Source organism: Peromyscus leucopus, chromosome 6 (assembly GCF_004664715.2).
Source record: "Peromyscus leucopus breed LL Stock chromosome 6, UCI_PerLeu_2.1, whole genome shotgun sequence".
Lineage (NCBI taxonomy): Eukaryota > Metazoa > Chordata > Mammalia > Rodentia > Cricetidae > Peromyscus > Peromyscus leucopus.
The window spans coordinates 90,221,081-90,364,416 of NC_051068.1; the positions used below are offsets into that span (position 1 = coordinate 90,221,081).

The 143,336-nt window shown below is 42.1% G+C and overlaps 5 protein-coding genes, 1 non-coding gene and 1 pseudogene across 9 annotated transcripts in view; 3 read left to right on the forward strand and 4 right to left on the reverse strand.

The window, feature by feature from the left end:
• Positions 1 to 735: 735 nt before the first annotated feature.
• Rtca (RNA 3'-terminal phosphate cyclase) lies at positions 736 to 25,438 on the reverse strand. The gene is given in 12 exon segments (XM_028890152.2): positions 736 to 1,110; positions 1,113 to 1,185; positions 5,019 to 5,123; positions 11,457 to 11,551; positions 13,751 to 13,809; positions 15,583 to 15,707; positions 18,254 to 18,395; positions 19,944 to 20,002; positions 22,020 to 22,143; positions 23,920 to 24,063; positions 25,008 to 25,108; positions 25,199 to 25,438. Coding segments are annotated over 12 exon segments (1,098 nt in total). The 5' UTR covers positions 25,244 to 25,438; the 3' UTR covers positions 736 to 1,084.
• LOC114707440 lies at positions 7,418 to 7,524 on the reverse strand. Its single transcript, XR_003736653.1, has one exon. It is a non-coding gene; the product is annotated as a U6 spliceosomal RNA (small nuclear RNA).
• A 7,681-nt stretch (positions 25,439 to 33,119) lies between the features above and the next one.
• Dbt (dihydrolipoamide branched chain transacylase E2) lies at positions 33,120 to 71,046 on the forward strand. 2 transcript variants are annotated; one of them, XM_028890150.2, is made up of 11 exons: positions 33,120 to 33,220; positions 41,507 to 41,630; positions 44,182 to 44,257; positions 50,243 to 50,424; positions 54,815 to 54,936; positions 59,679 to 59,895; positions 60,713 to 60,879; positions 64,179 to 64,256; positions 66,872 to 67,063; positions 67,184 to 67,255; positions 69,781 to 71,046. In XM_028890150.2, the coding sequence occupies exons 1-11, from the start codon at positions 33,164 to 33,166 to the stop codon at positions 69,946 to 69,948; spliced, it is 1,455 nt and encodes a 484-aa protein (XP_028745983.1). In that variant the 5' UTR covers positions 33,120 to 33,163; the 3' UTR covers positions 69,949 to 71,046. The 2 variants fall into 2 exon arrangements, with proteins under 2 accessions (XP_028745983.1, XP_028745984.1); XM_028890151.2 differs by lacking the exons at positions 33,120 to 33,220; positions 41,507 to 41,630; positions 44,182 to 44,257 and adding an exon at positions 46,100 to 46,222.
• Positions 71,047 to 77,803: 6,757 nt separating this feature from the next.
• Positions 77,804 to 101,395, forward strand: Lrrc39 (leucine rich repeat containing 39). Its single transcript, XM_028890159.2, has 9 exons — positions 77,804 to 77,938; positions 80,845 to 81,035; positions 85,371 to 85,476; positions 87,087 to 87,243; positions 88,677 to 88,813; positions 93,686 to 93,831; positions 94,715 to 94,867; positions 96,469 to 96,605; positions 101,257 to 101,395. The coding sequence occupies exons 2-9, from the start codon at positions 80,896 to 80,898 to the stop codon at positions 101,307 to 101,309; spliced, it is 1,029 nt and encodes a 342-aa protein (XP_028745992.1). The 5' UTR covers positions 77,804 to 77,938; positions 80,845 to 80,895; the 3' UTR covers positions 101,310 to 101,395.
• On the reverse strand, positions 79,967 to 80,778 carry LOC114707426 (annotated as a pseudogene).
• Trmt13 (tRNA methyltransferase 13 homolog) lies at positions 99,864 to 118,561 on the reverse strand. 2 transcript variants are annotated; one of them, XM_028890157.2, is made up of 11 exons: positions 118,264 to 118,561; positions 116,040 to 116,086; positions 115,820 to 115,886; positions 112,131 to 112,193; positions 110,937 to 111,006; positions 110,689 to 110,795; positions 109,678 to 109,845; positions 107,502 to 107,574; positions 105,452 to 105,526; positions 102,597 to 103,026; positions 99,864 to 101,705 (listed from the first exon to the last, which is right to left on the reverse strand). In XM_028890157.2, the coding sequence occupies exons 1-11, from the start codon at positions 118,408 to 118,410 to the stop codon at positions 101,510 to 101,512; spliced, it is 1,443 nt and encodes a 480-aa protein (XP_028745990.1). In that variant the 5' UTR covers positions 118,411 to 118,561; the 3' UTR covers positions 99,864 to 101,509. The 2 variants fall into 2 exon arrangements, with proteins under 2 accessions (XP_028745990.1, XP_028745991.1); XM_028890158.2 differs by lacking the exon at positions 109,678 to 109,845.
• Positions 118,562 to 118,641: 80 nt separating this feature from the next.
• Sass6 (SAS-6 centriolar assembly protein) overlaps positions 118,642 to 143,336 on the forward strand; it is a 33,436-nt gene continuing 8,741 nt past the window's right edge. The window contains exons 1-14 of one of the 2 annotated variants that reach the window (XM_028890166.2): positions 118,642 to 118,858; positions 126,327 to 126,387; positions 128,013 to 128,092; positions 128,472 to 128,576; positions 129,398 to 129,569; positions 130,268 to 130,333; positions 131,353 to 131,472; positions 134,835 to 135,026; positions 138,720 to 138,914; positions 139,010 to 139,099; positions 139,176 to 139,355; positions 139,724 to 139,805; positions 140,518 to 140,654; positions 142,324 to 142,452. In XM_028890166.2, coding sequence (XP_028745999.1) covers positions 118,794 to 118,858; positions 126,327 to 126,387; positions 128,013 to 128,092; positions 128,472 to 128,576; positions 129,398 to 129,569; positions 130,268 to 130,333; positions 131,353 to 131,472; positions 134,835 to 135,026; positions 138,720 to 138,914; positions 139,010 to 139,099; positions 139,176 to 139,355; positions 139,724 to 139,805; positions 140,518 to 140,654; positions 142,324 to 142,452 — 1,674 coding nt within the window. In that variant the 5' untranslated portion in view covers positions 118,642 to 118,793. The remainder of the gene's footprint in view (positions 118,859 to 126,326; positions 126,388 to 128,012; positions 128,093 to 128,471; positions 128,577 to 129,397; positions 129,570 to 130,267; positions 130,334 to 131,352; positions 131,473 to 134,834; positions 135,027 to 138,719; positions 138,915 to 139,009; positions 139,100 to 139,175; positions 139,356 to 139,723; positions 139,806 to 140,517; positions 140,655 to 142,323; positions 142,453 to 143,336) is intronic. The other variant, XM_028890167.2, reaches the window with a different exon arrangement.

Genomic DNA, 143,336 nt, shown 5'->3' on the forward strand with positions numbered 1-143,336 from the left:
TGCTCTGAAAGACTGGTCCACACATACGAATTCAAATTTCCTGAAGGTATTTCGGCACCCTCTCTGGACTGACTTGGTAAGATCCAAGGCAGATCCATCCACGTTTTTATGAACTACACGCAGCACTGACAGAGACAGCACACTGAGCGGAAACACCAGACCAGGCTCACTGGAGCCACAACCTCAGCTGCTAATGGGAGCAGGGAGTGATGTGAACCTAGACGTTGGCTAGGTGTGAAGCAGCGGAGAGCGATGTCGGCACACTTCTGTCCTGAAGGCACTCAACTCTCCTGGAACACTCCGAGTCAGACAGACACGTTTGGGATGAATGTGGCCGAGCCTGCTAGGGCTCAGATGATGTGATACGCTACTTAGCGGAAGCCTTTCTTTTGGGCACACCTGAGTGGTCAAGTCCCCCTGCTCCTGCACACTGGAACCTTTAATATTCTGTCATTTGAACACAAGCACTGTAATACTACAACTACTGATCTGAGAGCAAACAGCTACCAAGTGTGTCACGGCAAGTCAGCGGCATACATAATATTGACATACTGGACAAACGAGTCATCTCACAGGTGGGACAGAACAGAAGGTGTGCGATTTCGTCATGCTACTCAGAAAGAAACTGCATTCAAAACTGATGAGTTATTTATGTTGAATTTTCTAGCTAATATTTCAGGACCAAAGTTGATCCTAGGTAGCTCAAACTACAGATGAGGTCACTAGTAACACAAATTATAGATCAACTCTATGTCCCTGGCTTAGTTTATTACATTTAAAAAAAAAAAAAAAAAAAAAAAAAAGGAGAAGCAGCACATATTTGGGGTATAAACCACATCTGATTTCAATTGATTTCAATACTTTAATATTGAAATTTACTATCCTACTCATCAAGTTTTGTCTTTCACTGTCTATATCTCAGGAGACAGTGAAGGTGAGCTTAACAAGATGAAGCATTCTCAGCATCTCAAAGTACTATGCTTCGTCTCCTCCAAATGCAGTCAATATCTTACTTCTTAGTCACTGTGTTGTAGCATATATAAAATCAGTTAGCACAACATGGAGGTATTGCTCAGGTAAACCCCTAGAGATGTGGATTTGCCATCCCGATCCTTCACACTCGATGATGTAAGTGTCTTTAGAGGCATCTTCTTCCTCTTCTGACTTCTTCACAGTGAATTTGGCCTGGAAGCAGAATATTAGCTGTAAGTACAACGAAAAGGACAGAGGACAATCCTAGAACTCGAAGTTAAGGAGACAGTTAATATCAAGTCCATTTGTTGAAGAAGGTACACACATAAAAATCAAGTGACTTGTAAAGAAATCCAGTAGCTTATTTTGTCGTGGGGCCATGGTTCTTGTTCACTGTTGTGGAGTCTGTCGGAACAGAGCAATCAGGCTCCCCCACACCTCTGACTAAGAACACAGAGAGGGACATGTGCAGCCAAGGCAAGTGGGGCTTCTGAAGCGCTGAGTGTTGCTGGGACCTTTTCTCTTCCCATTTGTTGTTCTAAAACATGGGCCTGAATCATTTACCTGTCAGATACGACGTTATTTGCTCTCACGAAATTTTTCCTGCCAATTTAATCCTCTAAATACATAATTCAGGAAGCTAGTTCAGAAAGAGTGGGTGGGCGGAGGGTGGTGGCGACTACCATCCTTCACCGTTGAGCCGAACACTCCAGTTCTCACTTGTTAGCTAAAGCCGGCTTTGAAGTATGTGATCTGTCACTGTGCTCTGGAAGCATCATTTTTAAGGAAAATGTAGTTCCTATTAACAAAACTGAATTTAACTCGAAACAACTGAATAGGTTTGAGATTCTGGCAAAGGGATTTCAAGTACGCCTTAAGTTTTAGGAGTCTCTAAAATACAACAATATGAAACCATCATCCTGTGGTCTTCCTGACTAGTCACATTCACAGGCTTTCTGTTTCTCTTTACGTAACAGTGAACTAACTGTACAAGTAGACAGCTAAACATGACCCTGGAATGAGGAAACACTGAACACTGAGCAAGGGAGCCAAACTCTTCATGTAGTTATGTGTCTGCATTTTTCAAATTACAAACATGAAAATATGAAAAACAAGTAATAGATAGGGAATTATTTCAAGTTTATGCTTAAGCGTACTTACAGAGATCATAAGAGAAGATCTAGGTGAAGTTACAGATGAGCTATTTGCACTGAAGCACAGAAAATAAAGAATACTTTGGCCCAAGTCACCCAGTTAAAATACAACAAAGGGGCTGGGTGTGGTGGCGCACACCTTTAATCCCAGCACTCAGAGGCAGAGGCACTTGAGTCTCCATGATTTCGAGGCCAGTTCCAGGCCAGCCTAATCTACAAAGCAAGTTCCAAGACAGCCAAGGATACACAGAGAAACCCTGTTTCAACACACACACACACACACACACACACACACACACACACACACACACACACGAGCCAAGTGTGGATGGTAAAGACCTGTAAGCCCAGCATGCAGAAAGCTGAGGTAGGAGAATCTTGAGTTTGAAGCCAGCCTAAACTACACTTAGTAAGACCCTTTTTCAAGGAAAACATTTCCCCTCCACACACACACACATGCACACACACAGCTGAATAAGAAACAAAAGTCACAACCCCCACTCCCCCCAGCTCAGAGTACTTTCTGCTGTGCACTCACTTAAGTAACGTGAGTGGCTATGTAAGTGGCTACAAACATACAAAGTATTGTAAAACTTAAGGCTACAATAAATAAACTTGATAACAACTAGCAAGAACATCAATCTATGATGGAGAAGAGTAATAAGTGTAAATACAGCGTAAGTAGAAATAAAGGTAAGCACAGGGGGCTGAAGAGATGGCTGTGCCCGTGAGAGCACTGGCTGTTCATGTAGAGGATCCACGGGGAGGCTCATAATCACCGCTAACTCCAGCTCCCGGGGACCAGACACCCTTTTCAAGTTTCTCAGGGAATCAGGCACAAATACGATACAGACATAAATGCAGACAAACCATCCATAAATATAAAATAAAATAAAAATAAATTTAAAAATAATAATAGGATGAAGCTCAATGATAGAATGCTTGTCTAAAATGCACAGATCATTGGTTTGGACTCTCAAAACAATTAAAAAAAAAAAAAAAAAAAAGCAAGAAACAGGGAATCAAGGACATTATAAAATAGTTAATTCACTCTTGTCATCAGATATTATCTGCCTTCCATTCTTATCAGGCTTTTCTTGATTTAAGCGAAACCTATCTATCCCTTATAACGACAACAACGGAAACTCGAGTAGAAATTCTAAGAACTGCACAGGGAGGAAAAGCAGGGACCGGCTCTGTGCACCTCCACAGCTGTGATGCTATTTTTTCTTTAGCTAGTGAATTATTTTTGATGATAGAGGGAGTAAAGATTTGACACAGGGTCTTGTTATATAGCACTGGCTGGCCTCGAACTCCTGATCCTCCTGCCTCCACCTCAAAAGTGCTACAATTATAAGCATGCACTACCATGACTGGCTCATGAAGAATATGAGAGAGAGAGAGAGAGAGAGAGAGAGAGAGAGAGAGAGAGAGAGAGAGAAAGGGATGAGAATGTGTGGGAAAGAGAGGGAATGAGAATGTGTGGTGTTCTTTGCTTCTTTTTGGGGGGGTTGTTCATTTTGTTTTATTCTTGTTTGTCTTTTTTTTTTTTTTTTTTTTTTTTTTTTTTTTTTTTTTTTTTTTTTTTGGTTTTTTTTTTGTTTTATTCTTGTATGTCGCTCCGATTGTCTTATCTATTAGCTCCCCCCCCTTGTCTGTTTTCTTAAGAAAGGTGTTGAGGTGGAAGTATGGGAAGGTGGAGAGGATCTGGAGGAGATCAAAGAGGGGAACCCATAATCAGAATATTTTGTATGAAAATAACTATTGTCAATTAAAAAAAAAAAAAATAAAATTAAAAAAGACAAAAAAAAAAAAAAAAAAAAAAAAAAAAAAAAAAAAAAAAAAAAAAAAAAAAAAAAAAAATAATAATGAGACAGAAATTTGTATGAATAAATGAAAAAAAAAAAAAATTAAAAAAAAAAAAAAAAAAAAAAAAAGACTATTCTTTAGAGAGTTTGATGTAGTTCTTTTATCCTTTTATTGCTCTTGTTTTGAAAGAGTCTCTACCTTATAGCCTAGGCTGACCTGAAATGTGCCGTGTAGACAAAGCTGACCTCTGACTCCCAAGTGCTGAATTACAGACATTCACTACCATGCCGCATGCGAATTACTTTTATAATTTCAAAAAAGTCAGCAACCTCATAAAATTTGAGCCATAAATTTTACAGAATTATATTACAGAGAACATAGCATCTGGGTGTGGTGGCTCTGCTGTATCCCAGCATGCCTGGGGCGAGGCCAGAGGACCACAAGTTTTACTGGTCCATCTACGAAGTTCAAAGTCAGCCCAAAATATAGATTGAGACCCTGACTCAATAAAACTAAACTAAAACCATGCAAAAAGTAAAAGAGAAATTCCAAAATAAAAATATGCACTGGTACTGGAAAAGGAAAAGAAGAAGCTGTGTGTATTCATAGTAAAAAAGTGAGACGCAGTCTGAAAAGGAAAAACTCCACAGGGCTTTACTACCCAGAGGAAATAGTTTATAGATTTTACAAAGAAATTAACATTAGTTTCACAGTGAAATATATACCCGTCTCTCTCTCTCTCTCTCTCTCTCTAGCTAAGAGTCCTGAAGAAAAGGTACAAACATGAGCTCGCACAGTGTTAAAAGCAGAATGCCTTCACTGATGGCTGCAGAACCACAAGACCTTCAAAAACGTCCTCCAGGTGTGCTCAAACTCAGGCAGCGAACAGAACTATACACTACACAGCCTCCTCTCTGCTCATTTTACTCACAGCCCCCACCGTTTCACACGGAGTACAACACACAGACAGATGCTGAGGGAGCGAAGACCCGCCACGCAGGGAGCCCAGGAGCGGCATCAACTGTGATTACTACTGGGTTTCCTGTTTATTAACCAAGTTGCTCTTGCTAACAGAAGACTCACCTTGGTTAGTTGTTCAGCAAAATGAATAGCAGTTTGTGTGTGCAGTGTGACTGGTCCTGTTTTTATTCTGGAAATTCCATTGGCTAGCGCCATGAAAATAATCAGCTATTAAAAAAGAACAGAGAAGAAAAAAAATCTCACAAACATGCAAATACTCAGAATTTCCAATTCCCCAGCCACACATAAGGAAAATGCTACTAGAAATCAAAACAGCTTTAAAAAGGAATTAAAAGAATAATCTGCATTTTGTTTCCAGAAGCTTTAGATGGTGACAGAGAATGTGTTAACCAGAGTCTGTGGCTTAATAAATGTTTAGCAAGACTGACTTTTAAAAATGTATGTTTCAGAATAAAATAGAGAGCTGGACATTGTTACACTAATTAGACCAAATATTTCTGCAACCTGGCATATAAGACAAGTTCTTCTCTTCTAAAGTCAGATTTTAAAAGGCAAACAGAGACTACAGAATTCCTGGGAATACGGACTTAGGCAAGAGGGAAATGACTGAACATAAGGAGAACTGTTCCAAGAAAACGGTCAAGAAATCCTGCAGAGCCCTCCTCTTCCTTCTCTTTCTCTCCTCTGTTCTGAGATCAACCACAAGACTCCAGGCATGTTAGGCAAGAGCTCTACCACTGGCCAGCCTGAGAACACATCTCTAGAAGCAGACTGGTGACTTGAGAGGAAGATATGGTAGAAAGAAAGTGTACAGACAGTGAAATATAAAAATGTCTTCTCTGCCAAGCCTGGAAGTGCACGCCTGTAATCCCAACACTTCAGAGGCTGAGGCGGGGTGGTGGATGTGAGGCTAGAGAGGGAGACCTCGTCTCAAAAGAAGAGTGGAAATACAAACATTCAAGTGAAGTCTACTTCCCAATGTGAGTCTGCTCTTGGGTCTGAGAAGCTGTGATATGTCCCAGCTGAGTATCACCAGGCACAGGAAAATGAATGAGCACTTAAGGAAAGTCTGGGCAGTGATGAATCTGGGAGTTGTCACTCTACAATTGGTACTTAAGTCTTGAGACTGAAAAAGTAACCAAGAAAAAACAGGTAAGAAAGCATGAGCCTAGAGCACTTTAACACTGACAAGAAGCGGTGCCCCTTCCCCCACCCATCGCAGCCCCAGCTGTAGGCCAGCAGGCAGGACTCCTGTGGACAGGCCTGACCACCCCACCCATCTGACCCTGTAATCTACAAGCCCTACTCCATACCCCTCAGGGTAAAAGGCTGGAGTGGAGAAGACTTTCCAATCAAATGGGCTTAAGAAGCAAGCTGGTGTAGCTATCCAAGTATCTAACAAAATAGACTTCAAACTAAAATTACTCAAAAGAGATCGAGAAGGATGTTACATATTCATCACAGGAAAGATCCACCAAGATGAAGTCTCAATTCTGAACATTTATGCCCCAAATACAAGGGCAACTACATTTGTAAAAAGAACATTACTAAAGCTTAAATTGCACATCAAACCCCATACACTAATAGTGAGAGACTTCAACACCCCACTCTCACCAATGGACAGGTCTGCCAGACAGAAACTTAACAAAGAAATAAGGGGACTAACAGACATTATGACTCAAATAGACTTAATAGATATCTACAGAATACTCCACCCTAACACAAAAGAATATACCTTCTTCTCAGCACCCCATAGAAACTTCTCTAAAATTGAACACATGCTCGGTCACAAAGAAAATCTCAACAGATACAAAAAAATTGGAATAACCTCCTGTATTTTATCAGACCACCATGGCTTAAAGTTAGAATTCAACAACAACACAAATTACAGAAAGCCTACAAACTTGTGAGAACTGAATAATGCTCAACTGAATCACCACTAGGTCAAAGAAGAAATAAAGAAATTAAAGACTTCCTAGAATTCAATGAAAACGAATGCACAACATACCCAAACTTATGGGACACTATGAAAGCAGTGCTAATAGGAAAATTCATAGCACTAAATGCCCACACTAGCAACTTAACAGCACACTCTGAAAGCTCTAGAACAAGAAGAAGCAAACTCACCCAGGAGGAATAGATGCCAGGAAATAACCAAATTGAAGGCTGAAATCAATGAAATAGAAACAAAGAGAACAATGCAAAAAAAAAAAAAAAAAAATCAATGAAACAAAGAGTTGATTTTTTGAGAAAAATCAACAAGACACACAAACCCTTATCCAAACTAACCAAAAGGCAGAGAATATCAAAATTAACAAAATCAGAAATGAAAAGGGAGACATAACAACAGACAATGAGGAAATCTAGAGAATCATCAATCAGGTCATACTTCAAAAACCTGTACACCACAAAATTGGAAAATCTACAAAAAATGGACAATTTTCTGGATAAGTATCACATACCCAAATTAAATCAAGACAGGCAGCAAACAATTTTTTTTAAAAAATATGGAACGCTTCACGAATTTGCGTGTCGTCCTTGTGTAGGGGCCATGCTAATCTTCTCTGTACCATTCCAATTTTAGTGTCTGTGCTGCCGAAGCGAGCACGTGGCAGCAAACAATTTAAATAGACCAATGACCCCCAAGGAAATAGAAGCAGTTATTAAAAGTCTCCCAACCAAAAAAAGCCCAGGGCCAGATGGTTTCAGCACAGAATTCTACCAGAATTTCAAAGAAGAGCTAACACCAATACTCTTCAAAATATTCCACACAATAGAAACAGAAGGAACATTGCCAAACTTTCTATGAGGCGACAGTTAACCCTGATACCCAAACCACACAAAGATGCAACAAAGAAAGAATTACAGACCAATTTCCCCCATGAACACTGATGCAAAAATACTTAATACTGGCAAATCGAATCTAAGAACACATTAAAAATCATCCACCATGATCAAGATCCCAAAGATGCAGGGATGGTTCAACATACAAAAATCTGTCAATGTAATCCACCATATAAACAAACTGAAAGAAAAAAACACATGATCATGTCATTAGAAGAAAGCCTTTGACAAAATCCAATACCCCTTCATGATAAAGGTCTTGGAGAGAGCAGGAATACAAGGAACATTCCTAAATATAATAAAGGCAATTTACAGCAAGTCAACAGCCAATATCAAAGTAAATGGAGAGAAACTCAAAAGTGATTCCACTAAAATCAGGAACAAGACAAGGCTGTTCATTCTCCCAATATCTATTCAATATAGTACTCGAAGTCCTAGCTAGAACAATAAGACAACAAAAGGAGATCAAGGGGATACAAATTGGAAAAACGAAGTCAAACTTTCACTATTTGTTGATGATATGAGGTCTACATAAGTGATCTCAAATATTCTACCAGGGAACTCCTACAGCTGATAAACATCTTCAGTAATGTGGCAGGATACAAGATTAACTCAAAAAAAAAAAAATTAGTAGCTCTTCTATATACAAATGATAGATGGGCTGAGAAAGAAATCAGAGAAACATCACCCTTTACAATAGCCACAAATAATATAAATACCTTGGGGTAACTCTAACTAAACAAGCAAAGGACCTGTATGACAAGAACTTTAAGTCCCTGAAGAAAGAAATTGAAGAAGATATCAGAAAATGGAAAGATCTCCCATGCTCATGGATAGGTAGGATTAACTTAGTAAAAATGGCAATCTTACCAAAAGCAATCTACAGATTCAATGCAATCCCCATCAAAATTCCAACACAATTCTTCACAGACTTGGAAAGAACAATACTCAACTTCATATGGAAAAACAAAAAACCCAGGATAGCTAAAACAATCCTGTACAATAAAGCAACCTCTGGAGGCATCACCATCCCTGACCTCAAGCTCTACTATAGAGTTATAGTAATAAAAACAGCTTGGTACTGGCATAAAAACCGACATGAGGACCAATGGAATTGAATGAAGACCCTGACATTAACTCACACACCTTTGACAAAGAAGCCAAAACCGTACAATGAGAAAAAAAAAAGCATCTTCAACAAATGGAGCTGGCATAACTGGATGTCAACATGTAGAAGATTGCAAATAGATCCATATCTATCGCCATGCACAAAACTCAAGTGAATCAAATACCTCAATATAAAACCAGTTACACTGAACCTGATAGAAGAGAAAGTAGGAAGTAGTACTGAATGCATTGGCACAGGAGATCACTTCCTAAATACAACACCAGTAGCACAGGCACTGAGAATAACAATAAATGTGACCTCCTGAAACTGAGAAGCTTCTTTCTGTAAGGCAAAGGACACGGTAAAGAAGACAAAATGACAGCCTACAGAATGGCAAAAGTTCTTCACCAATCCCACATCTGACAGAGGGCTGATCTCCAAAACATATAAAGAATTCAAGAAACTATTTATCAAAATACCAAACAATCCAATTTTAAAAAATGGGCTATACAGCTAAACAGAGAATTCTCAACAGAAGAATCCCAAATGGCCAAAAGATATTTAAGAAATTACTCAACATCCTTAGTCATCAGGGAAATGCAAATCAAAACACCTCTGAGATACCATCTTACACCTGACAGAATGTCTAAGATCAAAAACACTGAACACAGCTTATGTCGGAGAGGATGTGTAGCAAGGGGAACACTCCTCCAATGTTGGTAGGAGTGCAAACTTGTGCAGCCACTTTGGAAATCAGTATGGCAACTTCTCAAAAAATTGGGAATCAACCTACCTCAAGACCCAGCTATACCAGTCTTGAGCATATACCCAAGGGACTGCTCAATCATACCACAAGGACACTTGATCAACTATGTTCATAGCAGCATTATTTGTAATAGCCAGAACCTGGAAACAACCTAGATGCCCTTCAACCAAAGAATGAATAAAGAAAATGTGATACATATACACAATGAAGTATTACTCAGCTGTAAAAAAAACAATTATATCATGAAATTTGCAGGCAAATGGATAGAACTACAAAATATCATCCTGAGTGAGGTAGCCCAGACTCAGAAGGACAAACATGGTATGTACTCACTTTTAAGTAGATACTAGATGTAAAGCAAAGGATAACCAGACTACAACCCACAGCTCCAGAGAAGCTAGGAAGCAAGAAGGACCCTAAGAAGGAAACATGGACGCCTTGGGAAGGGGAAAGAGAGGAGATCTCCATGAGTAAACTGGGGGTTGGAAGGGGGGCAATAGAGGAGAGGGGATGAGGGATTGGAACATGAGGGAAGGGGGGGGGAGGGGTACTGAGTGGGAGAGCAATGAAAGAGGTATCTTGATAGAGGGAGACATTACAGGGTAAGGGAGAAATCTAGTGCTAGGGAAGTTCCCAGGAATCTACAAAGACGACTCCAAATCAGACTACTAGCAATAGTGGAGAGGGTGCCTAAGCTGGCCTACCCTGGTAATCATATTGGTGAATACCCTGACTGTAATCATAGAGCCTCCATCTAGTAACTGATGGAAGCAGATGCAGAGATCCACAACCATGCAGCAGGCCTAGCTCTGGGGAACCCAGTTGAAGAGAGGGAAGAGGGATGATATGAGCAAGGGGTGTGTATGTGTGTCAAGATCATGATGAGGGAATCTACAGAGACAACTGAGCCAAGCTTATAGGAACTCACAAACTTTAGACTAACAGCTGTGGAGTCTGCATGGGACCAGACTAAGGCCTCTGTATACGGGAGACAGTTGTGTAGCTTGGTCTGTTTGAGGGCCCCTGGCAGTGAGATCAGGATCTATCCCTAGTGTATGAGCTGGCTTTTTGGAGCCCATTACCTATGCTGGGATGCCTTACTCAGCCTTGATGCAGCTGGGAGGGTCTTGGACCTGCCTCAACTGAATGTACCAGGCTTTGCTGACTCCCCATGTGAGCCCTTACCCTTTGGGAGGAGGTGGTCAGGTGGAGGGGAGGCTGAAGGGGAGCAGGAAGACGGATGAGAGGGAGATCTGTGGTTGATATATAAAATGAATTAAAAAATTTCTTAAATAAATGAAAAACCTGACAAGAAGAAACAGCAACTAAGTAGCAAAGTGACTAGAAGAGAGAAGAGCATTTCAGAACTAAGCAAAGAAAACACACCAAGAAGAAAGCAAGTGTGTGAAAGCCAGGCCAAGAAAGGCAGGGACTGAAACTCCAGAAATATAAATTCTAAGAGAAAACTTTTCAAATGATTGGAATAGGACTTTCTATAATTAAACAGCATGTGAAAAAACTATATTCAAGCCAAGTATGGTGACACATATCTGCAATCCCAGCACTCAAGAACCAAAGTGCATACTGAGAATTCAAAATTAGCTTGAGCTAGAAGGCAAGATCCTGTCTCAAAAAAAATAAAAAAATAAAAAGTTCCAGTATAGACACAACTGAGCGGAAATACCTTGCATTGAAACCAAGAGAATGAGACAAAAGTGTCAGGATATTTGATGGCACAACTAAAGACATTTGTTTTCAACATAATTATGTTCCAATCCAGCAGGAAGGATGGTTTTGATCCTCCAAGTGCCATTGCCATTACCTGGTCTTGTAGATACTCGTCCACAGTGCCGCCATGTCTAAGATTTGCTAACAGCATTTCAGCAGCTTCAATTCCAACCTTGTCTGCATTCACACCTAAAACAGCAGGCGTAATCATAAAGAAAAGAACAACAAATTACTCCAAGTCACCAAGTTTAACGGAACTGAATAAGGTGACACATATTTGAAATCCCAGCACTTGGGAACCTACACAGGATTGTTCCAGGTTCAAGGCCAGCCTGGCCTACAGAGTGAAATTCTGTCCCAGAAAAACAAGAAGTTTAATTGGTACATCCCAATTAGCACTGAGGTAACGTTTTTCCTTTTAGGCTCTGAACTTAACCAATGCACTTTTTAGGAAGGACCTTATGTTATTTAAACTTCTGAAACTTGAGAAATGCCAATGTGTCAATGCACAAGTGGAGAAAAAACAGGTTATGCCTGCTTAAGAAATACTAATTATGGAGCCAGTGAGATGGTTCAGTCAGTAAAGGCACCTGTAGCCAAGCTGGATGCCCCAAGTTCAAGCCTCAAAAATCACACGGTGAAAAGAGAACCAACTCCTGAAAGCTGTCCTCTGACCTCCACGTGTGCTCTGTGGCGTGCATTTCTTAAAACTACTACTCATGGGCTAGGGACGTGGCTCAGTGCTTGAGCACCTACCCTGAATGTGTGAGGCCCTAGCTTATACAAAACTATGAAAAATTAAAACAAAAACAGAAAAAGCAGGGACTGGAGGATATAGTCAAGAGCATTGGCTGCTCTTCCAGAGGTCCCAGGTTCAATTCCCAGCACCCACATGTTAGCTCACAATTGTCTGTAATTCTAGTTCCAGAGGGTCCATCACCTTCTTGTGATCTCCCCGGGTACCAGGCACAAAAGTGGTGCACAGATGTACATGTAGGCAAAACACTCATAATTTAATTTTTAAAAAATTCATTATAAGGCCAGTTTATAACAAAGTTACAACCCAAAGCTATACCTCAGTTTCCAATCTAAAACTTGTGATTTACACAAGTTAGAATTAGTCACAGAAAATTTCATCAGACTTGAAGGTTTTTCCGTATCATTCCAAAAAGAACAGGTGACACTCCCAGAGCAAGCATTTAAAGTCTAGTCCTTTCACTGCCGAACCCAGAAGTTAGGGAGGCTGATGCAGGAGGCTTGAGGGTGAGGGCAAGATACCATTCACTGCACACAACAAATCCCAAACAAAAAGATCCAAATAGGTGCTAACCATTCTGAGTACATCCCTTGTTCTATTACTACTTTTCTATACATCTAAGTCTTTGGTACAAAGACGAATACAAAATAACTCTATCAGAAGTAACAAAAGTCAAATTCTCCTATATTCTTTAAAAGAAATCCTTGGCTGCAAATAATAATTTCTTAGGAACTCAGAACAAGGCAATTTTGTTTGTATTTTGTATCTTTACATTTACTAGATCATATATATAAAATCAAGTGTATACACACACACACACACACAAACACCCCTTGAAAAAACTGTCTAGAAAAGCTGTACACGAAATCATCTTTGCAAGATTCCTCCTAAAAATGTTCACAGGAAAGCCCTGAGCACGAGACAACCAGGCAAATCCAAACTACGAGGAATTCTATTGAGAAAAATGTCCTGAACTTTTCCAAATGTCAGTCTCATAAGAGTTAAAAAGAAAAGGCAAAGAATTCTGCACTAAAGACAGCCTAAGCTGGGCCCAGTAGCACATGCCTGCAATCCCAGCACTTGGAAAGCTACGACAGGAGGATTGCCAGGCTGGGCTATGCAATGATTACAGGCCAACAAAGGCTGACCTCGTTTGAAGAAAACCAAATAAAGTAATAAAGTAGAATAAAAAAAAGAGTCAATAACCATGATGGCTCAACACTATGTGAACATAAATAAATCCCACAATGCTTCTAGGCAACTTGTTTAAGTTAACATGTGGGCATGTCTTTGTAACAAATTCTTCAGGTGTAAGGTCGGCACCATGAATCTGTGGGTATTTGGAAATGCATGCTGCAATTTCATGACTGAGACATGGCACCCACAGTGAAATGCACATAACATGTAGCTAAATAGTCACAATGTGCACCTAGGAGAGGGTGCATGAAGGACTACTTGAGGTTTGAAATTTTCTCAAAATACAAAGTTGGGAGAGACGAAAAATTTGCTAGCTCTAATAGTTGACTCTATCTTTTACGTAAGTCAGTCATCATTCTCAACAGTCTACCATGAGGAGATGATGATTCTTTTAATGACAACGGGAATTATAGACCCCTCTCCTTCATGTATACCTCTTTTGCCAAGTGATGATCCAGCAAACAAGCAGCCAGTGGATGTCTCAGCAACAATGCTACATAGGAGGAAAAAAGTATAATTACCAACACTGTAATACTCTAAATTCCACGTAAATTATTGTTAAACAGGAAAATTAAATCTGGTCACCACACTGCAGTAGCAAAACACCACCCCTACCCCCCACCCCCGACAGTGACATCGCTAACAATCCCCCACCAGACCTCTTGGGGCAATAGGATTCCTTTGGGCAAAAATTCAACAGATTCTACTCTCACACGTACAAGGTATTCATTCTGTCATTAGCACTAAGTGGTTACCCACACACAGTGTTACAAAGCACTCTATGGTCATCTTAAATAAAAAGATCTTCATACAGACTCAGTTCTGGCCTAGGTTTTTATTACACAGTACTAGAGCAAAGAAGGCAAGCGCTTACTTTAAACTTTGTAAATTTCTGAATAAGGTGGTTTGAAATGTACATATCCACAAAACACTGTACTTCTATACCTCAAAAACATCAATTAAAGAATTTCTGTAACTTAACTCCTAACTGGGTTAACATAGTATTTTTTAAAGACATCATTACCATACTAAGTATTTGTAAATTAATTTCATACTTGAGGTATCTTTAAAAAACTGGAAACATTGCTATTAGCATTAGCTTTAAAGATTACTTTCTGATTAGCTTAAATATTTACATTCAGGGGGCTGGAAAGACAGCTCAGTGGCTAAGAAAACTGCTCTTGCAGAGGACCCAAGTTCAGTACCCAGCACTCACTGAGGGCAGCTCACAAGTGCTTAGAACTCTAGCTCCAAGAGACTCCACAGACGCCTGCACTCATATGCACAGACCCACATGAAGACACATGTAACATACATACATGTAACTAAAATAATAAATCTTAAAAGAAATTTAAGTTCACTACAACTGTCCCTCAGTATTCACGGAGAGTTCATTCCAGGATCTACACAAGGATACTGAAATCCAAGGACGCCTAAGTCCTTTAAATGGTATTGTATCAACTAGTTCACATCTGTAACTCCAGCACTTGAGATGGGAGGCACCAGGATTACTGACAATATGAGGCCAGCCTGGACTACAGAGTAAGATCTGTCTCACCAAACCAATCAACATGCTGAGCATGTGGCACATTCCTGTCCTCCCAGAAAGGAGGCAAGAGGATCATGCGTTCAAGGCCATCCTTTGACATACAGAAAGTTCAAAGTCAGGCTACACTACATGAGACCTTGTTTCAAAAAACAAAAACAAAAGAGAAATGATGTAACAACGACACCAAACTTGTAGGCACATCCTCCTTTACACGCTGAATCACCTCTAGATTACTTAAGACTCCTACTGTAATGTACACACTTTGTTATAGTTGTTACACTGTACTGTTTAAGGAATGACAAGGGGAAAAAATGCCTGTATGCATTTAGAATATAAACTTGTTTTTCCGAAATACTTTTATCTGGAGTTGCTTGAATTATGGTCATGGGACCCACAGATAAATGCTTACAAAGTACAAGGATCTACAAAATACCTCAGAGGAAAAACCACAATGACCATTTTTTTGGTGTTTTGCTTATGACTAATTTAAGGCAGTATCTTGTTAAGAGCCCAGACTGTCCTCAAACTTGTGACTCTTGGCCCTGTCTCTTGAGTTTGACAAGTACAGCCACGTGACGACACTAATTCACTAAACTGTTGTTTTAGGTAGAATGTCCTTACAAATATGTTGGAGAACCCTCAACTGGGCAAACGCCCTTCCACTCTGAAGGATGATGACTTCAGGGTTTCTACTAATGTGTAAGTCCACACTCTCACATGATCCCACTGCCGTTGCCGAAGGCTTGGTCCCTGGACTCCTGCAGAGGCTGGATGCTGACGTACAGATCCCTCATCTCCTTTCTGATGCATCGCACAGCTGCCGCCGCCATATCTTTTGCTACCTATTTTGGCAAATTGGAAAAGGAGAACAAATTCATCACTGATTATTTGGACAATTTGTTTTTCAACTTTGTTGGTGTGTGTGTGTGTGTGTGTGTGTGTGTGTGTGTGTGTGTGTGTGTGTTTGTTTGTTTGTTTGTTTGTTTGTTTTTTGGTTTGTTTTTCAAGATAGGGTGACCCTGGATGTCACCATCACTTTTAATCCTTCAAAATTATGTAACATAGTTAACTTCTGCATGCATCATTTTAAAACTGCTAGAGAGAGCACTGACTTCAAAAAATTCAAAAGAAAAGACATTCAAATGAAGTTCTGGAGAACTGGAGTGATCGTTCAGCAGTCAGAAGCACTTGCTGCTCTTGCAGAGGATCTGAGTTCAGTTCTCAGCACCCACAATGGGGCTAACAACCATCCCTTCAGTTTCTGAGGATTCCACATCCTCTTCTGACCTCAGCAGGTATAAGGAACACATGTGGTGTACATACATGTACATACATGAAGACAAAACTCACACACATAAAAATAAAATAAATTCAGGGCTGGAGCAATGGCTCAGCAGTTAAGAACACTGTCTACTCTTCCAGAGGACCCCCTTTTCATCCCAAGCAGTTTATCACCACTGTAAATCCAGTTCCAAGGGGACCCAACACCCTCTTCCAGCCCCAGAAGGCACTGCATTGAGAGAGCCCATTTTCAAGTTTCCCAGTGGCTTTACCCAGCAGGTCCACATAGAGGATGATTAGGACCACGGACCTGAATGCAGGTGTCTGAGATGGTCTGCACTTGGCTGTGCTGGGGGGTGGTCTTTTGCTTCACCCCTTGGCATTCCTATAAATACCTTAGGGCAGAGACAGTCGAGGCCAGATGGAATAGGTTCCAGGCCCTTTCAAGGCTATCCTGTATTTTCCATCTGTTTCTCCCCCGTCTAAATCCTTCTATCTAATATTTCCTACTGTTCCTAATTAAGAGCACTCTGGGGAAATGTGGGAGTGGTAGGTAGCCCCCTCCCCACTGCATATACAAAGAACAGATATACATGCAGGCGAAATACTCATACACACAAAAATAATAAAATAAAACAAAGTTTAAAAGTTGGGCGGTGGGGTGGGCTACACACCTTTAATCCCAGCACTTGGGAAGTAGAGACAGCGGATCTCTGTGAGTTCGAGACCAGCCTGGTCTCCAGAGTGAGATCCAGGATAGCCAGGACTACACAGAGAAACCCTGTCTCAAAATCCAAAACCAAAACAAACAAACAAACAAAAATAACAAAGTTTAAAATACAAAAAACAGCCGGGCGGTGGTGGCTCACGCCTTTAATCCCAGCACTCAAGAGTCAGATGGAAGGTGGATCTCTGTGAGTTCGAGGCCAGCCTGGGCTACCAAGTGAGTTCCAGAAGAGGTGCAAAGCTACACAGAGAAACCCTGTCTTGAAAAACCTAAATAAATAAATAAAAAAATAAATAAATAAATACATAAAATAAAATACAAAAAAAAAAAACCACAAAAAAGTTCTTCTAGGCAGGGCGGGGCACACCTTTAATGGCAGTATTTGGAAGGCAAAAACAAACTCTGAGTTTGAGGTCAGCCTGGTGTACCAGCCAGAGATACATGGTAAGACCCTGTCTCAAACAAAACAAAACAAACTAAATACGTTTCTTGGGCCTTCTTGGTTGAGATGCCTTAGTGGGTAGAAGCACCTGCTGCCAAGCCTGCTGACATGAGCCGGAGCCCCGGGGCTCACATGGTGGAGGAGAGAAATGGCTCCTGTGGGTTGAGCTCTTTCCACAAACACACCCCCGGTGTGTGCTCCAACCCCTACTTCCACATGTGCACAATGGAATGCAGCCCAATCCCTGCTCACACAAAAGAAACAAAGAGAGCCGGTGGCGGCCGCGCACGCCTTTAATCCCAGCACTCGGGAGGCAGAACCAGGTGGATCTCTGTGAGTTCGAGGCCAGCCTGGGCTACAGAGCAAGATCCAGACACCAAACCTACACACAGAGAAACCCTGTCCCAGAAAAACCAAAAATAAACAAACAAATAAAACAAACAAACAAACAAACAAACAAACAAATAAATAAATAAATAAATAAATAAATAAATAAAAATAAAAGAAAGACATATAATTCAAAACAAAAGTTCTCAGGCTGGGTATGTAGCTCTGAGAGTAAGCAGTAAAACAAGTGTTTGCCTAACTCATATAAATCCTGGGGTTTACTGGGCCTGTAAGTTCAAGGCCATCATCAGCTACATCAGAGCTACATGAGTCCCTGTTTTAAAAAAAAGAAACTAACATCATTTTGGAGGCAGAGACAGGAATAATGCTGAAAGTTCAAGACCATGTGGTTTATCCAGTAAGTTCCTGGGCTATTTGTGAGACCCTGTTTTAAACAACAACAAAAACCTCAAAAGAGAGAAAAATAGTCCAACAAAACCTCAAATTGTCTGAAACTCTGATTTTGAAAGAAAAGACCATTTTCAAAAAATTTCAATGTTGCAGTACTATCAAGGTGTCCGTAGACTTCTAAGAGCACTAAGACAACTTACTTTCAGTGGCAAAACTCCAGCAACAAAAGCTCTCCCATAAATCTTGGTCACAGAGCCACGATCAGTCAGATTTATTGGGTCCAACTGTTTAACTGGCGACATTCGGACAATCACTTCACCGCCCCCCTTCGGGTAATAGCCCCTAGACAAAGGAGAACAAATACCTACTGAGTACAAGACAAAGTAAGGCTTAACAATACATTACAGTAACAGGAAGGATACCAAAACCATTTATAAATTGTGGAAATTCCGTGAAAGGTCTAAAGAATATCTGCAGTCTCGGATGTCCACTCTGCCGTGTTAAGACACGAGTGACAAGTATGTGAACGTGAGGTCCTGAGTTCAACCCACAATGCTCAAAGAAATCATTGCCCCAGCTACACGAGACCATTTCAAGTGCTCAATGGGTACAGCACAGTGACGACCACTTAAGATAGCCCAGCGCATTTTCCTCAGTGTAAGCAACTTTACTCAAAGTGCTGCTTGAGAGCACAAGCTCAGCAACACTGGCTCTGCTAGACTCTGTTTTCCAGGCCTAACACAGCGCTGGCACGACAGGCACACAGATTAATACCTGATGAACATATAAGCCCCTGAACACCAATAAAATTTTAGCTCAGTTCTATTCATTTATTGCAGATGCTGAGAATTGCTGTGCTTCCATCCTCAAGAATCTCCAAGGAGATGACATAGTTTACATTCTACTAAGATTATAAGTATGGCTGCAAAGAGGTACCAACAGATGAGCAAGCGTGTATGCATCCATCAAAGGTCCAAATAGAAATTATTATTTTCTATTTTAAATATGATCTCTAATTTTTAAGTGAGCAGGGGATAAATAACATGAATTTAAAGGGGCAAAGTAGTTTAAGACAGGGGCAATCCACTGAGTTAGACTATGACAATGTGAAAGTAGGAGGAAGCTGAAACTAGAGAGGAAAACTGGGGTAAGACCAGAAAGCATTAAGCTCCAGGCCCAACACTTTACTCTTGTTACTGAACAGCAGAGGACAGCTTACAGAGACATCACTAAAGGCCGCACTTTCTTAGGAAGTCAGTTGACTATGCTGTGGAGCAGTCTCTTTATGACCCCAGAGTACACAGCTGACCAATTTGCCTGTTCAGAGGCATGGATGACACAGGAGTGGATGACACTAGCTATGAAAATCCCCTCCGTGCAGAAATTCTCATGAAAACATTTCTCTCCAGAAACAAATGAACACTACAGGTGGCTGGTAAGGTCCCACAGCTCTGCAGTTTATCTTGAAGCCACAAAGTACAATTACTTTCTGTAAGAAATTTATCATGAAGCCGGTGGTGGTGGTGTACACCTTTAATCCCAGCCTCAGAAGGCAGAGGCAAGAGGACCTTTGTGAGTTCGAGGTCAGCCTGGTCTACAGAGTGAGTTCCAGGACAGCCAGGGCTGTTACACAGAGAAACCCTGTCTCAAAAAACAACAACAAACAAATAAATTTATAATAAAAGACAACGCATTAACAGTATTAGAGTGACAGTTCTCTAAATGTAACTTTTCCACTAATTTTAGAACATGTAATAGATGAAAAAGGTTAAGGGCTGGGGTGTAACTCATCAACAGGGCCCTGGCCTGGGCATGCACAAGCCCTTGGGTTGGACCCCCAGCACTGCCATCAGAAGGATGGGGTGGGGCACTGAGGACTTCGTAACTTACCTCATTTTAATGTCACAATTAAATTTGAAACCGAATTTCTCAACGATTGGCTTGAAAACCTGAAAAAGTCAGTTGTTAGTTTAGCCACTGGTATGCAGACTCACCAAGTTCAATTCTTAAATGAAAACGCTATGCAGTGAGCTAGTCAGTAGGTGCTACAGATAAACAGGAACAACAAATACTGAGATCAATGCTACTGTTCACACGAAAAACCTGTTATACAGCTACTCGGTTAACGTTTAGTTAAGCAGGACTGTGCAAGTCTATCTAATAAAAACCAGCAGCTCCACACACTGGATCCCAGCAATGAGTGTCAACAGTGTGCACTAAAAGACACAAGAGGGCGCTGGTGAACAGCCTTCCATTATGCATTGTTTCTCAGTGCTGCTAAATCTTATTAGATAGATGCTTTACCCTCACTTTTCTTATTTCATATTAGAAACATTCTTTTCACAACACCCTAAGTTCTTCCCAAGCATATTTAAACAGCATGACACCTGAGCAGAATTTATTGAACCATCCTCTAAGGCAGTGATTCTCAACCTTCCTAATGTTGTAACCTTTAATACAGTTTCTCATGGTGTGGTGACCCATATAAAATTACTTCATTACCACTTCATAACTGTAAGTCTGTTACTGTTATGAATTGTTACTATAACTATACAATATGCAGGATATCTGATATTCAGCCCCCAAAGGGGTTGCGACCCACAGGTTGAGAACCACTGCTCTAAGGTAGCATGCCTATGTATGCTTTCCAATGATAATCACAGTTTATACAAGACTATGCTCAAGGATCTTAACATTCATCTTTCACAGTAGCTTCTATGGAGTAGTTTCCTCTATGTGAATTACTAGGTAAGGAGGAAGTGACTTTCATTACACATCTCACTGACTAAAAAGATGATGCCATCCATCAGAACGGAGTGCTTCAAAAGACTTCCGGTAATTAAGCCGGAAGCCCACGAAAACACATGCCATCTACTTGAGATTTGCTCACTTCTCTAGACTATCTCATGTGTGTAGGAGGTATAGACAGCACTAAGTTTCTGTTTTATTTTTTCAAAGACAGGAGTGGTGATGTAACCCAGCACTTGCCTAATGTGAAAAGCCCCGGGTTTGCCCCCCAAACATTTCAAAAACTCAAATGGGAGGGGGCACGTAAGCACTGGTTCATTCACAGATTAAAACCACTTGGCCTTTACTGCAGTAACACTGTGAGTCTCAAATTTATTATGTAAGTGAAAAAAAACTAGATCCAGGAGCTGGCACGGGAGCTCGGTTGGTAGCCTGCCTGGCTAGCATGCATGCCTGGCTAGCACGCACTGGCCATGGTGGTGCACACTTGCAACTCAAGCTCTGCAGGTGGAAGCAGGAGCACTGGAAGCCAAGGTCACCCTCCCTACACAGTGAATTTAAGGCCCGCATGGGATACATAAGACCCTGTTTGAAAAGAGGAAAAAAAGACCAAATCTAAGGCTATACAGAGCATTACCACTTCAGATGACATTGTGAAAAAGACAAAAGTAAGAGAAAATAGAAGAGTTGGGACAGGACTAGCTACAAAGGTGTGTAATTTATTTATTTTTTTAAATAAAACTATTCCACATCTTAGCTATGGAAATTGGTTCACAGGTACGTGTGTGTGTGTGTGTGTGTGTGTGTGTGTGTGTACACAAGATTCCTAAAACTTCATTTAAAGGGATCAATTTAATTGTAAAGAATTATGCCACAATAAACCTAGAGCAAAAAACACATTAATACAGATTGAAGTGAGCCATCTCACTGGCTCACTTAGTGTTTCAGATTAGAGGTGCTCAACCTGTACTTTTCCCCCCATTAAGTATGACAATACTAAAATAAAAATAGGCAATTTATATAATAATTGATATAATCCATAGACTTTACTTTTAGGTCCTTAAAAACCTCAGTATGAACACTATCTTAATTTATGACACAAACCCTAAAGTAAACCTCATCTGATCCCTCTCCTGCAACAGGACTAGAATACACATCTGACAGGAATGTCCACGAAAATGTTCAGACACATTTAGAGAGCGTGAGGTCGTCCCTTACCATCAAGGTGTAATCAATCTGCGGCGCCATTTCAGCGTTCGTTCCACCTTTCAAACGAAGTTCCGATGGAGAAGCAGCGAAGAGAACACAGGGCATTGAAACCTGCATCAAGAGGCACACACTCCTAAGGAAAAGGCAGAACACGCTTAACCGCACTGTTGGGAGTCTCCGAACAGCTGTTACCACACACCAGTGACTTGTAGCTCAGACAATGGAGAAGTTAGAAAACAGTTTCTGAAGGGTAAAATCCTGAAACTTAAGGAACTATTCTCTCAAAGTATGAAAAGATGGAGATAAGTCAAACTTGTGTTGAATGTAAATAGAATCAAATTCAGTACAAGAAAGCTGTATACTCAAGCTCTCTCAATCTGTGAGTGTCTATGGAGTTTGAGTAACCCAGCACATCAGCAAAAAAACAAATATTAAAGTAAAAATAAAAATGTGGCTGGGCAGTGGTGGTGCACACCTTTAATCCCAGCACCTAGGAGGCAAGATGAGGCAGGAGAAATCTCTTAGTGAGTTTCGACTGGCCAGTCGCTGCGGTTGACACAGAGAGCTAGTTTCTAGGACAGTCAGGGACTAACACAGATGAATGAAACAACCCTGTATCTCAAAAAAAAGAAAAAAAAACCAAAAAGTGTGATTAATAAACATAATCAAGTTACACCTAGTGAAAAACTATGAAAAAAAAAAAAAATAAAAAAAAAAAAATAAAAATTGCACAATCTAAGTTTGAAGATCTCAAGGTTAAACACATTATCTATTTGACTCTGATAAATTCTGATACTTCAATTATAATTATTATTACAATAAACGACATAAAGAATTAAAACTTCAAATGTTTTCTAACAGTATTCTTTTTTGGTATTTCAGAGAAACAGGGTTTCTCTGTGTAGTATTGGTGCCTGCCTGGATCTCACCTATAGACCAGGTGGCTCAAACTCACAGAGATTAGCCTGGCTCTGCTCCGAGTGCTGGATTAAAGCATGCACAGTACTGCCGGCTCAAAAGTATCTTGAAAGCAGTTTCTGAAAATGCATTACAAAACAGTCCAAAGACTGAGAATATCCACCTGCTTATACCTGGGTTGTTAACATGCACAAGACACTGCTCAGATACCAAGTCACAGCCCGTTCCTACCAACACAGATTCATGTGAAAGGATGGCCTTTTGTACATAGACTGGAGAACTGAATGCCCTAGTCACTATGTGATTTTCTCTTTATAGTCGAAGCACTCACCACTGAACTCAGGACCCCATAGCATCCAAAATTTCCATTGAAAAAAAATGAGATTGCTACAGAATGTTTAGACTTGAGCATTTTGCCCCTCCTGCAGTTGTAGAGATCGAACCCAGGGTCTTGAACAAGCAAGGCAAGCCTCGAAAACTACCTAGAGTTGCACAGGTATTTATTAAGACAATAAGGAGAAACCAGGTACAGAGACACACATGCCTGTAACCTCAGGACCTGGGAGGGTGGGAACAGGAGAATCATGAGTTCACCGTCAGTGTGGATGATACAGGAGACCTTGTCTCCAAGAAAAATGATAGCAATAATGCCTACAACAGCCAGGTGTGGTGGCGCATGCCTTTAATCCCAGCACTCAGGAGGCAGAGGCAGGTAGATCTCTGAGTTTGAGGCCAACCTGGTCTACAGAGTGAGTTGCAGGACAGCCAGGGCTACACAGAGAAACCCTGTCTCAATCAATCAATCAATGCTACAGCTCAACTTTGTTGTGAAACAAAGTTTCACATCCATTGGTCTGCACCTTGAAAGGTCTATTATTTACATTTTTAAAAGGGCGAAAACTGAATCTCAAAAGGGTTAAAGAGCACGTCCAGGAAGCAACAGAACCCACATCTGAATCGCAGTCTGGTTGGAGTACTGAGTGAGACATACCCTGCTGTCTTCGTGTCCGCTGTGTGGACTCCACCTCTGATCTTCTCTGGCGTGAAGGTGATCTCTGTTGAGCCGATGTCTGCCCCCTCCAGGTGCCCATCACACAAATCTCGAACCATTTCCAGTCCAGACAAATGCTGAGGCCTTCAGGTCATAATACTGCATCAAAACGTGTGCGATCAGACTGTCTATGCCCCACTCTATGACAGTTACAGAAGCAATGGGCAGAAAGCAAGTGTGGTGTCTTCAACGGCGGGGCTGCAACTGTAGTTTTTAATGCACTTGGACTCACTGCTTATAGGCAACTTCTTAAAGGTTTCAAGACTGGATATTTGGGCTACAAACACACGCTGACGAACTTGTTACAAATTCCAAGTGTGTAAAAAGGAAAAATAAAACTACTTACGAGCCACCTGCCTTGCTTGAATTCCACTGAATAACCCATGACACCATGGCCTGAATTAGGTCTCATCCCCTAAATTCCTATGTTGAGGCCTCAACCCACAAAAATGTAATCGTTTAAATAAGACCTTTTAAAGATATAATTAACTTAAAGGGAGGCTACGAGGGTGTGCGCTAACAATTTGACGGCTACTCTTATAAAAAGAGATTGATTGGTTAGGGGGATAGGGATGTTGCTTGCATAGTATGTAGAGTGCTGGTATAGTATGGAGGAGGCCTTAGGTTTCATCCCCAGAACTATATAAACTGGGCATGGTGGCGCACTGTAGTAATTCTAGCGTGTAAGAGGTGGAGTCAGGAGAATCAAAAGTTCAAGGTTATTCTCCCCATCTCAGGAGTTCTGGGTTACCCTAGGCTAGATGAGATCTTGCAATAAGAAGAAGAGTAAGAATAAGATTAGAATTTACAGTGAAACACCAGTGGACAAACCACCCTGTTTCAATGCGTCCCAAGGACAACCCGCAGCCTGTCCTGGGGACAGGAAAGGAGGATGAGGGCCGCACTCCGGACGCTGCCCGGGGCATCCTCCGCCCTACAACCCGGGCTCCGATCCCCGGGTCTCCCAGCCCAGCGACCTAGACTCCGGGGTCCGGCTCCCTCCCCGCCCGCCCGCCCGCCCGCGGTACCTGAGGCCCGGCGTGCTGCGGCCGGCGCGGATCTTCTGCACGCGCAAGGGGAGGCCCAGGAGGCAGCTGAGGGCGGTGGAGACCCTGAGGATCTGGCCGCCCTGCAGAGCAGCGGGGAGAAGAAACGAGAGACGCTGAATGGAGGCCCCACCGCCCAGGCTCGCCCCGGCCCCACGCAACCCCGCACTCACCCCTTCCATGATCCCGCCGTCCACCTCCACCCGCTGCCCCTCCATCGCCGGCGCGCGTGAGCCCGGCCCGCAGCGACCACGCCCCGGTAGCAACCGGGAAAAGACGACGCGCCGCCAAGCCAGCAGTCCGAACACCGCGCTTCCGGGCCCCGAGCTGGCCGGAAGGAGAAGGAATTAGTGCCTCCGGGGAAATCCTTCCGGCGGGAACGAATCCCCCTGTGGACCTGGCCCGCAATCCGTAAGCAGGCGCGCTGCCCGACGCGCAAAGAGGCTGCGCAGGGAGTAGGCGGCCTGGCTTCCCAAATTCGCGGGGAGCGGTGCTGACCGCAAGGGGGTGACACAGCAAAACCTTCAGGTTCCAGAGACCTTTTCCCCAACAGGTACATTCTTCAGTTGTCCCTCGGGCTGGTGTTTTTAATCTCTCTCCCCAATCGTGAGCCTGAATTGCCTAAATTGTGTGATGTAAACATCACTCTCTCATAAACTCAGTACTGTCCCAACTCAATATTCTGTAAACATAATAATTACTTAAACCCATCTAGAACATGCTCCAAGATACTAATCAGGGAAGTACTCATAGTTGAGATTTGGAGTATTAGCTATGGTTGTATGGTTTCTTGACTGGTTACGGTCAGAGCCTGGGCTCTGGCAGCCCTAACTAAGTGGGTTCAGCCATCCCTCCTCAGTAGCCAATCCAAGAAATGAGTAATAATGAAAAGCAGAAGAAAAAGGAGATTTGTTAAATATGGTTCCATTGGGAAGAGGAAGAAATAGACCAAGTCTATCTTCAGGGTAAAGTTTAGGTTTCAGTAGGGGGCAATAGAGATGCACAACTAAGCAATCCTGGGGCAAGGTGTGGTCCAGGCCAAAACTGACCTGTCAATGATTCAGTCTCTCCTGCAAAGTGGTCTAGCAGATTTTAGAACTGTGAAATCTCTTCCTGAGAGACAAGCTTTCCCCCTCCCCTCTGGCTGGCTGAGGACCCCAGCTTTTCCCTTGTCCCAGAATAAGACTCTTAGAAAAACTTCATTGTCTCATAGTCTGCTAACCAAAGTGAGAGGCACAAGCCCCTCTTAAGTATGAAGAAGACAGATTAGAGGCCTAAGAGCCTACAGGAAGAGATACCAGTGATGTAATTTTACAGGCAAGACATAATGAGAAGTTGAAACAAGGCTGTGGCTTTGGGAAAGGAATATAAATGTTGTACTTTTTTTAAATTAGCTTTTTTAAATGTGTATGGGAATATTACCTACACGTGCATCTGTGCACTGTGCCTGGTGCTCACAGAGGCCTGAAGAGGGCATCAAATTCCCTGGGACTGCAGTTACAGAAGATTGTGAGCCACCAAGTGGGTGCTAAGGATCTGACCTGAGTCCTAAGGAAAAGCAGCCATCTTTCCAGCCTGTGCGGTACCTTGATCATCTTACATATTAGATTCCTATTGCAGAAGGATAACCTCCTCTGGAGACAGCTTATCCTGCTGTGGGATGGTCTGTATGTCAAATTACTCTGATTGGTCAATAAATAAAACACTGATTGGCCAGTGGCTAGGCAGAAAGTATAGGCAGGACTAACAGAGAGGAGAAAAGAAAGAACAGGAAGGCAGAAGAGTCACTGCCAGTCGCCGCCAGGACAAGCAGAATGTAAAGATGCCAGTAAGCCATGAGCCTCATGGCAAGGTATAGATTTATGGAAATGGATTAATTTAAGCTATAAGGACAGTTAGCAAGAAGCCTGCCACGGCCATACAGTTTGTAACCAATATAAATCTCTGTACTTACTTGGTTGGGTCTGAGCAGCTGTGGGACTGGCAGGTGACAAAGATTTGTCCTGACTGTGGGAAAGGCAGGAAAACTCTAGCTACATTATCCTTTTTATTTTTATTTATTTATCACAGTTCTGGGGACTGATGTTGAGGTTTCTTGCATGCCAAACACTCTACCAAAGAGCTGCAGTCTCCGCTCCAACTTGTGCTTTCTAATTTCTCACTCCTGCTGAATCTGTTTGCGCCATTCTAGCTTCTTTTGGTGGTAGAAGGAAGTGGACAAGACAGAAGTAAGGTGTAGAAACCAGCCAAGAAACTATAGATAATATTGTAACCGACCTTGCAGGAATGGGTAAAGTCTACAGAGACATTTGGAACTAGGATTTTCCCAGGAGTCTCATGCTGGAAAAAGGAGACTATAGCCTCATGCCAGCCAGAGAGAGAACTTGTCTGGACAACTTGTCAGACCACCCTGCGGGAGAGACCATGTTGCACCAGTGATGGGCAGGACCACACCTTGGTGGGACTGCTTAGCTATATGCACTTCCGACCTTCTACTTCAAACCAAAACCACAAAAATGGACTTGGGGGATGTCTTAGTTGGGGTTTCTGTTGCTGTGAAGAGACACCACGACCATGGGAATGCTTATAAAGGAAAACATTTAATTGAGATGGCAACTTACAGGTCAGAGGTTCGGTCATCGTGGCAGGGAGAATGGTGGCATGCAGGCAGACATGGCGCTAGATATATCTTGATCAGAAGGCAGCAGGAAGTGGGCTGTGACACTGGGAGTAGCTTGAGCATAGGAGAATCCAAAGCCCGCCCCCACAGTGACACACTTCCTCCAATAAGGCCACACCTCCTAATAGTGCCACCCTCTTTGGGGGCCATTTTTTTCAAACCACCATAGTGGGGTCTTTGGATTTTCTTATTCCTTATCTCACCCAAATGTGGCCACAATGAATGAATAAATCTCTCTCTCTCCCATTTTCATCTCCGCTCCCCCTCCCCTCTCCCCTCTTAGTCTCTTAAAATGGCAAAATGGCTTATTGAAGATAAGAGGCTGAGCCTGGCTTGTTAGGGCTTCCAGGGAATAAGCTCTGACCCTAATAACTCTTATAATAATAATAATAATAATAATAATAATAATAATAATAAGCTTGTAGAGTGCTATGCTAATGACCACAATAAAAGCTGCAGGGTTGGTGTTCCTGTCTTTGACTAATAAGCGATCCAGGTCCAGCTCTACATATGCATTCTAAATGAATTTCAAAAGAACAGATGTACAGTCAGGCTTGGTAGTGCATGCCTTTAATCACAACACTTGACAAAGGCAGGGATCTCTGAGTTTGAGGTCAGCCTGGTCTACAGAGCAAGTTCCATGACAGCCAGAGGTACACAGAGAAACCTTGTCTCAAAAACCAAAAAAGAAAAAAAAAATATGCACTTCAGAAACAAAAATCATCCCAGAAGGAAAGTCTGAGACACAGTAAAAAATGATGAGCTGAGAAATTGTAAACATTACATAGGAAAACAAAACAACGTAAGTCGAGATGTGGCTGACAAAAGTGAATTCCCTGATCTCTATTTGGAGTAAAAGCATAAGTTCAGACAAACTGATAGAGTTAAGGCTGTTGAAACACTAGCTGGGTGTGGTGGTGCACCCCTAAATCCCAGCACTGGGGAGGCAGAGGCAGGCAGAGCTCTGAGCTCAAGGCTAGTCTGGTCTACAGGAAGTTCCAGGACAGCCAGGGCTAGACAGAGAAACCCTGTCTGGGGAAAAAAATTTAAAGAAAGAAAGATTGTTGATACAAAATACTCCAAAGGGAATAAGAAGTTGCTGAAAAGTATCATGCTGACCCTGTATCCCTGCTTTCTAAGGATCCCATCTGGGTGGATCAGCAGCTACTTACATAAGAAAAGATAGTAGCTGCCCCAGGGTTAGTCTGGGAATGACTGGAAGAGGGCATAGAGAAGAAGCTCACAGGCCATGAAATTCTCCTATTTTTGTGATTAAGAAAAGGTAAGGAAAGTGGCATTTGCTGCAGACTTTCTGTTGACTTAAACCCAAGTCTGAGCAGTCCTCTCTGGTGAATACCCCACAACACCTTGACTCCATGAGCTCTTGTCTCAAATAACTAAATAAATAAATAAATACAACTGGCATTAGACTTAAATATAAAAAGCATTGTCATTGACTAAAAACAGTCAAAATAGAAGCTACATTATGTTTAAAAAAAAAGTGGGCTGGAGAGATGGCTCAGAGGTTAAGAGCACAGGCTGCTCTTCCAGAGGTCCTGAGTTCAATTCCCAGCAACCACATGGTGGCTCACAGCCATCTATAATGAGATCTGGTGCCCTCTTCTGACATGCAGACAGAACATTGTATGCACAATAAATAAATAAACCTTAAAAAAAAAAAAAAAGCTATGCCATCAGGTAGATAGAAATCAAAGCCATCATGAAACAGTGTGTGAAACCTACCAGGATGACTCATAAGGACCAGTGTTTAAGGATGTGGAGAAACCAGAGAATCTTCATGAACTACTGTGGATGGGAATGCACAATGATACAGTCCCTTTGACACACAGCCTGGCAAACTCTCAAAAGGTTAAACGCTGTATTACCTGGGCCTTTAGTAATTCTGTCCCTGGCAGAAGTTAAACATATCTATACAGCTGGGCAGCAGTGGTGCACTGGGAGGCAGAGGCAGGGGAGTCTGAGTTCCAGGCCAGCCTGGTCTACAGAGCCAGTTCCAGGATGGCCAGGGCTACATGGAGAAATGCTGTCTCGAAAAAGGAAGGAAGGATGTCTGCACAAAAGCTTTTGTCTAAATGTTCAGAAACAGCATTATTTACTACAGTCCCAAAGCAGAAATAACACCAATGTTATTTTAAAAAAAAAAAAAAAAAAAAAAAAAAAAAAGCCGGGTCCGTTGGCGCGCCCAGGGCTCGGGCGGTGGTGGCACACGCCTGTAATCCCAGCACTCGGGAGGCAGAGGCAGGTGGATCTCTGTGAGTTCGAGGCCAGCCTGGTCTACAGAGCTAGTCCAGGACAGGCTCCAAAGCTACAGAGAAACCCTGTCTCGAACCCCCCCCCCAAAAAAAATAGCTAACACCAAAAAACCCACAAAATCATTGAAGTTAGAGCTTTCAGGTTATTGTGTATATGAGAACTGGAAATTGTCAAACTAAAACAGCACTATGTCTCAGTTTTACAGAAGTTATTGCATAGTTTAGCAAGCTCCTATTCAAGTCAGCAGGAAAAATCACCAAGAAGTCTGGGGTGGAGCCCAGTTGGTAGAGGTGCCCTGGCAAGACAACAGGTCATTTTTGCCACAATGGTGAGTATTCAAGGAACGGGTGCTACATGAAACCCTGTCAAAAAAAAAAAAAAAAAAAAAAAAAAGGAATACAAACAACAGAGAGGAAACAGGCTAAAAGCATGAAGGAAGCACTTGAAAACTCAGTAGTCAGGGTAGGTGTGGGTGACACATGCCCTTAATCAACAAAGACAGGTAGATTTCTGGGAGCTTGATGTACATACCAGTTCTAGGACACCATGGCTACCCAGTGATATTGTCTCAAAAAACCAAAAGAGAAAAAAGAAAGAACCAACAAGCATGTTAAAACTGCTCAACTTTATTGATAATTAAGGAACTTTAAATTAGCACCATAAATATTTTAAGTCTGTCAAATATGAGAAACAACGAATACTCCCACATAAAGCTATTATATGAGTTATTTTGTCCAATCACATTGCAAAGCAATATAGAATTATCTAAGTTAAAGCTGAAGATAAACATTATCTGTCTCAAAATTCCACTTTTTTTTAAAAAGATTTTTATTTATTTATTATGTATACAGTGTTCTGCCTATATGTATGCCTGCAGGCCAGAAGAGGGCACCATATCTCATTATAGATGGTTGTGAGCCACCATGTGATTGCTGGGAATTGAACTCAGGACCTTTGGAAGAGCAGCCAGTGCTCTTAACCGCTGAGCCATCTCTCCAGCCCCGCCCCACTTTTTTTTTTTTTTTTTTTTTTTTTTAAAGCTAGGATTGATGGTGCAGGCCTGTAATCCCAGCTACTAACCAGACTGGGAAAGCAGACTTATAAGTTCAAGGCCACCCAGATAGCTTATAGAGATCCTGTCTCAAAATAAAAATAGTAGATAGACAGGCAGGTAGCTGGGGATGAGGCTCAATGGTCGTGGTAGAATACTTGCTTAGCTTGTACAAGACCATAGGTTCAGTCCCTGCCTCTTTCTGTCTCCCTTCCGCCCTCCCTTGGTCCTTCTCTTCCTCTTGGTCTTATTAAGCAAAACACTGTTGACTAGTCCAGAATTGCATCACTTGGTGCTTGTTAGAGACACCCCATTCGGATCTAGTGACTAGGTTCCAAAACACCACTACAAAGAAAGATAAGAACACGATCAAATATGGAAACAGTGTCTCCTGAGAGATATGATGATAAAGGAAAGAAGTAACCTAGTTGTTTCCTGAAAATAAGATACAATTAAGAGAAACCCAAAAGGAAGAAAGTTAACACAGTTGTTAGTCAGAAGCGAATAACTTCATAGGAACAACTATTGCCTCTCACATAAGCAGGAGCATGTGGGATTATCAAGTCTATTCAGTGTGCCAATAAAAAGTTTAATGCGAAAAGTTTTAAAAATTAAGTTCTTTTGATTATTGCAGATTATTTTTGAGGGGGCTAGTGTATAGAGACGGGATTTCTTTGTGTAACATCCCTGGCTGTCCTGGAACTCACTTTGTTGACAAGGCTGGCCTCAAACTCACAAAGATACACCCGCTTCTGCCTCCCTAGGGCTGGGATTAAAGGCATGTGCCAGCACATCCAGCTATTGCAGACTTTCTGATAAAGGCAATGATTTATACTTACTGCCTACAGTACATGTGTTATACTGACAGGCAAAAATAGTGCATCTGTGTGAAGTTAAACAAGTGTGGAAAACCTGAGATTTTGTTCACAACCACTGACTTTCCAGTGCTAAGGAAACATTGCCCCTGCTTCCTCCCATTTTATTCTCTCGAATCCCTTAGACATCGGTGCAGATTTTTAAGAAGCAAAAACACTTGAATGTCTCTGGACATTTATACAGATGTATACATGTATATATACACCACCTATTAGAGAAAGCTCTGGTTCCCTCTCATTCTCTCTCCCTCTTTGTTTTGTTTTTAAAGAATGGATCTCACCATGTAGTTCAGGCTGACTGGCCTTTGATTCACAATACTGTATCTCTGACTTCCCTCCCAGGAGCACCCTCACAGTGCTGGGTTTTCGATGTTCTCTTTACCATTCCATGTGTGCTCAATTTGACATTTCCTCAAGAGGCAAAGCAATTCAGGCTTATAAGTTTGTGACTCATTTCTTATGCTAGGCTCTGCATCTGAGTACATTCTCTAAGACTGAAAGACAGTGTGACGGCATGTGTATTTTAGATGTGAGAAGCCAATTTTGACAACCTCAAGGACACTACACAGGAGGAAGAAATGCTAGTCATGGAGAAACGTTCCAACATGGACTTATGAAAAAGTTGTACTTCAGAACGTTGATACAAAATATAGAAACATTCTGTTATTCTGCCTTCAGTGTAGTTACAGCGCAACACCAGGAAGGACATTTTGCTACTGACAGCTCAGGTCTTCAATGTGTGCCCTTTCTTGTGTGCCCTTAATTAATTAATGATGATGATGATGATATATGTGTGTGTGCACCTGAGTGTGTGCGTTTCACACATGCATGTAGGTGCTAGAGATGGTCAGAAGAGGGCATCGGATCCCCTGGAACTGGAGTTGCAGGAGGTTATGAGCCACCTTATTTGGGTGCTAGAGATTGAACCCTCGTCCTCTGCAAGAGCCATGTCTGCAGCCCTAAACGTGATTTCTCTCCATTATCTGAACTAAAAAGATGATTGTTGGTGCGCGCGTACATACTCAGCATCACATGGCCTTTTGAGTCGCCCTCCTCCCCACGTCTACCCTCTCCCCCAATCCTCTTCCACAGAGCCTTGGGGCTGCAACCGGCCCCGCCCCGCGCCCTGGTTGGCTGCCGGGTGGGAGGCTCGTTCCTTCGCTCCCATTGGCCGCTCAGGGAGGTGCGTCTCGCGTCTCGGGATTGGTCGCTCGGAGGAGGCGTCTCCCGGGCGGCTGGTGGCTATTTCCGGAGTAAGATGGCTGCAGCGCGCGTGCTGGGGACCTGGAGCTGGAGCTGGAGTGCTGTCAGACTGGTAAGCAGGGTCGAGTGGGTCTGAGGTTCGTTCGGAAGGAGTGATTTACTAGATGTCACCTGGAGTGGGGCGTTGCTTTCTTCTTCTTCGAGTGCCACGCGTCCTGTGAGTAAGTGGTGGAAAGATGCATGCAAACAGAAGGGCAGCGAAGGCGGCGCGCCAGCCAGGCTGGAAACAAACTCCCTGCTCTTAACCTGGGCAAATACCGTTCTCCGCAGCGGTACCCACATCCCTGCCTTTCACCTGCTTACCTTTGCTTGAGCGCCTTGATGGCAGGCAATGTCATAGGCACTGCAGACACGGAGCTACATTCTTTCCGGATTTATTGTGTACACACCACGCGCCTGACGTGGGCACTGTTAACCTGACCTCAGGCAATTTTCAGTGGAGAGGAAGAGAAGGGGAAAGGAAACTGTACCCTCTAGCTTGAGATACACTCAGAGCTGTCTGTCCTTCTCTCCTTGGTCCAACCATGCCGTTCCAACTTTTTATCATTGATTACCACCTCCGTTTGCCGGCAGTTTCCCCTACTCACAAGCCTTAAGCAACAACAGTGGATGTATCCCATAAAATATTCTGTTTCTTCCTAATTCTATAACTTCTTGAATACCCACTTTTCCCATTTCCCCAGATATTTCTGCAGTGGTGGCCTCCTGATCTCACAAAACCCTTTCCCAGCCTGCTGTATGTACTGGGCACTGGGGATATAAATACAACACGGACAGACACCATCCCTTTCCTCCTGAGATTGTAATCTAGTGGAGGAGAACAGGGGAGAGGCAAGCCGGGAAAGACAGAAAGCCACGGCTTTAGAACACATCAGAGAAGAACTACTACGGGACAAGTGCTCAGAGCTACAGTGGCCTGTGGGGGCGGCCCCTGTGGAGGAGTGGGGCTCAGAGAGGAATTCCTGGAGGGCAGTGAGTAAGGAGAGTGTGAAGGGGAAGGAGGGGGTAGCCAGCAGTAGAGAGGATGCATTATTAGCGACTCTTCTTTTGAGAGCCCTCGGTTCTTGACTTCTGAGACACCGGCTTCCCAATATTATTCTTCCTACATCCTTTGCTGTTTGGTTCCACTGCCCTCTTTCTCCAGCTTCCAGATACTGTTTTAAATACAGTCATATGCTTCTCAAAGACTTTCCGGTCAATGGTGGTCCCATAAGATTAATGACAGATCTGAACACTTCCTGTGACCTTTTCCATGTTCTGATGTGTGTAGATACACAGACACAATGGTGTTACAGTTGCCTACAGTGTTCAGCAGAGTAACATGCTATACAGGTTTGCAGCATAAGAGCTAGCATATAGCTTAGGTAGGTAATAAGCTAAGCCGTTTGGTTTGTGTAAGCATAAGGTATGCACATAGACTAAATCATCAAATGATGGAGTTCTCACAGTGCTGTCATTAAGTGATGTATGACAGCTTCCTTTCTAAAAACGCTGGCTTTGGCCCTCTGCACTTTTCCTGCATTCTCTCTTCCACTCCTTTGGATATAGTCACCAGCTGTGTTAATGGTTTCCTGATGTTCCCTAGTCTTCCAACTGGGTCTATGGAAGGCTCATATAGTCTACTGTCCAAGAGACCTCCCATTGCATGATATGAGGTGTTTTTCCATTGCAAGTAACACAAATCCAGTGAATGAACAGGACATCATCTATGCATACAGCTGACAGCTGACATATGTGACTGTCATGGTCAGGGCTGACGTTTCATCAGTTCCTTTTGACCTTTCTCATATGGCCATAAGGGAGCTGCAACAACTCCCTGGAAGGAGGAAGGAGGCTGACTTAAACAACTGGAACAGTGTTACTTGGCTACAGCCAGCACAAGGGAGCTTGGAAAAGCTAGCCTTCAGCCATCTCACAGTGTGCCATAATGCCTCAAGGATGCAGACTCTGGACTCCAGAATAGACTCTCAAACCTGTTTCTCTTGATTCTGCCTTCTAACTCTGAAGAAATCTAGTCACTACTCACCACCTCACTCTTAATTGCAGGTGTCTTAGTCTTTCCTAATTGGGGTTCTTGCCTCTGATCTGCTCCTTTTGTAGTTCATTTCCCATAGGCTAGCCATAATGAACTTATTAAATAAGATCATGCCATGTGCTTGCTTAAGACAACTCTTTTTAAAATGCCCACAAACCACATGGCCTAGGAAATTTATAATCTGGCTTCTCCAGCCTCTTAGGCTTTCATTCTTTATTAAAAACCTGTCCATTCTACACTTTATTATCTTCTTACCCACCTTTTTGATTTCCCTTTCCACATCCTTAATTGTTCCTCTTCTAGTTTCATGCCCCCATTTTTTGTTTTTGTTTTTTGTTTTTTTCAGGACATGGTTTCTCTGGATGTCCTGGAACTCACTTTGTAGACCAGGCTGGCCCCAAACTCAAACATCTGCCTGCCTCTGCCTCCCAAGTGCTGGGATTTAAGGCGTGTGCCACCACCACCTGGCTTATGAGACAAAATTCTATATCTGCCTTTGTGAGTATAGTTTATTTCACTTAACATGATGATTGCCAGTACAATCCATTTTCGGTGAAAATAATACAATTTTTTTTTCAATCTACCACTTTACTGGGCATTAATTATAATCATCAATGAAATAAGATTAGAATAAAAGTAACACTTTTCACACACAAACACACATTACTCATTCAAGCCCCAACTCCAACCACGCTCACTTGTTGCCCACTAATCTGCATGAGAACTCTGAAACAAGGAGTTGAGCACACACTGTGCTCTCTTGAGTCCAGACCTTTGCTCATATATTTCCTCTGTCTTGAAGACTCTTGCCTCATCTGCAGCACTTCTCATCTCCTGGGTGACTCCCACTCAGTCTGCAGTCTTACTTCAGACTAACTCTCTCCAGAGGTTCGCTTAGCACACCCTGTTGTAGCAGTGTTAATGACCTGTGTGTTTCATTTTACCTTTCATTCTACTAGTGTCTTAGTTAGGGTTTCTATTGCTGTGAAAGACACCATGACCACAGCAGCTCTTACAGAGGAAATGTTTCATTGGAGTGGCTTACAGTTCAGAGGTTCAGTCCATCATCATCGTGACCGGGAGCATGGCGGCGTGCAGACAGAGGTGGTGCTGCAAGAGTAGCTGAGAGTCCTGCATCTTGCAGGCAACAGGAAGTCGACTGAGACACTGGGCAGTATCCTGAGCATAGGAAACCTCAAAGCCTGCCCCCACAGGGACACACTTCCTCCAACAAGGCCACACCCCCTCCAACAGCCATACCTTAATAGTGCCACTGCCTATGAGGTGATGAGGGCCAATTACAGTCACTACCATAACTAGCCATTGCATGTGGGCAGGAATCGCATGTGTTTCCTTCTATATGTAACCCCAGTATTCTGCACACTGTGAGAGCACATAAATATTTGTTGAGTGACTCAGTAAAAGAAGTTTTTGTTTTTCAAGACAGTTTCTCTGTGTAACAGCCCTGGCTGTCATGGCACTCTCTATTTGAAGACCAGGCTGGCCTTGAACTCACAGAGCTTCGCCTGCCTCTGCCTCCTGAGTGCTGAGATTGAAGGTGTGCGCCACCACACTCAGCATTTGTTTAGTTCTTTGCTTTTTTATCTTACACAAACACTTTTAAGGGAGGGGGCTTAGTACCTGTGATAAATCAATCCTATGCAAGGGGTTTTATGTCTAGTTTCCTGCTTCGCTAGGAATCATACATTTGGTTCCTAATTTAGTCAACTGTGCACCATTGAATTTAAATTTTTTTATGGTTATTTATTTGCTGTGTGTGTGGGAGAACACACAAGTATCATGATGTTCACGTGGAAATCACAGGACAAGTTGCAGGAGTCAGTTTTCTCATTCCACTACTTGGGTCCTAGGGATCGAACTCACTTTCTCAGGGTCGGCAGCCTTTACTCACTGGACCGTCTCACTGTGTTATATTTTTCAATGGGATTTGTCCTCCTGTTCAAAAGACTAAGGAATTTGAGCTTATTTATTTACTTCTTTATTATGTTAGTCAGCTAAAAATCTTCACCTCCCTCTTTTTTTTTCTAGTTGTAGATACTAAATTATTGATAATAATGAATCACTAGGTATAAATTGGAATTACCTCAGGCACGTTGGGCTAGATAATCTCAACAGAATTGTGTTTTTTAAGTATTGCTCATGACTCAGTAGAAGAGGTTTTTGTTTTGCTCTTTTATCTTAGTGCCTGTGATAAATTATTCATATGCATGGGGTCTTGCTGTGTCGGGTTTCTGCTTCCCTAGGAGTCATGCATCAGTGCCTGAAATATAAAGCTCCGCAGTATGCCCTTTAAAATCCGAGGCTTTTCTGGGCATGATAGCACATGCTTTTAGTCCCAGAGCTTGAGAGGCAGAGGCAGATTTCTGTGAGTGAGAACAGCCTCATCTACCCAGGGAGTTCCAGCACCCTAGGGCTACATAATATCTTAAAAAAAAAAAAAAAAAAAAAAAAAAAAAAAGCCAGTCTCTTTCTATCACTTTGCACTGTTTGGAGGAAAACTAACCCCTCCCTTCCCGTTCTTAACTAGCGTGATTCTATGGGGGAGGGGAAGGGGATGTCTCCTCAGGTTTCCTCCTTTCTATTGCCTTTTAGTCTCTTCACTTTTGCTGATTTTTAATCTCTCCTCTTTCTCTTCAAAGCCATCCAGCTGCTGTTAATCACACAAAGCCCATGGCAACTCAGTTGCCATTTTCGGTCCTTGTTGATCGGCTTCAGGGGCCTGTGTTCCATGTGTCTGTCCGCCTGGGTCTTTCTTTTCTCTCCAGACTTTACCTATCTATAGTAACCCAGCCCCTGAGCTAAGCAGACTGTTTTCTAACCTGTCTGTAATGTGACCCCAAAGCATACATTCCCACTCCTTATCCTGACACTCACGATAACCCAGCAACCGTCTTGAGTGTGCACTGCTTTCTTTTACAGATCTGATCAAGCCAGAGCAAGCCACTCGCTGCTCCTGCAGCCATGCGGATCAGATTCTTGCTGCAGTTTCTGTGTTCACACCACTTCCTGTGCCTTAGAAGTACCCTTCTGCTCTTTAGTATTCATACTTACTGCGCAAGGCCCAATTGAAATTTTCTCCAAGGTCAAGCTCACCTCCCCCACTTCTCTTTCATTTTGTTTTGGGTTTCTTTCTTTCTTTTATTTTTTATTTTGATGTTTTTTGGCTTAATTTCTTATTACAAATAATAAGAGCATACATGACCATGCCTGGGAGAAAGAAAGAATTGTTTCTCCTACATCATACCTTGGAAAGAAAGGATTCTTTCTCCTGGCAACATGATGTGTTAGGAAGAGCCTAAGCTTTGACATGAGGTTTACTTGTCTTCAAAGCCTGATTTCATCCCTTAATTGCAATATGACCTTGGACAAATAACTTCACCTCTTCCGTCAACTTCTCATGGGAGGGTAATAGTGTGCCTCTTCCAGGAGACAGTGTGAGCTGGAGAGAAGGCAGTGTTTATGAAAACTTCAAGTCCCTGGTGCATAGTAAGGAAGCACTCAGTGCATTCTAACTGGGCAGTTGGTGACCCGTGGTCTAAGAGCTGTGTTGTTGAAGGGAGAGCCTTCTGTAGGTAAATGTTCTTTAAAGGTTTTAAAGTGTGAAGTGTATTATTTAAATCAAGATAAATTCGTATACTTCATAATTTTCATTAGGCATCTCTACTTTTTTTTTTATCTGAAGAAGCAGAGGTGATTATTTCTTTTTTGTTGACCAAGAGCCAGGGTTGAGAACACTGAAGGAAAAAGGAAAGACAAACAAAACTGGGCATTTGGAGAAGAGAGTCCGGTCACTATCTGCTCAGTTTTGAGCTGTCAACTTAAATGATTTTAGTTAGGCTTTGTAGTTCCTAACTATTACTCTCCATAGGAATTAAATATAGGCACTAGAGACTGGGGAGATGGATCTGTGGGGAGAGGCACTTGCCACACAGGCCTGGGGACCTGAGTTGGATCACCGGAACCCGAGTCAAAAGCTGGATGAGATCACGCACATCTGTAATCCCAGGACTCCCGTGGATAAATGGGAGGCAGAGATGGAGAATGGCGCAGGAGCTTGCTGGCCAGCTAGCTGGGAGTATGCAGCAGGGCAGAAACAGCAAGAGAGACCCTGCCTCAAAACAAGGCGGAAGGACAGAAGTGCTGACTCCTAAAAGTTGTCCTCTGACCTCCACTCGTGTGCACTCACATTACACACTCACTATAGACACACACACACACACACACACACACACACACACACACGCTAAAGTTATAAAAGTGAATTATCAGGTGGGAATGGGGAGCTGCCTGTAATCCCCACATGTGGGAGGCAGACAGGGAATCCCCAGAGCAAGATGGCTAGCCAGACTAACTGCAGTGGTGAGCCCTGGGTCCCGTGAGAAACCCTGCTAAAGTATATCAGGTGGACTGCCATCAAGAAAGACAGTCAATGTCAACCTCAGGCCTCCGTGTGCATGTTCACATACGTATGTGAACATGTAAACACATGCATGTGCACACATACACATGGGGGAAAGGTAATTTAGGATGAGTTCTTTAAGGTAAAGACAGGATATGTAATTTAAGAAAGAAACCCTCAGTTTTTCTGTGCCTTCAGAAATCAGAAATAACTACCACTTAAGAATTTAAATAGAGGGGCTGGAGAGATTGCTCAGCAGTTAAGAGCACTTACTGCTCTCAAAGAGGACTGAGTTTGGTTCTCAGCACCCGTGTGGTGGCTCACAACCATCCTTTACTCCAGTAAGGGGGATCCAACCTGCTCTTCTGTCCTCTATAGGTACCAGGCACACATGTGACACACAGACATACATGCAGGCAAAACACTAATACACATAAAATAAAATAAATAATTTTTAAAATTATAAACTTAAATACATTCCATAGTCAGACTTTTGATTTTATATTGCTTACTATTAGAAGAAGAATAAAACCCTTACTTATAAATACATATTAAAATATGACTTGTAAGTGTGGTAGCTTGTGCTTATGGTCCCAACTCTCTGGGAGCTGAGGCAGGAAGATCACTTGAACCCCAATGTTTAAGACTAATGTGGGCAGCACAGGGAGACCTGTTGCCACACTGCAGATAACTAATGTACACAACTAATGTGATGTTCTCTAAGCAAAAATTCCTTCTATATAAATGTAAGTTTTAAATACATAACAGTATTCTCAAAAACAGGCTAGAAATTATTGTACTTTAAAAGGGGAGGTTGTTATAGGATATTAATAACATTGAAAGATTAAGAATAAATTATAAGTTAAGGACATTTAGGTTTTGATATATTAAGTTGAATGTACTTAGGCCTATCATACTAAGGCATTATACAAAGTAGTTAACAGAGTTATCTATAAATTAGCATAAGAAACCAGTGAGTGTGCTGGAGAATAGTTCTGCAGTTAAGAGCACTGGCTGCTCTTCCAGAGGACTGGGTTTCGATTCCCACATGGCAGCTCACAACTATTTGTAACTCCAGAGGATTCAACACCCTCTTTTGGCTTCTCTGGGCAACAGGCATGCACATAGTACACATATTATACCTGTAGGCAAACACTCAGACACATAAAATAAAAGGGAATATCTCTTAAAAAGAAAGAAAGAAAGCCATCTGGGCTCCTTAGAGACAAAGTGTACCAACAAGCCATGGGTTCAGCCCCCAGTACCAAGAGGAAAAACAAAACTTTTAGATGTGTAAGTGTTTTTCATTGTCTTAAATGCTAACAATGGCTGAGAAGCTTTTGTCATTGGTTGGTTGGTTTGTTTCTGCGGTCCTAGGATGAACTCGGGGCTTAGGAATACCAGTTGAGTGCCTTGCCACTGAGTCCCAGATTTCCTTCAGGGGATTCTTGCAACTGAAGCATATCCACTCACTGAAGTGTAAGGAATTGGGGACAGTGTCTTAAACATACAAACTTGTGTGCCTCAGTGGGTGTAGTATGACTTATGCTCATGTTTTCTCTGTGGTAGAGTTTGAGTTCCTTTGATTGCTGGGACAGAAGCAATTTAGAAAATAATTAGTTCCATCTGTTTGATTGTTCCTGCTGCTGGGTATTCTGAATTTGCCTAGGTGATTCAATATTGACATGAATATCAGCCTAAAACAGAACGGAACGGATTTCAGTGTGTACTTAAACAGCCGTTAAAATAGTTTGTACTCTTATTGGGAGGGTGTGGGGTGAACCCACAGCTTTCTGCATGTGGGGCACACACTGCCGATGAGCTTTACTCCCAGCCTCCGAGGATTTATAAATGCTTTTTTTGTTTTGTTTTCTCGTTGATAGGTTTGTGTTCGCTATTTTCAAACATGTAATAACGTACATGTTTTGCAGCCAAAATGTGTGTGTTCCTTCAGTTATCCTTTGTTCAAACATAATCAACCACATCGCTCCCTGAGAACAGCAGCTGGTAAGTACACTCCCCAAATAGCACGTCAAATAACGTTATCTCTGTGGCCTCCTTCTTAGTAATGGAAGACTTCCCAGAGTCAAGAAGTTGATCCTGTATTTCTAGCATGGCTCTCCCCACCTCTCCATTTCCTCTTTTCTTTCCCCCTCACTTCATAGCTGCCCTTAATGCTGGCCTATTTCCACAGTTGGGGCTGGGTTCTACCCGGTTGTCTCTTCTTTATTCTCTGATTTTCTAGGTGCAATCCTTAGCACTGATGTGACCTTCTCAGTTCAGGCAAATTGCTGACTGGCCAGAGCATCTTTATATCCTTGTACACTATCGTTCTGTTTGTGAGGTGAAACTTAATCCAATGTTACGATGGCATGATGTAATCACCCTGACTGCCCGAGTAGAGAGTTCCCTGGCTTTTATCTACTTACCTTTCTCCCAGCTACCCAGCCTCTGTAAAGAACTTAAGGCCTCAAGTATTAGATTTGGCAAAGGCATAGAGAGCTTTTTTTTGTTTTGTTTTGTTTTGTTGTTTTTTTTTTTTTTGTTTTCTCGAGACAGGGTTTCTCTGAGTAGTTTTTGGTGCTGGTCCTGGATCTTACTCTGTAGACCAGGCTGGCCTCGAACTCACAGAGATCCGCCTGGCTCTGCCTCCCAAGTGCTGGGATTAAAGGCATGCACCACCACTGCCCGGCTGGCATAAGAGCTTTTTTTTTTGCTGGTCTGTTGAGAACCCTGACAAAGAACCCTAGATTTCAATATGTACTTAAGCATTTGGCAAATACAGGGGCCCTGGCAATGGAAAGCAGGGAAATTCTAGGCAGATTCTGCTAGATTCTCCATGCTTTTAAATGCTATCAGCAACAGTGTTAGACAATGTAAGCTTTCATTCCCCACTGTTTTCAAAAAGATTTGTATCTATTTACACACACACACACACACACATACACACACACACACGTATATAACATACTTACACTACATATTTTTTATCCCTAGCACCACGTATACAATGTGTATAGTAATTTATTTTGGTAATTGTATAGGTGGAAAGTGTGTATGTGTGTGTTTGTGTGGTGAGTGTGTGTGTGTGTGGTGAGTGTGTGTGCATGTATGTGGTGTATGTGTATATATGTGTCGGGGGGTGTATGTGGTGTGTATATATATGTGATGTGTGTGTCTATGTGTATGTGTGTGCTCATGGTGCTGCAGATAAAACCCAGGGCTTCATGCGTGGAGGCAGGCCGCCTTCCACTACACTCATCTGCTCAAGCCAAGACTTCACTTTCTATCCCTGATCACTTGTTACTTCCCAGAGGAAGCAGAGATCACTGCGGGAGGAACAGCGACTTCCTGCTTTGTCCTCTGGACACTTCTCATGAACTGTGGGTCTCTGTTTATCAGGTGCAGGTTATGTGAGCTGCTGTGTTGTGTGTGTGTGTGTTTGTTTGTTTGTTTGGAGACAGGGTCTCTCTGTGTAGCCCTGGCTAACCTGGAACTCACTCTGTAGACCGGACTGGCCTCACACTCACAGAGATCTGCTGCCTCTACCTCCTGAGTGCTGGGGTTAAAATGTGCACCACTACCCCCTGGCTTCCTGTTTATTCACTGTTAGCTGTGAACAATGAGAAAGTTGCTTATCTCTGTTTCATCATCTGGAAAAAGATGAGAGCAACAACAGCATTTAGTTCAATCTCCCTGCTATGAGCCTTTATTCAGGAAGTGTGATCACCTGTATGCAAGGCACTGCCCTAGGGATGTAACAGAAGATGAAACAGAGATCTTTCTTTACATTGGGCACACTAAACAAGACAGGGTGTATGTTTAAGTACCTACTGTCTCTGGTCATTTCACCTGAGTCTTTTTAGTTTCTTTCACTTTGCCTAATGGAGAGAGGAAAGAAAAGTCTTAGGGATAATTTGGCAGAACATGATTTGGACATATTAGAAATGTTTAGGCATGGTGGTGTGTGCCTGTAATCCCAGCACTTGGGGGCAGAGGCAGGCGGATCTCTGTGAGTTCAGGTCAGCCTGGTCTACAGAGCAAGTTCCAGGATAGCTAGGGCTGCACAGTGAGGCCCTGTCTCAAAAGAAAAAACAAACAAAGCCTAAAAAGAAGGAGGAAAAAAAAAACTTTTCCAAGCCTTCTTGATAAGCAGTAGCCTGGTTGTAGTCCTAAGTATGGAGGATGATTATTAAAAGGGAAAGATCTAGTTGAAAGCAGGGCTTTTTTTTTTAACATCAGTATTGTTTCAAACTGTTAGAAACTTCTTAGGAGAGACATTGTCACCCTACCAAAGGGCATTATTTGGGAAGCTGAAAACATGAGTTCTGTAGCAATGGATCTGTGTCTTGGAGTAACTTATGTAACGCTTTAATGGTTATTAAACTTAGAAATTGCTGGGTTTTTTTTTTTAGTTTTGGGGGTTTTGTTTCTTTGTTTGGTTGTCTGTAGGATGGAACAATTTCTGCTCTACTTGAGAACATATTCTAATTTTAGGAATAAAAGTAGCTATTGATAATACATATTTAATGAGATCATTTCCCATTTATTTTTGAAGTGCTACAGGGACAGGTTGTTCAATTCAAACTCTCTGACATTGGAGAAGGGATTCGAGAAGTAACTATTAAAGAATGGTAAGTTGGTCCCAACGTAATTTTAAGTCAATGTAAAATTAATTGAATACGCAAAAAGTAAGACTCAAATTGGGACACTTCTTTGTGATATGCTGGTAGCAAAAGTTATTCCTCAAGTCTCTTTCTTGGATGTGATTTATTAACGACTGTTACTTTATTCTATGTGTATCAGTGTTTTGCCTGCTTGTGCGTCTGCAGCATGTGCATGCCTGATGCCCTCTGAGGCCAGAAGAGGCTATGGAATCCTCTGGAGCGGGAGTTACAGATGGTTGGGAGCCACCATGTGGATGTCAGGAATTGAACCCAGAGCCCTTGATGACCAAGCCATCGCTCCTGTCTGTTTCTCTTTTTAAAAAATCCTTTAGCTGTCTATTCTTTGCTTCAGCTAAAAAAGAGATTGCTTTCTAAGAAATGGTTGATAGAAAACCAGACCAGAGCAATAGTCAGATCCAGTGTGGCAGGCCTGCAAACCAGGTACAGCGCCTCTGAGTTACACCCAGCCCACCAAGATTCTGGAAGAATCTAATGTATGAACGAACTCCCCATTTCCTTCCTAATATCTTAAAAGCAATCTTGTCGTCTAACGCTCTACCACACTGAAAATGGTTTTCAGTAAGAAGGTGTGGTTCATGTTAGCTGATATACCTTGCCTGGAGGCTTACGAGACACTTTGCCTGAAAGGCACACATCAAAAAATCCTCCTGAAAACTAAAAAATTAGGACTGGAGGATGACTTAGTAGTTAAGAGTGTGAACTGCTCTTCCAGAGGTCCAGAGTTCAATTCCTGGCATCTACATTTGGCAGCTCACAACTGCCTATAACTTCACCTCTAGGGGGAGCCTACCCTCTGCCTCATACTTACATACTTACATGCCCCCCATTATAACAAAAACTTTAAAGTTACATAATATAAATAAATAGATACATACATCCATAGATGTTTGGAACAAAGGAAGAAACCTTCTACTGCCTTTGACATCCTCCGTCCTTTTGTGTCTGTTATCTTTTGGGGGAAAAAAATACCTCTTGGCACTGAACTAAGTTTTGTTTGTTTGTTTTTTGTTTTTTGTTTTTGTTTTCTTTTTTTGTTTTTCGAGACAGGGTTTCTCTGTGTCGCCTTGGTGGCTGTTCTGGATCTCACTCTATAGACCAGGCTGGCCTTGAACTCACAGAAATCCGCCTGCCTCTGCCTCCTGAGTGTTAGGATTAAAGGCGTGCGCCACCACCGCCCGGCACTGAACTAAGTTTCAGAGGTTTTTAGAAGTAGCAGTTATGATGATTAAAGAAAATTCTCCCCCACCACAGTTCTTTATTTTTCCCCTCGAGATGGGGTTTTGCTCTGTAGCTGAAGCTGGCCTCAGACTTGCCGCCCTCTGCCTCAGCCTCCTGTGCCCTCGATGCTGGAATATTGGTTATGTTCCACTGTGCTTGGCTCAAATATTCTTTAAAGAACTGGACCGAGGCCAGTGAAGGTCGTTTCCTCCACTGAGCATTCTTTGCTTTGTAAGCAGAAGATGTCAGTAACAGTTGTCTTTCCTGGCACTCTGTGATTGTGACTGAGCCATGGACTCAGGAGAGCCTGGCTTTGAAAGTGGCGAAGCACCTGTTCTCTGCTGCTGAGAGCCCCTCTGTCCTGTGGTGTGGAATCAGGGAACAGGCATGGCTCTTCCAACTCGCAGTGGCTGTTAACGGTATTAAAATGTAATATGTAGGAAATGTCTTACCTCTCCAAAGGACTGTGTACATTTGATTTATTGATACCTTACTTCAAGACCAAGTTTTCTTCAGACTAAAATAATTTTAACTTATTAATTTCTATCTTATTAATTTTGTAGATCCACGTGCATAGTGAAAGGGTTAAGGCTCTTAGAAGAGGAATTATTTTTTTCCTAATGAGAATCTTAAGGCCAGGCCTGGTTTTCTCAGCTACTTTGGAGGGTGAGGCTGGAGGATCTCAAGTTTGAGGTAAGCCTGCACTACACAGAGAGGATCTATCCCCCTCATTCCAAATTTAAAAGTTTTTTATTTTTAAGAAAGGAGTATCTTGATACGTAGCCTAGGCTGGCCTTGAACTTGTGATGCTCCTGCCTCTGTCTCTTGAGTGATGGGATCACCAGTGTGCCTACCATGCCTGGCTCTCAAAGTTTCTTAAAAGACAAACAGATCACATGAGTTTCCCATGAGTTCTTGAACAATTATTAAGAGCTTTCTTGACTAGTGTTTGTTCTCTAATTTAATATATCTATAAATGACTCAAGAAAAAAATGTATACATTATGTTATACTTGGAAAATGCTTAAAATAGAATTTTATCTGTAGAATAGTGTGCCCTACACTAAAAATCCCAGCATTTAGGAGGCTGAGGCAGGAGGATGACTCTGAGTTTAAGGCCAGCCTCAGTTACATAGCAGGACCCTAGAGAGAGAGATCCATACAGTTGAATCACTCAAACAAATCCATTCTGCTAATGCTTGCTTTTTTATTGTCTTGCTTAAACCTTTTGTATTTTGTGTAGTTACTGTTAAGGTAAGATTGTTGTCTGCTATTTGGTTGATGTTTCATGTGTTTATGTTTCTGTGTTTCTTCTCATTGCTACCTTTGTTTGTGTCAGTTAGCTATTTCTAGTGCACTGTGTGAATTCCCTTTTAACCTGCCTATCATTACCTTTATTGTTGTTTATTTATTCGTGTGAATTTGAGTTACTGTTCCACATTTCTCATTTCACCCAGAAGGATTCTTAACATTTCTTGAAGGGTGAATGTGTTAGTCAGTCACTAGTTTTATCAGTTTTAGTTCTGGAAGATACTAATTTTACAAAAGATTTATTTCTGTTATTTTTAAATGTGCGTGTGTATGCACAAGAGTACAGGTACCCTCACGGTGAGAATCATCAGAGATCCCTGGAGCTGGAGTTTGTAGATGTAATTCTGAACGGTCTTATTAAATAAGAAACACAGAGCCGCCGGGCGGTGGTGGAGCACGCCTTTAATCCCAGTAGTGGGGAGGCAGAGGCAGGCAGATCTCTGTGAGTTCCAGGCCAGCCTGGGCTACCAAGTGAGTTCCAGGAAAGGCGCAAAGCTACACAGAGAAACCCTGTCTCGAAAAACCAAAAAAAAAAAAAAAAAAAAAAAGAAAGAAAGAAAGAAACACAGAGCCAAATGCAGAGTTAAAAGCCCAGAGGTCAGAGCAGCAGCCAAGAGCTAAGACCAAAACCACCTTCTTAACCCTCGCTGCCGTCCTTCCCCTCAGAAAGAGATCTACTTCCTGTGTGTCTGTATTTTTATTGACTTTCTGTTCTGCCTTCTCATTGGTTGTAAACCCAACCACACGACCTCCTCCTCACTGCCTGTCTATACAGACCTCCAGGTCTCTATGGTTGGTATTGAGATTAAAGGCGTGTGTCTTGAACACACAGAGATTCTGCCTGTCATGTGATCAGGATTAAGGGCATGTGCTACCACTGCCAGACTTCTCCTAAATGGCTTGCTATTAGTTCTGTCCCCCAGGTAACTTTATTTATTAACATACAAATAAAATCACATTTCAGTACAAATAAAATATCACCATAGGAGTTATGGGTGGTCATGAAACACCTGATATAGGTGCTAGGAACCAAACTTGGGTCCTCATAACCACTGAGCCATCTCTCCAACTCCTCCTTAATTTTCTAAAACTAGTTTTCTAGATATTTTATTTTTTTAGACAGGGCCTCCCTATCTAGCCCTAACTGGACTGGAACCCACAGAAATCTACATGCCTATGCCTCTTGAGTGCTGAGATTGCTACACCGGCTCAAGATAAATATAACATTAAAAAAAAAAAAACCTTCTATATTTATTTATTTAATTTAGTGCCTGTGGCTGTTTTGCCTGCATGTATGTGTGTGCACCACATCCCTGCTTCCTACAGATATCAGGAGATGGTGTCCGATCCCCTGGAACTGTAATTACCTGTTGTCAGCTACCATGTGGGTGCTGGGAACCCGGACCCGATATGTGCTCTTAACCACTGAGCCGAATCTCCAGCCCCCTAATGTAGCATTGTTAAGGACGGTCTTTCCTTTTCACACACTCATTGACTTATCTCTCCGCCTTCTAGAATTCTTGTTTTCTGATTAGAAAGCATCTGTTAATCTCAGGAGCCTTCCCTATAAAGATGTGGTTGTTAGCAATAATCTATAATAATCTTTTAGACAACTGTGACCAGCAACTTAAAAGAAGGCTTCTCATGCTGGTGTTGGGCTTTTGTTAGATGGTCTTTGGCTCTTAAAGGGAGTATTGTCAGCCAGAATGGGAAAATGTGATTTAAACTATTTATACACAGACTTGTGTGTATTATAGGTTGGTTGGTTTGTTTGTAGGTAGGTAGTTAATAGTATGTTCCTTGTGGCCTTTTTTTTTTCTCTCTCTCCCCCCCCTCTTTTTTTTTTTTTTTTTTTTTTCTCTCGAGACAGGGTTTCTCTGTGTAGTTTTGGTGCCTGTAGACCAAGCTGGCCTCGAACTCACAGAGATCCACCTGGCTCTGCCTCCTGAGTGCTGGGATTAAAGGTGTGTGTCACCACCACGCAGCCCTTGTGGCCTTTTCACACACCCTTATTTTTATTTTGCCTTTCTCTCTCTTTCTTTTGTATTTGCCTCCCTACCGCCTCCCCAACTTTTCTTTATGAGATCACTTGTGCTCTGCTAGTCCCCTCTCTCCCTGATTTTTTTGCTCCCCAGCTCTCCCACCCCAGCATGGTCCCTCCACAATATGTACTCATTCTGAAGATTTGGGAATTGGAGCTTCTGATCAAAGAGAACATAGGATGTTTGTCTTTCTGTGTCTGGTCTACCTTAGTCAATATTTTCTAGTTCCATCTATTTACCTGCAAAGTCCGTAATCTTATTTTCTTCACGGCTGAATAGTATTCCACAGTGTATATGTACCACGTTTTCACTCGCCTTTCATCAGAGAAAGGACGTTTAGTTCCATTCCCTGGCTATTGTGACTACAGCAGCAGTCAGCGATGAGCATGCTGAGCAAGTACCTGGGACACAGGACCTGACTCCTTCACTCATGGACAGGGAGGAGTATGTCTGGGTCGTACGGGAGACTGACTTTTAGCTTTTTGAAAATTCTCCACAGATTTGAGATTTCCAAAGTGGCTGAACCAGTTTTCAGTCCCACCAACAGTGAAGAGGACCCCCCTCCCCCACACTTGCTCCAGCATTTGTTGTCAATTGTTTCATTGATTTTTGCCACCCTGACTTGAGTGAGAAGAATTCTCAAAGTTTTGGGTTCAATTTTCCTAATTGTTAGGGACATTATTTTAGTTTTTTATTTCTTAAGGCTACAGCTGTACTAGGCAAAAGAGAATGACATTAGGCAAGTTAAAATCACAAAGGATGCATATTGAAGACATCATCGTCGTCGTCATTATCATTATTGTTTTTTATTTCTAAAAACTGTTCATTCTTTAAGTCTGATAAAAAGCTAATACAGGTTGAATATATTTTATCTGAAATGTTTGCTACCAAAATTAGTTCAGATTTTTTATTTGCAGAGTATAGAATACTTGCTTAGGCTTTATCATTTGAGCATCCAGAATCCAAGATTTTGAGTATCACTGGACAGAAAGAAATTTCAAATTTTGTATGTTCTAAAGGGATCCTCATTATGTAATATTATACAACATGAGGAAATACCACTTAAATGTAGCATTTTAAGAACTTATTTTCTCAAAAAAGTGAATCAAGCAGAAAACCTGAAATAAACCTGCAAGAACAGGGCTTAGTTTTGGTTTTTAATTTCAGCATTTGTGAGGGGTTTGTTAAAGGAACTCTGAAAGCCATCTCCATCTTTTCTAAAACCTTTCTTTGTGCACTCCCGGGCATCAGTGGTGGGCTGGATGGCTTTTCGTGTAACATTGCGGTATTCACATGCACATGCAAGGATGACTTGTAACCATGACTATTCATGTAAAAGTGTCCTTGTCTCTTTCTTCCAGGTATGTAAAAGAAGGCGATACTGTCTCTCAGTTTGACAGCATCTGTGAAGTTCAAAGTGACAAGGCCTCTGTCACCATCACCAGCCGCTACGATGGCGTCATTAAGAGGCTCTATTACAATCTAGATGATATCGCTTATGTGGGGAAGCCGCTGATAGACATCGAAACCGAAGCCTTAAAGGGTAAATGTGTCCTGCTGCATTCATTACTGCCGCCCTTTTGTTGTGGAATCCCAGTAAAGTAGTCCTTCCAGGCATGAGGTACACACTATAATACCAGAGCTTGTGTGGAGGAAGCAGGAGGATTGTGAGTGTGAAGCCAGCTTGGGCTACATAGTGAGTTTGAAGCTATCCTGGCTACAGAGAAACTCTGTCTCAAAAGCAGGATATTCTAATTTATAGAACCTAGGTTGGAGATTTAGAACAGAAAATTAGGAAAACTGCGAAGATTTTTCTGTGGTACCTGATTGTCTTTCAATGAGATACCACAGCAAAAACCTATGCAGTAAGATTCCATTTGTCTGAATGTCTGCCTTCTGGAAACTTTATGTTCAACGAAGCAAGAAGCTCTCTCAGGAACTAAAGCTTGAGATCCAGAACATTGGTTAGTAAGAGCACAAATTGAAGTCTGGAAAAGTTGAACCTAACATGGGAGGATTGCACATTCAGTGTCTCCGATCTGGAAATTCACTGGCTTAGCCTCTGTGTAGATGGTTGTAACACAAATTGCTAAATGGTCTGTTAATAAAAAAACAAAAAACAAAAAACAAACCCGGAGCCAAATATTGGGATAAATGCTAAAAGATTGGAGGGACAAAGGAACAAGCCACTGCCATGTCTTACCTCTAGGACTCTTCAGCCTGAAAAAGGCTCTAGTTCCTGTCTCTTCATGCCTCATATACCTTTCTCTGCCCAACCATCACTTCCTTCTTAGTTCTGGGATTAAAGGTGTGTGATTTCCCAAGCAAAGGCATGAGATCTCAAGTGCTGGGATTAAAGGCGTGTGTGCTTCCCAGTCTGGAATTAGAGGTGTGTACCACCACTGCCTGGCTCGGTTTCTCTCCTAGACTGAGTCAATCTCATGTAGTCCAGGGTGGCTTTGAACTCAGAGATCCAGATGGATCTCTGCCTCCCGAGTGCTAAGATTAAAGGTGTATGCCACCACTGTCTGGCCTCTATGTCTAATCTAGTGGCTTGTTCTGCTCTCTGATCTTCAGGCAAATTTTATTAGGGTACACCATCTATCACCACAGATGGCCAGTGGTGACACATTGCAGGCAGGATTCTGTGTAGGGGCAGGAGTCACCTCTGAGAACCAAGAGCAGAGGAGGACTTCAGGGTTGCAGGAGAGAGCACACTTGTGACGTCCTAAGGACAACTCACTTGGCCCCAATTCTTAAAAATTCCACAGCACTTCTCAGTGACCCACCCTCAGGATCCAGTCTCTAGTCACGGGACTCCGGGGGACACTCAGACCATAGCAGCACTGACACATTTGTTTCTATATTTTCTATGCCACACACGTGCATTCTCACCGATGGTGGCCATGAGAGCCAAACTACGTCAGCAGTAGAAGAGAAAAGAAAGAAATCAATGAAAATAAAGAGATTGGGTAGAATTAGCAGTCGTGGCACTTACATGTCACAAAAGGGAATGCATTTTGAGCACCATACATTGGGTAGTGCCATCGGTGGCAGAGAGCCAACTTTCTGTCTCAGAGGTCGACTGAGCTCCTCATCTTGAGGAAGAGCTTCAGCATCAGGCAGGAGCGCAGGAGGATCTGTGGCAGTGAGTGGGAAGGTGGCTAAGTGGACAAAGTGCTTCTCACACAAGCACATCCTGAGGACCTGAGCTTGGATCCCGGCACCCACGAAAAAGCCGGGCATGGCAGAGTGCACCCGTAACCCCAGCGCTGGCGAGCACAGAGAGGCGGATCCCGGGAGCCCCCTGGCCAGCCAGTTTACCTGAAAAGGGGAGGCCCCGGTTCAGCGAGAGGCCCTTTCTCAAAAACTAAGGTGGGCCAATGATTGAGAAAGACATCTGACATTGACCTCCGGCCTCTGTGTCTGCATCCGTGAGCAGGAGTGCAAGCAGGTTCACACACACAGTAAAAACTAGGGCTGGTGTGGGGGTGCTCACCTTTATTCTTAGCACTCAGGAAGTAAAGACAGGTCTCTGTGAGTGCCAGGCCAGCCAAGGCTACATGAGAACTGCCTCAAAACAACAAACAAGCAAACAAACAAAACAGTAAGCGTTAAAAACTGTTTCAATGTAAGTCTATAATGGGATTCATAATCAGCATTTGTTATCTGGGAAATGTTGAATAAGACATGAATGAGTAGTCTACTTCAGAAGTCAGGAAGGAGTATTTGAACAATAGTGACTGGTAGTTCTTCAACTTTATCATTTATATAATAATAATATCTAAAACTATAATCACTTTTTCCCAGAACCAACATTTGTGGTACTTTGAATAAGAATGTCCCCCATAGGCTCATCTATTTGGATGCTTATTCACCAGGGGGTAAACCTCTTTGATGGATTAGGAAGCGAGGCCTTGTTGGAGGAAGTGTGTCATTGGGGGTGGGCTTTGAGGTTTCAAAAGCCCATGCCAGGCCCAATCTCTCCATCTGCTTGCAGATCAGGATGTAGCTCTCAGCTACTGCTCTAGCTCCATGTGTACTGTCATGATGATGGACTGACCTCTCTGAGACCAGAAGCAGGCCCCCAATTACATGCTTTGTTATGAGTTGCCTTGGTCATGGCGTCTTATCACAGCAGTAGAACACTGACTTAGACAACATCTTAGGTCCATTTTGTTTACCTTTCTCTTGAGGAATTCTAATTTTAAAAAAGAAAAGAAGAGAGGGAGGGAGGGAAGAAAGGAGAGAAAGCGAAATAAAGAAACAGACCTAACAAAGATATTTGGACAATTCATTGAATAGTAACAGAGACAAACTAGGAGATGTGTGATGATCAATAACAGCCTGTGTTGGGGTAGAGAGAAATGAGAAGGGCTGGGGAATACTACCAAGGAGTTAAAGAGCACTGAATTTTTTATTTTTTTATTTATTATGTGTGTGCATGTGCATACCACCATGCACATGCAGGGGTCTGAGGACAGCTTTTGGAAAGTGGTTTTCTCCTTCCGTCACGTGGATCCTGGGGATCAAATTCAGGTCGTCAGGCCTATGAACAGGTACCTTTACCTGCTGAGCCATTTCGCTGGCCCCTGGACTTTTTTTTTTTTTTTTTTAAAGATATCAAGTCTCACTGTATGGCTTTGACTGGCCTGGAACTCACAGTGTAGACCAGGCTGGCTTGCCGCTTCCTCCTGAGTGCTAGGATTAAAGACATATGCCATCATGTCCTGCTGTGGACACTTTTGAGGGTGAAAATGTGTTCATTATCTTGATCATGGTAATGATTCATAGGTATATACGTATTTAAATCTTACCAAATTCTCTATTTTACATAGGCAGTGTATTGTCACAGTTATATCCCAGCAACAAAATATCTCAGTTATGTCCCCAACAAAACTGATGAAATTGGGATCTATGCTAGTGAACTTAGGAAGTCGTCTGGATACTTGTGTTGCCTAGCCTACTGATTTTAGTTTGTGTGTGCATCTTTTCCTTTCACACTTTTACTTTTTTATAATTTTAATTTTCTTCCTGGTACAGTCTTTTAGAAGCTTGAATTATATTACTTGTGTTTTATATTATTATTATATTTATATCTATTACCTATGCATGCACATTCAGCCACAGAGGCCAGAGATATCAGATCCCTTAGAAGTGGAGTTACAGGCAGCTGTGAGCCACCTGACATGACTGCTAGGAACTGAATTCCTGCTCTCAGCTACGAGCCGTCTCTCCAGCTCCTAATCTAGCATTTGAGACATAGAAGCTGAAGGACCAGGAGTTCAAGGTCATTCTTGGCTACTTAGTGAGCTCAGAGACCAGTCTGGGCTACATAAAACCCTGTATCAAAAATAAAACACAGTACCGGGTATAAATATTCTCTCTGCCAAACTTCACCTCCAGCACTGAGATTTTGGATGACCTTTCCCCTAACTTTTGTGCTGGGAATTGAACTCGGGGCTTATGCATGCCAGGCAAAAAATGTTCTACCACCAAACAATATCCCCCCTAGCCTTGTTTTCCCATCTGAAGTAGTTCAGAGTTTTAGTCATAGATCACTGTGTGTGTGTGTGTGTGTGTGTGTGTTGTACATACTTGTTCATGTGTGTATGTGAGCGTGTATGTGGGGACCAAAGCTTGATACCAATGTCTTCCTCAGTCACTTCCCACCTTATTTTGAGGGACTGCATCTCTCATGGAACCTGGAGCTCATCGATTCATTCCTGCTTCCTGGGGAAGGAGCTCCAGGAATGTTTGCCTCCACCCCTCTTCCCCCACAGTGCTAGGGTTGCATTTACGTGGGTGCTGAGGATCCAGACTCAGGTCCTTGTGCACTCAAGCACTTGACTGACTCAGCCGTCTGGCCAGCCCCAGCGCTGAGCTTTTTTAAAGAGATGCTTTTGACTGAAGTTGTCTAATCTTGCTTCCAGATTCAGAAGAAGATGTTGTTGAAACTCCTGCTGTGTCTCATGAAGAACACACTCACCAAGAGATAAAAGGCCAGAAAACACTAGCGACACCTGCCGTTCGTCGTCTGGCAATGGAAAACAACGTAAGTCGTCTTAGAATTGAAGTTTGAGACTACATAGAGAGTATACATTTGTATCTCTGGGGGAAAAAGGCAGCTCTCTGTAAAGTGGTTCAAGCTGAATAATGAACGAGGTTGCTATAGTAATGTGGTCATGGCACAAAAGCACCTGGGATGGGACAGGTATTTGCTGCTCTTCCAGAGGACGCAGGTTCTGTTCCCAGCACCCACGTGGACGGCTCAGTCACCACCTGCGGCTCCCACTCTGGAGCGTCTGATACCTCTTCTGACACCTACGAACACTTCCAACATATGTGACATAAGTTCACACAAACACACACACCAATAAAAATAAATCTTAAAAAAATAAAGAACTGGGAAGAAATGACAGGACAACATGAACTTAGTACTTAATATTAATCGAATAATGGGGTATTTTATTCTTTCACAGAGCCCAGTAGCAGTAACAGCTGTTGTTGGTTGTTTTGGGGGGCCCACCACCAAACTCCCAGCTTTTCTTAACTTAAATTATCCCCTCTACCTTTGCCTCAGTTTTTCCTTTTCTTACTTCTGTAAATCTTACTTTCACTCTTTCTCTGTGACTGGCTGGGTGGCTGGGTGGCTGGCCCCTCGCATCCTCCTCCTTCTTTTGCTCCTCCTTCTTTCTTCTCCCAGACTTCTTCTATTTATTCTCTCTGCCTGCCATTCCCACCTATCCTTTCTCCTGCCCATCTATTGGCTGTTCAGCTCTTTATTAGACCATCAGGTGTTTTAGACAGGCAAAGTAACACAGCCTCACAGAGTTAAACAAATGTAACATAAAAGAATGCAACGCATCTTTGCATCATTAAACAAATGTCCACAGCACAAACAAATGTCACACACCTTAAAACACTATTCTACAACAGCTAACATTTCTCCAGTCTTTCTGAATACCAGTGGCTTGGGGCTGGGGAGATAAGGCGGCTCAGGCAGTGAAGTGCTCACTACACGGATCCAAAGACGTGAGGTGATGCCCCCCCCCCCGTAAGCCTGGTGTGGTGGTACACGTGTGCAATCCCAGCGTTCAGGATGGAGGTAGGGGATCGCTGGGCCTCACTGGCTGCCAGTCTGCTCCAAATTGGCAAGCTTCAGGTTTAGTGAGAGAGCAGACAGCTCTTGAGAAATCATACCAGAGGTTGACCTGTGGCCTTGACATGCACAGGCTCAGGTGTGTGTGTGTGTGTGCCCACACTCACATGAACACACACAGGAGCACATCAAACAGGCAAACACATACATACCGTACTTTAGTTCAGGTGAATTAGAAGCACAGTTTAAGAATCCACATGCCTGCGACTGATTTCTTAAAGAACAAAAATCTGTAGAGGGAACGAAAGGCTAGCAACGGGAAAAGACTAAAAATGAACAGTCGTGGATGTGGTAATAAAAATCTGCCAAGCTACACTCTGCTGAGACAAGCAGGCGTGTGCTGTCTTTGTCCGTCTCTGTGTTTGTCAATTTGCCATAACTGCAGCAAAATGCCTGAAATGAACCATCTAATAAAGGAGATGTTTAATTCGGCCCCAGTTTCACAGTTTTCAGTTCATGACCAATTGGCCCCCATGTTTTAGGTGTGTGGGAGTCCAGTGCATCATGGTAGGAGGGCAGAGGGAGGAAGCTTACTCTCCTCCTAGCTGGGAATTGAAAAGGTCACCCCAAAATCCCCTTTGATGACACACCTGTAGTAACTGGGGAGTCTCCCAGTAGACCCCAACTCAAAGTTTCCACCACATCCTAACACCAGCAAATTAGAACCAGCCTTTATTTTATTTATTTTTTATTTTTATGTATGTACACATATCTTTTTTTAAAGATAGGATCTTATTACATGGTGCAGGCTGGCCTCAAAATCACTATATAGCCCAGGCTATCTTCATAATCTCTATTCTCCTACCTCAGTCTTCAGATCACCGGAATTATAGGCATTCACCACCGTACCCTACTGAGCACAAGCCTTGAACACAGCCCTGGGGTCATTCCAGATCCAAACCGTAGCCTACTCTGTGACTGTGGCAGGTAAAATGCCAGGCAGCATGGCTCCCTGGCACTAATAAGTGCTTCCATGTCTCAGTGAACTTCCAGATTAGAACTACTGTGAGACCTAGAGCAGAAAAAGGGCCAGTGTGCTTACAGAGCTGACAGGGCACTGAAGCCAGAGGTTAACAGAGAGGTTATCATCTCAGAACCAATCAATGGTCATCACAGTCATTTAAGCACGTGTGTGCCAGGCACTCCATACGTCATCTCTGATTACTACAACAGCCTCAGGGTGAGAAAGGACAGATGGGGTGTTAACGTTTCCAAACCCAAAGTAAACAACAGAACTGGGAGTCTGAGGAGAGTTCTGTTGACACAGCCTGAGTTCTTCCCATGCTGGCCAGCACTGCAGAGAATTTCTGAGAAAAGTAGTTGTTACCATGGGGGGGGTAGGGGGGTAGGTGAGGGCGGCAACCAAGTTTGTATCATGCAGATGTGTAATTGAATTGTGGAAATGTTACTATAGATCCAGAAGATTTTGCCTGTGAGGAACTATTCAAGGACAAACTCTGTTCTGCCTTGTGTGCTCATGGGCAAACACTCCACAACTGACCTACACCCCTACCCCTTTTTAGGGGGAACTTTTAAGTAGATGCTATGTATCCTAGTCTCATCTGGAACTTGCTATTGTAGCCCAACCTGGCTTTAAATTCACAATCCTCCAGCCTCTGCTCCTAAATGCTAAGATTATAGTCCTGTATTTCCACGCCTGGCTTCTCTGTATCTTTTCTTTCACTTTCATATTTTGTTGTTTGCTGTTTTGGGGTTTTTTTTTTTTATTCTGCTCTCCTACAATTCATCCCAACCCCAGTTTCCCCTCCCTCCACTCTTCCCAGATCCACTCCTCTGTTTCCCTTCAGAGAAGAGCAGGCTCCCTGGGATGTCAACCACACAGATCATAACAAGATCCAATAAGACTAGGCACAGACCCTCATATCGAGGTTGGGTGAGGCAACCCAGTAGGAGGAAAAGGGTCCTAAGAGCAGGCGACAGAGTCAGAGACAGCTTCACTCCCACTGTTAGGAGTCCCACAAGAACACCAACCCATACAACCATGTCATATGCAGAGGACCTAGCACAGCCTATGCAGGCTCTGGGATTGCCATGTCAGTCTGTGTGAGCCGCTGTGAGCCCTGCTTAGTTGATTCTGTGGACCATGTCCTCCTGGTGTCCTCAACCCTTCTGGCTCCCACAGTTCTTCCCTCTTTCTTCCTCGGGGTTCCCTGAGCTCCAAGGGAGGGGCCCAGTGGAGATCTCCAATTTGGACTCTTTCCACACCTAATATTTAGCAGTAGGTCTCTATATCTGCTCCCATCAGCTGCCTGAGAAAGCCTCCCTGTGGTGGTACTTGTGTACCCTAATACAGTTTGTCTGAAGATCAGAGAGACAAAGGAACAAGTCACTGCCACGTCTCACCTCGCCAACTCCTCGGTCTAAAAAGGCCTCGGCTGATAGGCTTCTAGCCAAATGAGCTTCCTCAGCTAAAAAGGCTCCAGCTGAAAGGGACGCTTCTGCCGGAAAGCCTTTAGTTCCTGCCTCCTCACACCTTATATACCTTTCTCTGCCCAGCCATCACTTCCTGGGATTAAAGGTGTGTGTGTTTCCCAGTACTGGAATTAAAGGTGTGTGCCACCACTGCCTGGCTCTGTTTTTTCTCCTAGACTGAGTCAACCTCATGTAGTCCAGGGTGGCTTTGAACTCACAGAAATCCAGGTGGATCTTTGCCTCCGGAGTGCTAGGATTAAAGGTGTGTGCCACCACTGTCTGGCCTCTATGTTTAATCTAGTGGCTTGTTCTGTTCTCTGATCTTCTCAGGCAAATTTTATTAGGGTACACAACATATCACCACACCTATCTGATGATGATTGGGCTAGGCACCCATCTAGCACATTTATATATATTTTTTTAAATCAATATATAGTAATTATACAAAATAGAGGGTTTAATTTAAAAGAAGTAAGAATTATGAGAGAAGGTCTAGAGAGATGGCTCAGTGGTTAAAATCTCCAGCTGCTCTTCTAGAGGACCCAGATTCAATTCACAAAATCTACATGTCAGTCAACAACTAGCTCTAACTCTGGTCCTAGGTGATCTAGAGTTCTCTTCTGGCCTCCTTGGGCACCAGGTACACAAGTAATATACAGATATATGTGCAAGCAAGACAACATAACAAATAAAGAAATAAAAACTCATTAAAAACGAAAAGAATTAGGGAGAGCAGAGCATGGTGGCACACACCTTTAATCCCATCACTCAGCAGGCAGAGGCAGGTGAGTCTCTTGAAGTTCAGGGCCAGCTTGATCGACATAGTGAGTTCCAGACCAGCCAGGACTACACAGTGAGATCCTGTCTTGAGAGAGAGAGACAGAGACAGAGACAGAGAGAGAGAGAGAGAGAGAGAGAGAGAGAGAGAGAGAGAGAGAGAGAGAGAAGAAAGAAAAAAAGAAAGACAGAATGAATGAATTATGGGAGAGATTTAGAGATTTAAATGGGTAAATGAACAGCAGTGTGCTAAAGGTAACAGCCACTTACACAGAGATCCTGAAGCTTATTTCTCAAAATGATGAAAATGTTGCTTCCTTGAACCAAGTTATTGGGCAGAAGTTTTTACCTTTAATTGATTATGCTCCATTTTTAAATTTTGATGATAGATTTGTTTTTTAGCACTAAAATGTGTTCTATTTTAGATTAAGCTGAGTGAAGTTGTTGGCTCGGGAAAAGATGGCAGAATACTCAAAGAAGATATTCTCAACTTTTTGGAAAAGCAAACAGGAGCCATATTGCCTCCATCGCCAAAAGCTGAAATACCACCACCTCCACCACAACCCAAAGACAGGACCTTTCCCATGCCAATATCAAAGCCTCCAGTGTTCACAGGCAAGGACAGGACAGAGCCCGTAACAGGTAACGGCAGAGGCAGTTCCGTGAGGCCGTGCTGACTTGTTTCATAGAAACTACCTCAGGGGATGTGTGTGCATCGTATGATGCTTTCCATTATTTTTTGAGCCAGGGTCTCACTATGTAGCTCTGGAACTCAATATGTAGACCAGGCTGACTTCAGACTCGCAGAGATCAGCCTGCCTCTGCTGAAGGAGACCCATGCTGTGGGCTCCCTCCAGGACCTTGGATTAGGCACAGACCATACCTTGTTTTCACAGAGAGGTAGATCCATTTTAAGCGGGGAAGAAAAGTTGAAGTGGCTGCTTTCTGACTCAGGCAGAAAAGCAGTAGCCAGTGACCTTGCAGGTGAAATTTTTAAGAGGAAAAAAGGGGAGGTCTGTGTTAGAATGGGCTAGGATGCTGTGGTGTATCTTGAATGGGCATGCTAATTGAGCCAAAGGGGGCTTTTGATTGCTGGACTTTAATACTTTGATATCTGAACCTTGGTAGTCAGCCTCAGGAGAAGGGAGTGTTCAATAAAGAGAACAGACCTTGGGGCCTAGCTTTAGGAATGTAATGTAACTGTTTTTAGCAAGGCAGAGGGAATTAGGAGAAAGGCAAGGCCTGCCAGAGCCATATTCTAATGGGCTAGTGTCCCCTCATCTGCCTCCCAAGTGCTGGGAATAAAGATGTACACCACCACTGCCCAGCTTTCAATTCTTACTAACAGAAAAGTTCAAACTCATCGTGAACTTATAATGACACAATCCACCATTTTGCTAATTTGTATTGAAAAATAACATATTATCGGATTTATATAAATGGATTGAGTTTCTTGTAGGCTTCCAAAAAGCAATGGTCAAGACCATGTCTGCAGCCCTGAAGATTCCCCACTTTGGCTATTGTGATGAAGTTGACCTTACTGAACTGGTTAAGCTTCGGGAAGAATTAAAACCTGTTGCTTTGGCTCGTGGAATCAAACTCTCCTTCATGCCCTTCTTCTTAAAGGTGAGTGTCACTCAAGCGAGGCCCCAGAGGACACCGCCACTTGTTTGTAAAGATGTCATAGTTAATCGGTTTGCATTAAAATACTACTTCGTACCTTATAATCAGACTTAGAAAAAAAAGTTCAAACCCACTATCTCTTGGTTTCATAAGAATTTATACAATTGAAATCTGTGTTATATTTTTATCTACTTACCTCATTTTTTAAAGATTAGTTTTATTTTATGTTTAAGTTACATTTATCTCTTTATTTAGTATGTGTCTGTGTGCATGCATGCATGCGTGTGCATAGTTAGAGTCTAAAGAGAAATCCCATAAAGACCACCAGTCATGTATGTAATCAACAAGAGCATTTAATAAAAATTCCAGCATGCAGGGGTCAACCATCTGGATACAGTGGCACATGGCTCACAGGCTCCTTTTAAGCAGGATTAGGGGAGTTCCAGGTTAAGTAAACTTTGAAGTAATTGGGTAGAGACCCTTTTTGGTACAGGAATCATTTTTTGATTGGCTCATGGCATCTGGTCAGCAACTGTGGCTGCAGTGTCTGGGGTCTGTTTGACTGAAAATAGCAAGAACAGTTCCTGCTTGTGGCCAGGTAGGACCCTGATTGGCTGACTAGCTACCAGACTGGACATACTTCCTGGGGGTCTGATGGAAGCCAGACATGAGTCAACATAGGATGGTGGGGTAAAGTGGGGCAGAAGTCTTAGCAAACTGGCCCTTGGAAAAAAAAAAACAAAACCAAAACAACTGGCTCTGTTAGGGTCAGTCCTGTTATAAGAGGGGATGGCCATTTCATGCGTGAGTGTGTTTGTGTGCTTGTGTACTCAGGAGGACAGCTGGCAGGAGTCTGTTCCTCCTTCCACCTTGTGAGTCCCAGGGATTGAACTCAGGCTGTCAGGCTTGAAGAAAGTGCCTCACTCAACTCAGTGAACCATCCCGCTAGCCCAAGATTTGTTTGTTTGTTTGTTTGTTTGTTTGTTTATGAGGCAGGGCTTCACCAAGCAGCCCTGGCTGGCCTGGAACTTACTATGTAGACAAGGCTGCTTTCAAATTCACAGAGATCAATGTGTCTCTGCCTCCTAAATGCTGGGATTAAAGGCATACACCACAATACATGCCTATTTATTTTTTAAGTGTGTGTGTGTAGCTAGAGTTTTCTGCTTGCCACAGTCAGACAAATCTCTGTCACCCGCCAGTCCCACAGCCGCTCAGACCCAACCAAGTAAACACAGAGACTTATATTGCTTACGAACTGTATGGCCGTGGCAGGCTTCTTGTTAACTGTTCTTATATCTTAAAGTAACGCATTTCTACAAATCTATACCTCGCCACGTGGCTGGTGGCTTATCGACGTCTTCACATGCTGCTGGTCATGGCGGCGGCTGCAGTGTCTCCTTCTGCTTCCTGTTCTTTTATTTCTCCTCTGTTAGTCCGCCTATACTTCCTGCCTAGCCACGACCAATCAGGTTTTATTTATTGACCAATCAGAGCAACTTGACATACAGACCATCCCCCAGTACAGCCAAGTGCAGACCATCTCAGACACTGCACTCAGGCCATGGTCCTAATCATCCTCTATACGGACCTGCTGGTAACGCACAAGGAACCAAGAAGGCTCCCACAGGACATACATTAACATCCCACAGTGTGTGTGTGTGTGTGTGTGTGTGTGTGTGTGTGTGTGTGTGTGTGTTTCATGCAAGTGGCCACAGAGGACAGAAGAGGGTGTCAGTCAGATCTCCTGGAATGGGTGTTGACAGGCAGTTGTGAGTCATTCAGCTTGGGTCCTAGGAACCAAACTGTTAGTCCCCTGCAGGAGCAGGTCATGCTCTTAACCACTGAGCCATCTCTCCACTTTAGACTAGGAGGAGAATTGTGCGGACAGCTGAGGAAAGCCTTTCATTCCGAAAGGGTCGTAGGAAAGTTCTGGTTTGAGCTAAAAGGAGACTTTGCACCTGGCGGTGGGTGTTCATTTCCATGTACCCAGCACATTCAGGGGGGCTTCTGAGAATCATTTCCAGGGCTAGGCCTTGAGACCATCAGGCTTGGGTGAGCATGCTACAGACAGTTACCCTGAATTTTCAGAGCATCCCAGATATGGAGATATTACTGTCTCCACTCTCCTCTGAAGAGGCCTCAGAGAGGTTGGGAATCTTGTCATGGACATTAACTAACAAATTAACAAATGGAAAAGCCACATTTCTGGTCTGGTCTGGTCTGGTCTGGCCTGGCCTCCTACTCAGCATGACCCCTCCTGCCCTGTCATCAGTCTACAGAGACAATCATCCTTCAATCAAATCATATCACTTCCCGAGGCTTTTCGATAGTTTCCACTCAGCATCTTTAGGATGCTTTCCCAAGTCCTAGAGTGGCATACAAGTTTCTGCTGACTACCCCTCCAGTCTCCTCAAAACCGCTCCCCATTTTAATCTCCTTGAGCTATACATACAGTTGCTGGATTATGCAATTTTACCTGAAATACCCACCAAGTGTCTCCCCCCATCATTTCGTTTTGTTTTGTTTTTGAAACAGAGTTCCACTAGCTAGCCCAGGCTGGCCTGGAACTCACAGTCCTGCTCCAGCTTCCAAGTACTGGGATTACAGGCATGAGCCTGTATCTCACCTGGCCTCCTTTTTCAAATATCTGTGCATCTTAAATATCAAATCAGTTCAGTATTGACTCCAGAAACCTCTGTGGCTCTCCGGCGTACGGGCAGGAGAGAAATGATATAAAGAGAAAGGAAGTATAAAGAAAAGCAGGGGAGAGAATAAAGGGGGCAAACGGGTTTGTGCCAGCAGGCTGGGCTCCAGTATGTATTTGAGCCAGCTCTGCCCTTGACTAGGCCAAGGACACCTGTGCACACTGACCTCCAATGGTCACTTTGCAATCACTGTGTATTCTTCCTACAGAGAAATGGCCTACCTGCCTTTTTGTGTTTGAATTTCTAATCTATTTTTAAACTACTGACTTGCTTCTCATAAAAATCTAAATCTACATGTTAGTGAGGAAATCGCTTGGGATTGAGACATTTTCTTTGGTACTTTGGCAGCCTGCGTGGTTACTTTGAAAATTCCCTTCATGTTTGCAAGTGACCCGACCACTTTATCATTTGTTTTTAAATGAGGAGGGCAACCTAGTTTCACCAAGATTGGGATAAGAGTGGAAGTGATCAACCCGCAGTGTGTGGCCTTGAATTTACACTCAGCCTAAATTAAGTGTTCTCTTTCCCTCTCCCTTCCTACCTCCATTGCTTCCAGTCATCAATGTCATGTGACATTGTCTTTCTCTCCCACAGGCCGCTTCTTTGGGCTTGCTACAGTTTCCTATCCTCAATGCCTCCCTGGATGAAAACTGCCAGAACGTCACCTACAAGGTTGGCCATGCATTGTGAAAATCCTCACTGTAATAGAAGATGGTGTGCGTGGACTTGTAGGTTAGAACCCTCTAGGACACTCAAACAATGACCCCTTTTCGGACAGGAGTGAAAGCCGTTCAGCTGAAGTGCAATCTATCAGCTTTGTTTTCACTGTTTAATAAGGATTTTGTCAGGTGTGCAGCCAATGCACTTTCGACATCCTGTCGAGTTTCCATTGAAAATGGTGGAACTATACAGATGTGGTGTGGGAACTATACAGATGTGGTGTGGGTGTGTTACTCACTCTGCTCAGCATCTCAAAAGAATCACCTCTCTCAAGATTAAGTTTCTGGAATTTTAAGGAAGAGAGCTGTCTTAGTTAGGGTTCCTATTGCTGAGACAAGACACCATGACCACGGTAACTCTTATAAAAGAAAACATTTCATTGAGGTGGCAATTAAATATTATAAAATAAAATATTTTCAGAGGTTTAGTCCATTATCATCACGGCGGAGTATAGCAGCGTACAGGTAGACATGGTGCTAGAAAACTCTACATCATGACTCAAGGCAACAGGAAGTGGTCTGAGACACTGAGTGGTATCTTGAGCATATATGAGACCCACCCCCACAGTGACACACTTCCTCCAGCAAGATCACACCTACCTCAACAAGGCCACACCTCCTGATAGTACCACTCTGTTTGGGGGCCGTTTTCTTTCAAACCATCACAAGAGCAAATTTTTTTAAAAGTATGTGTAGGTAGGAGCAGATTTCTTCATGTGGGAATGTACCCATGAGTACAGGTGCCTGCAGAGGCCAGAGGCATTCGTTCACTTGGGTGGAGTTACAGACTATCATGAGGCTCCCGATGTGGGTGCTGGGAAGTTAATTTGGGTCCTCTGGAAGAGCAGCAAGTGCTCTTAACTTCTAAGCCATCTCTCCAGTCCAAGAGAGAATAATTAATAATAATAATTTTTTTAAGTAATACATTTGACTCCAGTTTGAGGGAAATCTTCTGTTTGGACTGAAAGTTTCTTAAGACAGATTCTTGCAATGTTGATTCCCATATTCACTCTCCATTAGCAATGCTCAGCTAGCAGTAAGCATAGGCCTGCAGGGAGGTAGCTTAGTGGTAGAGTGCTTACCCAACATCACCAAAACACAAACCAAAAGGTACATGTAGGTAATGCAGGCCATCTGATCAAAGTATTGCGGTGTGTCTAATACAGTGAACTCTTTATTTTTATCTTAATCTTTCCTAATATAGCTTAGTTTAAAAATTTAGAGAAAACAATGTTTGCCTTCATTCCTGTGGCCTCAGATACTCCCTTTTCAGCCTAATATTCTTCCATGAATTCATTTAAGTAATACAAATTTTTCTTTAATTTGCTTTTCTCTTTTTCATTTAATATATTATGGATATCATCACACATCAATAGATGTGATATTATCATTTATTCAATCAGTAACCTACTGGCAAATATTTTGTTTTAGAACTATCTGATGCTGCCCCCACACCCCGCCCAGTTAATTCCTTCATTTATTTCCTTAGCACAGGTTTTTATAAATATTGTATGTATCTTCATAATGGAAAGAGAGAACTGACTCCTACAAGTTGTTCTCTGACTTCTGCGTACATTTCATGGTGTTTGTATGTACACACATGTATGCACACAAATGTTATTGTAAAATTTAAAAAGAGACTATTGTCTCTAAAACAATCTTTTAAGCTTGGTTAAATTATTATTATTATTATTATTATTATTATTATTATTTTTTTTTTTTTTTTTTTTTGAGACAGGGTTTCTCTGTGTAGCTTTGTGTCTTTCCTGGGACTCACTTGGTAGTCCAGGCTGGCCTCGAACTCACAGAGATCCGCCTGGCTCTGCCTTCCGAGTGCTGGGATTAAAGGCGTGCACCACCAACGCCCGGCCTATTATTTTTATTTATTTATTTATTTAGGTTTTTCGAGACAAGGTTTCTCTGTGTAGTTTTGGTGCCTGTCCTGGATCTCGCTCTGTAGCCCAGGCTGGCCTTGAACTTACAGAGATCCACCTGGCTTTGCTTCCCGAGTGCTGGGATTAAAAGCATGTGCCACCGCCACCCGGCTTAAATTATTATTATTATTTTTTTTTTTTACTTTTTTTTTTTTTAAAGAAAAGGGTTTATATGAGCGAGAAATTATTATTATTTTTTTAATTCACATTTATTTTATTGAGGGCAGGAAACTGGTGTCACTGTACGTACGTGAGTGGAGGTCAGAGGTCAGAACTTACAGGAGTTCTTCTCTCCTTTCACTCTGCGGGTTCAGGAGTTTGAGCTCAGCTTGGCAGCACGTGCCTTTACTCATGATGCCCTTGCATGCACCTGAACTATTTCTTCTAAACGACTTCTACTCTAGTGAAAGTGGTGGCTGGTTTGTCTTGTGGCCTTCTGGCTTTTCCAGATATGGTCTGGCCATATGGCACAAACCGGCCTCAAACCATCCGTCTTTCTTCCTCAGCCTCCTGAATATTGTGCACCACATGCCTAGTAGTTTAGTATCTTTGTTTTAGAAGAGAGTGGAATGTATCTTTGCTTTGTTGTAAGCTTATGTATTCAAAGTCCTACTGGGTAATTTTTATTTCTTAGGCTTCTCACAACATTGGGATAGCAATGGATACTGAGCTGGGGTTGATTGTCCCCAATGTGAAGAATGTTCAGGTCCGCTCTGTATTTGAGATTGCCATGGAGCTGAACCGTCTCCAGAAACTGGGTTCTTCGGGTCAGCTCAGTACCGCCGACCTTACCGGAGGGACATTCACTCTTTCCAACATTGGCTCAGTAAGTCATGGTGTTCAAATTCAAGAGTGTAACTTGCATTTCTGAGCATATGCTCAAATAAAATACAGCTTGTCATCTGTCAGGCATTCCCTGAAAGCTAAACTGTCCCATTCTTCTCAGATTGGTGGAACCTATGCCAAGCCAGTGATCTTGCCACCTGAAGTAGCCATTGGGGCCCTGGGAGCAATTAAGGTATGTACAGTGAGGAACTGCGAGATAGTTTCGGCAAGTTGGAAGATTGGACATGAAAACTCAGCGCTGAAGGTTTTCCTCCGCCTTCTAGTTTGAGTTTGTGAACTTTGGCTCTGTGTGCCTATTTCTTTTCTTTCTTTCTTTCTTTCTTTCTTTCTTTCCTTCTTTCTTTCTCTCTCTCTCTCTCTCTTTCTCTTTCTTTCTTTCTTTTTAAATGTGCATTGATGTTTTTGCCATGGGTGCTGGGTCCCCTGGAACTGGAGTTACAGGCAGTGTGAGCTGCCATGTAGGTGCTGGGAACTGAACCCTCGTCCTCTGGAAGAGCAGTCAGTGCTCTCAATCACTGAGCCATCTGTCCAGCCCCAGGACGCCTGTTTCTTCCCTGTTTGAATTAGATCAGAGGCCACTGTACAGTCCCAGCTGGCTCAAACTCTGGATCCTCCTGCCCCACTATTCACCTGCTGGGATTACAGGTGTGGGCCACCACACCTGACAAAATACTGATTTCTTGGTCTTGAAGGCAATTGTATTTTGATCAAGAATCTAGGTGACTCCAAAAAAAAATGATCTGTGGCCATGTTTTAGGATTTTAAAATAGGGGTATAGCTCTCTCTGTATGTGTGCGTGCATACATGAGTGCTGCACACATACACAAGGGCTACACACCACACCACACCCCACACCATAGCACTTGTGTGGTGGTCAGAAGACAACTTCAGCAATCAGTTCTCTCCTTCTATGTGGGTTCTGAGGTTCAAATTCAGGTGCTGGGGCTTGGCAGCAAGCACCTTTATTTGTAAAGCCGTCTTGCCAGGCCCGTTAAATCTAATCATAAGTTAGAACTTATATTTTACATTTTTATTTTTTACTGATTTTGTTTTCTTTTTCTGTGAGGTGTGTATGTATGTGTGTGTGAGAGAGAGAGAATGTGTGTGAGTGTGCGCACACGCGTGCGCGTGTGCACGTCTTCCTGTGCTCGGAGGCTAACGTTTGTGGGTGTCCCCCTCTATCACTCTACGCCTTAGTCCTTTGACCCATGATCTTTGCTGAACCTGGAGCTTGAGTTTTTCAGCTAGGCTGGCAGCCAGCAAGCCTCAGCCACCTTTTGTCTTCCCCTGTTCTGGGCTGGGGTTACAGGTGTGTGTAGGGCCACACCCAGGTTACTACCTAGGTGCTGGGATCTGAATTCTAGTCCCCATGCTGGCTCAGCATGGCTCTTAACTGTTGAGCCATCTCTGTGGTCCCAGTAGCTGATGTTTAATGTAATTATGTTATTCCCTGCTTCTTGGTACCAAGGATGGAACTTTGTGCACACTAGGCAAGCACTCCCCTCAGTGAGCTTCCCCAGAGCCGTAATGTATGTTTTTCAGAATAGCCTGTCATGGCTTGGGATTTTCGTTTTTTAAGATGGAGAAACCCTGCCTTTCATGACATGCTCTCTGTCACCTGCTCTGGAGGTGACTGAAAGGGCCTTGGAGTCGGCACAGAACATACCCAGACACCAAATTCTCAACACAAAGGAGATTTTATTGCCCTGGAGGGACGAGAGATAGGGATTGCCTCTGGACCTGACAGAGACACACAGCAGGTATTTCTGCAGGTGTGGTTTTTTAAGGAAAAAGAGGGAGTCTGTGTTAGGGTGAATTGGTAAATCCTGATTGGACGTGGTAGCCAATGTAGCCAAATAATGAATTTTAGTTGCTGGACCTTGGTGTTTTATAGTTAGACCTTGATGATCAGTCTCAGGAGTGAGTCGGTGGCCAAATACGGGACAAGACCTTGGTGGCTAGCTTTAGGAATGGAATCTAACAGTTTAGCAGGGGAGGGGCAAGGGGGCGGGCAAGACCAGCGGGCCCATGTTTGCCGTGGCTCACCCGTTAGAGAGCGTCAGTGACCGTATCTCCCACCTTCGCTCTCCTCCCCCACAGTAGCTGTCAGACTCCTTTGTGTTCCTCTAACACTCCCATCATGCCCCAGCTCCTTATCCAGTGGCCATATCCCGTCCTTCCTTGCGGCCTTCAGTGAGGAGTCCAAGTATTTTCCTTGTCTTGGTTGTCTTTTTTTGTTTTTTGTTTTCGAGATAGGGTTTCTCAGTGTAATTTTGGAGCTTGTCCTGGATCTCACTCTGTAGACCAGGCTGGCCTCGAACTCACAGAGATCCTCCTGCCTCTGCCTCTGCCTCCCGAGTGCTGGGATTAAAGGCATGCGCCACCACCTCCCAGCTGGGTTGTCTTTTTTTAAGAGTTTGTAAGAGTAGTTAACACACGGTGATGAATACAAAGTTAACTATTTAATGTAAATATTGTATATGAGGCAGGAGATACCTTGAAGAAGTTAAAGCTTATGACATATCCGCCCAAGGAGCGGTGGGGAATAGGAGGCAGCCTTTTCAGAAGCCCTGGGGGTGCCCACTTGGCGGGGAGGAGGGGTTCTGAACCTTATACCATTATTGCCAGATCTTCCTTCCACTCCGAGGCAGGGAAATCTACCCTTGTTATTTTTAGTTTTTTTTCCATTACTTCTAGGCCCTTCCCCGATTTGACCAGAAAGGAGACGTTTATAAAGCACAGATAATGAATGTGAGCTGGTCAGCGGATCACAGGATCATTGATGGAGCCACGATGTCACGCTTCTCTAATCTGTGGAAATCCTACCTGGAAAACCCGGCATTTATGCTGCTAGATCTGAAATAGTGCAAATAAGACATCCTTGAACGGTTTGTGTTTCCAAAGAGTACATGAGGCCTGGCTGTGCCAGCATGGATTCTTGTTAGAGTTGCATTAGAAGTGACCCGAGTTCCCTGCTTAAGGCTCTAGAGCACAGTATTTATCACTGTCATGCTAGGCTCTGCTGAAAATGAACAATGGCATAATGATTGTCCTGGGGTATCACGTTGTGTAGGTCAGAGGGTGACTTCTTAATATGGTGCTGAGATCTTTGTGTCAATGAGTTGAAACAGGCAACAAAACAAAATTCGTGTTACTAAAGACAAGTAGCAATATACACGTGGTATTTGCCATGTTTCTTTCTTTTTTTAATTTTTTAACTGACTTTTTTAGTGAAACTTTTAAATTATACTTTACTGGGGAAAGGAATTTATAGTCCAGTGTTTTCCATTTCCCTACAATCATGGTAACTGTTCTACCAAATAAGTGCAATTCTCCTTATCTTTTCAGATGATGAGGTGTACTCTTGCCTTGTGTATAAAGTATCATCTTTAAATGTGTTAGAGCTGAAATTAGCATTATTTAAAGGGAAAATTCTAATCTGCTCTTAACTGTAGATTTACAACCAGTAAGGCTGTGACAGGTAAATGTTTTCAACGGATCGACTTCTAGAGCTGTGGTGATGCTTTGGCATTTTTTCTGGGAAATACTTGACTTTCCAAACTCACTTTGTGACATAAAATACCATAAATACAGCAGCCATTGATTTTTTTTTTTTTTAATGCTTAGAGATTTGTTGCCTTTTAATTTTATTGATCTTCAGCTAAACACAAGAAAGAGACTTGGAATCTGTTCTGTTCTCCTGACCCTCAGTAGGAGCAAGAATAGGAAAAGGGTCAAATGGAAATTGTGGACTAAAATTAGTTTATACAGAAATGCTACTAATGGTCATCTTGATAAGTTAGTTTATACAGAAATGCTACTAATGGTCATCTTGCTACAGGTCCACTTTAATCAGATAGCATCAGGATTAATCTAATTCAAGGCGGGGCACGCCTTTATTCCCAGCACTTGAGAAGCAGAGACAAGTGGATCTCTGAGTTTGAGACTAGCCTAGTCTACACAGCGAGTTCCTGTATAGCCAGAGATTCATAAAGAGACCCTGTCTTTAAAAAAAAAAAAAAAGAATCAAATTCAACATCTTGAAATCTAGCTTTTTTGTTTGTTTGTTTGTTTTTTTCTAATGTTATCTAACATTATCTACAATTATCATGACAAAATTACTTGTTAAAATGCAGTTTTGTGACAGGAGGAAAAAAGATCATTTCAATGCCTCCTTGATTTTTTTTTCCAAAATTGAAATACTTTATAAATCAAGTAAATGCTGATAATTTGGAAAGTAGCATCATGAAACCATTATTTTTAATAAAGAAAATTAACGAAAGAAAACCAATTCGGAGGCAGGCTTTGTGTCATAGACCTGCAGTCCTCACAGTTGGGAGGCCAAGGCAGGAGAACCTGAGTTCAAGGCCGTGCTAGGCTACACAGTGAGACTCCCTCTGAAGAAAAGGAAAAACCGCAGACAAAATGGAGAAAACAAACTGGTATCTATAATCTCAGCACTGCTAACCTTCCAATGTATGTATCTGTATACACAGGTATTCTTTTATAAAAATGAGATCATAATGTATCTACTATCTTATCATTTGATTTTTTTAAAATTTATCATTATACTATGGACACCTTTATATGTCAATAAACAGTTCTACATTATCATACTTTATATAACTTAACAGTAATTCATTGTGTATGTTATTTTTTTACTATTTATTTATTTAATGTGGGGGGGGTGCATATGCCATAGCTCCTATGTGGAGGTCAGAGAACAGCCTGTAGGAGTCAGTTCTCTCCTACTATAACTCTGGTGTTTGGGTAGTTGCTTTTCCTTTTATTTATGTTTTTATTTTGTGTGTATATCATTGCATATATTTATTATACATTCATAAATTTAACATTGAGCTGAGGTTGGGGACCACTATAATCTAGGCATTTGGTGGGATGAGGCAGGAGGATTGTGGGTTCTAAGTCAACTGGGCTACAAGAGTGAGACCCAGCTCCCACTACCCCCAGTTAAATACCTACTATATATAGTTTTAGTGTGGAGCTAAGCATTGGTCATATAGTGCACACCTCCTCGGCCTCTTCCATGACTACATTATAGTCTGGTGAAGGTGACAGATGTTAACTAGCTAAAGATATACACAATTACACCACCATGATGGACAACCAACCAACAAGTAGGGTGCTATGAGCCATGTAAAAAGCTGTCCGTGTGGGGAGAGAGGGAAGATGGATATCCCCTCCTTCAACTCACCCCCATCCAGGCAGCTGCAGAATTTAAAGTGAAGGATAACATGATGAGTAAAAATTTGCTCCTTGTTTAAAGAACAAAAAAGCCTAGGAGACAGGCATGCTGTGGGGGAAACAAGCATGCCACATACTCACCTAAAGATCCAATGTGATTGGCTCAAGATGTTTCCTGTGTGACCAGAATAAACTTGGAGCAGTCCCATCCCAACTCCCTTCTGTTAACATCTTTTCTTAATTGTCATCCATTGAGAACAGTGAAAAATCCATCTCCTTTTGTGTGCAGGGTCTTGGGGAGAGCACATGTCCTCGGAGGAAATCAGGGAGCCCAGAGCATGGTGCCAGCAGCATGGCTGAGCCATAGTAGCAAGCCGGGGCTGGGCTGGGCAGCCTGGGGCGGGGGTTGGGTGAACAGAGCCCTTGCTGTGCTCCTAGAGTTGAAATTACAGCACTGAAGCCCGAAAGTTCAAGTTCTTCATTAACATGGAAGTAATTGAGATCACGTGGTCCGTATACCTCCGGTGGGAGGGGAAACCCGAGTCACTGCTGGGAGGGCCCGATGGGAAAGGCAGGGTTCCATTCATTCACTGTGCAGAGGAGACACTATGCTGAGCGTTCCTCCGACCTTTGCTGAAGAAGAAAGTCTGAGAGACTCAAACCAGAATGTCCATCATAGAGTCCCCAAGGCAACTTGTGTAAGTTGTGGTTGGTGTTAAAAAGGCAAGGGGAGCCGGGCGGTGGTGGCGCACGCCTTTAATCCCGGCACTCGGCACTCGGGAGGCAGAGCCAGGCGGATCTCTATGAGTCCGAGGCCAGCCTGGGCTACAGAGCGAGATCCAGGACAGGCACCAAAACTACGTAGTGAAACCCTGTCTCGAAAAACAAACAAGCAGAAAAGTAACAAAAAGGCAAGGGGACAGTTTGTCTGGGAAGCCCTGACCTGTTTTGGCATCTTGCAGTGTGCATTCCAGCATCCCTTGGTGGGTTTCTTGCTGACTTCTAAGTCAGAAAGAGATGGTGTTCAGCACTGTCCCTACACTGCCAGGAGCACAGACCTTTCCTGGATGTCTTCTAAGCCTTGCTAGCATTCTCCCATAATCAGTTCATTCTAGGCATGTGCATGCTCAGGGCTCTTTGCCACGGTACCTAGACCAAACAGCAGCTGTGGTGGAGGCCCCTAGGTCTCCTCAGTATGTGTGGTTTCCCTTGGCCAAAGCCACACTGAGCTGTCTCCAGACTGTCTTCAGGCATTCAGTGTCTGCGAGAGCTGGGATCTGAGGGCCTTGAAGAATGGGGACGGACTACACTCTACTGCTGCAGACCATTTGACTTCAGTTTCAGTGGACTTTTATACACGGATGTAACAAAGAAAGCAATGGTCCCGGGAAGGTTGTTTGAGTTCAGGAAAACATGTAAATAAACACCAATAAGCACATACTAAATATGAACAGAGCAGCCCTTCCCCAGAACTTCTCAGGACAGACCAGTTTAAACACAATTGCCTGCTGCATACGACAGACTACATCTGGGAAAGCAGGAGAGCAAGGCAGAGGCCGTATGCAGATTCAGGGCACACTGGGGACAGCACTCAGCACATCCTTCCACCAGACTGGGTTCTATAGCTATGTTCTGACATCCAACAAGAATAAACATGCCTTGTAAACCCAATGCAAATGTTTAACACGGGAGGCACAAAACCACATCCGAGAACAATCCAGGGAACAAAATGCACCCTCTGCCGTTCTCCTGGAGCCTCTCTCGCAGTTCCGCGTGGCGCTGCTCACCACCTGCCATTTCTCTGACCCTGTTCTGACACGTCGGTAACTTCATCCCCAGTGTTGGGAGGGAGGCCCCGTAGGCGAGGCGCTTAGGTGGAGGATGCCACCCTGTGAATGGATTACTGCAGACTGCAGAAGGGTTGGAGTTCTGTCTCCTGCTTCCTCTCCTAGGTGCCGCCTTCCACCGTGCTGTGATACAGCATCACAGGCCTCTCCAGATGAGGCCCCAGGCACTTGAGTCTCCCAGTCTCCTGAACTGTAGAGTGAATCTTTGCTCTTTAAAAGTTACCCAGTCTCAGGTATTCTGTTATAGCAACCCCAAACAGAAAACAATGGTTTTGTTCCTTTCCCACACACGCTTTTTTAAAAACTAAGATTGGATCATTAGATCTTCCCTTAATTCTACTCTACCTCATAAATCCTACCTTACAAACCATCTGACCTAATATTAGGACCTACTGTGTCCCAAGGCCTCAGAAATCCTCCATCCAAGCTCTTTTTCCACATTTACTTTTTTCCCCCTAAATCCTATCGAAAAAAAATTCAGGACAGTCCAAAGAAAAACCAGAAGGCTGGAGAGATGGCTCAGCCGTTAAGAGTACTAAGTGCTTTTCTCAGAGGACCCAGGTTCAAATCCCAGCACCCACATGGCAGCTCTTGTTACTGTTACCACATGGCAATTACTTTCTGTAACTCCAAGATCTGACACCCTCACACAGATGTACATGCAGGCAAAACACCACTGCACATAAGATCTAATATATATTTAATTAACACCCCCCGAAGTGTGACATGAATATGCACAGCTCTGTTAGGGAGAGGTCATCTATATCAGGCTTTTGCATGGTGTCATGAGAAATGTTACAATTCAAAGCATGGGCAACAGCTGTCCTCGGTGGTAACAAGAGATGAGGAAAGGAATGGGAGCGAGTGGACTTGCTAAAAGCAACTGCAAAGAAAGTTGTCAGGAACGAACTTCTCTCTTCGCTCTCTCCCCTCTCTCATGGGAAAGCTGGGCAAAGGTGGGGTTTCGCGCATACTGGGTAGGTTGAGGCAGTCTCCTTCCAACAGATAGCACATGAGTGGCAAGCTATAGAACTCAAAGTTTGCTTCAGGACTCTTTCATAATAGGTCTAAAATTACGATAAGAAAGTCCAGAAAGACCAGGATTATAAAAAGGACTGGCAAGAATGGAATTAAATGGATGGTACCCGCAGGGTGGCAAGCCCTCTTCACCACTGAGCCGTGACTCCAGCTCCCAAGAGAATCATTTCTCCTACAGCTTTGTGTCTATTACAAATGACCATAAAAGCCAGTGGCATGCGTCCACAGTCCTGGCTGTGTAGAAGGCTGAGGGAGAGGATTCATTTGAGCCCAGGGGCTTCAGAACAAGCGGGACAACACAGAAAGACCCTCGCCTGAGGAAATGAAAACCAGGGGGCTGGAGCGGCCATTCAGCCGTTAAGAGCACTTGTTTCTCTTGCAGAGGACCTGGGTTCGATTCCCAGGATTCACATGGTGTCTCACATCCATCTGCAACTCCAATTCCAGAAATTGGATGCCCTCTTCTGACCCCTGTGGACACTGCCAACATACACACGACTCATACACAAGAAATAAATAAATAGATAGATAGATAGATAGATAATAAATAAATAAATAAATAAATAAATAAATAAATAAATAAATAGAAAACTAAATAGACAAATGAAATGTGTTTCATCTTCAGTAGAATGGTATTATGGTATTTCTGGAACAAATTAAGATAAACTTTATGATGCTGAGTATAAAAATAAAATTCTCCTAACTTCTACTTTTATTAGACAGAAAAGTTCTCCATAGTGTTTTTGGAAATGTGAAACAACAACAACAACATTGTAGTTGTTTTTTGAAACTGATCAAAAAATTTACTCAAAAGTTGGGTCAGTATCAGAAAGAGGTGTTACATAATTCACGCTAATTTTCTTGTGAAAGATTTTTAATTCCGTGGCACTTTTATTTCCGTGGAACTGAAAGTAGTCCACTAATATAAAGCAGGATGAGCATCCCTTTTGAATTTTCTAATACACACAATACCTCATTCAACCTGTAAGAAAGGGCTGGGGATGCACTTCAGACGATGGAGTGCTTGCCTAGCATGCATGAAGCACCACGTAGAACCCAGTGTGGTGGTACATGCCTGAATCCTAGCACTCAGGATGGATGCAGGAGGAGCAGATGAAAGGTAATTGATAAATAAAAATATATACCCTGTTAGTGGGTAACTCCGCAGATTCGATAAGCCCAGCAAGCCAAATTAATAAGTTCAGGTTTAATAAACAGAGCAAAACAACTCCAGGTAACTCTGGGAAAGGCAGGAGAGAAAATCACCTGGCAGATCTGGTGACCAGGTCTTAAATACCCTGTAGGCGTGGTCTTGAGCAGCCCCAGGGGAGGGGCTGACCTTTGGCCAGCTTTTTTTGGGCGGGATCTGGAGAAGGCAGCGGCAGGGAGGGGCTGCTTGACACACTGAGGGCGGGGTTTGGAATGTCGCCCCACCCCTCCACCCTGCCGTTGGGGAGGATACGGAGAACACTGGTGGGAACTGTGCATTAATATAGCTTTTGGAAAATAAGATGGGTATGTCTCAGTCTCTCTCTGTCTCTGTCTCCGGGGTCTCATGTAGACTAGCTGGTCTCTAGGGGGGAAATAATGAAACCCATTATTTTGTCAAACAAACAAAAACAATATATGCTCACAAAACATGATAATATGTAGTTCTATAGAGCTGTGGATGTAGCTCAGTGGTAGAGTGCTTGCCTAGTCTATGCAAGAGCCTCTGCTCTAGCTCAGCACTAAAAAATTGTGTGTGTGTGCGCACACGCATGTGCACACGTAGATATAATGTAAAAATGAGATTTGTTATCTTTTAAATTTTGTCCCTGTATAGAGGCATACAAAAATCTAAAAACTAAATGTATACTTCTTAAGAACACAAAATTAAGTCCTGTCTATGACAGCTGAGAGATAAACACTGAAGGCTAGTTAAATTTGAAGCTCCAGGCTTCAAATTACCTGAGAGGTAAGGGGATAAAGATGGCTCGACTCAGTCTCCAGCATGCTCCCAAACTGAAGCGTGGGTGCAGCATATTGGGGTTCCTCGACACACCTTCCTTGTTCGTTTATCTGAAGCATTGGTGCCTTTAGTTCAGGGTAGCGGCTTTGTTCTGTTGCACATCAGTGTATTGTGAGGTTGCTTCGCTTCAGATGGATCCATTACATTCTATTGAATACATACAAGCTATAAGTCATGAAAAGTGGAAAGACTTTTAGAAAGGGTGTTTTTCTAGTGCTTAGAGATAGTTCTCCCTCCGTGGGGCTGGAGAGACGGTACAGTGGTTAGGAGCACTTGTTCTTCCTGCAGAAAATCCAGGGTCAATTCCCAGCATCCATATGGTGGCTCACAACCATCCATAACTCCAGTTCCAGGGGATCCAACGCCTTCTTCTGGCCTGCAGGACACTGCATTCATGTGGTGCACAGCCATACATGTACACAAAACACCCAGACATAAAATTTTAAAATTAAATTTAAAAAAAAAACAAGAAATAGTTCTCCCTGAAAGTTTCCTAATGTTTCTACCACTGTCCACACACCACACTCACATACGTTATCAGTTGAACCTTTACACAGAAGCCCCACGTGATTCTTGCTATTCTCAGCCTTGTCCGTGGGCTAAAATTAGAACGAGGCTGACACTGCTTTTCACTTCGTTAAAGCCCGACAGAGGAGTTCAGTCATTTGGATCCACACCGGAAAGGAAAATCACCTCGTGTTTCTAGCTGAAAATCAGGACCTCTGGGTATGTGTGTTGGCTGCGGCATCCCCCAATGGTGAGTGCTGTTCCAAAACAATTTTCCTCCGTTCCTTATGCGTAAATGAATTGCCAGTGATGACTTCACTGTGTGTGGAAGTGCACCCATGTAGTACAGGACTTGCGTTTAACTTATGAGTCCTTTAGGGGGGTTGTCACTCACATAATTGTCACTCTCGGGGACATAGGAGATAGGCTTCCCTGCAAGCAAGAATTTAAGATTGTATTTCCCTGGCTTTTTTTTTTAACTTTGGGAAGCAGGCTCCCATCGTGGTATCAACATGCTTCCTCACGGCGAGGCTAAGTGCTTTTCCTCACAAAGCAGTTAGATGCACAAATGTGTTGTTATGAGCTTGTTGTTTTCTGAATCTGTCATTTTAGGAAAACTAATATTAGAGATGACCAGTATTTAATGTCAAACAATGAAATAAGTTAGCAAGTGTGAGTTTACATATAATAAAACAATGCATATATAGAGACAGCATGCATTCTTTAAATATTTTCATTTTATATTGTTGAAAGTATTGAGTACTCGCTTCAATTTTATTAACATCTGAGACAATAAATTATAGGTCACATGCCCAGGCAATTAGGTCATTAGTCCATGTTCTCTATGGCTTCTTCCCCCACCGTCTCTCCCTTTCTTCTTTTATCCATCTGTCCGTCCTTCCTTCCTTCTTTCTTTTCTTCTTATTTTGGCATGATGTTGCTATATATTCCAAGCTGGTCTCAAACTCACCATCCTCCTGCCTCAGCCCACCAACAAGCATGTACCATTATGCCTAACAGCAAGGTTTATTTCCTGTAGAAAGATTTCATGCTCAATTCCTGTCTGTGGGCTTCAAGCATTCCTGAGAAATAGTACCCTATTAATCCTAGTAATTTTCTGCATATTTCTAATGATATAGCAACCCTAATTTTTTTCTTGCAACAGCTCTTTTCTGTTTCTTTTTCTGTCTACCCCCATGTGCCTTGACTAATTTTAATCCATGGAAAAGTAAATTTCCAGGAGGCATTCGTTATTTATCGCCATCATCATCGTCATCGTCGTCATTGTCATCTTGATCCTTTGAAGAGTCACTGTTGGGGACTTGTTCACATTGCATAGTGAAGGCCTAGTCTACCTGTTATTGAGAGGGGATGTGTAGACCTTGTTTATCGCCTGTGCTCTTCAAAGTAGTTACAGCCAATTTACATCCCCACCAACGCACAGCACTGGGGGAAATGCCTCACTCAAACTTGTACCGACACTGGGTAGCGTCAGTCTGTTACTATCAGCCATTCTGACAGGATGTGTGTAGATAGTTTATTTTGGTTTAATCTACAGAATCCTAAAGCTAAGTACAATTTATGATTTTTTTTTTGTCATTAGGATTTCCAGGGTTTTTTTTTTTCCCCATCTTATTGGTCCTCTTTGATTGCTTTTTTTTTCTTTCCTCTTTTAGTACATGTTAAGTGTGAGCACTGGGTTTCACCACAACATGTTGATGCATACAAGTAGCACGCTCTGGTCACAGTTACACTTCTGTGGCCTTCTCTTGCTTCTGAACTTTCTATCTTCTCTGTGAGTCACTTTCTACTTCCTAATAGTTCTCCTACTCTTGCTCTTGAATTTTTAGAAAAGTTATCTATTTATTATATTATTTTTGAAACATATGTATGTGTACATTTCTGTGAGATTGAATACCATGTGTGTACCTTTGGAGGCTAGAAGATGGCATCAGACCCCCATGAACTGGAGTTACAGACAGTGGTAAGCCTCATGATGTGAGTGATGAGAACCAAACTCAGTCCTTGGGAAGAGGAGCAAATGCTCTTAATCATTGAGCTGTCTCTCTAGCCATCTTTTTTTTTTTTTTTTTTTTTTTTTTTTTTTTTGAGGTGACAGCTCTTCTGTATACTTTTGTCCTTCCTTAAACTTTCTCCAGCACTGTACTTCCCTGTATGGACTAGCATATTTAGACAAAGGGGCACATAATTCTTACTCAGGAGTTTACTGAACATCATTCCTGCATCACACCAAAAAAAGGGGGAAAAAAATCCCTGAAGGCACTTTTTCATTTCATATGATTTAGAATCCAATGCTTTTGTAGCAAAAATACAATTAAATATGAAATTAGTAAAATGTAGCCTATAAAACTCAACGCAGAACCAGAAAAGTTACCATCTAGCCACAGGATAGCTGCTATACCTCCTATGTAAATCATCTCTCAATGGAATCTTTTAGAACCATACTGAAATACATTGTGCAATATGTTAACTGTAGACATCCGTATTTTTCATCCTTCATATCATCTGCTGCATTAAGTTGTCAACACCTGCTGGGATCCACAAGATGGAACAAAAGTAAAGAATAGCAGTCATTTCTCAAGGTTTGAGAAATCTGGTCCACCCTTTGTGTAGTTCCCTGAGATTTCTGCTCCACTGAAGTCAAAACCAGGATTTTCTTTCTGGAACCGCTCTAATGTAAGTTTTCTCTGCATTTGGTCTTGCACCCAAGGATCAGCTGCATATTCAGATGCATGTCCATCAGTTTGCAGCGTCTCTCTTGGTCTTTGTCAAGACAATGCGGACCATTTTTCTATCCTCCAAAGTCCATGTTCCTTCATCAGCGATTGTAGAATCAAACAATTTTCCCTTGAGGATCTCACGGCCACCCACGGCCAGAGCCACATGCCGGCTCTGCAGGTGGCACTGGATGTCCTGCTCGCGAGTGCCCGGGGGCACCTAGACTTCAATGAACACCTCCTCCAGGGTCTGGTACCACTGGCCCCACGGCGTGACGCACGGAACCACCCCACTACGCTCCTCAAACGGGGCAGACATCCTCCGGACGCCAGGCTCAACAAACATTGCCTCTCATGATTGTGGTGGTGCTTGTGAGTATTCTGAAACATGATGCTTCTTCCCCTCTCTCATACTTAGGTCTTTCCTGAGGTGGCCTGTGACTCAACCCTTCAGAACTTAATGAAGTAGATGACTCGACTACAATGTGGAAAAATCATGACAGAAAATGTGGTTTGTACTGGGGCCGTCAATGCTGTCAAGGAAGTCTGGGAAGAAAGAATAAAGAAACACAATGAAGATGTGAAGCGGGAGAAGGAATTTCAGCACAAGTATGCCATGACATTTTTTCTTAGATTAGTGGAAACATAATTTCATCATTATAAAAAGGCTACTTAGTAAGAGCTCTGCTGAATTTGCTAGATTTTTATTTACTGAGAACTCAAGATAATCTTCTTGAAGGCACTTTATTTTTATTTTATGTATATGAGTGTTTGACTGCAGGTAGGTCTGTCTACCACATGTGTGCAGTACCCATGGAGACCAGAAGAAGGCACTGGATCCCTAGGAACTGATGTTACTGGCTGTGAGTTGCCATGTGGGTGCTGGGAACTGAATCCGGATCCTCTGGAAGAACATGAAGTGCTCTTAACCATCTCTCCAGCCCTCAAAATAGTCTTTAATTTTTTCCTTTTTTTTAAATTATTTTATTATTTTGCATGCATGAGTGTTTTGCCTGCGTGTATGTCTATATTCCTCTCCCATGAAGTACCCTCAGAGGCCAGTAGAGGGTGTCAGATCCCTTGGGACTGGAATTACAGATTGTTTCCAGCTATCATGTGAGTGCTGAAGAGTCAACCCTGGTCCTCTGGAAAAGCAGCCAGTGCCCTTAACCACTGAGACATTGCTCCAGCCCTCTCAAATTATTTTTAAGGAAATAATTGACTCAGATGGGACTATGTCTTGAGAGTAACAAAAGGATGTTTGTGTGTGGAAACAGAGCCCTGCTTAACACCCACCGAAGTGTGGCTTATATGACAGTCTGATTTTCAGGATTATATCCACTAGAAACCTAGAGTGCACCTGACAGTAGAAGACAGACATATTCCCCAACCTATCTGAATGGCCATGAGCTGTAGCCAGGGCCCCTCTGGATCACATGATTTCTTAATAGAGGAGGTTAATATTGGGCTCTCATTGCTTCTGAAATCTTGACATTTGGCCTACCTTCCTGATTGGTTGCCTTCAACCTAATCTTGCAGGAATACCTCCTTTCTTTGTGAATACCACATGGCTCCCTGCAGTTCTCATTCATGAAACAAATAGCAAATAGCTAATAGCTACCATCAATTTAAAAAAGAAAAATAAGAGGAAGTTCAACTCCAGCAGCTCCAACTGGGGGGAAGGCAATTGCAAAAGTGTCCGAAGCACAGACTCCACATTGTTAGACTCGGTGCCCGTTCACCTCCCTCTACCAGTTCCCGTGTGTGGTTTGGCCCTCAGGTTAGCTCCCTTTATATCTTAGGCTAGTGTGTGTGTGTGTGTGTGTGTGTGTGTGTGTGTGTGTGTGTGTGTGTAAGAGAAAGAGAGAGAGAGACACTGGCCTTGGACTCACAGAGATCCATCTGCTTCTGTCTCCTAAGTGTTCAGATTATCTATCCAGAAATAAATAGCTAGATCTCAAAAGCAAAACAAAACAAAACAACAACAAAAAGAAAACTACGGGTTGGAGAGACGGCTCAGAGGTTAAGAACAGTGGCTGTTCTTCCAGAGGTCCTGAGTTCAATTCCCAGCAACCACATGGTGGCTCACAACCATCAATAATGAGATCTGGTGCCCTCCTTTGGCCTGAAGGGATATATGCAAGCAGAAGCAGAACATTGTATACATAATAAATAAATTAATCTTTAAAAAAAAAAAGAAAAAGAAAGAAAAGAAAACTACTTTCTATTAACCTTAAAAACAATTTCGCTGCCAAACCACCTCCTGGCATTATAAACCTTGGTTTTGCCAGGTGTGGTGGCACAGGCCTGTAATCCGAACCATTGGGAAGCTGAAGCAGGGTGATGATGAGTTTGAGACCAACAAACACAGTGAGAAAGAGCTGTGGAGAGTAGGCAGTCAGAACGTGAAGTTGGGGCTGTGGTGTTCTGTTGGCCCATTAGAAAGTGACATGAGAGAGAACCCGAGGAGAGGAGGGAGGGGGAGCTGGGGTTGGTATGTAAAATACATTTTTTTTTTTTTTTTTTTTTTTTTTTTGGTTTTTCGAGACAGGGTTTCTCTGAGTAGCTTTTCACCTTTCCTGGAACTCACTTTGTAGCCCAGGCTGACCTCGAACTCACAGAGATCCGCCTGCCTCTGCCTCCCGAGTGCTGGGATTAAAGGCATGTGCCACCACCGCCCGACGTAAAATACATTTTTAAAAATTATAAAAAAAGAAAGTTATAATATGACACCTCAGCAATTCTCCGAAGAACATAGCCCTAGAAATAAAAATATACTACCTGTGAAAGGTCAAATAGCAATTCATTTTAAAGATGTGTGTGTGTGTGTGTGTGTGTGTGTGTGTGTGTGTGTTGTGTGTATAGGTGTTCAGGTGGGTGTGTACATGGGCAAGTGTACATGTGTACATGCAAGTGAAGGCCAGAGGTGGATGTCAGGTCTCCTCCTCAGACACTCCCCACCTTATACATTTGCGTGTATGTGTACATGTGTGTATGCATGTGAGTGTGAGCATGTAAATGCATGTGCAGGTTAGTGCTGGGTGCCTTCCTCAGTTACTGTCTACATTATTATTTTTATTGTTATTATTATTATCATCATCATCATCACAGAGTCTTTCACTGAACTTGTGACTCAGCTAGGCTGGGTACCCAGTGAGCCCTGGGCATTCTCTTATCATCCCATCTCCCCTCCTCTGGGGTTACAGATGTGTCATGGGCTCACACTGGTGCTAGGGATCTGGACTAGGGTCCCCATTTTACTACCTCAGCTGTCTCCATAGCTCCTGTTTCAAAAGATCTTCAATAGGCAGAATGATGCTCCTAGGGTCAGGCGGCACTCGTTCTGTGAAGGCAAGTAAGAACAGATTTAAGAACTGGGGAAAAGGGGGAAATAATAGAACATGAGGCAGTTCAGTCATTCCAAAGTTACTTCTTCCCTTCTTTTTTTTTTTTTCTCGAGACAGGGTTTCTCTGTGTAGCTTTGGTGCCTGTCCTGGATCTCACTCTGTAGACCAGGCTGGCCTCGAACTCACAGAGATCCACTTGGCTCTGCCTCCCAAGTGCTGGGATTAAAGGCATGTGCCACCGCTACTCTGCTAAAGGGGATTTTTGAGTGATAAAATATTTTGGAATTAAGGCGGGCAGTGGTGGTGCATGCCTTTAATCCTAGCACTCGGGAGGCAGAGCCAGGTGGATCTCTGTGAGTTCGAGGCCAGCCTGGTCTACAAAGCGAGTTCCAGGAAAGGTGCAAAGCTACACAGAGAAACCCTGTCTCGAGAAAAAAAAAATTTTTTTTTGGAGTTATATAGTGGAGATAGTTGCTTGATGTTGTAGATTTACAGATAAAATCATTGACTTGTATACTTTAAAAGGTTGAATTCTATAGCATGTGAATCATATCTCACTAATGCTATTAGAAGCAAACTATAGAGAGAATTGTGATACTTTTTAAAGCCTTAGGACTGAACTTAGTATGTGCAAGGCACTGTGCTAGCCCCAGCACCGAAACAAATAAACCAACCTTGAAGCAATAGTGTTAGTAAATCCAAGACACAGCTCACTCTCCAAGGCCAATACACGCGAGGAGAGCGTTAATGTGAAGTGCAGGGTTATTAAAGGGCTAGCACCTTAAGATGGGAGGCTGTCGTAGCCTCAAAAAAGACCATCTTAAGCAGCTTGGGGACACGAAAGAGATTTTAGAAGATGTGGTGGTTTGAATGAGAGTGACCCCCATAGGCTCATATGTTTGAGTGAGTGGTCCCCAGTTAATAGAACTGTTGGGGTGCGGCGCGCTCCTCGGCCAGCGAGGAAGAACGACCACCATGCGAGGATCCGTCTCAGAACACACTTTATTGGAGCGCCTCTTGATTATGGGAGAGTGGGAGGTGAGGGGCCCCGAGGACTAAACTGCAGCTGCTTATATAGGGAATCAGGCAAACGTGCCGTACTGTGATTGGGTCCCGCCAGAATGCTAGCACGGGGAGCCACGGGATAGGCTGAGGACATAAGGCCAATTACCATACTCGTGCATCATAGCCAAATATGGAGTTGTTTACAGCTAGGCTACCAGGAAGCCAGCGCCATCTTTGAATAGCGGCTCCCTACATTGGGGGGGGTGGGAATAGGAGCTATCACCATGCCAGTCTGCTTCCTGCCATGATGAGCACTGAGCCAATGGGATTGGAAATCAGATGGAAGGTTGTTGCACATGTTAGCATTGGCTCCGTGGTTAGTTCTTGTTTTTTTTCTTTTATGCAAAATCACATTTAATTACATTGTTTCCCCCTTGTCTCTCTTCCCTTCAGCCCTTCCCATTCAGCCTTTGCTCTCTCTCAGATTCACGCACCGTCTCTGTTTCTTTCACTGTGTGTCAGTGGTTTGGAAGGACCTTTTGAATGTTATTTTTGCCATTACCTATGAATAAAAACATGTCCTGTGTCTTAGGCTGGTGCGGATCTGGGAAGACCGGGTCAGCTTAACTAAGCTGAAAGAAAAGGTCACCAGGGAAGATGGGCGAGTCATTCTGAAGATAGAAAAAGAAGAGTGGAAGGTAAGACCCTTAGAAGCAGTTCTTGATTGCCCACGCTCTGGACTGAGTGAAGACCTGAGAGGATTTGAGAATGTCTTTAAGACTAGGAGAGTTGGAAGTTCTTTAATAGCACAAGTGAATTTGGGCAACATGAACAATGGAAAAGAAATGCAAATGCATGATTTTTTTTTTTTTTTTTGCCCAAGAGTTTCTTTGCTCCCACCCCACCTGAACTCAAATCCCTTGTGATATTTATTCTCTAGCTCCTTCTAATGAGCAGATAGTCCATTGTGCTCTATAACAGTGATGACCAGGCTAACGCAAATCACACAGCTAAACTAGCAGTTTAGACTTCAAAATGGAAGGGGGCATTTCTGGTTAGGTATCCCCCCGGTTGATATTTTTCTCTCCCTCATAGGGGTATGAGCACACATGCACAGCTGTGCTCAATTACATCAGATAGACTAATTTTTACAAGGATTTCAAACCCCTGGATCAGTGTTGGTTTTTCATTCATGGGGTTATCTTTAGCTATGTGGTCAGTTTCCTAGTTTATTTTCTTTCTTTTTTTTGTTTTATTTTTTTATTTTTATTATTTTTGTTGTTGTTGTTGTTGTTTTGTTTTTCGAGACAGGGTTTCTCTGTGTAGCTTTGCGCCTTTCCTGGGACTCACTTGGTAGCCCAGATGGGCCTCAAACTCACAGAGATCCGCCTGGCTCTGCCTCCCCAGTGCTGGGATTAAAGGCGTGCACTACTACCACCTGGCCCTAGTTTATTTTCTTATTTGGCTTGAAAAGAAAAGGCATAGAGTTCAGAGTTTAAAGAAAAAAAAAACTTTAAAAGACCTCATAAAATAGGTTGGAAGTGGTGGCGCACACCTTTAACCCCAGCACTTGGGAGACAGAGGCAGGTGGATCTCTCTGAGTTCCAGGCCAGCCTGGTCTACATTGTGAGTTCTAGGACATCCAGGGCTCTGTAGAGAGACCCTCCCTCAAAACAAGCAAATATCTAAAATACTTAATAAAAGAAGTGGAAGAGAAATTCAAATCACCAAAGTGATTTTTTTGAATATTCTCATTTTTAATTCTGTATGTGCTCTTGGATAGTCTGATAAACACAACAGAATCATTCATCAGGACAGACTTCTTGTGTGTCCATTACTGGCCAGAATATATAGTTTTGTTTATTCTGCTATGGTTGAGACTTAAAGATTTAGTAATAAATGATGAAGTAAATAATAACTTGTATAAAACTGAGAATAAATTTTTAACAATTAAAAAATAATAAAAGCCGCCGGGCGGTGGTGGCGCACGCCTTTAATCCCAGCACTCGGGAGGCAGAGGCAGGCGGATCTCTGTGAGTTCGAGGCCAGCCTGGGCTACCAAGTGAGTTCCAGGAAAGGCGCAAAGCTACACAGAGAAACCCTGTCTCGAAAAACCAAAAAAAAAAAAAAAAAAAAAATAATAAAAGCCAAGGTTTGAGTAGTAGAAGTAGCCCAAAGTGCCTGGAAATGTCACCAATTAAGGGGAAAGTATCCTCAAGTGCTTCTACAAATCCCATCTCATCACTGCAGAGCAGGACAATGTAGAATAATCCAGGCCATGTAATGATTGTACACACATTTACTTTAGACTCTCCCTTCTTCTCTACTGAAACTGAGTCAACTACAAGAATGGCAACTTCATAGGACGGGCTTGCTGAAAATCCCTGAATTCATTGGAAGATTCCAGAATCTCATTGTGCTAGACTTATCTCGAAACACAATTTCAGAGATCCCCCGAGGAATTGGTAAGGACTATTGCTTTTATTCCTGTGCTATTTTATCTACCTGACAAATGGGCTTTTTTTTTTTTTTAAACTTCCCTCCCCCACTTAAAATACATGGAATAGCCGGGCGGTGGCGCATGCCTTTAATCCCAGCCCTCGGGAGGCAGAGCCAGGCGGATCTCTGTGAGTTCGAGGCCAGCCTGGGCTACCAAGTGAGTTCCAGGAAAGGCGCAAAGCTACACAGAGAAACCCTGTCTCGAAAAACCAAAAAAAAAAAAAAAAAAATGGAATAAAAACCTTATACTAAAGCCTGAGAAAATTTTAAACATTTCATCTAACTTAATGCTTCAGGGGATTCAAACTTAAACTGGGCGTTAGATAAGATTTCAATTGATAAAAGCTTTTGGAAATATCCTGTATATTTTGAAAACAACATTGCTGGTTTAACTATTTATCATAGAACATACTTGCGGCAATAAAGGGGGGGAAGATTCATTAGACGGTGGGAAAATGTTCCCAAATGAAAAATTGGTCAGGGTGTAGTGTTCTGTTTGGGGGTTTGGGGTTGGAGATCAAGCCCAGTGAAGGGGACTCCTGCCCAGCGGGGCTCCCTGCCTGACCCCGGATTAGGTACAAACTATACCCAAACACCTGTTTTCACAGAGAGATCCTTTATTAAGTGGAGACTCAGGCAGAAAACAGCAGCAAATGGCCTTACAGGCATAATTTTTAAGAGACAAAGGGGAGGTCTGTGTTTAGAATGGGCTAGGATGTGGTGGGAGAGGGCTGAGGGGGAAGGGGAACGGGGCAAGGGTGCTTGCTTGTCCTGGAGGGGCGAGGGGAAGAGGGCAGGGGTCCTGAGGGACACAGGACTGCCTCTGGATAGAGAGGAGACAGACGTAGCCCATAGACAAATGGCGATTTGTAGAGGTAAAATGGGAAACGCCGTGTTAGGATGAGGTGTTTAATTTTAATTGGGCATGTTAGTTAGGTGAACCAAAGGGGTTTTTGATAGCTGGATTTCAGTAGTCAGCCCCAGGAGGAGGAAGTGCTCAAATAAGGGAACCGACCTTGCTGACTAGTTTTAGGAATGTCATCTGATGGTGTTTAGCAAGGCAGAGGGAATGGGGAGAAGGGCAAGGCCTGCCAGAGCCACAGAGTGGGCTAGTGTCCCATTACCCAGGGTCTGGACAGGCTAGACAGGCTGTGTACATCCATAGCCACCTTGATCAAGGATATGGAGTATAGATAAAGCAGCATGAAAATACCACTGCCTTTCCTCCTACAGCACGATAAATGTGCCCCTGGTTTAAAGATGGGAAAAGGGAAGAAGGGAACAACTGAATTTGCCAATATGCAAGTAATTTAAGTATGTAAGCAGGAAACCCCAAGTCCATCTGCTTCCTATTGTGTATTATTAGTATTTATTGTTGCTGTTGTTTTTAATTATGCAGGACTGCTCACTAGACTGCAGGAACTGATTCTTAGCTACAACAAAATCAAGACTGTCCCCAAAGAGCTGAGCAACTGTGCCAGCTTGGAGAAGCTGGAACTGGCTGTGAACAGAGATATAAGCGACCTCCCTCCGGAGGTCAGAAGGTCTAAATGTCTGTTTCGTTGGCATCTACTAATAGTTTGCTTCTCGGGCATGTGATTATTGGGGGGGGGGGGGGGGGGGACAGCAAACAAAAAACTTGTGAAGCAGTGTTATGAATTTTATTTTAGGAAAGAAATACTTAGTGAAAAGCACTTTCTACCAGAAGGCAAGTCTTTTCTTAGAACCAACTCTACTTGGCATACAAGGCTCCTCTCTTACTGGCACTGTTCTGCATTATTTATTTGTTGACTGGGCTTATCTCTGTGGAGAGAAGACAGAACTTTATTTAATTTAATATTCCCATAATAAGGAGAAGCCTGGGTTCCTGTAGTGGTTACTCATACATGCTTGAGTATTTTGGCACTGCTAGGTATTGAACCCAGGCTCGCATGCATGCTGAGCAGACGCTCTGCTACTGAGCCATATCCCCAGCCCTTGAGGCTTTTTTGTCTGTCTGTCTGTCTGTTGTGAGGCATAGTCTCACAGTGCAGGGTGTTGTGACCTTGAACTCCCTATTTAGTCTAGGCTGGCCTTGATCTCTCAATTCTCACTCCTTAGCTTTTTGAGTGCTGGGATTAGAGGTGTACGTGATGTCTGTGAATTGGAATCCACTTCATGCTTTTTTGAATGAATATGCATGTAATTGCTATGAAGAACAATGAGAGAATAGAAAATCTCTTTTCCTAGTTGATTTTTATAGCATGCTCACAGTCCTGAAATAGACAAAGAGTATGACATGAATTGTAGGAAGTGTGCTGCATGCTGGCATCCTAGGCTTTTCCAAGTAAAAAGTAAGCTAGCAGGTTGGAAAGGCTCCTGCCTTTGACTTAGTGTCTTGTCATTGGTTAAATTAAACTGACAAAGACATCTGTGTCACCTTTCAAACAAACCAATGCTTAGAATCAGCAAGAAATGTCTACACTTTTTCTGCCTTGAAAACACGACTTTACAAGACCAAAGTTAAGAAGAAGAATAAAATAAAACAGAAGGTAGAGTTTCATTTTCTTACTTTATTTTTTGAGTGTATCAGACTTTTCTTTCCCAAACCACTGGGCGTGTGTTACTAGTAATAGTCAACTCCTCCCGGTTTGCTCTGGCAAACATAGCATACATGTTTCATCACGTTAGATTATGTTAATGAAAACATGAGGGAAATGGTGATAGGGACAATTTATACGTGTAGGAAGGCCGGTATGCGTGTTTTTCTAGAATAGGCTCTGTCACTAACAAACTATGTGAACTTGGACATATCATTAACCATTCTCTTCACCTTAGATTCTCCAGGAGACAGGTCACTATCGTGTGACAAGACTTTTCCTGGGGAGACACAATGCACATGTCTACTCACCCCAGAAAGGGAGCCCATGACAGACCAAAATACAGATAACACCACAGTCCAACTTGGTGAAGCATGAGTTTTATTGGGGCTCCTTACAGGAATATGGATGATGAGAAGTTACTCACAGGAGCAAAAATGACTCCCGGACAGCTGCATCACCAAAGCCCACCCCAGCATGAGTGACAGCTCCCAAAGCTGGGAACCTGGAGCACACTACATAGCCTGTGGGCCTCTCTACAAGTTGGAGTGTCCTTTCCAAGTGACAAATTTAGCCTAAACCTCTTCCAGGCCGCTGGTCTGGTCTCAGAGTCTCCCCTTTCTTGCCTCTTGGCTTGTCTCAGAGTGACTCTCAGCCGTCTCCGTAGTTCACTCTGGGGAAGAAGGACCCTAGTGAATTCGGTCAGTTTCAGGTACTTCCTGGAGCTAAGTAGAGTTATTTACCTGATGGCTTACAGAGCTTCCCTGCAGGATGGAATGTTTCAGTTTCAGAGGAAACTGCTACTAAAATATTAGAAATACTATCCCGAGATCTGACCCAAAGACCATTTAATGCCACAGTGTGTCCTCTAAGTATCTTTGCATCCTTGGACACACCCTATGATATTAGATTTCTATTTTCACATATAAGGCTGCCAGACAGATTTATTATCTTTTCCATATTCTATAATGAAAGAGTCTAGATAGTGTGCACTTGAGGGGCAGAGGTAGGTAGAGCTCTTTGAGTTCTCAGCTAGCCTGGTCTAGATGGCAAGTTGCAGGCTAGCCAAGGCTACAGAGTTCGAACATGCCTCAGAAAAAAACAAAACAATAACAAAAAGGGTTTTAGTACTACTGAGAGGTCAGCAACTGAAGATTTTTCTGTCAGACATTAAATTTTACCTACCTCATTAGTATACGTACCTGTTAACACAAACACTTTTTTTTTTAATTGATAAAAATTTATTATAAGCATTTCTAGTCCTGCTATATATATATACTCTATTTTATTTGTCTATTGTTCTTTTATACTGAATCCACTATGATGAGTACATCATGATGTCTTTTGTTTTACTCACTAGATGATTTTTTCTAGTTCATATTTGCTACAAATTTCATGTTTCATTTTTTTTCTCTGTATTATTTGTTATTACCACATTTTTTATCATCTTCTGTTATCATCTATTGTTCATTCTGTTTTAAATAGTGCTTTGAATATAGCTGAATGTTTTTATGTATAATCGCATTTTTATATGAAAGTATTTTTTTTTTTTAATTTTTATATTTTTTTTTTTTATTAAATATTTTTTTTTTAATTTTTCATTTGAACAAAACTTTTTTATACTCCACAATGAATCATCTGAAAATTTGAAAAGTCTGATAACAGTTTTCAGAAATGCATTTTCATTCATGGCTTGAATTAAAAAGCTGGAGAAACAGCATTGCCTACTAGATGGAATCATGCAGCTTCCTGTGTCTGTGTGCACATATGTACCTGTGTGTGTGTGTGTGTGTGTGTGTGTGTGTGTGTGTGTGTGTGTATGTATGTATGTATAGGCCAGATGTCCTCAGGTTTCTTTCCCAATCACAACCCCCTTGGACCCTTCTGTTTCTGCTTCCCAGCGCTGGGGTTTCAGATATGCTACACATACAGCTTTTCACTTAAGTGCTGAGAATCCAAACTCAGGGCCTACACAGCGAGCAGCTTACCTCCTAAGTCATCTCCTCAGCTCCCTCATCCTGCTTTTTTGCACTAACTACAAAACACTGTATTTGTGTACTTCTTGGTGCAGATGGTACATAAGGAATTCAAAATACAGAACCGCCGGGCGGTGGTGGCTCATACCTTTAATCCCAGCCCTCGGGAGGCAGAGCCAGGCAGATCTCTGTGAGTTCGAGGCCAGCCTGGGCTACAGAGTGAGTTCCATAAAGCTACACAGAGAAAACCTGTCTCGAAAAACCAAAACCAAAACAAACAAAAACAAAAACAAATAAAACAAAACAAAACCCAAAATACAGAACCTTGGCAGCCAAGTGGGTAGGCTATTTAGTTTGTTTTGTAAATGTTAATTAAGTTCTTATATCTTAAAACTTCCAGTAGGATAAAGAGGAAGGAATTTTGTGGCTGTAGGTCTATAACAGTTGAGTTCATCGAGTTCCATGAACTCTCTGAGTCATTTTATTCATACAACAGAAATAATGACACTGCCTTTGTGTGGCTGCTGTCATAATTATTCACTTATCTAAGTACAACTGTGGGCTAATCACATAGTTTTCTCAAATAAAAGTGGAGAACAGAAATAACTTAATAGATACTATTTTTTACGTGCATCTGTGCTTTGCCTGTATGTATGTCTGTGTGTGGATGTCAGGTGTCCTGGATCTAGAGTTACAGTTGTGAGCCACCCTGTGGGTACTGGGAATTGAATCAGGGTCCTCTAGAAGAGCAGCCAGTGCTCTTAACTGCTGAGCCATCTCCAGCCCCAATAATCCATATTTTTAGATTTAAAAAAATACAGAGCTCTAAGCATTACCATGAATACATTATAAAACTGGTGAGAGAATCCAGGCACAGACCTTTAACCCCAGTGCTCTAAAAAGCCAGTCCAATATAATCCTCAAATGTGAGAACCATAAAATAATACATTCCATGAAAAAATATTACTTAGAAAGGCAAATATTTCCATATAGTAACAAAATATAAAAGACGTGCATAGTCATGACAGATACAAAATTCAAGACAGGCACTAGCTCTGAGAAGCAGGGTGACAGGATTGCCACAGTAACACATTCTTCTTCTTCAGCCGAGTACTGTGCTGTGTGGTATAAGATCCGCAGTCACTCATTGCACTTTAAACCAGAATTATTATGGAGTGAGCTCGATGTTTGAGACAGTGAATGTGAGTAAGTCAGTAAAGCAAGTGTTATCTTGAAGAGCAAGTTTTCCCTTATAATTCTCAGTCGCTGGCTGAAAATAAACATGAGAAATGCTTCCTGAGGTGGGGGATGCTTTTGCCACACAGATCCTATTAACCCTAGAACTTGGTCATCTTGGAAGACAAATTGCCTTTGAATAAAAGATTTTCATTTCATTTTACTGGGAGCCCGGACTACCCAGGGTGTTTTGTTTTTTGTTTTTGTTGTTGTTTTTTGAGACAGGGTCTATCGTGTAGCTGTGACTGTCTTGGAACACACTATGTAGACCACGATGGCCTTGAACTCGGCTGCCTTTGGCTCTAGTGCTGGGATTGAAGGCATGCACCATCACACCTGCCTTTTTTTCCCCCTGCCCTCCGTCTCTGGGATTACAGGCATGTACCACCATGCCCAGCTTCTGTTATCTTTATATTTTAATTTATTGTGGACTCCTGTGTCTAAACACAGCTCAAGTGTAATGCCAGAAGTTATTCAGTTTTATGTGTGATTTGTGGACTGCTAGTTATATAAAGCTGGTGCAATATGAACTTTTTATGTGAAATAGTTTACCAGTGTGAGTCTTCTAGTAATGTACATTGTGGACAACTATTTAAAAAGCCCACTTTCCTTTTTAGCTCAGCAAGCTGTTAAGACTCACCCACCTTGATCTGAGTATGAACCACTTCACTACAATCCCTCTTGCTGTGTTGAACATGCCTGCCCTTGAGTGGCTGGATATGGGAAGCAACAGCCTTCAACAACTTCCTGACAGTCTAGAAAGGTACAATTGATGCTACCGACAATTCAAAGCCACCTATGAAGAAATAAGAAACAATATACCCAACAACTAGGAGCCCATAATAATCATAAAAGACCCAATTAGTTCAAAATGTAATCTTTCAGGGGGTTATTTCCATTTATTCCAAATATGTGAGAGGATTTGGGGAAGGGAAAACGAATTGCTTTCAAGACATTACCAAGAACATGCCACAGTAATCACACCGCTTAGTGCATGCCAGGCACCTCTGCATGCGCTACTAAAGAGTGAGGGGACCGATGCAGAGATGTTTGTCACTTATGCCCAAGGCTCAGTGAGCGACATTAGTCGGATTTGAACCTAGGAATCTTGACCCGAGTCCATACTGCCTTGCCCAGAATCAAATTAGTTCCTGATTTTTAAGATTCATATTATGTGACGCTTACAGCTGTTCATTTGGAGAACTGTGAAAAGCATGCAGTGTAAACGTTTTCATTTCTGCCACTGCATGAAAGCTAGTCTTTATAATCAATTCCCTGATGTAGTTTCCCTGGCAATCCGGTAATAAGAAAGAATGAGCCGGGCGTTGGTGGCGCACGCCTTTAATCCCAGCACTCGGAGCAGACCAGCGATCTCTGTGAGTTCGAGCAGCTGGCTCCAAGTGAGCTCCAGAAAGGCCAAAGCTACACAGAGAAACCTGTCTCGAAAAAAAAAAAAAAAAAAAAAAAAAAAAAAAAAAGAAAGAATGAAGTCTGTCAAACCAATAACTACGTTTTTATTAAATGTTAAATAATTAATAACTAAATTATTACATTAATTAAAAAAACCGAATGTTAAATGTTATGATACGATGAGGCCAGCTTTTCATATTCAAGGTGACAACTGATGGCAGCATTCTATTTTCCAGAATGCAAAGTTTGCATACATTGTGGCTACAGAGGAATGAAATAACTTGCCTGCCAGAAACAATCAGAAATATGAAAAACTTGGGGACTCTTGTTCTCAGCAACAATAAACTGCAAGATATTCCAGGCTGCATGGAAGAAATGACGAATCTGAGGTAAAGGGGTGTGGTTACAGCATGGCACACTTACTCCTGGGAGCAGAATGAAGGACTACAGACCCTGACCGACCATTGGGGTTGTGATTTATATGACGGCATATTTGTGTATTTAAATTTTCCTTTTGTGTATGGGTGTTTTACCTGCACACCACTTGTGTGCCAGGTGTCCATGGAGGCCAGAGGAGAGCACTGGATCTCTTGGAACTGGAGTCACAGAGGGTTGGGCTGCCATGTGGGTGCCAGGAATTGAACTTAGGTCCTCTGTAAGAGCAGCCAGTGCTCTTAACTATTGAGCTATTTCTCCAGCTTGAGTGTGTATATTTTAAACATATATTCCAATGTGATCCATTTTTGACCAATTTTACCTTGAAACATGGAATATACCACGTATTTAGACTTTAAAATTATCTCAGCAGCATTTTGTATATTTCAGTATGCAGGCTTTGCAAATGCTTAAATTCCATGAATATTTCATGTCTTGTGTTATTATATACAGTCTTAAGTCCATTGTCTATGTCTTCATTCTTCATTATATTGCCCATCTCATTGGATAAAAATCCAATTGACTTTTTTGTTTTTTGGAGACAGGGTTTCTTTGTGTAGCTTAGCGCCTTTCCTGGAACTCACTCTGTAGCCCAGGCTGTCCTCGAATTCACAGAGATCCACCTGGCTCTGCCTCCTGAGTGCTGGGATTAAAGGTGTGCACCACCACCGCCCGGCACATATTGACTTTGTATATTAACATTATATCTCGGGAATCACACAGTCCAATGATTTTTTTTGACCTTTCAGGATTTTCTATGAATGCAATAACTTTCACTGTGAATAAAGTCAATTTTATTCCTTCATTGAAAAAAAAATATATTCCAATGCTTTAAAATTTTCATGAGTGTGACTCATGTAACACCAATCTAACTTATTCAAGAAATAATTCTTGAAACTAAAATGGTACCAGGGTTTATCAGTTTGAAGAACGGTCTTTTGTTGGTGACAATATCATGAAAATTCTCTTTATACTGCTAACCAACGCTTTGCAATACAAAAATCAAAAGAATAAAATAGTGACCAGTTTCCTTCTGAATAACTACAAATAGGCACAGGTAACTGTATTAGCCTACAGAAAGCAGGCTTTTTTTTGTTTGTTTGTTTGTTTGCTACTTATTAGAACAGGAATAAAATTCTCTCCAGAATGTCATTTTCTGATGGAATGAGGCAATGGATACCCAAATTCAGAACCTCCAAAACAAAAACCATTCATACATTGACTTATCCGGCAACTTCAGTTTTGTACTTGATGACTGAGGCATCGATCCATAAAAACAGGCACAAACTATCGTCATAGCATTAGTCGGAGATTTATGATACAACTTGCTCTCATCGCACTAAATACATGTTATGAACTAATAGTTGTCTTTGTAAGCTTTGGGGCGAAACACTGTCTCTTCTTGGGGTATATTGGCTTCCAGCAAGATAATCAGTTATTGAAAACAGTTGAACATAGTAATTCTGTAGACTGTCACTTGATCTTTTCCCAGGGAAGTAAATGTACATGCACTTCTATGGCACCCAAAACTACTGTGTTTCTGGTCAACTGCTAGGTTTGTCAACTTCCGAGACAACCCGCTGAGACTGGAAGTGACGCTTCCTCCCAGCGACTGCGCAGAAGGAGAGGAGGAGCAGGAGTTGTTTGGGCTTCAGTTCATGCGTGCATACATCCAAGAGTCACGGCGAACAGGTATGAGATTCATGCATTGTGGGAGGCCAGCTCCCACCTCTTAAAACAGTTCCTATGAGGAGGAGAGAGGGATAAGAAACTTTTAGATAGAAAGATAGCGAAGAGGAGACAGAAATACAGGATAGCTTCAGGAGGACCTGCATCAAAACCCAAAGGCCCCTCCTGTCTCTTCAAAAGGGCTTTTTATAGCAATGCCAAGGGGCGGGGCAAAAGACCTCCCCCTTGCTTGATCAAAGCACACTGCACAGCCAAGTCCAACCCTTCCAAACACCTAGTAACCACACCCGTGGTCAAATCACCCCCTTATGCAGCCCTGCTGGGTAAAGCAAGCTCAGATTCTCTGACCCTGAGTAATTTGGGCCTTCACATATACAACACAGAGCTGGGTGGTGGTGGCGCATGCCTTGAATCCTAGCACTCGGGAGGCAGAGCCAGGTGGATCTCTGTGAGTTCAAGGCCAGCTGGTCTACAGAGTGAGTTCCAGGACAGGCTCCAAAGCTACACAGAGAAACCTCATCTCGAGAAAAAAAAAAAAAAAAAAAAAATATATATATATATATATATATATATATATATATATATATATAAAACAAAGATTAAATATTTTTGGAAGAGAATGTGTATACAATTAAGTTCTATCTTTCCATTAATTCTTTTATGGATTTCTCATTCTCTCTTGTCTTTTCCATCAAATTGGCCAACACTTAATAGGGGAAAATGAATTTTGGCTCTGGTCATAATTCTGGTAGGTACTAGGAGAGAGGCTGTAAAGATAGTCTTTCAAATGGAATCAAGGAAATACTTCCTCCGCTGCATTCACTACATAATCAAGTGAAGGAACCCGTACTTCTCCTGGTTCCTCTCTGTAAACATGATTCTCCAGTGCTGGGGCTCAAATCCACAGCAAGTGCCCTGTCGCTGAGCTACAGCTACACCCTTGGCCTAGATTTTAATTAATTGATTTTATGTGTATGGGTGTTTTGCCTGCATGTATGTCCATGCAGCATGTCCATGCAGTACCTTCAGAATCCAGAAGAGGGCATCAGAACCCTTGGAACTGGAGTTAAGAGAGTTGTTAGCTATCATGTGGGTGTGGGGAATTTAAGAAGGTCCTGTGGAAAAGCAACCAGTGCTCTTAAGCACTGAGCCATCTCTCCAGCCCCCAGATTCTTTTTTTTTTTTATTAAGAATTTTTCTATTCACTCTACATACCACCCACAGATCACATCTCCTCCCTCCTCCCACCCCCCAGCCCTCCCATAGGGAGTCAGCAGAGCCTGGCACACTGAGCTTAGGCAGGTCCAAGCCCCTTCCCACTGCACCAAGGCTGCACAAGGCATCACACCACAAGCACTGGGCTCCTAAAAGCCTGCCAATGCACCAGGGATGGATCCCAATCCCCCCTGCATGGGTGCCCCCCAAACAGTTCAAGCCAAACAACCATCTTCCATATCCAGAGGGGCCTAGTCCAGTCCCACGGGGGCTTCACAGCCACTAGTCTACTGTTCAAGGGCTTCCACTAGTGTGGCCGGTCATCTCTGCCCATCCTCCCATCATGATCTTGATGTCCCTTGCCTGCAGTATCTTTCCTTTCTCTCATCAATTGGATTCCCAGAGCTCAGCCTGGTGCCTGGCCATGGATCTCTGTATCTGCCTCCATCATTCACTGGACAAAGGCTCTATGATAAAGAAAGTAGAGCCCCCAGATTCTTAAAGAATCATTACTTTTTTTCTTTCTTTCTTCTTCTTTTTGGGGGTGGGGGGGTTTGAGACAGGGTTTCTCTGTGTAGTTTTTGGAGCCTGTCCTGGAACTCACTCAGACCAGGCTGGCCTTGAACTCAGAGATTTGCCTGCCTCTGCCTGAGTTCTGGATTTAACACCACTGCCTGACCTTTTTTTTCTTTTTAATCAAGTGGCAGACATGTCATCTGGAGCACGAACACACCTTCTTCATCATTCTGGTTTTTTTTTTTTTTTTTTTTTTTTTTTTGGTTTTTCGAGACAGGGTTTCTGTTTAGTTTTGCGCCTTTCCTGGAACTCGCTTTGTAGACCAGGCTGGTCATCCCATTTTTTCTATAATTTACAAGGAATAATTAAAAAATAATTTGACTTGGGGGTGAAAAACATTGAGAACATGGACTTTATTCCACAGTTGGAATGAGGCATAATATACAGATTACAAACACTTCATCTTATAATTTAGAGTTAAACATTTCTATAATCAAGAAAGAAGTTTTAAAATTAAAACCAGAGGAATAAGGCAAAGAACACTATCTTGTTAATAAAGGCAGTGAAGTAACAGCATAGAAACAGAAGCCCTGGCTTTGTAATTAGTACAAATGTAAAGAGCCATGGATGGAAAGGGGAGATTTTAACTCACTCCATGTACCAGTTACTTTGAAAAGGAGTGCAACCACAGTAACTAGCCTTTCCTCTAGGGGACCCTCCCTGATATCCAGAGGCTGCTTAGCACTGTTTTCTTCAGAAGGAGCCACTGCTGCTACTGTAGGTTGTGAAGACGAGCTGGGAATGGCTGGCAACAAAGTTCAAAACGATTTGTGGCCTAGTTTTGGAAGAGAGGATAATGCATCAGGGCCAAGCAGGGGACAGCATAATTACGGAAAACGGTGTTTAGGAGAATCTGTTTCCATCTGGGACAACTGGACAGCAGTATTCCACTGGGGAGTCAGGCACTGGATCTGGATTGATAGGCAGAATGAGGAGGGAGAAACTGAGGAGAGGTGCAATTTTAGCATTGAATTTATGTAACTGTGGACATGTAAATCCAAGAAATAACGACATAACAAGTGCTAGCTCACATTCTTTATGTGAGGTAAGAAAAGACAAGGTTGGAAAAACTATAATCTTGACTTAAGATCAGCACCAGAAGGACAAACTTATTTCCCTGTAATGTACTCAGAACCATTATCAGAACATATGATTGAACTAAATGGCTCATAGGACTGTATCAGTATAATTCTGGGATGTGCTGTATGACTCCTGAAACACAACTAAGATTATACCCATTGTAGATTATTTTTTATTTATGGACATAGATTTTTTAAAAATACTTAATGTATCAGTACTCTATCTGCATGTATGATTTTATGCCAGAAGAGGCATCATCCCACTAGAGATGGTTGTGAACCACCATGTGGTTGCTGGGAAGTGAACTTAGGACCTCTGGAAGAGCAGGTGGTGCACTTAACCACTGAGCCATCTCTCTAGTCCTGGACATTTTTAATGACACAAAACAAGTTTTGTGATAAAAATGACATTTATGACATAAGGATAATTCTTAAACAATGAATTATCTTCATTTATGTTCTCTTGATTGGGAAATCTGAGTAATTAACTTAAAAATAATATATGTTAACAATATTTGACAAAATACAAGGAAAAAAGCAACAACTTAAATAAAAAATAATAAAAGCCTATTATATTAAAATGATCATGAATTATTATATCTAGTTAGTATTTACTCTGTGCTTGGAGCCATTCAAATTGGTTTACCTGTGATACCTCAAGTGATACACACAACCGTGTGAGGTAGTTTTTATAACTGTTATCATCATCGCTATTTAAGAGGAGAAAATCGAGGCACAAAGAGATGAAGTAACTTGCCAGCTGAGGTGGTAGGGTTGGAATTTAAACCTAGGCAATCCAACAACACACGAGATTCAATTAAAACAGAAAGGCCAGGAGGTAAGGGTGTTTGGCTTCTACTTAGTGATAGGCCTACAGATAGTGACCCCAGTGTCATTCTAATATCTAAAGTCAGTGATTCTGAATCTTCCTCTTTGCCATATTTACCAACAACTAAAATAATGTTTACAAATGTAGAAACAAATCCAAGGTAAGATGTGGAAGAGGAATATTCTTATGACATATCTAGTTTAATATTTGCTTGTGCATAGAAACTACTTATCAGTTATGTAAAGCCTAAATGTGAGGTTTTGGTTTCATTATCTAATTTGTACTTTAATCCAAATTACTTTTTCTGCTGGCATGGGCACATGATATTAATCCCAGCACTTGGAGGGAAGAGGCAGGAGTATCTCTGAGTTCCAGGCTGGCCAAGGATTAGCAAATGAGACCCTGTCTCAGAACATACAAACAAAAACTAATTATTTTCCCAAACAGGAGAAAACCTACTTATTTTTTTATAGTTACATTTATACATAAGAGGCTGGTAAAAGGTACTGAATTAACTCTAGAAGCTATAATGCAACTTTCAAATTTGATTGGTGACTTGTTTACAAGCAACCTTCTTTAGAAGTTTGCACTAGATAATTACCCAGCAAAGACCTAAAGTAAGATTATTTTCCCCTTGAAATCATCTCTTCGGTTCTGGAGTCATGAACAGACTGAGAGCACAAATCCAGGTATGGCTCTGGAACTTCAATGGTGATGTCATTTACCAATTCCTACATTTCTAAATTTGTCTGCATTTGAGAAAATTGCAAGTATTCTTTCTAGACCCATTCTGAAAAAAGTCCCACACTCAGACTGACCCTTGATACAAACTGGCATTGGTTATTATAATTGGAGCTCAAAAAATAAAACATATCAAATAAAACCAAAGATAAATTTCCCAGAATACACATAGTTTATACTGTAATTATATGTTGATGTATTATATGTGTTTCAGATGACCAAGTCAACGGTCTGACTCTGCCAATCTCTATACACTTTGATGGATAAAGTAATTCAAAGGGCCCTGCTGAAAAGGAATACTTGGGAGAACTTGGTGAATCCTCTGTTTGGACTTTGGAAGTAAAAAAAAAAAACAAAAACATACACACACAAAAAAAACAAAACCCTGCTATTTATATTTTTGTGAATATAAAAATATAATGTAAATTTTTTGTTTGAGACGACAAGTGACGTTCACACTTCTTTTGTTACTGCGCTGCTTCCTGCGATGACAGATGAGCTGGTACAGCAGTTAGTAATACGTTCTCCAGAGACACCAACGGGTCTGCATAGTACTGCAAGGCAGGACGGAAGCCTTTCTGCTGTAAATACTGGAGTCGGCCTTGGTCAATCAGCAGTTTGCAAAGATGTCCTATATCCTTCTTTTCTTCAGCAGTAAGAGCTCTACGGTGGATAAACACAGAGAGTTAAAGCTTGTAAAAGTTCCTAGGAAGCTGGTCCCTGCCGTCCACTAGGACGCTGCTAAGTAGTCGGCAGTACAGGTGCTGTGTCTGCTGCTTCCCAGACTTGTCAAGACAAGATGATCGCAATTCAAATGTGTTTTAGCGGGCTGGAGAGATGGCTCAGAGGTTAAGAGCACTGACTGCTCTTCCAGAGGTCCTGAGTTCAATTCCCAGCAACCACATGATGGTTCACAACCATCTATAATGGGATCTGATGCCCTCTTCTGGCACACAGGTGTACATGTAGATAGAGCACCATATACATAAAATAAATAAGTATTAATTTAAAAAATGTGTTTTAGCCTACTCCAAAATTAGATTGTAAACTGTACTTTCTGGTCTAAATTGTTGATAGCAGTCATCTGAAAAAAGAATCCTTCTTCCTAGTCAGTTTCACTTTCTATACTTGATCTTAGCCAAATGACTAAGAAGCAACAATTCAATTTCATTTTCTCTGGTATCTCTTGCTCAAGGTCTATCACAGTCTGAAAATATTAAGAGGAAAATTCCCAGAATGAACCACTGGCAACGCCACCCTTACCCAACTCCTTCCTACCTGGGAATGAACCTTTGCCTAGCACATGATCATGTCTAGAATATCCACACTGCATGTTACTCACTCACTAGTCACTGTGGAGCCATCTTGGTTATTAGGTCAACAGGGGAGGTAACTGCAATGCTAACATACAGCAGAGTTCTGTTTTATCTAAGGTTCTAGGTATCTGTGGGAGGTCCTGAAATGTCGCCCACAGGAGTCGACAAGGGGGCTCCTTTATGGTAATAAAATACTCACTCCCCTTCAGTGTGGTGCATTCTAAAAGTCGTCACTCACCCAGGCACACTATCAGTGCTGCCATCTGGGAGTCTGTCTCCTCCGTCATCATGCTCTTCGTTGTCGTAATTCTGATCATCTTTTCTCTTTGTAGTGATATCTGAGGCTCCCAAAGATGTCCTCATTCCACACGTTGCCCAACTACTCATTCTCTGGAAATAGTAGAACTCCTCCGGCCCAAGGCCCAGAGCCCTGAAGTACTCTTTGCCCACATAGTGTCTCCAGTCACACCTGTGGTGACAGCAGAGCGCAATGACAATGCCAGCCACGGGGGCCCACGTCTCCGGGGCATTTGCTTCACTTTCTTCCTTGGACAAAGTGCTACTTTCCTGGTCTCTTCTATCGTTCCGTATGCGTTTGGCTAAAGGCTCTTCATTCCTTTCCTCAAAACTGGCAGCATAGGTTTCAACCAAACATCGTAATGCAAGATCTGCAAACACAATTATGTGGCCCCAAACACATCATCTTTAAGAGTGTTCTTCAGATTTCTTAAGCAGTATGGTTAAAAACAAAACACAACACAACAACACAAACCAGCAAAAATCTACTTAGCTATATATTGTAACAATTCTATCGTATACTCTAATTTTTTCTCAAATTTGCCATATCTTAATTTTTCATTGATTTTAAATTTTCATTGAACTTAAATTTTCAGTGATTTATTTTTCATAAAGCTACTTTCTAATAAAATTAAAGCAAGCTTAAGCCTTATGATTTGAAAATTTTCTGTCCAACTATTTGCATTGTCTTTCCTTTCTCCCATGCCAGCTAAAGTTATGAACTTAAACTCCAGAGAAAGAAACGAAGGAAGGGGCTTTCACTTAGAATCCTGACCCTGTTCGAGAAGCTACTTTTTTTTTGTGTGTGTGTATGTGTCTGTATCTGTTTTGTTTTGAGATAGGTCCTGTATAGCTGATGCTGGTCTCAATCTCCTGGTCCTCTGCTTCTATCTCCTGGTGTTGCAGCTACAGGTGTGTGTCAGCACATCTGGCTAAGATGCTAGTCTTGAAACATAGGCTGGTCACAACAAATGATGATGAATTGGAAGATGAGCAAAGGAGATTCCAATATGGAAAGCAGGCCAATAGCTTTCCTGTACATAGGCATTTGTTCAGCAAATCACTGCTACATTCCGTGCATGTACACAACACTGAGGATGCAATGAATAAAACTGCCACACTAGGGGCTGAAGAGAAGGCTCAGTGGTTAAAAGCACTTGCTGCTCTTGCAGAGCACCTGGGTTCGGATTCCAGCCCACACAAGGTGGCTTAAAACTGTCCATAACCCTAGTTCCAGGGATCTAGCACCCTCTTCTGACCTCTGTGGGCACTGGGCATGCATGCATTATACTTCCATACATGCAGACAAATATTCATACACATAAAAATAAATAAAAAAATAAGCCCCTCCCCCAAATTGCCGCACAGATAGCTGGCAATATGGGAAAGATCACAAATGTATGCTGTACAACTTATGTTTTATCTGATTAGACTGTCTTATCATACTCTAACTAAAAACAATATATATATTGTGATATAAAAATGGATATACTTTATCTTTATAGTAAATTTTATTATGCCGATAAACATTACCCGTAACTATTATTTGGATAAATTGATAGCTAATTTGGTAGTTTCTGTTTTTTTCGAGACAGGGTTTCTCTGTGTAACAGCCCTGGCTGTCCTGGAACTTGCTGTCAACCAGGCTGACCTCAAACTCAGAGTGCCGGGATTAAAGGCTTGCACGACCACTGCCCAGCTAACTTGATAATGTCATAGTCAGTCTGTGTCTCTCTGTCTCTGTCTTTCTCTCTTATACAAGAAAATGGGTCTCACTATGTTGCTCAGATTGTGGATGAACTCAAGTGATCACTTAACTCAAGTGATCCTCCTACCTCAGCTTCCTGAGTACAGGTATGCCACTTTATCCAGGTCTATCAACTTATTTTCTAACAAAATATATTTGCTGTTTTACTTACATTTGACATAATTTTAAGAATTATAATCAGAAAAATTATTTAAAGGATTAAGTTATTTCAGAAACAAGAGAACATTAGCAGTCTCAAGCTCTTTCACAGTGACTTAAGGACCTGCTTCTTAGAAGGAACAAGGAAGCAGCAAGCTGGTGGCCAAAAGATCATTCATTCAAATATTCAATGCTTGCTATAGAAGAGTCCTTCATTGTATTACATCTGCACTGCTCTTGAAAAGAATCCCAGCACAGCCGTGTAATTAGATACACTAACGGATAACTAGGAGACAAGGAAAAGCTATGCAGAGCATATCCTGATGACACTAAGGAAGCCCTAGAGACGTGGAGAAAGCTGAGCTCAAGGATGAGCAGACACTGGGCCAGTTCTTTCAAATGGCTGGAGCACAGAGGAAATAGACATGGCCATGTCGGTCAACAGTAAACCTAGACACAGACTGACGGAGAGTTTCAGGAAGGGGAAGGACACAGTGTCACAGAAGGGTCTAGATATCAACTCTTCAAGCACAGGAGCAGAGAACGATGGGATGGACAGAAGGAACTGGTGAGGGGGAGCACTAAGAGAGAAGGACACTGAGTCTCAGGAAAAGAAGGCAACCGCAGCAGTGGAGGATTCAGACCGAGTGCACAAAGGGAGAGTGTGTGGAAGGTGGGAAGCAGCCACTGTAGGGTTAGGTTTGGAGAAGCACGGTTAGATGGGAAGAGACAAAGATGTGTGCTTCCCTCCCACCCCAGGTTGAACTGGTTTACTTGGAAAGCTTTTCCATGGGTTAAAAGAGAGGCCTAAGTGCCCCCCACCAGGTGGTGGGGCCATCTAGGCTACAGCTCAGTGTATTAGTTTAGTGGTGACTGTGTGTCCAGCTCACCTGTTGCGACCCCGCACAGATGCTTCCCAATTCCTACCACAGGCAGTCTTCCTTCTCTGAGCACAGGAACCCTGTCTGAGATAAAAAGAGTGAGAACTACGTTAGTTGCTAATGATACCAAGTATTAATGTATCCTTCCAAAAGGACAGATTGTAGAATCTTTGGATTTTAGGAATGAAGGATGTGAAAACAAACAGTTCTCACAGAATCTAATATACATCCTAAGAATGTGTCTATGTTTAGCACGTGACATAGAAGAATATTCAGCTAAACAAACAAACAAATTTCCTGTCTCATTATGTAGTGCTGGCTGGCCTGGAATTCACTTTGAAGTCTGGGTGATCTGCCTGCCTCAGCCTCCCAAATGCTGGAAATACAGGAGTGCATACCATACCTGGTTTCAGTTAAGCAGAAGAAAATACAATGATTTATATTAAACAAATGCTTGGTTGCTTCTCAAGACTAGAATAAAATTAGTGGATGGAAGTAATTGTAAATGCTTGCATTATTTTCTTTTTAAACATGAAAGAACTAGGTGTGGGGGTGCACACCTTTAATCCTACCACTCAGGAGGCAGAGGTAGGCGGATCTCTTGTGAGTTTGAGGCCAGCCTGGGCTACAGTGAGTTCCAGGATAGTCAGGACTACATAGTAAGACCCTGTCTCAAAATACTAGAAAGAGAGAGAAAAAAATGTTAGAAAAAGTAAAAAGGCACAAAAGAGGATGACTGAGGGGCATGAGCATGTGTATGCATTTGTGTTCATGTGTGTTGGTGTGCATGCATGTGTGTATGTGTGTACATTTGTGTTCGTGTTCAAGTGTGGGTGTGCGTGTATGTGTGTCTGTATCGAAGGTTAATTCCATAGCAATAAGCTACTTTCTTTGTGACACAATTCTGAGGATCTATCTTCTATATACTAGCTACACAGAATTTTCTCATTTCCTGTAATGATTTTGACAGTCATGTTAACTATAGTCTGAAGGCTAGTTCTGTATTTTAAAAATGGTGGGAAGAAGTCACACCATACAACAGGGCCCACTTGGGAGGTTTATTGAGGGGAGGGGAGAGAAGGGGGCAGAGACCGGTCCCCGGGGATGAGAGTGAAGGAAGAGAAAGAGACAGGGGGTGTACAAGGCCCGCCTTTTAGAAGGAAACGTAGCAAATGGGCACAGGGGTTGCTCTTAGTGGCTGTAGCGGAGGTATATCCTGTCAGGACCCTGGGGGCAGGCCAGTACAGATGCCTAAATGCTACCAAGTTTGAACACTCCAAGTTAATATTTTTAAGACAAGGTCTCACTATGTAGCCCTGTTTGGCCTGGATTGTACAGAGATCTGCCTGCCTCTGCATCTTGAGTACTGGGATTAAAAAGTGTACCATTAGCTGGGTAGCTGTAGTACATGCCTTTAATCCCAGCACTCGAGAGGCAGAGCCAGGCGGATCTCTGTGAGTTTGAGGCCAGCCTGGGCTACAGAGTGAGATCCAGGACAGACACCAAAACCACACAGAGAAACCCTATCTCAAAAAACAAAACAACATAACAATAACAAAAAGAGTGTACCATTATACCTGCCTTACTCAAAATTATACTCAAAATTAATTTTTGAAAATACAAGGAAGCAATATATAAGGACTTATCAAAAGTTTTGAACTTCCTACATATCATACTATATTATAGTAGATATAACAAAATATTTTTTTTTTCTTTTTCAATACAGGGTTTCTCTATGTAACAGCCCTAGCTGTCCAGAAAAGAAACTCACTTTGTAGACCAGGCTGGCTTGAACTCACAAAGATCTGCTTGCCTCTGCCTCCTGAGCACTGGGATTAAAGGTCTATGCCCCTGCCACCACTGCCCTGCCAGCAACAAAACAACTTTTAAGGTTTCAATCCTAACTCCATTTCTGTTATAGTTACAAACACTTGTATTAACAAAACACTAGTGTTGTTTCTTCTTCCTGAAGCACGGGTCTGTGGGAACAGAATTCTAAGCGGCCCCAGAGTCTGAATGTCTGACCTATGACAGAGCAGAGGACAGATCTGTGACTTACTCAGACACAAGTGTTGAATATCGATCTGAAGTCTTTCAAACACTGAGCTCTCCTTTCTATGTTTACCATCTACCTGCATAAACAGAACATTACTGAATCAGCACTCTCAATGTTGAAAAAAAGCTTTATGAAAATGTTTCCATTTGTTTTCAAATTTCAGAGTAAATATACCTAATTTTTACAGTTAAAAAGAATGAACAACTTAAAGGTTTATATTTTGGATGAAAACTCAAAAATAACAACACCCATTTTATAAGGCTAGAAATTTTATCAGTTATTACTATTACATATTATTTCTCTCTCTCTCTCTCCTCTCTCTCTCTCTCTCTCTCTCTGTGTGTGTGTGTGTGTGTGTGTGTGTTTCTGTCTGTCTGTCTCTCTTTCTCTCCTTCTCTTTCCAGACAGGGTTTCTCTGTGTTGCCCTGGCTTTCCTCAAACTCACTCTAGGCCAGGCTGGCCTTGAACTCAGAGATTCACCTGTCTTTTTCTCAGGGCCTTATGAATACTAAGCAAAATATCTCCCACTAAGCTACAGCCCCAAGCTCCAGAAACATTTGGACAGAAAACTAAACAGACAAGAACTGAACTCATGGTTTTCCTCCTCAAGGATACCCTGTGTCTAATTAAGCCAGAAACCATCCCAGAGTATTGTCTCTGAAAAACAATAATAAATCAGCAAGTCTTATGACTCTGGACATTTTACATCTCTCATTCTTTCTTTTCTCTATAGTCCACAGAATGGCCTTTACTCTCCAGTACATTTCTTACTTGTATTATTGAATAAGAATTTTCATATTCTCAATCTTTCTATTTTCAGTTGAAAACTCTTCTGAAATAGTTTTACAGTGTTGTTAGGACAGCATCTGGAATACATTTTTACATGTGTATGCATGTGCCATCTGTGTGTGAGGAGGGTCAGAGGTGGTGTTGGATCTCCTAGAGCGGGAATTACAGGACGTTGTGAGCAGCCTGATATTGGTGCTGTGAATCAAACTCAGATCTTCTGGAAGTCCAATAAGCATGCTAAACCACTGAGCCATTATCTCTAGCTCTATGGAAAGTTTTAAAATAATTTTTAAAATTTTTAAAACTCCTCCATGACGACTCTCGACAACTGAGGTTAGTTCTCTACCTTCCTGCTCCTGCAGCACTGAGTACCGCTCAGTGGTATAACATACTTAGATGGAGAACTAAAATGCTGCATGGGCTGGGCGGTGGTGGCGCACGCCTTTAATCCCAGCACTTGGGAGGCGGAGGCAGGCGGATCTTTGTGAGTTCGAGGCCAGCCTGGGCTACAGAGTGAGATCCAGGAAAGGCACAAAGCTACACAGAGAAACCCTGCCTTGAAAAAAAAAAAAAAGAAAGAAAATGCTGCATGGAAGCCTCTTTGAAGCAAAAAACAAGTCTTCCACTGTATCTCTAACATAGAACAGACAAAACGGACAACAGGATACTTTCCACACCAGCTTTCTTTCCTGGTTCATACTGCCACATTCTACCTCATGCATTGTATTTCCATCATACAGAAATGCTTCCTGTTATTCCGGCCATGTGGTCACACTGTTCCCATTTCCCAGAATGCTTCTCACACTCTCTCTAGCAAATGCTGATTCATTTTTCAAGACGATCACAAGCACTGCCTTTTCTGCATGCTCATTCTCCCCTGCCTCCCTGTAAGAAAGCCTATCAAGCCTTCCTTTGAACGCATACATACTCTGCAGAACCTCCCTTTCTTCAACACTCTCCTTAGTACCCACCTATCTCTCTTCTAAACGCACGTAAGAGCACAGCTGCCTCATCAGTCTCTATCTGCATATACAAAGTGCCTACTGTGGAGTCCAAGAATATGCCTAAGAAGTATATAATGAAGGAAGAGTCTGTCAGCAGTGGCAAATGTAAGGTTAGGACGTGGCTTAATTCCTAGCTGAAGCCTGGTTCTGCTCAGATTTTCTTGTCTCTGCAAACAATTTTAAGAACTCAGATCATGGACTATCAATATTTAAATTCAAAGTTTTATCTTTAGTTTAACCAGTACAATTAGAACCAAACAAGTAATAGTAAAAATTATAATCAAATATATGAAAAGGAAATTCATTTGAAGAGACAGGTTCCATCATTTTTTTCCTACAGGAGACCATATGTTTGGTTATTCAGCTCCTCCGGTGGCTTCACTTACCTTGAATCTTGTAGTCATTTTCTCTACCAGGATGAAGTGAATGTTTTCAGCATCTTTTAAGGCAATATCAACCCAGTGAGATAACTTCCCCTTTCCTGCTCCAAACTCAACAAAGCATCTTCTTGGACCAAGTAACTTTAATTTTTCAATGTTACCTAAAATAGAAGCCTGCAAACTCCATAGGATTACTTTATAAACTAGAGCAAAGGGATTTGACTCAAATTTGAAAACAGCAAAGTAATCTCTACACAAGGCAGAAAGTTTTCACTGATTTCTGAATGGTTAAGACTTTTTTTTTTCTTTTTTTGGTTTTTTCAAGACAGGGTTTCTCTGTGTAGCTTTGCACCTTTCCTGGAACTCACTTGGTAGCCCAGGCTGGCCTCGAACTCACAGAGATCCGCCTGGCTCTGCCTCCCGAGTGCTGGGATTAAAGGCGTGCGCCACCACCGCCCGGCCTTTTTTTTTTTTTTTCTTTTTGCTTTAAAATAGTATCTGTATTCAGGGTTATATCCATGCTGAAAATTTTCCTTTATGTTCACATATAATTTTGAATTTTAAAGTATTTTGGTCATTTAAAAAAACTAAGTAATTATACTCAGAAAAGAAGGTTATTATAGATTTTTTTAATTGTTTTTTTTCAAGACAAGGTTTCTGTGTTAGCTCTGGCTATTCTGGAACTCCCTCTGTAGACCAGGCAGGCCTTGAACTCAGATTTGCCTGTCTCTGTCTCCTGCATGCTAGGATTAATGGCATGTGCCACCAAAAGCTAGAATGTTAGCTTTTAAAAAATGACTTTTATTTGTTGTGAGCATACACACACATGTATGCTGTAGAAGTGAGAGGACAGTTTGCAAGAACTGATTCTCTCCCGTCACCGGGTAGGTTCAGAAGACTGAACTCAGGTCATCAGACTTGGCAGCAAGTGCCTTTACCTGGTGAGCCATCTCATCAGCCCAGAATGTTAGCATTAAACATATGAACAAAAGTGGAGTTACTGTGGTCTAAGCTTACCTGCTGTTTCAGGTGCTTGACTGCACAGTCACCATTTTTAGGGTCATTCAGGGCATCATGTAATGCTGGATGGGACATAATGTGATCTTCAAGTGTAGAATTCAAGCCTGTGCCAAAAGAAACATGATAGCTTAAGCAGCCAAACATGAACTATGGGACTCTGAACAACAGAACAGAAGCTTTCAATTCATACAGCACCTAGTTAGTGCTTCTCAAATAATTGAACTTGCAACTTTAGGCAGACTTACCTTCACTTGCTTTTCTTAATTTCTTAATTAAGTTTTCCAACTGCTCTTCAGTCAGAGAAGAAAATGGAACCTGTATACAAAAATAAAACTAAATAATGTAGCCAAAACATGCCTTAAGTTTCCATAACAGCGAGTGAGTAGAAACGTAACACTGGGCAGGCCCCATTGTTACGGAGTACTCCTTTATACTGTGTGAAGATGTGTCAGTGTGATTGGTTTAATAAGGAGCTGAATGGCCATTAGCTAGGCAGGAAGAGGTTAGGAGACTTCTGGGGACACAGAGATCTGGGAAGAAGGAGGGAGGAGCCACCATCCAGATGGAGAGGAAGGAGGATGGGCAAACAGAGATGAGGTAACGAGTGTGTGGAAGAATGCAGATTAAAAATATGGGGGGCAGGGGACTGGAGAGATGGCTCAGAGGTTAAGAGCACCGACTGCTCTTCCAGAGGTCCTGAGTTCAATTCCCAGCAACCACATGGTGGCTCACAACCATCTGTAATGAGATCTGGCACCCTCTTCTATATACATAATAAATAAATACATCTTTTAAAAAAAGCAATAAAAAAAAATATGGGGGGCTGGAGAGATAGCTCAGAGGTTAAGAGCACTGGCTGCTCTTCCAGAGGACCTAAGTTCAATTCCCAGCACCCACATGGTGGCTCTTGACCATCTATAATGAGATCTGGTGCCCTCTTCTGTCCGTAGGCATACATGCAGGCAGACTACTGTATATGTAATAAATTAAAAAAAATAATAAGGGCTAATTTAAGTTATAAGAACTAGTTAGGAGTAAGCCTAAGCTAAGACTCCTAAGTAAGTCTCTGTGTTGTTTTTAGTGAGCTGGCAGCCCAAAGAAAAATCTGCCAACACCCTATGGCAGTTTAAGATCTTCTTCCTGATAAGTCTTGGTTCCTAGGCTGCTATCGGAACTGCCCAACTGTGAGGGCACCACTCTGTCTCTGCCAATAATTCCCCCATTCCCTCAGAGTCAAGAAGTCGGGGCTCATAACAGAACCACACTGCAGTTTGCTATGAGACATATGCTGGTAAAGTCACTAACAACTGTGATTCTATAGAAAATACACCCTAACGTCAAAACAACAGATCTTTCCAAACGCAAGTGGGGCATGGCCAATGTACAAGGAGATAGCTTCGAAATACCACTTGGAGTAAAGTATTAAATAATATACTTACTAATTGCTCAGAAATGTCCATTTCTTCCTTTAATCCTGCATTTACATCTTGAGTAAAGAAATCCTTGACAAAAACAAAGTCATAACATGTTATTAATATGAAGTTCACAACAATTAAGCTAAGAACTGTTTCTTCCCTCATCCTCCTACACCGTCATCCTTGTCTCTCATTCAGTCCCCGAATGTTACTGCACCAATACCATGGTGACTGGTGTGCTGGTACCAGAGGTACAACAGAAGAGACCAATCTCTGCCTTCATGGAGCTTCAAGTGAGGGAGTTGTACGAAGAAGCATTTACAATCTGTAATTTCAGTAGTTACCTGTTTATAGGACAGACTAAGGATTGTGCTAATTCTGCCTTATGGCATTAAAATAAAAACAAGATCTTTTATATATAAATATGTACACTTTTATATTTATATATAAACACACACACATATACATATATTATATATATTGTCCATTGAGGATGCAGCCTAACCCCAAACAGACAAAATACAGCTATTCTAATAAGTCTGGTTTATTTTAAAATGTTAAACACCAGAAGTAAAAACGTCCTGTGACATTTAAACTAACATAACAAGATCTTATTAGTCCACCTGTAAGTACAGAAATTTTAGGTGAAGATCCAGTCAACCCTGTCTACTAGAACTTCCTGCGATGATGGGAATGTTCTACATCTTCCCTGATTGACATGGCAGCCACTAGCTGTAAAATATGGCTACTGTGGCTGAGAATTACACGATAAATTTCATTTAGTTTTAATTATCTCAAGTTCCAGTAGTCACTAGTAGCTAGTGGCTACCCTACTGGATGGTATGCACACACAGGCATGAAATACTATTATTTCTATAAACCTTGCTTTAAAGCATCTCTTGTGGACACTGTATTCCTAACAGTTATAGACATGTGAATCATTCCGGGCTTTTCGATCTGTCAATGTAATAATAATAATCTTCGATAATCTAAAGGTCATGCTTTACCGCGTTTCTTTTTATTCTGCTCCAAGAATGAAGACACCAAGATAAAGTAAGATACAGTAAAAATCCCAGGAACAGGGAGTCCTGGAGGCAGGTTACTCTAAGGCAGCAAAGGAACATGATCTTACGGGGCCTGGGCAGGCGCCAGAACAGGACCACCAACACTACTGCCGTCTTCAGGAATAAGATGTTCCCTGAGCCAGCGGGACCCACAGAAGCAGGCCGTAGGGAAGGGTCAGTCTGACCGAGCCTGCTTCTCATCACTCCTGGTGCTCTTTCCCTTTGTGATCCGAATTACCAGTACAGAACACAAGACAGGACGGTCATCTCGCTGCTTTTTTCATTAGGACCATAGTAAAAAAATTATTTTCTAACTTCATCACAACTTGATTGGCTTCTTGAGGTGGTGGATGGTTAGTCTGGTCCATTGGTCTCCCAGAGTTAGGCCGCTGTGATCAGTCTAACGTCTCTTTACTAAAAGAGGTAAGTCCTAAAGTGCTGGACGAGGAGGCATTGTTTTCCTTGTATGTTAACTTAATGTTAAAATACCCTGGTTTTCCTTTGATAGATGATCTCACACTGAAGCTCAATTGGTAGCCGATGCTGGTCTAAAACTTATTATGTTGTCCAAGCTGGCTCTGAACTCATGGTGATCCTCTAGCTTAAGCCTCCCGGTGCCAGGATTCCAGGTGTGCACTGTCACTGACGGCTACAATACTTTTAGCTCATAGCATGCAGCACAGTGGTTCTCAGCCAGGAGACATGGGACGATGCAGAAGGACAGCTGTTGCCAAATGACTGGGAAGAGGGCTGGGAGCAGTGTGCAAGCCTGTGATCCCAGCTCTCAGGAGACAAGGGGCTGAGGCAGGTGGATCTCTGTGAGTCTGAGGCCAGCCTAGTCTACATAGTAAGCTCCAGGTTTACACAGTGAGAGCTGTTTTGTTTTGTTTTTGTTTGTTTGTTTGTTTTTGTCCTCAAAAATAAAAAAACAAAACGAAGCTCAGAAGTGCTCCTGGGAGTCACTTCAGCTATGAGCAGTCTTTGGGTTTCCTACAAGTCTCACTGCGCTCCAGACTATCCTTTCAAGAACAGCTGTAGACCAAGTACCCTTAGAAGGCAGAAACGACATTTCCTTCTAGACCCATGGCAGGCTTACTTACTATACAGTATAATAAAGAAAAATGGCTACCTATGGAACACAGGTGAGGCAGGTTTGCTCACTGCCTCAGTTTTGGGGTGGGGGAAATGATTTCCTGAAGATGGGGTTCCTCAACTTTAATATAAGTCACTGCCCATGCAGTAGTCCCAGCAGAGCCCCAGAGTTGAGTCCATAAGCTTTGAGAGATAATGATAATTGACATGAGTAAGAAGCCCCTGCTGCTTAATAAGTAATAAAAATTCCAGACTCTGGTTGTAGCCTAGTGGTAGAGCCCTGGTTACAGGCATTTCAGCCTTTGTCTGTGTCTGACCCAGGAGTCTAATAACTTCTGCTGGCATCCATAAACCTGCGACAACTAACTTGTGACACATATGGTGTGTGCTCTTTGTTATTTACTCCCAATAAAATAAACACACTTTGCCTGACAACTTCTTTATCTTTAGATAGTTATAGATACATATCCATACACATGGATTTTATTGATCAGGTTGATAGCTGATGGCTAAAATCATTACTCTATGTGTTCAACATTTCACTTTGTGAGTATCATTAAGATGTTTCTATTCTTATTTTACAACTTCTTTAAACAATCAGTTTTCTATTATATACCTGAGGTTTACAACATGATGCTGGGCAGTGCTGGCACATGCCTTTAATCCCAGCACTTGGGAGGCAGAGGGCAGCCTGGTCTACAGAGCAAGTCCTAGGACAGCCAGGGCTGCTACACAGAGAAACCCTGTCTCAAAGATCCAACACAACAACAACAAAAAACCAACATGATATCTTGGGGTACACATTGTAAAATGCTTTGTATCACGAAGTAAATGAACATACTTACCATTCTGTGTAGTTATATCCTCACCTTATTCTACTTTGTTACCAAACAGAAATCTGGATTTTTAGCCCTTGGTTGAGTGGATACCATGAAAGACTCATATGGACTGGTGCTAGCTCAAATTCACTATCTCTATACTGAGTCTGAATCTCAAAGAGGCCCAGCAGAGTCTTTACAACCTTAATTCTAAACTTCTACCTCTGATTCCAAACCTCTTGCTGCACCATCACCCCCTGGACTCAGCTATCAGGCTGGGTGTGGTGGCAAACGCCCATCACCTTAGCACCTGGAAGGTGAGGCACAGGAAATGTTTGAGATGGACTGAAGACCAGCCTGGGCAACACACCCCTACCTCAAAAGCAAATACACAACCAAAAATAAAACATGACAAAATTCTGGGCTGGTCAGGGCAGCACACACCAGTAATCTCAGTACCTGAGAAGCTAAGGGAGGAGGGTCTCAAGTATGAAATCAGCCTGGGCTACAAAGTGAAAGCCTGTCTCTAATCTAACCAAAAAAACCCCCAAAAAACAAAACAACACCCCAAACAAACAAAACGCAAGAACAAGAAGGAAGAAAAGGGGAGGCAGGAGAAGAAGGGAAGTACAGCCACCAAATGAGAACTTCAGTACATTTGCCAACTTCAACCTGCACTTCATAATACTATGTAGTATATGTATATAAACATCGCATACCACACATTTCCAACACTTACAGGCTTTGGCTTCTCTCTTGAGTTACATTTTTTTAAATGTTTTGCTAGTTGGTCTTCATATACTGTGCTAAATAAAGAGAAAATTTGAGAGAAAATCTTAAATGAGCCTTGTGAAGTTACTGTTTCTAGTACATCACACACACTCAGGCACACATGCACATACAGGTGCATACACACAACCCAAACAACAACCAAAACACTTGTCTAACCCCATACTTACTGTTTTGGATCTAAAGGACACAAGATTCTTTTCCGAGCATTTTCTTCCTAATAAATTAAAAGGGATACATTGATTTATATATCAAGTTTATCACATTCAGATGTTAGATAAACCCACAGTGCATCTCTATTCCCAAAACAAGGCAAGAAAACTTTAAAAGGACATAATGAAAAATAAGCAAGATCAGGTCATGTTGGAAACAATAAAAAAAAAAAATCTGTCACAGGTTTCTGTATAAGAGAACAAATATTGTTTTGGCCTACTTATATAATTTTGCATCAGAGATAACACCTGCTAAAAATGGGTGCAGTTATTATATGTACCACTAAGAAAAGATGTTAACCATTTACTTCAGATTAACTAATAAAATACTGTATAATATTCATCATATACAAAATGATCTTTTGAAGTACATATAAAATAGGTATCAATGCTAAATTGTGCTATCTAACATACATATTACTTGAATACTTATTCATTTTGGAAAATGTTGCCCATTTAAGTTATGTTGATTTAAAAATGCATATTTACCTATAGGTTGTTAAAGTATGGGGAAAAGCTAGACCTGGTGGAACACACTTTGAATCCCAGCACTCCAGAGGAGAGGCAGGCAGACTGCAAGTCAAAGGCCAGCCAGGGTTACATACTGAGACCTTGTCTGAATAAATATAGAAATAAAATATGGGAGAAAGTATGTCAGGAGGCATGGCACTTTAACATTTTAGAATGGGTTATGTTCACTGGCTTTGCAACTTTTCAATATGCTAGTCACAATATTCTGAGTTATACACATTTAACCATAGGTACTTGGAGAAAAGAAAGGAAACCAGTGAACACTGGCAGTTCTACTCTACAGACCCTAAGAACGAAACACGATGGTACAATTATTAAAGCCAGGGGCCAGCAGGACTGCTTAGCTATGATTCTCAGTTCTAGCTATTGGCTGCTAGCTCTCCCTACAGGGGCCACTGCCTCGCGTGAAAGATGAGGATATCATTTACTTCCTAACGTTTATGAAAATTGAATTTTTAAAAGCAAAATAACAACCCTGCTTAGTATATAGTGTTAGCCACACAGCAAAAGCTGAACTAGTATTTACTCTTAATTTTTTCTCAATTTTATTTATTTCAATTAATTTCAGCATGTTCATGAATTTATGCACACTGAATTTTAGGGAAAGTTAAAATTATTCAGTATTTTAAAACTATTATTTTTTTCTCCTCATCTACAGATTTTAAAACTTAATTTCCCAGTTTGGTTCTTTGGTGGAGACTAGCTACTTGGGAGGCTGAGGCAGGAGAATCTCTGAGATCAGGAGTTCAAGACCAACATGGGAAATATAGCAAGATTCCTGCCTTAAAAACAAACAAGAAAATTATCATTCAAAGTAAGTAAAACTCTATTCTAACTTGCAAAGCCCAATCACAGAACACACAGACACAGACAGACAGACAGACACACACACACACACACACACACACACACACACACACACACGAGCATTTTAAAAATATATTAAATATATTATTTGAGTTTAGAAACAGTGTATATCATGTACTATTGTTATTGAGTGTTTTTTTTTTGGTGTAGAGGGGGATGAGACTGTCCTGTGATTTGTAGGTTAGCAATATCTGTTCTCTATCCACTAGAAGCCACTAATATATTGCACTTGCAATCGAAATGTCTGTGACATTACCAAGTGTCTGCTGGGGACATACCCCCCACCCCCAAATACCAAAAACCAGTGCACTTTCCTTTCAACTTTAAAGTTAATATGTGCACTATTTTTTTTTCCTTCTCCATCCCAGAAAAATAATTACAAGTCCATAAGGTACTTCTTGGTGAAGTCTAAATAAGAAAATTTCAAAGTTTCTTCCTGATGCATTCACAAGTAGTTATCGTTCACCAAACAATGACTAAAGCCCCGTTACTACGACCTAGTGACTTCAAACACCACTTTGTAAAAACAATCGCTTCCCACGAGGACAAGGGAGGATGGGTATACAGACGTCTGGGAGAGCGAGCATCGCAGAGGGCGCGTGAGTTCACGGAAACAATGCTTCTCATCACGGCTGCACGCGGGGGTCAGAGCTGCCATTTACTTAAGGGAAAGCTGGGGAACCCATGGGACAGAAGCAGGAACCTGTCACGGGGGAGGGGCGCGAGGCCGGGGTCCAGCACCCACAGACCCGGCATCTCGCAGGAGGGAAGGGCGGTACCGGACCTCCGCGGCTCCAGCGTGTTCACCACAGAACCTTTTCCCCGCGGCCGCCACCATCCTGCAGAAGCGCTTCTTCTTTTCCACAAAGTAGCTGCATCTGCCCTCGGCTGGAAAGCCGGTGGCGTGCGAGGTCGGCGCAGGAGCCTCCATACCCCACGGTCCTTTTGGCCGGAGGGCGTCCGGCCTTCAGCCCAAGGCTGTCACTTTCCTTTGGTCCCCTTCCCTTAACAAACATGGCCGCCCGAGGAACGCGTGTGGTGTGTGTGGGGTGGGCATGTATCTCACACCCGACGGGTTAATGACCGGACATACGCCATCACCCTTGCGCGTTCGCCCCCCCTGAACCGGAAGAGGCTGACGGTGGCTGCCGAGGTCCAAACCTCCTTCGTTCTCTGTGTTTATCGTTCCCCTCCTCCTCCGCGGGCGCTGAGCGCCAAACTCAAACTCTGTCCGGACCGGGACTCCTTGCACGCTGGTACGAGGGCCCGGGCCGGTGGGGCTTTGTCGCACACCCGTCGGGGCAGAGGTCCGACATGAGCCAGGTCCTGTTCCAGCAGCTCGTCCCCTTGCAGGTGAAATGCAAAGACTGCGAGGAGAGGTGAGGCCCGCGTCTCCCGGTGCCGGCGGGTGGCGGTTGGTGTCGAGCCATGGTGAAGATGGCGGCTGGGGGTTCGGTGGGGCCCGGGACGCGGGCAGGGACCCTGCGGGGACCTGATGGCTACCGCGGCACGTCGGCGGGTCGGCCGTTGCGGAGGGGACGCCAGGACGGGGAAGGAGGAGATGGGAACCCGACTCCGCTCCCGTGCATGTCCCAGCTCTGAGCGGCACTGAGCCCAGCCTGCCCTCTCTGGGTGGGAGCTCTGATCCCCTCCAGGCCATTTTTGCCGAGCTTCACGGGGACTCCAGGGTCTGCCCAGCCCCTCACTCATGCCCGCCTTCGAAGGATATTGAGAGTGAAGCTTCAGAGCTTCAACTAAAATAATAATAATAATGATGACAACAACAATGATAGTACTTTCAGTGATATACTTCGGCCCATCTGCACATCAGTTACAAAACAAAGATACATTTAATCAACCCCAAACACTGGAAAGTCAGGAACTCTGTTCATTCAATAAACACTGTGAACCCGTGAAGCACCTTGGACTCCTGGGGATCCCGTGGTCTTCATGGAGTTAACAGTGCCATGGAGGACATTAAGTCTATCTCACAGATAAATGCAGACGTGCAACTTTAATCACAGGTGATGCTATAACGGCTTAAATAGATTTGATTAGAAGTTAGGTGTGGGCGGCGGTGGCGCGCGCCTTTAACCCCAGCACTCAGGAGACAGAGGCAGGTGGATCTCTTGAGTTCGAGGTCAGTCTGGTCTACAGATCAAGATCCAGGACGGGCACCAAAACTACACAGAAAAACCCTGTCTCTAAAAACCAAATAAATAAACAAACAAATAAAAATAAACAAACAAACAAAATAAAATAAGTTAGCTCTGACTTCCTTATTTTACCAATACTTTTAGTTAGGTTGAATTCCCATTTTACAATATTTTTTTTTTTAGCTGTTATTTAGTTTCTGTGAATGTTGTTTACTCGTTTGTAAACTGATTTAACACAGCTACCCGTATGATACAATGAAGACAGGTGCGAAAGGTATGTAGAAACTGAAGGGTGAGAAATGTTGCGTGGAAAAAAATGGAGACAATGATTTACTGAGTTGCCGTATTGTTAAGCCACTGTACACAATTAGAATTAGTTCAGAATCAGCTGGCAAGCATTCAGAATAGACTCGAACATCAGCCATATATGGGGATCTGTAGATGAATTGTCTTGTTGTTGTTGACTTTGGCCATTGAACTTATGCCCGGCCTTAGCATTCTCTACACCGATCTACAACCCCCAGCTCTAATTGGTGGTTTGTTTGTGCTGTCCAGTATAGTGGTCATTAGCCACATATAGTTAATGAATGTGGGCTAATCCAAACTTACATCTCTAAGTGTAAAAATTTGTATTAGATTTTGAAGACATGCTAGTAACAAGAATGTAAATAATCTCAATTTTATGTTGATTATCTGTTAGAGCTATTTTTAGGGTGTATTGGGTTAAATGCTTTCAAGTTAATTTTACTTTCAAAGCTAGGGGTTTTCTAATGAGACTTAGTCAATTTAGGATGACATATATGACTCAAATTTATAGCTTTTGTTTTGCTTCTGTTGGGTAATATGGGACATTATTTGTGATTCCAAGCCTGACACTCCCAACTCTTCTCTGACACATTACTTATATTGTAATCAGAGTTAATCATGTTAAAACACAATTTCAACTTTTAAAATTTGTTTAGAAACCCGATATTCCTGTCACCTGTGGCAAGGATCAACCCACTGTTCATAAATCAGGTTTTACTAGAACACAGCCTCCTTATTTGTTATCAACTGTCTGTGGTTGCTTCTGCACAAGGACTTCAATGAGTAATTATTGTATGGGGGATTGGCTGTGATGTAGCTCTGCGGTCTTCATGGTAGAGTGCGTGTCTGTCCTCAGCACTCAATAGCAACAATGGGGCAGTTGTGACAGAAACTCTATAGTCTTCAAAGTGTAAAATGTTTACTCCTTGGCCCCTTGCAGAATAATTTTCGCAACCCCAACCCATAGGAAGAACAACCGAGATATTTTTTTTTTTTGGGGGGGGGGGTTGAGACAGGGTTTCTCTGTCTAGCTATGGAGCCTGTCCTGGAACTCGCTCTGTAGACTAGGCTGGCCTCGGACTCACAGAGATCTGCCTACCTCTGACTCCCGAGTGCTGGGATTAAAGGTGTGCGCCACCACTGACCAGCCAACGAGATTCTTTAGCTAAGTGTTCAAGACCAGTTTACCCCAACAAATACTTGCGAATGCCTACTCTGTGCCAAGAACTATCCTAGGTGCTGAGGATGTGAAGCTTCCTTTCCTTTCCCTGCCAAGAGCAACAACAAGAACAACAGCCTTCATTGTGGTTCTCAGGGACCACACAGCCTCAGAGCTGAGATTTCCCTGGGATAAGCAACTTAGCACAGGGTACAAGTTTAGGTCTAGAGCTAGACGGCCTGGGTTCAAGTTGTTCCAATTCTGCCACTGATTGGCTGATCTTGGACAGTTTATTTACTTATTGTGTGTGCCTTTCTGTGGATTGACTCATGTCCTTGCAACATGCTGTCATGGACTTTACCACTGTACTGTACATCCAACCCCAAGTTTACACAGCTTATTAAAAAATTTTGTCTCATCTTTAAATTCAAAATAATAGTACCTACCTCATGGGATTCTTATTGAAGATGAGATTGTTTAATACATAAAAGTGCTTAAAATAGTAACTAGTAGATATTAAATATTCCCTCACCTTAGTTATTAGTGAGGTGTGATTGCATAAGTAGTAAAAAAAGAAGTAGAGGAAGGGCAGGCAGTTCGATAGGGGATAGTGCAACTCTCAGGGAACCCTGCCTGGAAGAAAATGGTGAGATCGTTAAACCCAGGATTGGATAACCACCTGCTCTTCTGTTTTTGATCCCTGAGCTCTCTGCCCAGTAGTCAGACAGGAACTTAGTTCCTCTTAACGGCTCGTATTCTCTGTACCAAAGCTCTATTCCTGCTCTTCCCTCTGCCTCAGATGCCCTTTCTTTCATGACTTCCAAGGTGTGTGTGTCTGTCTCTGGTGTATGTGCATTGTGCAATGTGTGTGTTGATTTGTGTGTGTGAGTATAAATGAGTGTGGAAGCCAGAGGTTGGCGTCAGGTATCTTTTGTTTTAATGGTCTTCACTTAAAATCCTTTTCTTTAATGTGTGAAGAGGAGGGTATGTGTGTGCCAGTGTGCTTGTGGAGGTCAGAGGACAACTTGCAGGAGTCTGTTCTCTTTTGACCACGGGAGTTATGTGATTTCCAGGGATTGAATTTAGCCTGTCAGGCTTGGGGGCAAGTGTCTTTCCCACTGAGTCATCTTGCTGACCGTCCACCTTATTTTTTGAGACATGGCCTCATGGAACACAGTGCCTTACAAATTAATTGGCTAGGCTGGCTAGCCTGTGAGCCCTGGGGATCTCCTGACAGAACACTGTTCTGCCCCCTAGGGTTACAGATGTATACAAACACATTGACCTAAGAAATTATTGTGTGTGTGTGTTAGCATATGTAGTGTGTGTCTTAGTATATAGAGTGTGTATGTGTATGGATGTGTTTGTGTTAGCATATGTGGTGTGTGTCTTAGTATACAGTGTGTGTGTGTGTGTGTATGTGTGTGTGTGTGTTAGCATATGTGGTGTGTGTCTTAGTGTGTGTGGTGTGTTTATGTCTTAGCATGTGGATTGGGGTGTTGGGGGGAAGTGAGCATACATGCTTAGAGAGTGTCAGGTCTTTGGGAGCTGGAGTCAGGCCTTTGTGGGTGCTGGGGTACAAACTCTGAGAGGACAAGTATGTGCTTTTAACCACTGAACTGTCTCTCTAGTCCCACACACAGCTTTTAATTTGGGTACTGGGGACTCAAATTCAGATCCTCATGCTTGTGTGGCAGGCACTTTACTGACTGTGCATCTCCCAGTCCCAAGGTATAGCTTAAATCCCTTCCCAATAAGGATCTTTTAAAGTTGCCCAAGAAGGCCAGGTGTGATGGAATTCCAGCACTCAGGCAGAGGTACATGTCTCTCTGTGAGTTTGAGGCCAGCCTGGTCTACAGCGTGAGATCCAGGACAGGCACCAAAACTACACAGAGAAACCCTGTCTCAAAAAACCTAAATATAAATAAATAAATAAATAAATAAATAAATAAATAAATAATAGATAAATAAATAAATACATGTATATATACATATACATTTGACTGGGGTAATATTCTCTCTCTCCTTTCTCTTCCTCTTCTCTCTCCTCTCTCTCTTTCTCCCCCCTCTCTCTGTCTCTGCCCCCCCCTTGGGTATCCAGCAGTGTAGGTACTCAGCAGACACTAATAGCTCTTCTTTTCCTTCTCTTGAGCTCTAAAACAATCAGGTGAATCTAGGTAAGAAGCACTTTGTCTGACTTCAGTTTGAGGAAATGAACCATGTTTACTTCTGTTTGTATCCTTAGCACCCAGCAGAGTACCTGGCTTACATCAGCTTTTGTTTTTTGCACTGAGAGGATAATAAGGTCACAGCTTCTAGATGGCAGCATTGGGCTGAAATCCAGCTCTGGTGTCTAAGGTTTGAGATCTTTACTTAAAAATAAATAAATAAACCTACCTGACTGGATCTGACTGGCCTGGAGGGTGTTATTTGGTAATAAACAATGTTTAAGGTGTGACCTCAAGATAAGTAGTGTATTTCATTGGGATTTTGTTTGTTTTAATGCTCTTATCATGAATGTTTTTAATACAGAAAATACGATTTGTGGTTTGAGATGATATATCTGCAATCTCAGATTTTCCTACGACATATTTCTAGAGGGTTTTTCAAGACTGGGTTTCTCTGTGTAGCCCTGGCTGTCCTGGAATTTGCTTTGTAAACCAGGCTGCCTGCCTCTGCTAGGATTAAAGGTGTGAGCTACCACCGCCCTAGGGGTGTTTTTAAAGTAAATATAGGGAATATGCTTAGTTTAGGGCCTTGTTTTGTCTCAACATATAATCCATTGTAGGTACTAGGTACTTTGAATGTGTGCAGCAGTATTATTAATATGAATGGTGAGTTATCATAGTCAAATAATTCTTAGGTAAAGGGCATTTTCTTTCTCTCTGGTTTTTTTTTTTTTTTTTTTTTGTGTGTGTGTGTGTGTGTGTGTGTGTGTGTTTCTTTTCTTACATATATACATTTTTGTTTTGGGCATTTTATTGAACTGATGATTCTTTAATTTTTCTAAATGAAGTTATGAAGTACAGGACTTTCCAAGCTGTAAGACACAATAAAAAATTAGATGTCAATTTAAATATCATACCACTATAGCAAATACCACTGTATACTAGAAAAATACCTTAGAGATAAATACAAAAACAAGAAACAAACCTCTATCCATTAGAGCCTATTTATCTCACAAATGAGGGAGGAAATTAGGGTGTTTTCTTTCAAAAAGAGCTTCAGTGAAGTTGTTCAGTCTGCTTCACATCCCTTACTCTAGGCACTAGGATTTGAGCATAACCCAGTGGCAGAGGGACTGTCTAGCATGCAGAAGCCTCCAGCTTTCATCCCCAGCACCACGAAAACACTTGAACAGAATAACAAAAGCTTTCCTATGTTTGTTGTATAGACAGCTTCCCCCTTTCAGCAGATGGGGTGATGAATTCAGCTTCCTCATATGAACTGAGATATAGCATCCAATTATATGATCAATAGGAGATTTAACTGAGCTGGGCCTGGTGGCATAAAACTTTAATCCCAGCACTTGGGAGGCAGAGGCGGTTGGATCTCTGTGAATTTCAGGCCAGTCTGATCTACATAGAGAGCTCCAGAACAGCCAGGACAACATAAAAAAGACCCTGCCTCAAAAGACAGACAAACAAATAAATCCACTAAAATGACCCATTTTAAAACAATATAAGGGGTCTGGAGAGGTGGCTCGGAGGTTAAGAGCTCTGGCTGTTCTTCCAGAGGTCCCGAGTTCAATCCCCAGCAACCACATGGTGGCTCACAACCATCTATAATGAGATCTGGCGTCCTCTTCTGGCATGTAGACAGAACACTGTATGTATAATAAAATAAATATTAAAAAAAAAAAAACAAAATAAAATTGCAAGTCACAGCTTAAGAAAAGGATCTTAGCAGTTTAATCTTGTCCAGCTGTTTTCATTTTCCCCATCCATTCTCAGTTTCTGTGTCTATCCCTTTTTACTTCTGGTGTAGATAAGTAGATATGGAGAAGATTTAAACCAAATCCTTCTGGTGTAGATAAGTAGACTATGGAGAAGATTTAAACCAAATCTTTAGAAGAATTTAAACCTGAACAGATTCAGTTTGGTTTAGTTACTTTTCTATTGCTATGGTAACATAGAGAAGAAATGACTTCTTTCAGGCGTAGAGATCAAAGTTAGGGTCCATGATGGAGAGCGCAGGCAGAGTGGAGGGAGCAGACAGTGAAGGACCGTCTGAGAGCAAGCAGGAGACCACCGCACTGGGGATGGTGGTCCAAGTCCTTTGAAACCTCAAAGCCACCCCCAGTGACACACCCTCCCCAAAGGCCACCTCTCCTCATCCTTCTCAGATTTCCAACTTGGGACTAAGTATTCAAACATAAGAACCCATGGGGGGCCATTCGTATTAAAACCACTACAAATTTGTTTAATTCTATCCCCCCCTCCCCACATACACACACATATCAGAGAAAGGTCATTGCTACTGAATTTAGCAGAAAAGTTTGAGATATGTAGACGTTTTCACTAATTTTATCTTTATTAGTTTTGTTCCTCAGTTTAATGTTATCACTACTTGTAGTCCTTGTTCGTAGTGGATACTGCATAGAATGTGGAGGGTTGTAGCTTCATTCTCTCAGACAGAGTTACTTGTGAATGAGATAGATAATTGTCAACTTGTCGAAAATACTTATATGGATATATTGCATAGAGAATATTTTATGTAGATTTGGCTTTGGCTTTAAAATACTTTATGTAACAAGATAGTGAGTGTCATTTCCTTGAGTCTAAAAATAATGTAAACATTGTAATATTTTTAAGTTTTTAAGATAGTATCTTTCTGTAAGTCAGTTTGATCATTGCCATGGTAATTTTCAGATTTAAAAGTTGTTAATAAATTGATGGTTTGTCTCTTAGTAGATGCTCTTTAGAATCTGGCAGTAAAGTTACTTACCAGAATACTAGCAATAGGCACCCTGATTGCTCACCCTGTTTAGTCTACAGCTTCTTATTTGCTTCTTCATTTAAAAAGTGACAAAAATTAAGCCTTCCATTAAGGATTACTGGGTTACTTATTAGAGAAACCTAGTCCAGTGTGCATTCTAAAACCTGTTCATAAGCTTGAGGGCACCTGTGGAGAGGCTTGTGTTCTGAGATGGAAATTTGAACTCATGTACAGATAGTGTCGAGTGTCACTTGAACGTTTCTGAGTTGGTCCTGTCTTTTCCTCCAGGAGAGGAAGTGTTAGAGTGAGCATCGAACTACAATCACTTTCTAACCCAGTGCACAGAAAGGTTGGTATTTATTTCCTTTTGAAACACCATCATTTGTGTGTGATGTAATTATTGTTGTGCTCTGGTTATTTGTTTTTAGAAGATGAGATCTGTTCTTCCCTATCCTCAGTCACATTGTAATCACTAAGGTGCTTTCACCAGGTGAGGCTTCTCCGTTATAGTCCACATGTGCAGACTCTTGCAGTTCCCCACATGGAGAAAGTCTACTGTCCAGTTTGTGGTAGTGGTGGACTATCTGTACTCTCCTTGGTCTTTTTGGTACTATAATAAAATTACTGTTTTGTTTTTTAAGGTGACTCTTGTTAAATCCATTTTTAAAAATTTTGGGTCGTTTTATAACTATTGCAAGCCCAGGGTAGAGAAATCAGTCAGCAATTTAAATATAATTATACCATGTATTACTAAGTCCAAGAAGAATTAGGGGCTGATGTAACAATCTGGGTTTACTCTAAGCATTTAAAAGACTACCTTACTTCACATTTTGATTTAGAGTGTGAATTCCATGTGAACTTCAAAAATTAAATGATGATACATGCCTTTAATCTCAGTATTCAAGAGGAGGAAGGAGGATTAAGAGTTCTTTGGTGTCCATCCTGTGCTACATAATTGATGCCTTGTCTTAAGAAAACCAAAACAAACAGACAACCAGCATTAAAGATATAGGCCATAGGAGTAAGTGTAGCATCTGTTCTCTGTGTTCAGCTCTCCCTGATCACATGCAAGCATCTTGTAGTAGGCAGTAACTTTAGGTTTTGGCTTGTTGTTGGTTTTCAGTGGCATCTGAGGTGAATTCCAAGAAATAAAGTAGCTGTTGCTGGACCACAGGCCCTTCTGAGGTAGAGCAAGACCCCATTTCTTCCATTTTCCCAAACACAGTAGAGTCTACATGTTAATCTTATAGATGCTACCTCTGCATTTTTTTTAGCCTCACTAATAAACTGCTTCAATGTTTCCAACCCCCCAGTAGCTCCTCAGAACTGAGGAGACTGTTCAGTTCTTTGTTAGCCCTGGCCCCTCTCACAATGTGCAGGTCTCCTTGCACCAGTGTTCTCTGAAGTTCATCATTGTTGTGAACTACTGTCAGCTGTGGTGCTCTGTCACACTTTAACAACCTGGCAAGTGTCTTTGTGAAAGGAACCTATTCCCTTAGAAAACGAAACAGATGGTCCCTTCAGTGGTCAGCTGGAGTGGGAGGTCTCCTGGGAAGTCCTGGAAACATGGCACCTGATACTTATCTTCCGTCTGAGCCACAAAAGCCCCTTCCTTTTCTTGAGTGTCAGTTTTGCTGCTTTTGAAATCCCAGAGCAGTTAATTTGAGGGAAACGGAAAATAACAGTCATTGCGCCTTGCCCTGGTGCCACAGAGCACAAAGCTGGTCTGCACATCTCCGACCTCATAGAAGATGCTGCTGTTGTTAACTTCCAGCATTTTGCTGGCTTCTACACACATCTCTCACAGAGCCGACTGTCTGCCCCTGTTTCAGGTGCTCATTCTCGAAAGACTAGTAAGGATAGGCAGGGCAGCAAATGGCCCTGATGTACAACTGGTATGTGGATGTTGTTGAATAATTTCACCTTTACAAAAGATCTACTGGAAACATTTAAAAAACCTAATCTCTTCTTTAGGACTTAGTCATCCGTCTGACTGATGATACAGATCCATTTTTTCTGTATAACCTTGTCATATCTGAGGAAGATTTTCAAAGGTAAGTACTTTCTTACTTGCTGGCCCTATATGTAGTCTAGGAATTACTTTCTGAATTTTATAACGTGTTTACACTTGTTTTTGAGTTATTCTGGGAATACTGACTATCCCCTAATTGTTGACAGGGTATTTTAAAGATAAAGTTTTATAGATTATCAGACTTCCACTTAAGCAGTTAGAAATTTGACACTTTGGCTGAATTTCTCAACTTCCATTAGCTAAGGATGATACAAATCAAAAGCTCCCCAGTTTAGTTTTGTTTTTGTTTTTGTTTTTTAAATAATAATGACATTAGTAAGTAAAGAATGCTTCAGTCTAAGAATGATAACTAAAGATAGTAATTAAGTTTCTAAAAAACTGTTTTTCTGTTTTCTGTATAGTTTAAAATTGCAGCAAGGTCTCCTGGTGGACTTCTTAGCTTTTCCACAGAAATTTATAGACCTTCTTCAGCAGTGTACGCAGGAGCATGAGAAAGAGACTCCAAGGTGAGGCTTGGGAGTGCCATGGCACTGACCTCTACACAGACTCTCCTTTGAAAGATGACTGATGACAAAATTATTTTCCATGTGTTACAAATACCCTGGTTTCTTTTTCTAAACTGGGATTAAGCACTCAGTTAAACCCCAAATTTTAAGAAATCTTGACTTGAGGCTGGAGAGATGGCTCAATGGTTAAGAGCACTGGCTGCTTTTCCAGAGAACCTGAATTCAGTTCCCAGCACCCACATGGTGACTCACAGCTGTCTGTGACTCCAGTTTCAGGGGATCCAACACCTTCATACACGCATATCTGCAGGCAAATCACCAGTGTTCATAAAATAACATACAAAACGAAATCTGCCGAGTGGCGGTGGTGGTGGCGGCGGCGAAAAACAAAAACAACAACAACAACAAAAAACCCAACCAAACAAAAAGAAATCTTGACTAATATTAAATATTAAATAAATATTTGACCCTTAATTTACATGGTTTGAAGCAGCTTTTAAAATTAGTTGACTTAAAAAAAAATTGTTTTCCTAAGATTTCTTTCTTTCTTTCTTTTTTTTTTTTTTTTTTTTTGGTTTCTCTGTGTAGTTTTGTGCCTTTCCTGGAACTCACTTTGTAGACCAGGCTGGCCTCGAACTCACAGAGATCTGCCTGCCTCTGCCTCCTGAGTGCTGGGATTAAAGGTGTGCACCACCACGCCCGGCAAGATCTATTTCTTACTTATGTGTTTGTGTGAGTATGCAGGGGCCCTTGGAGGCCAGCAGGTGGTGCAATGGCAGATGTCAGTTTTGTGTGTTGTAATGTGACTTTTCTCTTCAAAGGTTTCTGCTGCAGCTTCTGTCTTCAGCTGCTCTGTTGGATAACTTGCCGGTGTTTTTAAATGTCGTGGAGACAAATCCCTTTAAGCACCTTATTCACCTGTCACTAAAGCTTTTACCTGGAAATGATGTAGAGATAAAGAAATTTCTGGCAGGCTGTTTGAAATGCAGCAAGGTAAGATTCTAAATTTAAGTCACTCTTCTAAACTATGCACCTAATTACTTTATAAATTGTTGTGGAGTCATATTGCTCTTTCTTCTTTTGTAGTGAGCTTTATTGATTTTCATTTAGCTACTGCCTATAGCTGTAAGTCTAGAACTAGACCAGCAGTTGAGAAACTTAAGGTTCAGGTATTTACTACTTTGCTCTGGCCTTAGGCACCTAAATTCCATGTGGCCATTTTATCAGCTGGCCATTTCAAACATATTTCAATTATGTTTAAAAAATGAGTATATGAACATGTTCTGAATATTGAAAAATGCTGCATAAAGTATGGAGCACAAGGATGGTGTAGTATTGCTGCTTAAGAAAAAAGTTCAGGAGCCGGGTGGTGGTGGCACATGCCTTTAATCCCAGCACTTGGCAGGCAGAGGCAGGTGGATCTCTTTGAGTTTGAGGCCAGCCTGGTCTACAGAGTGAGTTCCAGGACAGCCAAGGCTAAGTTGTTGGAACGTTGCTTAGCAAGTGCCAGTGGTGCCCGAGTCACCTGGGGTCTCATGACAGGTGCAGGTCCTGTTTCAGAACGATGGGTTTTTGCATGTCCAGCAAACTGTTCACATGATGATGGTGTTGCATTTTGCTACACTTTGAATAGATTGGCTGCAGATGATTGTATTAAATTGTAAACTGCCTAATTTTGTTTTTGTAAACAGGAAGAAAAATTATCATTGACTAAAACACTAGATGATGTTACCAGGCAACTGCACATTACACAGGAGGTAATTCAAGTTTAATTTTGTCTTTGTAAGTCATCCAGATGTTGGTTCTGAACTCCTTGAATTAAATCCAAGCCTTTGTGGATCTTCTTTCAAAGTATGTTGCCATGGAATCTTCTCTCTTTTCCCTTTTCCAACCAGTTAATTCTCTTAAGTTGATGCTTTCTTTTAGATATTTAATCCCACCTAACACTTCTGCCATCCCTAACATATGACACATTTTCTAAGTCATCGTTAAATAAGACAATGCTTAGCATCTACTGCTTATTCTTTTTTCTTTAAAGAAATTAGTACATTTATTGTGTGTATGTGTGCTTCTGTTTGTGTGTGTAGGCATGTGTGTACCATGGCATATAAGTGGAGATCAGAGGACAGCGTGTGGGAGTTGGTTTTTCTCCTTCTGCCATGGGTACCAGGAATCCAACTCAGGTCATCAGGCTTGGTGGACATGCTTGTTGGCCCTTTCATTTAACTCTTGTTTGGCTTAAATGGCTTTTTAGTTCCTTATCTTTCTTTCCCTTCTTTTCTGTGTTAAGATTAGAATTAACCCATTGGTGGACTTAGCATGGTTTCGGTCGGGGCCACTACACTTTTGCCCTTCACCTCTGAAATCTAGGGTTGGAGTACGTGTGAGCAACACGGCTGTAGGCAGAGATGCTCCTGTGCGGCCTGGTTCCTTGTGGGCGGGGCATGCTACTGTACTTACGTGTAAGAAGTAAACCTGGAGAGACTTCATATACCCAGGCTTCTTAATGGTAGAGGAAAGAATTTGGTGCTGAAGAACTAGATGAAATTTTAAAAAGTGTAAGGCAGTTTAAGCTTCGTCTGTAGGCCTAAATTATAGCTCTAAACTTGTTTTTATTCTTATGTTTACTTACTTAATCTGTGGGAAGAGCTTTGAGTATGTTTTGGAAAGCTGAAATTTTCTTTTCAGTATCCTTGTTAAGTACTTTGTGCTCTGGTCTAAAGTGCAGCACATTCAAGAGACTATCCTAATGACTTGTGTTTGACCTCTAATATAGACATTATCAGAAAAAACACAAGAACTAGATACATTGCGGAGTGAATGGGCCACACACACAGCATCGTTGACAAATAAGCATTCTCAGGAGTTGACAAATGAGAAGGAAAAAGCCTTGCAGGTAAGAACATTAACGGTAATTGGAAAATGTCATTTTTAAAATTATTTTAAGTTATTTCTTTTCTTTTCTTTTTTTTTTTTTTTGGTTTTTTGAGACAGGATTTCTCTGTGTAGTTTTGCACCTTTCTCTGTTGACCAGGCTGGCCTCGAACTCACAGAGATCCGCCTGCCTCTGCCTCCTGAGTGTTGGGATTAAAGGCTTGCGCCGCCGCCGCCGCCGCCGCCGCCGCCACCACCACCTGGCTATTTTTAGTTATTTCATTAATTATAAAAGTAATAAATGCTTGCTTTAAAATTTTCAAACATTTAACAAGTACATAAAATCAAAATTAAAAGCTTATTTTTCAAAATCCTACTATTCAAAGACTATATAGTAATCCTAGGCATTTTATTCTTCTCGGCTTCCCAGCCATCAGTCTTACCTCTCATGGGTGATCTGGAGGTCTCCCCTTGAGTCATCATATTGATTCTCAACTCAGTGTAGGTAATTTGATACCTTTTTCTAGACTTTTCTCTATATATGAGTGCTATGCAATTTATAAATATTTGTTTATAAATTCATAGCAATGTAAATTATAATTATAAATGACATTTTGGCTTTTATTCCATGCTAATAAAATTTTATTAGATATATTGATTATAACTTTTCTTAAAAACTTAACATAAGATGTCACTCTCTATCAATTTAAATACTCCTTTTTAGTGCTACACAGCTATAATTTGTCATTCAGTTACAATTTAAATTAACTAATTACCAAACTGGTAGACATTTAAATGCTTTGAAATTTTGGTTACTGTGAGCAATGAGTGAGCTTTCTGTTCACACTGTGACACATTCATAGAAAATTTCATTGATACATACTTGTCCTGAAAGTCCTTATTTCCCTGTGCTCCTGATACTATTAATCATCTTTGTATTTGCCACCTGACAGGCATTAAAACTTGCATCACTTCCTGTCAGATCTTTGTGTGAAGCTAAGCATCTTTTCACGTGACTTTTTGCCATTTTTCATTTCTTCTGTGGATTATTTTTTGACCTTTACTCCATTTGCTCTATTGTAGTGAGATTTCTTACCTTCTATTTTATTGCTTTAACAATAAAATTTTAATGTACTTAATGCTAGTTAGTTTTTTGCTGTTAAGGGTATAATTGGATTTTTTTTATAACTTTAACCCAAATTAAAATTAGAATGTTATGACACCCTTCAAGGTTCCTTTATGTGCTTTCCTGTCTGTGTAGTTCCATTATGGAGTGTCTTAGGGTTTCTGTTGCTGTGAAGAGATACCATGACCATAGCAGACTTATAAAGGAAAGCATTTACTTTGGGCTGGCTCACATTTCAGAGGTTCAGTCCATTATCAGCATGGAAGCATGCAGGCAGACATGGTGCTGGAGAGGTAGCTGAGAGTTCTACATCTGGATCAGCAGGCAGCAGGAAGAGAGAGTGAACCACTGGGCCTGGCTTGAGCACTTGAACCTCAAAGTCCATCCCCAGTGGCACACTTCTCCAACAAGGCCACACCTCCTAATCCTTTCAAATAGTGCCACTCCCTGTGAGCCTATGTGGACCATTTTCATTTAAATTAGGACATGGAGTCATCTCCTCTTTGACTGCTGCCATCATTGCTTGGTTTTGTTTGTTCTTCAACATAAGTTGAATCAAATAGTATGTTTCTGTATCATTTCCTTCCCTCAACATAACAGCTCTGAAATTCAATAGCATGATTTCCTTTTATTATTGTATAGTATTCTATTATATGACTAGACCATGATTTGTTTGTTTTCCTGTTGGCTGACCTTGAATTATTTGTGATATTTTGTTATTAATATATTAAACTGATATGAGCAACCTACTACATGTCTTTTTGTGTAGGCGCACACTCCCTATTCTTGGGCACAATTTACTGTTGAAATGACTGGGTTCTCATAGAGGCATGTGTTTAGCTTTAGCAGGAGCTGCCTGTTTTCCAGTGGAGGTTTACACTGCCACTTTGTGAGTTTATAACACTATCATATAATAATGAACTTTTTTGTATGCATATTGACCAGCTTGATTCTGCAGTGCCCATTCAACATGACCACTATTAAATTGACCTATTAGTATTTTTTTAAATTTATTTTTAGGGATTATTTGTATATCCTAAACATGAATTTTTTTGTATAGGTGTCACTCAGTATCTATAAAGAAGTAATTCCAGGGGCTCTCCCTCAGGATACTGAAGTAGACAGAGGCTCAAAAGTCCCTTCTGTAAAGTGGTATACTATTTACATATAACGTATGCATATCTATACTTTGGATCATCTCTAGATTACTTATAATGTCTAACATAATATATATGCCATGTAAACAATTGTTGGACAGTGTTTTTTAGGGAATAATGGCAAGAAAAATGTACATCACAATATAGATAAAACTACATGGTACAGGAATGAGCCATAGAGTAAAAGATACTCAAATGATGAGTTCTGAATGACTGAAACCTACTTACTAGTGGCAGAGGGTTACAGCAGGATGCCACTGCATACCTCTCTTTGTGAGACATGGTCTGTCTATATAACCCTGACTATCCTGGAATTCAGAGACTGGCTTGCCTTTACCTTCTGAGTGCAGGATTAACTGTGTGTACCACCGCACCTGAGTCCCGCCTTTTTTTTCTTCTGCATTCTTATTAAACAGTATTTGTGACTGGAGATTTTATATTTTTACTGTATCTACTTATCTACTTATCTGCCTCCACTACTCTGGATAATCTGTGTTTTTAGATAGTCTCATGTAGCTTTGTAGCAGAGAATGACTACAGGTCTGTGTCCCATCCCCGTCCCGTTCCCATCGTCCCCCCCCCACACACAGGGTCTCTCTGTGTAGTTTTGGTGCCTGTCCTGGATCTTGCTCTGTAGACCAGGCTGGCCTCGAACTTACGAGATCCGCCTGGCTCTGCCTCCTAAGTGCTGGGATTTAGGCGTGTGCCACCACCACCCGGCTTGCTTGTTTTTTTTTTTAAGACAGGGTTTCTCTGTGTAGCTTTAGGGCTTGTCCTGGAACTCTCTCTGTAGACCATGCTGTCCTCAAACTCACAGAGATCCCCGCCTCTGCCTCCCAAGTGCTGGGATTAAAGGCATATACCACTACAGCCCAGCTGATCCTCTGGTTTATACCTCCTGAGTGTTGGGAGATTACTGACAAGACAATAGTGTTAAATATACCTTTGTTTGCTTTACTTGCTCTTTCATGAAATCTGTAATTGAAATAGACTTTTTCTAAGCAGGGAAATCTGAAAATGATGAAGAAATGGTTGTTTTCTTCTGACCTTTCCCTATTTATTTTTCTGTTCTTTCTTCTTTGACATACCATTCTGTAATAGGCACAGGTTCAATACCAGCAGCAGCACGAACAACAGAAAAAGGAGCTGGAAGCCCTCCACCAACGAAATATCCACCAGCTTCAAAACAGATTGTCTGAATTAGAAGCCGCTAATAAAGACCTGACTGAGAAGAAATATAAAGGAGACGCCACGGTCAGAGAACTGAAAGCGAAGCTTGCTGGTGCGGAAGAGGTAGAGTGCTGGCTGCTTTGCCCGTGGCCACACTTGGGGACCGCTGAGGTCGACTCGCTTGGTTTCCCGTTGGTCACTGCACTGCTGAGTAATGATCATCTCAGTGCAAAGAAAATAGGGAATAGAAGATGTGATAAAAAGGAGGAACTGGGGTAGTATAGTTTGGAGTTTGAATAATAAATATTGAATAAAAGGGCATCGCTCAGATTCTTTCAGTGTATTTTTTAATATTAGTGCATTGTCCGGGTCTCACAAGGGCAGTGTTGACAAGTTTAGTCTAGAGCTGTGAAGGTGAATGACCAGTGACAGACTTGCAGAAATTCACCCGTCCTTGGGTGCCATTATCCTCATTGCAGAGCTAATTGGGCTGCAGCACAGAGTTTTGTTGTCATTTGCTTAAAATCCTACAGCTAACAAGGAGAAGGAGGAGGCTTGTAACCTTTTGTTCTTTGCCTGTCTTTCTTTCCAGCACCAGGAATATTTGTTTTTGCATTACTGGGATTTAACCCAGGGCCTCCTGCATACCTGGCAACTGCTTTGCAGTGAGCTTCATACCCTGCATATCAGAGCAGTTTAAACAGTGTTGGTGTTTGCCCCAGACAGTTGTGGGTGTGTTGGCACTAATGATAGTTTCTACTTAGCATTAGTAGAAGCTATTTTCAGACTTTTTTTTTTTTGAGACAGTGTTTTCTGTGTTTCCCAGGTTGGCATCAGAGTCCTGGTCTCAGTCCAGTACCTGACTCTGACTTTACCTTACGCAGTGGCTGGACTACAGGCAAACACACGATTTCTGATTTTTGTTTGTTTGCTTTGTCTTTTGAGATAGGGTTTCTCTGTGTAGCCCTGGCTGTCCTGGAATTCTGTAGACCAGGCTGGCCTTGAACTCAGATCCACCTGCCTCTGCTTCCCTAGTGCTCAGATTAAAGGATGTGGCACCACGCCCAGCTTATTTCTGATTTTTAAGGTTTATATATTTAACATTGGAGATCACCAAAGTCCCATTTCCCTAGTGTTTAGAAGCTAAAGCTCCACCCATTTTATGTGTAGATCCTTGAAATATTCTGCATTGACAATAGATGTATTTACATTTACACCCTATACTCTTTGATGGTGGTTAGTGCAGCATTTCTGACTTGGCGCATGGTAGGCTAATGGCTTCATAATGATGCTATATGATTTCTTCTATCTAAACCCCCAGTTTATTAACAGTCTTAACTATGTTGATTTTTCTATAACCTCATTGTGTTAGTTATCTTTGTATCAGTGACAAAATATTGATATCAACAACTTAAGGGAGATGGATTTATTTTGTCTCCGCATTTCCGAGGCTATTTCTGGCTATACTTTGGACTTGATGGAGTGTGGTTAAGAGGGCTGTTCATTTCACAGTGGACAGGAAATGGGTGGGGAATGTGACACCACAGGGACATGACACAACACAGCTCTGAGGACATTGCCCCACTTCATGTTTCCACACCTCCCAATGTAGTGCCTTCAGCTGGAGATGAAGCCTCTGGGGACGTTTCATGTTTGAGCCATAACACCAAACTGTTTCTTCTTAGATTTGCAGATCACCTGTAGAGTATAACTTCTTTGTTTTATGTCTGAGTGTTCAGTTTCATAATTATGTGAAGTTAAACACTGTAGGCATCCATGTCCTAAAGTGATTATCATTTATTGGAGTCAATTGTTAGGCAATTTACATAAGGTTTTTGAAGTTCTTGGGGGACTTATGTTAGATCACAGTCCTTTTTCTAACAGATATCAGGCTACAAATTCCTGCAGCTCTGTCTATGGCCAGAATAGATAAGGTGGCTGTGCTGTGGTCTTGCAACCCCCCCACCCTCCTATTTGTAGTTGTAAGATAAGTTCGTGATCTTCCCTAGTTCCTGCTTTCATGCACGTTGGCACATAGGCCAGGCCAGACTACATCACATGGTATGACGTTTGCTCACCCTTCAGAAATCAGTAAGCATCAGAACCTGCTTTATTCTTAGAACTAAAGGGTCTGCTTGCTGTCATGGTGCCTGTCCTGCTGTCCCTGGCAGCCATCTTGTCCCAGCTCAGCTCCCTCAGACTTCTGTGCTGCTTTCCCTCCTCAGGACCTTGTTTCCCAAGAAAGCTCTTTTGAAGAGTGATCTCATGTCAGCTCCTTCCCAGGAACCTGCATTATTTAAAATTTTATTTATTGGTCTGTGCATGTGTGTTTAAAAATGAGTGCACGTATGTCAACACAACTTTATAAATGAGGACACTAAAAAAAGTTCAGTATTTCCACACTTGCCCTGTACATGTATTCTAATTTGACATGAAGTCTGTCTGATGTCAATGTTTGCTCCAAAAACCACTGTTGTGCACTATAAAATTATCTTAAACACTTTTTGTTAAAACAATTCCCTAAGTATTGCTTATTGGACTTAGAGCAGTTACATTTTGGTTGCTATTAGCCTCCCAAGATGTGATTTATTCTAGGTTTTTTTTTTAAATCCATTTTTAGTTAACAGTTATTTGCTTTTTTTCTTGCTTTAAATATAATCCAAGGAGAAATTTAGAAATGTTAACATATTTATTGATGTGGAAAATAATTGTAATATATTATAAGAAGTAGATAATAAAATTACACAGTATGGGGCCAAGAGATGGTCCAGCAGTTAAGAGCACTTAATGCTCTTGCAGAGGATCCAGGTTCAATTCCCAGCACCCACATGGTGGCTTATAACCATCCATAACTATGGTTCCAAATCTGATGCCCTCTTCTGACCTTCACAAGCACCAGGCATGCATTTGGTGCACATACATACATGAGGCTCATACACATAAAATAAAAAGTTTTGTTTTGTTTTGTTTTGTTTTCATAAATCAGGATTGCTTTGTTTTCTCCTTGGTATAATTGAATTCAAAGTATATTTTAAAGTTGTATCCAGATCTATAACTTACACACACACTGGAGAGATTTTCATGCTTTTAAAAAACATAATAGAACCCCAAATTAATAGACTGTTTTTTGGCTTCAGATGAGATTTATGTAGCCCAGGCTAGCCTTGAGGTTATACTGACTCTGCCTCAGCACTCTGAGTGCTGTCACTACTGCGCCTGTCTTTGGAGACAGTTTTGGTGTTTAAGACGTCTTAGTTTTTTTAGAAAGTTTTTTTTTTTTTGGTTGTTGTTTTTGTTTTTTTTGGGCAGGGTTTCTCTGTGTAACAGCCCTGGCTGTCCTGGAATTCGCTTTGTAGACCAGGCTAGCCTCAAATTCAGAGAGATCTGCCTGCCACTGCCTTCCCAGTGCTGGGATTAAAGGTGTGCGCTACTACCACCCAGCAGAAAGGTTTTTGTTTGTTTGTTTGTTTGTTTTAAATGTAATTAGTATTTTGTTTGTTTGCTTTTTAAATTTTCATTTATTTTTATGTGTATCGATGTTTTGCCTCTATGTATGTCTTTGCACCATGTCTGTACCCAGTATCTGTGGTGGCCGGAAGGCGGCATCAGATTTCCTGGGACTCGACAGAAACAGTTGTGAGCTGCCTTGTGGATGCTGGGAATTGAACCTGCATCCTCTGGAGGGGAGCCAGTTCTTTTATCCATTGAATCATCTCTCTGACCCTGACACCTTAGTTTTAAATAACCAGCTGACTCATTTCCTTTACATAATGCATAACAATTCCTCTCCCCAATGCCTCCCCCCCTGCTGCCCAGGAGCTGCAGCGGACCAAGCAAGAGGTCCTGTCTCTGAGAAGAGAGAACTGTACCCTGGATGCTGAATGCCATGAGAAAGAAAAGCATATTAACCAGCTACAAACCAAAGTGGCGGTTTTGGAACAGGAAATCAAGGATAAAGACCAGCTTGTTCTGAGAACAAAAGAAGCATTCGATACAATCCAAGAACAAAAGGTCTTTTGTAAAAATTTAAAAATAAATGGATCACATTTCCTAGCGATGCTTCCTCTAAATAAACAGTGTCTTCCTCGTGCTTGTTTTTGTGTCAGGTGGCTCTAGAAGAAAATGGTGAGAAGAATCAGGTGCAGCTGGGAAAACTTGAAGCTACAATAAAATCGTTATCAGCAGAGCTTCTGAAGGTTGGCTTTGAAATGTTTAGCAAAATGTTAGTATCGCATTGGATTGCATAAATATTCATATGAGGCTCTCTTACAGGCAAATGAAATTATCAAGAAGTTACAAGGGGATCTTAAAACTCTCATGGGCAAAATGAAACTGAAGAATACAGTTACTATTCAGCAAGAAAAGCTATTGGCCGAGAAAGAGGAAATGCTCCAAAAGGAGCGAAAGGAATCGCAGGATGCCGGACAGGCTCTTCGAGCCAAAGAGCAAGAGGTGGTCACTGTCTCCTGCTTCTGGGTTGTGGGTCTTCGTGTACAGTCAGTGAGCTTCCCCACCCGGATGCTAAACTTCAGCCTGGTTGGATGAAGACAGTTGCTTTGGCCTTTTTTCCTTAAACAAAACCCCACTAGCTTAGGTAGATGTTAATAACCCACTTAAGTCTGCAAAGTTATTTATCAGTACGCCAAAGCCTTGGTTCTCATATGTAGAGATGATAAGTAATCCGACTGCTGGAATTAAAGGTGTGCGACATCACTGCCTGGCTTCCTTTAGTGGTTTTAGTAGTAATCAGTTCATTAATAGTATAGTACATTTCTTTAGTCTTCAACTTTTATTGACTTACGATGATTGACATATTTCAGGTATGCAAATTACAAGAGCAATTAGAAACTACAGTTCAGAAACTTGAAGAAAGTAAACAACTTTTAAAAAATAATGAAAAATGTAAGTAATGTTTTAGTTTTCTGTAAATAAGGCTCATAGTTTTATTGTTAACTTGAATTTTATTTGAAATAGTAAAAGTGCAGGTAAATGAAAACATTGCTATGTACAAATAATTTCTGCTTTAAGTTTGCTTTTTTGTTGTTATTTTGTTTGTTTTGGAGATAGAGTCTCACTGTGTAGCTCTGCCGCCTCCTCCTCGCCTCTTGAGTGCTGGTATTAGGCATGTGACGCCATGCCTGGCAAGGTTAAACTTTTGTTGAACATTTTCTCAGTTCTAAGAACTAGGTATCAGACATAGAATTATGTACTTTAAATCTCTGAGAGCTACTGTTCTAGAAACAAAAGCTGTCAGATTTTGAGTTGTAGAAGTATGTGCTTTGGAAAGCAAAAGGATGAGAAGTCCCATGCAGGAGTTGCTAAAGTAAGCGTCTCTGACTACAAACGTGTATAAGCTTGTGTGTGCTCCTGGTGTAAAGGAGCTGTGGAAACTGAGTATCACAAAACTGTAGTCCGTGTGCGCCCGCACACTTGTAACCTGAGCCTTTGAGAGACTGAGGCCGAAAGAGCAACAACTGAGGGCCTGTCTGGCTACAGTAAAACCTGTTTGAAAAAAACCAAAGACAGAAGAGTATTATCATTTAATCATGTTAAATTATTCCAAAAATTAAAACTAAAATGAAATTCTGTTCTGCTTTTTATTCTCCTATGTAAGTAATCACGTGGCTAAACAAAGAATTAAATGAAAACCAGCTGGTGAGAAAGCAAGACACACTGGGCCCCTCTTCCACTCCCCCTGTGCACTCGAGCAGCAACCCCATCAGAAGTGGGATCTCTCCCAACCTGAACGTGGTAAGAGTTGAGATGAGATGTGAGTGATGTTCCTGGAGTCCACACTCACTCAGTAGGAGTCCGTACATACTGCCCTTGGAGGTACAGCTCAGACATGCATGATCTTAACGCAGAGGCTGTATCTAAGGGGCATTCTTCATGCCTCTGTGTGTTTGTGAATATGTATACTTATATGTGTGCATGAAGGGCATACTTCATAGGCTTTTCTATAGAAATCATTATTCAGTGTACTGAAACTTACACACATGAACACACACAGAGAAAGATTGTTTAGAAAACTTCAAGCCGAGAAAATTGAGGGTTTGGACTCAGTTTGGAAGTCCTATGGAGAAAAGCCTGCACTGATTTGGTCAGCAAGCAAAGTGGGGAGGCAGCTTTATGAACAGATTTGTTGGTTCTAGAGTCAGAGCGTCATGAGAGACATTTCTAGCTTTTTCCTCACAAGGAATGGGAGGAGAAGAGAGACAGCTCTTTAGATCAGGAGGGGCCTGGTGTTAGGAAAGGGCAAGGCTGAGAGGACTAGCACTTGCTCATCACAGTTCAAGACTTAGGCTCTCCTCTTGAACATAACAATTAGAGTGTCATCATCAGACGTGCTCTCTTGATGAATCAACACAACAAGAGCGCTCTTCAATCATATCTGAACACAGACAGAAGTCTGCTAGGCTGCAGAAAGGGCCAGACAGCCTTTGTCCTGGCTGACATTCGTAGTTGTGGCTTCTCTAACCACGAACACACAACCCTGGCTTAATCAGTAAGACATAGAGACTCAGACACTTTTTTCTACTCCCTAGTAGCTTGTAATCGATCAATGGTGAAGTTCCTCTTTCTTTAATCTTTCCCTCAGATACTCTGACCTGACTAAATTCAGCCTGTTCTTCCCTTTAGCCACTTGCTGAGACTCCTTAGGGTCCCTCCTAGTTTGCAGGCCGCATCACATGGAGCAGTAATCCCAGCTGGACATCAGAGGGATGTTGCTGGCTATGAGGGGTTGCCACTTATTGTTAATTTAGATGTCTAGTTGAAATTTTAATCTACTGTGATAAACTGTAGATAAACATTGTGGAAAACTTGGAAAAGATTGCTGCTAAGCGGAATGGGGTACAAAAAGAGAAACAGTTGACTCTTCACTGAGTGCTATCAAACAGCTGTGTAAAGGAATCTATAGTGCAGCCACTGGCTTCAGAGGCCATACAAGTGGCCTCTTTTAAGAAACTGTTCTCATGACATTGGTTAATGCTGGTGCCGTGATATTAAAATAGTACAAAGCATTTCTTTCAGCTTGTCTGCTAAAAGACAGTAATCTTAATTTTCATTCAGTCTGACAAAATTATTTATCTCTGAATGGACTGTTGATGACTCCAAATCTTCCTTACACCTTCTCTGTCAGTAGGCTAGGTAAACAAGGTGCCTTGGCAGTCTGTGTTTTAACCCCATTCAAAGGCAAACCCAGTAGTTTCTTTGACCCATAATAGCTAGTCTGGAGGGCCCTCTAGGTAGACCAAAGAGGTTCCACCCTCTGGTTACTAAAAAGCAACATTTTGTGGTGTCTTCTAGAGAAAATTGGCCTCTGAGATATTGCTGTTAACTAGTAATGATTACTAGCAGACATTTTGCTTTCTAGGTCAGATATTTCTCATCTCCAATCATTTTATGTTTTGGTTTTTAGGTTGATAATAGACTAAATTACCCAAGCTGTGGAATTGGCTATCCTGTCTCCTCTGCGTTTGCATTCCAGAATGTTTTTCCTCATGTAGTATCTGCCAAAAACACCAGCCATCCAATCTCAGGACCAAAGGTAGCCAAATGAACTGTTTTGGAAAATTACAGAAACTTGTTGGCATATAAATATGTTTCACCTTTTAAAAGTGTGTTTATTGCTCAGCTGCTAACTGGTAGGTAATATATTAGATGATTACTGAATATCTAGCATATGCTTAAAGGAAATACAAGTACCAAGTGTTTGCAGAATCACTGCAGTTTGTAAAGCCTAGATTGTTGTGGACCATTTAACTAGGCAAAGATGTGTTACTTTTGTTTATTCTGTGGAATATTACTTTAACTGTGTAAAGGTGTGTTCTATTTGTTTATGCTGCATTTGTTTAACTATGTAAAGATGTGTTGAATGTGTTTCACCTTGTCTGCCTAAGGCACCTGATTGGTCTAATAAAAAGCTGAATGGCCAATAGGTAGGCAGGAGAGGGATAGGCAGGGCTGGCGCACAGAGAGAATAAACAGGAGGAGAAATCTAGGCTTGAGAGGAGGAGGAGGAGAGAATGAGGGAGAAAGAAAGGGAGATGCCTGCCTGGGGCCAGCCAGCTAGGGAGCCACAGCCAGCTAGATGGAGTGGGACATAGAGAAGAGAAAGTTAAAAAGCCCTGAGGCAAATGTAGAAGAGGAGAAATAGGTTAATTTAAGATAAAGAAAAAAAGCTAACCAGAAACAAGCATACGCTAAGGCTGAGCATTCCTAACTAATTAAAATGTCTCTGTGTCAGATTTGGAAGCTGGTTGGTGGCCCAAAAAGAAAAAGCCTGGTACACCAGAGATGAGTCTGTGGAACCTTGGCTTCTTTCTTCTCCTCTCTCCACTTTTATTCGTTGTTTTACCTAGTCAACAAGCTGAAGAAAGACTGCTCACATCACGCTTCTAGCATACTCAGTTTCCTTACTCTCTTGTCAGA

What these genes read in the sequence shown, in the direction of transcription:
- Dbt (XM_028890150.2), top strand. Translation starts at nt 33,164, where the DNA reads ATGGCTGCAGCGCGCGTGCTGGGGACCTGGAGCTGGAGCTGGAGTGCT. An exon ending in GCTGGAGTGCTGTCAGACTG is followed by an intron (nt 33,221 to 41,506) that starts GTAAGCAGGGTC and finishes TCTCGTTGATAG; the next exon opens with GTTTGTGTTCGCTATTTTCA. An exon ending in GAAGTAACTATTAAAGAATG is followed by an intron (nt 44,258 to 50,242) that starts GTAAGTTGGTCC and finishes TCTTTCTTCCAG; the next exon opens with GTATGTAAAAGAAGGCGATA.
- Lrrc39 (XM_028890159.2), top strand. Translation starts at nt 80,896, where the DNA reads ATGACTCGACTACAATGTGGAAAAATCATGACAGAAAATGTGGTTTGT. An exon ending in AGAGATCCCCCGAGGAATTG is followed by an intron (nt 87,244 to 88,676) that starts GTAAGGACTATT and finishes TTAATTATGCAG; the next exon opens with GACTGCTCACTAGACTGCAG. An exon ending in TAAGCGACCTCCCTCCGGAG is followed by an intron (nt 88,814 to 93,685) that starts GTCAGAAGGTCT and finishes TTTCCTTTTTAG; the next exon opens with CTCAGCAAGCTGTTAAGACT.
- Trmt13 (XM_028890157.2), bottom strand. Translation starts at nt 118,410, where the DNA reads ATGGAGGCTCCTGCGCCGACCTCGCACGCCACCGGCTTTCCAGCCGAG. An exon ending in TGTCCTTTAGATCCAAAACA is followed by an intron (nt 115,887 to 116,039) that starts GTAAGTATGGGG and finishes CTCTTTATTTAG; the next exon opens with CACAGTATATGAAGACCAAC. An exon ending in ATTAAGAAAAGCAAGTGAAG is followed by an intron (nt 110,796 to 110,936) that starts GTAAGTCTGCCT and finishes CTTTTGGCACAG; the next exon opens with GCTTGAATTCTACACTTGAA.